The sequence below is a fragment of the Dermochelys coriacea genome, chromosome 8, assembly GCF_009764565.3.
Source record: "Dermochelys coriacea isolate rDerCor1 chromosome 8, rDerCor1.pri.v4, whole genome shotgun sequence".
Taxonomy (NCBI): domain Eukaryota; kingdom Metazoa; phylum Chordata; order Testudines; family Dermochelyidae; genus Dermochelys; species Dermochelys coriacea.
The window spans coordinates 89,203,527-89,325,422 of NC_050075.1; the positions used below are offsets into that span (position 1 = coordinate 89,203,527).

General features: G+C 41.7%; 3 protein-coding genes and 1 long non-coding RNA gene across 15 annotated transcripts; 2 read left to right on the forward strand and 2 right to left on the reverse strand.

Moving 5' to 3' along the window:
* Positions 1–8,379: 8,379 nt before the first annotated feature.
* MIER1 (MIER1 transcriptional regulator) lies at positions 8,380–63,986 on the reverse strand. 10 transcript variants are annotated; one of them, XM_038413247.1, is made up of 14 exons: positions 63,562–63,894; positions 47,216–47,240; positions 45,192–45,230; positions 42,613–42,758; positions 39,144–39,311; positions 32,747–32,879; positions 29,980–30,044; positions 28,156–28,228; positions 21,235–21,386; positions 20,143–20,224; positions 17,785–17,879; positions 15,269–15,396; positions 14,306–14,445; positions 8,380–11,727 (listed from the first exon to the last, which is right to left on the reverse strand). In XM_038413247.1, exons 1-14 carry the CDS (start codon positions 63,709–63,711, stop codon positions 11,402–11,404), a joined length of 1,722 nt encoding a protein of 573 aa, XP_038269175.1. In that variant the 5' UTR covers positions 63,712–63,894; the 3' UTR covers positions 8,380–11,401. The 10 variants fall into 10 exon arrangements, with proteins under 10 accessions (XP_038269175.1, XP_038269177.1, XP_043376189.1 ...); XM_038413249.2 differs by lacking the exon at positions 63,562–63,894 and adding an exon at positions 63,263–63,484; XM_043520254.1 differs by lacking the exons at positions 45,192–45,230; positions 63,562–63,894 and adding an exon at positions 63,930–63,986.
* An 8,436-nt stretch (positions 63,987–72,422) lies between these two features.
* Positions 72,423–104,249, forward strand: DNAI4 (dynein axonemal intermediate chain 4). 2 transcript variants are annotated; one of them, XM_038413599.2, is made up of 17 exons: positions 72,423–72,570; positions 73,297–73,486; positions 75,728–75,921; positions 77,638–77,747; positions 77,980–78,136; positions 80,958–81,097; positions 83,254–83,421; positions 85,187–85,384; positions 87,202–87,443; positions 88,960–89,046; positions 92,718–92,869; positions 93,711–93,868; positions 94,094–94,215; positions 95,128–95,226; positions 96,027–96,253; positions 97,105–97,258; positions 104,035–104,249. In XM_038413599.2, exons 1-17 carry the CDS (start codon positions 72,515–72,517, stop codon positions 104,077–104,079), a joined length of 2,499 nt encoding a protein of 832 aa, XP_038269527.1. In that variant the 5' UTR covers positions 72,423–72,514; the 3' UTR covers positions 104,080–104,249. The 2 variants fall into 2 exon arrangements, with proteins under 2 accessions (XP_038269527.1, XP_038269528.1); XM_038413600.2 differs by having other exon boundaries at positions 72,460–72,848.
* LOC122455556 lies at positions 74,584–79,460 on the reverse strand. Its single transcript, XR_006273816.1, has 3 exons — positions 79,416–79,460; positions 78,054–78,123; positions 74,584–75,036 (listed from the first exon to the last, which is right to left on the reverse strand). It is a non-coding gene; the product is annotated as an uncharacterized LOC122455556 (long non-coding RNA).
* A 6,478-nt stretch (positions 104,250–110,727) lies between the features above and the next one.
* Positions 110,728–113,669, forward strand: INSL5 (insulin like 5). Of its 2 annotated transcripts, none has more exons than XM_038414908.2 (2): positions 110,728–110,976; positions 113,092–113,669. In XM_038414908.2, the coding sequence occupies exons 1-2, from the start codon at positions 110,799–110,801 to the stop codon at positions 113,334–113,336; spliced, it is 423 nt and encodes a 140-aa protein (XP_038270836.1). In that variant the 5' UTR covers positions 110,728–110,798; the 3' UTR covers positions 113,337–113,669. The 2 variants fall into 2 exon arrangements, with proteins under 2 accessions (XP_038270836.1, XP_043347106.1); XM_043491171.1 differs by having other exon boundaries at positions 110,750–110,976; positions 113,095–113,634.
* The last annotated feature ends 8,227 nt before the right edge of the window (positions 113,670–121,896 follow it).

Here is a 121,896-nt window from a genome sequence, read left to right on the forward strand (position 1 = left end):
CCCGAAACACCGCCCTCACCCCGTAATGCCGCCCAGCCCCCTCCCCTCCCCCGCTGAACCCCTGAAACACCGCCCAGCCCCCCACCCCGAAACACCGCCCACTCCCCTAATGCCGCCCAGCCCCCTCCCCTCCCCCGCTGAACCCCTGAAACACCGCCCAGCCCCCCGAAACACCGCCCACTCCCCTAATGCCGCCCAGCCCCTCCCCTCCCCCGCTGAACCCCTGAAACACCGCCCAGCCCCCCCACCCCGAAACACCGCCCTCACCCCGTAATGCCGCCCAGCCCCCTCCCCTCCCCCGCTGAACCCCTGAAACACCGCCCAGCCCCCCACCCCGAAACACCGCCCTCACCCCGTAATGCCGCCCAGCCCCCTCCCCTCCCCCGCTGAACCCCTGAAACACCGCCCAGCCCCCCCGAAACACCGCCCACTCCCCTAATGCCGCCCAGCCCCCTCCCCTCCCCCGCTGAACCCCTGAAACACCGCCCAGCCCCCCGAAACACCGCCCACTCCCCTAATGCCGCCCAGCCCCTCCCCTCCCCCGCTGAACCCCTGAAACACGGCCCAGCCCCCCACCCCGAAACAGCGCCCTCACCCCGTAATGCCGCCCAGCCCCTCCCCTCCCCCACTGAACCCCTGAAACACGGCCCAGCCCCCCACCCCGAAACAGCGCCCTCACCCCGTAATGCCGCCCAGCCCCTCCCCTCCCCCGCTGAACCCCTGAAACACCGCCCAGCCCCCCACCCCGAAACAGCGCCCTCACCCCGTAATGCCGCCCAGCCCCTCCCCTCCCCCGCTGAACCCCTGAAACACGGCCCAGCCCCCCACCCCGAAACAGCGCCCTCACCCCGTAATGCCGCCCAGCCCCCTCCCCTCCCCCGCTGAACCCCTGAAACACCGCCCAGCCCCCCGAAACACCGCCCACTCCCCTAATGCCGCCCAGCCCCTCCCCTCCCCCGCTGAACCCCTGAAACACGGCCCAGCCCCCCCACCCCGAAACACCGCCCTCACCCCGTAATGCCGCCCAGCCCCTCCCCTCCCCCGCTGAACCCCTGAAACACGGCCCAGCCCCCCCGAAACACCGCCCACTCCCCTAATGCCGCCCAGCCCCTCCCCTCCCCCCGCTGAACCCCTGAAACACCGCCCAGCCCCCCACCCCGAAACACCGCCCTCACCCCGTAATGCCGCCCAGCCTCTTCCCTCCCCGCTGAACCCCTGAAACACGGTCCAGCCCCCCCACCCCGAAACACCACCCACACCCCATAATGCTGCCCAGCCCCTCCTCTCCCCGCTGAACCCCTGAAACATGGCCCAGCCCCCCACACCGAAACACCGCCCAGCCCCTCCCCTCCCCGCTGAACCCCTGAAACACGGCCCATCCCCGCACCCCGAAACACCGCCCACTCCCCGTAATGCCGCCCAGCCCCCCCACCCTGAAACCCCGCCCGCTCCCCGTAATGCCGCCCAGCCCCTCCCCTCCCCCCACGCAAGCACAGCCTAGCTCCCCCCCGTAATATCACCCCCCCGACACCCAGCATTCCCCAAGCCCCTGAAACACCACTCCCCCCTCCCGCCCGCCGAATACCCCCTCAGGATCCACCAAGCCCCACAAACACCTTTGCCTTTAGGGTGGACTAAGGCTATTGATGTCCACGGGGGGGGGGGGTCCGGGGGGGGCTGCACCTGACACGAGTGCTTGTGTCACCCACTTTCTAGCAGGTGGTTTCGCTCGCCGCCCCGCAGGGCTGGCCCAGAGCAGGCCGGTCAGCGGAGGGCCCAGGCGGGAAGGGGGGGGCACAGCTGTAACGTCGGCACAGGGCTCCCACTAGCTGCGCTCCCGCCTGCCCAGGCAGCTCCAGCTCTGTGCGGCTGAGAGGCCCAGGAGCCCCGGCCTGCCTGTGCCCCACTTGAGTCACGCATGGAGGTGCTGGGCCCCGTTACATGTCTCTGCTGACTCCAGAGGTGCCTGGCTGCACCCGACTGGCCAGTCTTTGGGGGAAGCCAGAGACCACCCCGAGCTCGTCAAAGGGCCGTACAGCTCCCCGCGCCCAGCCTGAGTGCAGGGCCACTCGCTGGGCAGACTTGCTGACGGGTGTGTAGCTGTGGGTACGCATGGTGGCCGGGGCTAAGCTGTGCGTGTGGTGAGAGCCGGGGGGGCGGGGGGGGGGGTTCTGGCCGCACCTGCGCCCCGCCCTTGTCAATGGTTCCCTGCAGCCGCCATCTGCCCTGGCCCAGCAGCAGAGCAGTTGGCAGGGTATTGAGGCCTTGTGGCAGGGCAAGCGCCACTTGGTGGTTGGCAGCCATTCCTGCAGCCCCACCCCCCCAGGTGCTAATAGCACTGGGGTCGGGGCAGTGGCCCGTGGGCCCCAACTGTACTGCTCCAAGCAGCCTTGGGCTGGTTCATCTGCAGGGCAGGCTCAGGCTCCGGGAATCCCACCCCCACAGGGCATGGGCCTCCTGACTCATTTGGTGAGGTTGCCCCATAGGTTGGGAAGCACTTAGGTACAAACCCCCCTGATATTCCTGTGCCCATAATGCTGGCCATATGTACCAAGCCCCCACCACAGCTCCTGTGGGCCAACCTGGGACACATGGCCCCCCTAACCGAACTCCACTGCCCTGTGCCTATCCCTGGGAGGGGGAAATCCCTTATCACAACCCACCTGCACCCCCGCAACCCTGGAGCTACTTGAGCCAGCAGGGCTGGAGTAGGTGTCTCCCTCCTCTTGAAGATACAATGGTGCCATGTTTGGAAATCAGGGTACACATGCACCCAGTGACCCCTCTGAAGTCTGTTCTTGAGGGGCATAGACAGACACCCTTGAAGCCAAGGGGAGGAGGTATGTTCTGGGGTTGGGGTGAGCAGGACAGCTGGAGCTGGCCGGGGTGAGGGTGGGGGAGGGGGAGAAATCATATGGTGGAGCGGGGCATGCAAGCTGATATAGCAGCAGTGGTTGGTTGACTTTCTCCAGGAACCAGAAGAATGGGGAAAAGCTGCCACTGCCCTGGGAATTTCTCTGCAGATGCAATGAAAGGTTCTGAAAAGCCCTGAAGTTGGCAAGTCAGGCAGCAGCCAGGCACCTGAGGCATAGACAGACCTAGAGCACAGGGATGCCTATGCGGAATGAAGAGCGACACACTGACCGCATGTGCGTACACACCGATTCAGCGGCTATGTAAATGTAGAATTAACAGGGATAGGTGGGAGACCATATGTGAAGGGTGGGGTAGGATTAGAAGTGAAGCAACGCAAATGCATGGAGCCAATAGAAGTAGGATAAAACAGGCACAATGCTTGGTTAAATTTGTTAAACTTTTGGATGCAGCGTAAGGACGGCTATGCTGGGTGAGACCAAAGATTCAGCCGGCCCAGTATCCTATCCGACAGTGGCCAATGCCAGGTCCCCCAGAGGGAATGAACAGAACAAGTAATCATCAAGTGATCCATCCCGTCGCCCATTCCCAGCTTCTGGCAAACAGAGGCTAGGTTGCTGTAGCCTTCTCAATGCCAGGAGGTGCAGGGGGCGAGTTAATATCTTTTATTGGACCAAGCGGTGGTAGCGAGAGATGAGCTTTCACAGAGCTTTTCTTCATCGGTCTGTCTCTCATCAGCCGTACTTACCTATCTTGTTAAACTTTTGTCAGTTTCAAATAGTGCTAGGGAGGCAAAAGAGAGCACAATCCTTTTCACTGGATGATTTTTCACCTAAGTCGGGGCTTAGGGGGGCACTTGACAGTTTGAAGTGATTGTTTGCTGCCTTCCCTCCCTCCCAACTTAGAAGAAAATAACATTTACTGCATGGCTATAAACCTAGCCCTAAGCTTCTCTCCCTACTACCATCCTCCTCCGACCCAGTCAGCTGCTGTTCACTTTCAGCCGTCTCTCTGGCCATAATTTGTTACCAATTGTGCACCTGGTGGAGAGGGTGAAAGTAGGTGAGTGAGGGAAGTGCAGGAGGGAGAAAGAAAAGATGGGCATGGGACTGTTCAGGCATGAGGGAAAAGAGAGGGAGGGAACTTGGGCCAAGAAGGCCAGGGGTTTGAAGCAGCATAAGTTCTTGTTCCACTGGACAGGGTAGCCGCTTCCCCTTCACTCACACTCCAACCTAGCACATTAAATGTGGCTCACGGGACACCCTTTGCAAAGTGAAACTCCTAGCAAACCAGTGTACAAGGCTACGGGTGAAGACCCTATTAGGACAGCATGCAGTATGGTCTTTTCATGGCCCCAGTCATTTACTGAATAGGATGTTTAAATGTGAGCTGCTGCTGCAGGGCTGAACCCAGCTCCACAATCAGTCTGGACCATGGAAGAATAAGTACCTGCAGTAGGGTGACCAGAGAGCACCTGTGAAAAAAAATGAGACTGAGTGGGGGAGGGAGGTAATAAAGAGCCTATATAAGAAAAAGACCCAAAAATCAGGACCATCCCTATAAAATCAGGACATCTGGTCACCCTAACCTGCAGGCCGGGCTGGTGCAATAGTTACCTCCAGCTGAACATACTGTTAACAGCAAAGAGGAAGAAAGTGAGTTAAAAATGCAAAACACTTGAAAAATATTTTGAGGCACACACTAAGAGCCCGGAGAGTACAGCACACTGAATAAGACAGACATTAGGGAGCGTTAGCACACCATTGCAGAAGTGCAGATGCACAGGAGACAACAGAAAATGTGACAGATGTAGCAATGAGGAAACACCTGTTGGAAGCTAAAGAAAGCTTAAACAAGTCTGCCGCAATGCAACATTTAGGGTAAATATTGGGAAAAAGCAACAGGTTTTTATCGAGTTGAATCGAAGGCCTTGTCTATGCTTAACAGTTTGTCAACAAAAGTCAGCTTACAAAACAGTGCACCCTGCAACATTCCTCCCACTGATTTAACTCTCTTGCTCTGCCGACATAATAAAACCACCTTGACGAGCCACACAGAGCTTTTGCAACTAAGTTAGAATGACTGTGTCAGTGTAGACAGTGCGCTTGCTTATGTCACCTTAAGTGGCCTTCAGAAGGTGTCCCACAATGCTGACCATGACGACTCTGGTCATGAAACAGCAGTTTCAACTCCGTTGCCCTACAGCCAGGAACACAGGCATGGGCCCTTCCCCCTTTAAAGCACCGCAAAATTTTGAAATTCCACTTCGTGTTTGCTCAGCATGGAGAGTTCACAGCGGCGCTGAAGACATGCACTTTTACAAGGAGCTGCACACCCCGTCCTCAGTGGCGACCTCACTTCCACCGTCAAGAGTCCTGTGGATACTTCTGGAGGCAGTAGCCAGCGGAGTCAGTCCCCAGGACAAAGTGGTGGATAAGGAGATGGCGTTGGAGGAGGGTGTGGGACAAGCAACAGGGTCGTCCTGTGGCACGGTGAGCCAGGACCTCTTTTTAACTCCTGAGGGGTCTAGCCAGTCCCAGTACTCTAGCTCTGGTGCACCTGAAGCAGGAAAGGGGAGCTCCGGTAAGTACTTATTTTGCTTTGATAGGGCACAGTGACATGAGGTATAGGTGTCTTTTATTTTGTTACATGGGGCACATGAGAGAAGGGATAGAAATTAACACGAGGTACTGTTTGCATCTGCTTCTCATTGCTGTGCAGCTACCTCGTGGGGGCCTTATGGAAAAGTTTGTTGATGTACACCGGGAATGTTCCAGGAATTATCCCTAGAAGTCTCTAGGAAACGTTCCTGCAGATACTCTGCAATCCTCTGCTGAAGGTTCCTTAGGAGAGCTGTTTTTTTTCTTCCCCTGTTGTAGGAAACTTTGCTGCACCAATCGGCAATTACTTCTGCAGGAACCAAAGCAGCACACAGGCAAGCAGCATACAGAGCCAATTGGAAGCCACATACATGTGGGAGATGCACCCTTGCATCCTCGATTACTCTTGGTGTGATATCAACTTCGATCACCCCCACCTGGGGAAAATGGTGCCAGTATAGTGTCCCTAGGCACTTCTAGTGAGTCCGTTCTGAAACCACCCAGACCCTCTGTCCCATCTTGCACCTTCTCCCTGGGCCACACTCACCATGGTTGATGCTCTGGCCATACTGTGTGCCTGCCAAGGAAAAGTGAGGTGTATGTATCTTGTATGATTCAAGACTGAGTGAACTCACAATACTGACACTGTATTGTTTCTTTTGCTTCTGTAGATGGAGGGCCAGCTCCTACGGACCGGCAGAGCGTCTCTGTCAGATAAGGAAGTGAACAAGGAGTAAGGAGGACGTGTTTCGAGAAGTGCTGCAATCGTCTGATCATGCAGATAGAGAACACAGAGCATGGAAAGAGAAATTAAAAGCTTGGAATGGATAGCCAGGAAAGGAGACAGGTAGAAGCGGATAATAGAGGGGCAGGAGAAAATGATAAAGCTTATGGAGGACCAAATAGAGATGCTCAGGTCCCTGATTGTGCTGCAGTTAGAACAGCGGGTTGTGTTCGTAACACTCATCACAAGACTGGAGAGCGGAGCAGGATCCATGCTTTCAGGCACAGATGGCAGGTACAAAGTTTACAGGGGCAGTTCAAAAAATGCCACGAAATGTAGTCAGCTCATGGAATGATGAGAAAACCGCATCATGGGGTGGTGAGCCCACCCCCCAATGTACTGCAATCCATTCCCAGAACTCTTAGCAGCAGAAGGTGGTGATTTGCACAGTGGGATAGCTACCCACGGTGCACTGCTCTGTCAGTGCTAGAGCACCAACCGTGGACACGCTCCACTGACACAAGGTGTGTTGTGTGAATATGGACAAGCAATGTAATTACAGTGGTTTATAATCACTGATGTAACTTAACTTGACTTAACTCTGTAGTGTAGACATGGCCTAAGATTTTCTCAATGTTTGGTATACTTCTATAGAGGGCCACCTGTAAATACAGTAATTAAGGAACTCTGCTAGTCAATACACAAACTGCATTTAAAACTGATTGACCTGAGGCTTAAAACCATGATTCTCTAAAGAACAAAACTGATGCTATGTTTTAAAATGCTCTTTTTTCAGCTCAGCTCTTAAAGGAAAAACATCAGTTGAGATTGAAATAATTTTGCTGGCACAGCTGATGGGTCAGGAGTACAGCTTGTTAGCATTACAGCAATTTTATGTGGGGAAATAGACACGAATGGCCCTATCATTAATCCAAGCCATCAGGTTTATGCCATTCAAATTACACTCATATTAATTTATTTTCTAACCCCTCGGTACAGGTCAAAGTTGAAAGAACATTCATCAATTTCCAGACTCCTTAGTGAAATAGGATGGAAATCTGGAGCCATGGGCTGAGACCAGCCAAGAAGCTTGCAGTGAAACAGGCAGAGTATGTGGAGTGATCAAACAATTCCATTTTATATCCAAGACCCCATGTCAGAGTGGAGCACTTCGCTCGCACTCCAGGCCTCTCCATCTCAATCCCCACTTCTTCCACCTTCCCATATAGGTCACTCACCATCTTCCCTGCTGATTTTCCCCAGGGAAAATGGGGCCATAATCAGGCACAGAGACAACAGTGGTTGGCAGGGCTTCCCTAGCATGGCCATATTGGTCCTCCAAAGCCATGATCAGCAGCGCTATGAGAACCCTTAATGTTCAGATAACTAAGTGCAGACACACTTCTGCCTGGCGTTTCAAGGCAGGAGACATTAGACACTGGGCTCCCTGCACCTCAGTTGAGCTGATAGGCTAAGATGAAGGTGGGAAAAGCAGTTCCTCTGGGCTAAGGCATCTGTACTTGATACCTCCATCATGAAGGGAAATCTTGGTGGGGAGCCCTTAGTATGCCAATGCCTTGGTGCATAGACCCTGCTCACCCTGTGCTGCTGTATGGTAACCAAAGCTGAAAACAGTTCTCTTTAGAGCCAAGGCCCCTCACCCCCAACCCCAGGTTCCCCTGCACATAAACCTGTTCCTCCTCCATCCGTCACTAAATCTCTCACCCCTCAAAGCCCCACCAACTTGTCCCTCCCACATTTCTCTCAGAGCCCACCCCTCACAGCCCTGCTTGGCTCTCCACGGTCGCTGAAGGAACTAGCGAGTCAGGAAAGGAGGAGGCATTGGGAAAGAAGTAGCTGAAGTAACTGGACGGGTCTGTTAGTTCACAGCATAGCCCAATTAGATAATCACAAATTAGGGAAATAACTGAGTATGAGAGAAGTTTGGAGAAAATTCAGTTGTTCACAGAAGTTAGTCTAAAATTTGGAGACTAAACTCAGTAATTAAACTGGAAAACAAAAGGGAATTTCACTTTTGGTAAATCACAATATTCACTCTGGAGTTGCTACCAACTCCCCTATAAGACATAACTATATATTTGCATATCCTTCAGAATTATTCACTCAATTAAAATTTCTGCTCTGAATTTAGGAACCTCAATAAATTGTATACAAAGACAATCCATTAAAAAAATATTTTAATAAGCTTTTCCAGAATTGCAGACAGGGAATGGGGAAAGGACAAGGGAATTACTAACAGTGCAAAATTACTATGTGTGAAAAAAAAAAAAAAGTATAAAAACTAATCTGTAAATTTTTAATTTTTTTTTTTTCAAAATATCACTTTAAATCTTTTATAAAGCCCAACAAAGGTTAGTTCTGTTGAACTGAATTTTTGATTCAGGCTGCACTCTTAAAGCACTTCATGAACCAGGACACCTGATCCAGCTGGATACATCATGACAGTGCTTGAAAAATATACTAAGTGTTACACATAAGTTGCTGTCTTTTCAATGCAGTTTGGAAGCTGGTTCAAATATTCCTCGGTTCCAAACTGTGCTGAATGTTTCTGAAATGAATCAAAGTTACTATATTACTAGAATTTTAAATAGGACTAGTAGTGCAATGACTTGTCAAATTATAGTGGCTGCATTTTGAAGAACATGAACCAAATATTGTATAAAACACCTGCATAAAACAAAATGCAAATTATAATTAAATACTTCTTTAAGAATAGCTGAGCATTACATATTATATGATTATGGAATGTCAGATCTCTTTAGGCATACCATAAAAAGATTAAAAACAAATCAACATTTCTGAAAATGTACACAGTGCCATATTTTATACACAAGCCTGAGACAATTTACTTATAAACTCTCCTATAAAAATGTTTTCGCAAGTATTTCCACTTGCAAACAAAAATGCATACAAATAATAAATTGAAAATAGGATTCTGATTAAAGAGAAAGATTTTTAGAAGCACTGCACTACCTTCGTTCTAATACTTTCTACATACCACCTCTGATGCTTTGGATTTCTGTTAAACCAAATTTTAAAATTGACAATGACCTCCTCCTAAAACAATCACTCCACAAGATTAATGCAGGCCATAAATTAAACACTCTCTTGATTATGTCTCTCTGTATAAACTGCTATCTAGTTTTAGTTAGATTAATGTCAATGCCCTAATGTCAGCTGAACTAGTTAAAACAGATCACCTAAAATGTCTGAGAAAAATGGGCTAATTTCACACTCAGCATAACTAATTAAGTCAATGGAGTTACACAGGTCTGAATTTGGCTCAGCATATCTAACTCTGCCTCATGATCATTTGTGAAAAGCAAAAACTGGTGGGGGGGGAAATTGTGTTTTTGTAAGTCAATGTGATAATCAAATTGGTTTGAAACCACATGACCATAATTTTCAAAGTAAAGCTCTGAAGACACGTATATAAATTTCTGAAGACCCGCAGAAATAACCAAGTTAAAAAAAGGTAACAGTATATTTGTAAAACCACAGATGTAGAAGACAACAGTTTATAAATTAGACAATCAGGGCAGTGTTTCCTGTGGGTTTCTTTATACTATTTTGTGAAGCTGTGGCTAAAAAGCACTGGTACTGTAAACTTTCTACTTCACAGACATAACCCCCCACCTCAACAAAATTTCAAATATTTATTGGGAAAGCTACAAAGAACAGATTTAGCATCTCCTTCCCTTGATAAGGGTTTTCCTTTCTAGCACCATTTCTTAAAAACAGATACCAACACTTACTATTGCCTCTTACATATGTACATGTATGTATGTTTACATACATGCTGTGCTAACTATGTACATAGATGCTGCTTCTGCACCTGTTGAAGTAGTCAATAATATGATTCCCAACATTTCAACAGAGATGCAAGATCAGGCCCACAGTTACCAGCTGTGCATTAAATTCCTAACTTATGCAACCAGAGTCACTTGACCCATTTCCTATCCCTTCTGTGGTCACTGAAATGCACAGGATTATTAAAAATCATGAATAATCTAATACCTGAATTTGGCTAATGAATTTTTAGCCTATTTAAGGATTTGGCTCAAATTAAGCTTTTGTCTGACCTTAAAAATAAAATTTGAAAATGTATAATAAAAGCAAGAAAGTTTGTGCAATAAAAGCATCATGCTTAATTCCAAAATTTCTCAAAATCACTATTTGTCCTTAGACAGAAATTTGAGAAGTCAGATTCTCAATTATGTGACTGCTTTAACCATCCTATTTTAACCTTTAACAATTTTAATGTTTACAGTTTTCTGAGAAGAAAATATGACTTGGTAATAACTACATAAACACTTAAAATTTGTTTTTAGTATGTTTTTTGTTTTTTAAGACAAAGACTTTAGTAAAATAAAAATGAAGCTGACATTAGACTCAGAATATCTATTTTCTCATAAAAGTTTAACAATTGTACAAGTTAAGAAAATTATACAAGCTTTTGTTTAAGAAAGGACAGCTCAATCAAGACATAAGTACTGTAAAAATCTTTCAAAGGCTACAAAGAAATCTGGAAAAATACAGAACGTATTTCTTTAGCCCAGATAAGAATATGGAAGACATCATTGATGTCAACAATTTTACATATACAAACCTGACTTGGTTTATTTTTTAAAAACTTCTATATATAAAAATAATCATGCTCATAACTTTCAGGATTCATAGGAGTTCCTTAATTGTATACCACTTCTCTTCATCTAGACTGAAAATCTCTACACCTGCTCCTCCACTGTGTCTTGGAATTATAATTTCATATTAACTACTAGTGACAATTTGAAATTTGAATCAGCTCTCCTCTTTAAAAAAAATGTAATTTGTACAGTAGAACTAAATCTACAAACAATTTGAAGAATGTGTATAAGAGAAATTTCCTTTATAAATTAATCAGGAAATGTGTTTACCATATAAAACAAGTTTATGGATTCATTTCTCAAACACCCTAAAATACCTAAATACTGCCAGAATAGTAATAGCCCATAGTTCTGTGAAATAAAATATTCCAGTTCTGCATTTCAGGTCTGAAAAAACAGAACTTCAGAGCCAACTCAAAGGTGAAAGAAAAATCTCAGATTGCTTCAAGGAGTTTGATTTTGTAAGGTAACCCATCAACCCTGAAAATTTTAGGCACCCCAGAATTTACTCCAAGGAATAAAATCAGTTCCCATATTCAATCCTCCAAAGTCTCTAATTCTTCAAACTTCCCATGTGATATTGCTTCTTGAAAATACTCTGATGAACCTGGACTTTCTTTTCCATTGCTGTTGATTCTTCTCCTCTTTGCAGGTCTTTCATTTTTTTCTTCAAAATCATTTTCATTTCTTGCAGCTGAATGAGCAAGTTTAGGGTCAATGGAAAGGTTTTCAGTTTCATATCCATTTGTGTCCAGATCTGCGTGAAGTGTTTTCTTACCACCTGTAGGTCCATTCACATGCAATCCTTCAATTTTTACTTCATCTTTACTCGATATCTCACCTGGACCATTAGTGGATACACCTGCATTACAGAAGAAATATGAACTAGATATTTAAGCAATTTCTATCAATACAGTAGACCCTTAGGTCCATAAAACCAAAAAGCCAATCTTCGGTATAAGTATCTTCATCATGTGACATCTCAAATTTACTGCCATTCCGAGAGATCCATCCCTGAAGCTATGGAAAGCTGTTGCTCTGATCCAGACATCATAACATACTATAGAATACAGCAGTACCACAGTTTTGCTGGATAATCGAACTACAGCTTTTACAGTCAATCTAGTTAGGATACATATGCCTAAGGTACCATAGATTTCTCAGTCCTATTATAAGGTTCATGCCTATATCAACTTGAAGAGTTAACTGAATAGTTTTCCACCAGGCAACAGCACCCATTCTAAAGCACAAGGAAACTCCTTCCTCAAAAACCCAAATTGTTACTTTATTTAACTAGTATAAGTGAAAGCAATAAATGGAAACTGATCCACCATGAAGACAGCGTCAAGTTTCTGTGTCTAAGCTACAGTGACTGGCAGTTGAGAAAAATATACTCCTAACCCAGCCTGGAGGTTTGACAGACTTTCAGTTCCATCTCACGTGCAATAAAGGAGCTGTTTCTTTTCCACGATCCTACTGTAATTTTCCTCTCTACACCTCAACATTACTTAGCAAGAGATGATTGATAGCTTGTGTTCTTTAACTTTCAAAGTTGCTCAATGCATTCTTTTTAAGGTATTAGAAAATGTTAAATGTTTGTCATTGATACTCCTTGATTAAAAATGATCTAATTAAAATGCTCTTCTATACTGAAGAGTGCCTAACAATGAGAGCGTGGGGTTTCATGTTTATTGTGTCCCATGGAGTTCCAAATCAAACAGGCGCAGTTTACAAATAATTTTCCCCCCCCTAATTGCCAGCCTTGAAACTTCAACTTGAACTCTAGGAATCGAACCGGATTCTTCTTTTCTTTCACAGCACCCTGGTAACAGAGGTTCTGAGGGCCAAACTATGCCCTCAGATGCTGGGTGCAACATATTTTCTCCAAATTATGTCTTCAGTAACATCAATTAAAACCTCCGTCTTCACTGAGTTTGACTGGCCCCGGATTTGAAGTTAGTAAATATTTCTGTTGATGCACCATGATGAACAGAAGCCAGCTCCCTCAGATAGTTGTACTGGCTCAGCAGGGTTAACAAGAGCACAAGCTGATTTCTGTTTGTAACCTCAGCAGATATGACTGCCACATGGGGGGAGAGGATCTGTGAAGTAACAAGGTGCCAATCTCACATATTTTAAAGATTTAGAGCTGCACATTAAATTCTTCCTCCTCTGAAGAAATGCTGCTTACTTCAATTTGCAGGCGAGTTAAAAATCAAACCTACAAACAACCAGAGCTGCTTAATTTCTACTTTTATTCTGCCTTAAAAAAAGGTTCTTTCCTTATGCAAATGAAATTTGTCTGGGAAAAGTGAGAAGCTTTTTCCAACAAAATCATCAAAAATAAAATACTCACATCTCGATATATGACAGGATCTAGGGCGCCAGCAGAGTTCATAAACTCTGTAGTCATACACAAAAACATCTATCTAAATAATTGTCTGAAACTGAACAGTTCTACAGTATTCTGTATATAAATGTCTAAAATACATCTTCTCTGTTTAACTGTTACTTGTTAAAAGTTCATCCACTGAGCTCAGTCATATTCATTATGCATATGTGAATAGGAGTTCTGCAAATTTTAATCTTACAGGACTTCTTGTCATCAAACTGTAAAGCCTTGAATTTGACTGATTCAACTTTGTAACAGGAGATGTCACGTTTAGGAATCAAATAATAGCATATGCATCAGGAGAATTTAAATCCTTTCAGTGCTAGCTCACAAGTACAGCTAACCTCTGGAATGTTACCAATATATACAGCAACTGCGTGCGTCTCTACCTTCCCATCCAACCTCCTGTGCAGCATGTTGGTCAACTTAAGGCTTCCCTCCTGATTCAATGGTCAATATGATTTGGCCTCCTGCACACACATCTTCCTTCCTCCTGCTGGTGCCTTCACTTCCAAACATTTGGAGAGGACTATTCCATCTCCTCCTCCACCCTCAGCTGTCTTCCCTTTGGACATCTGTCTATAACCCTCTTCCTCTTGCTGCTGCCAGCTCTCCAACACCCAAATCCTGGTAAGTACAGCAGATTAGTTAACTCTGCTTCTGATGCGTCACCTGAAACAAGCTCTGGAGAAGCATTAACTTGTAACATCCATTGACTTTAAAGTCAATGGAACTACTTAGTTAAGTACCTGCACAGATGCAGGTAGGACTGAATCTGAAAAGGCTAAAACACTGAAGAGGAAGAAAAGTAAACTTGCCAAACGTTTTGTATTGAAATTTATGTGCAAATAATGGTCTTTTAATTTTGTAATTTACTGCTGATACCTTGCCAGAAAGATGCCTGGAAAGAAGATATTTCAAGGGTTCTCTCTATGCCCATTAAAAAAATTCCTTTTACAACTTTTCAGCCCATTTCCAAGATTGCTATGATGTGGCAACTTCTTTGATAAGTGAGGAAGATGGGGGTGAAAAAACAGTGTTTACTTACCATTTTGATTACTGCTGCTAGTTGTGCTGTCCTCCCTCTCAGACTGGCTGGTGCTGCTGTTGGAGGTTGTAGGGGGTGGGGACGGAGCTCGACTGGAAGCAGCACTTTCGCTTTCATCTAAAAGACGGTCCATGTAATCCCTAAAAATGAACACCACATTCAGCATTGGCTTAGCTTTTTAGAAGTTGGTTGTATGTGTAATATATTGTGTACACACACACACACACACACACACACCTTTTTTATATCTCCTTCAAGTATTTAGATGGTACTTTATACTAATTTTGATCCTCCTGTTATTTGTCCATGGGAAATAAGGGGCCATGTATAACCTTGTGTACAGGGAGTCCCTGATGGGAGGCTGGCATACAGGGGAGAGAATACTGAGGAATGCAAGGAGCTCCTGGCAGTGTGCAAAATGTGCTCAACATACAGAAGCAACATGAAGTGCAACCATCTAGTCAAATGCTGAAAATAGTTACCTGCAAACATTTAAATGTGAACAAACAGGCTTTGCCTGTGTGTGCATACTATTTTTTCTCTGAATATTCAGGTGAACAAGTTTATTGGCATGAATGTTTGCCAAAACAACAAGTTTGAAGAAACTACTGCAGAATACTTGCAGAAAGCCAAATTAAAATTTGTGATTGTGATGTATTTGCATAAAACATCCATCAGTGAATATAGCTATAGAAATTGTGATCTGTTCAGACAATGCACAATCAGAAAACAGGCTAAATTAAATTAATTGTTCAATGTAAATAGTTAGCCTTAATACTAACAGGTGTTCTATTTTAGCAATTACACTACATGGAACTGATTGCATCTCTTCCCCCTTGGCCACTGTCCTACTGGAAACTGAAATTATGGAGTAATGAAATTCTTACTCTATTTTAGAAGAGAGCAATATTAAGAAAAGACTAGAAATCTGACATGTACGTAAGAAAAAATAGCACAGCTTACGTTACACCAGGATGAAGATTGTATTTCTTTTTCCCAAATCGGGTCTGCTGTGCAAAGAAGTCATACCGCTCTGATTTTTTCCACATGTAATAAAATGCTACACACTCGCCAACTGATCTGGTTCGTACCTGTGAAAAAGGTGGCACACAAAATATTGATGAATCCAAATGTATTTCTGCTAGAGACCATGAGACACATTATACTTCGAGAGATTCTGCTTGCCCAGAGCAGAGACTCAAAGCATACTATGAATGATTCCCTTAAGATTTTTCATCTTAATGTGATGAGTAACAGGGTGACATGATAAAGGTATATAAAGTAATAAATGGTATAGAGAAGGTAGTTGGAGAACGTTTGTTCTCCTGGTCTCCGAACACAAGAACAAGGAGAGGTTCAATGAAATTAAAAAGGAGAGAAATTCAAAGCCAATGAAAACCTTTTCACACAGTGTGTAATTAAAAACCGTGTAACTTACTGACACAAGAACTTGTTGAGGCCAAGAAATTAACATGATACACAATGGAATTAGACATTTATATGGATATCAAAAATACCCAGCATTGTTATAGTTCATGAAAAAAGTTTTGGAAGGGATATTTAAACCTCATGTTTCAGGGCTTAAGCTCATCTCTAACTATTAGACATTAGGATGAGAGCTACCAGTATAGGGGTGTGGAAAGCAGATGATCCCACATCTGCCTATAGGAGGGATTTTACACTTTCCTTGGCAGCATCTAGTGCTGGCCACCATTAGACAGGATACCGAATCAAACCAGAGGTCCATCTAGCCCAGTAGGGCAATTCTTTTATACACGTGATATACCTTTTTTAGCATAATTCAGAAATATTCTGGAAGTTACTTTATTAAAGCTAAATGCCAAATCCTGATTTTGATCAATTAAAAAGGAGCAAGTTAAACCGGGAAGGCGGGCTTCCCAAGCATATGCCTTTGTATTCAAACATTAATTCACAATGGGAGAAAATTCCTGTGCATGTCCATATCCACACGTTTCAATGACTAGTTTAGCTCAAGAAAACACAAGCAGCAAGGGTTCAGGTGGAACTGGACACACCATGAGCAAAATCATGGCATACTACCAGTCATGCAACTATCATGCAAATACAGCCTAAGTATCTACGTGGGGAACGAATATTTAACAACGGGCTCTTCCATCTACCAGAGAAAGGTATAACATGATCCAATGGCTGGAAGCTGAAGCTAAACAAATTCAGACCAGAAATAAGGAGTAAATTTTTGACAGTGAGGGTAATTAACTATTGGAACAGTTTACCAAGGGTTGTGGTGGATTCTTCATCATTAACAATTTTTATATCAAGATTGAATGTTTTTCTAAAAGATATACCTCTAGGAATTATTTTGGGGAAGTTCTACTGCCTGCGATATACCAGAAGTCAGATTAGATGATCAAAATGGTCCCTTCTGGCCTTGGCATCTATTTCAAATAGCAGAGTACTTTATTGCAGCACTGAGCTGGAATAAGTCCAGTAGTGACAGGAGGCGTGTGCTGCAGGAAGAGCACTCAAGTGACCAGGGGAAGCATCAGGAGCATGCCAACACAGAGGATGCCTCAAGCCTTGACTCTATTAAAGGGAATGATTTGTGAAGCAGGTTTGATGCCCCTAGGTATGGCAGTGGGAACAACTTTTGGGAACCTGGAGCAGATGATGTAATATGTCAAATGCTCATTTGACTTCACATTTTACACCAGCTGAGGATCTGCCCTAGAGACTGCAGGTGGGGTGGGCAAAAACATACAATGGAAAACTGTAGAAAGCAGATTCTGAAGTTCCCCTTTTATGGGTTTTACATATGCTTTGACTGAGACATCTCTGGACAAAAAGCAAAAACACCATTGCGCCAGTATTCCTGCAGATTGCCAATATGAATTTTTGTTGCATACTATTGGGAGACTCCACCTATATTTTATTTCCCAGTGGATTCTGAAAAAAGCTTTCATTACCTATGAAGGCAACTTATACTTGCCTAGGGCTCTGAACAAAGCATACAGTCAAATCTTGAACTCAACTGCAAAATGTCCAGGTATGTCCAGTGGAGAAACTCAATTATTACAATATGAAAATTCCTATTAACATTCCTGTAACAACCTTGGTTGCAGCATTTCCGAAGATGCCTACCACCCTCTACAGAATCTAAGTCTATTTAACAAGATTATAATACATTCTGACCAGTTAAGCATTAAGTGATATTGACGATAAACTCCTTTTTGTAAACAAACCCATGTAAGGCCTTGTGCAATGAAAACTCGGCATTTCAGAATTGTTTTTCCACATCCCATACAATGCCAGCTAACTCTTGAAGCTAATGAGAACACCCTCCTGTGATAGATCAAGTGAAAGAAGGATATGTATAGTTCAGTGATTAGGGGGGAAAAAAAAAACTGATTTGGAAGGAAGTCAAAAGATATTATTTAATATCTTTTCAGCTACAAAAAAAGTAGGAAAATAATTACTATTTTTAAATCAATCATCCTTACCTTATTTGCCTGAATCAAATGAAAATCCTTTCCATAGGCCTTCAGTCCTTGTTCAAAATTCCTACATTCTTCCTCTGTCCAAACAGCTAACTCTTCTGAAATAAGAAACACAATACAGAAAGCATACTTTAAAGTGACAGTATAATGATAACAAATGGAAACTCAGGATTCTGATACAAAAAAACTCTGTATTTAAGTTTCTTGATCATAAGATGATTAAAGGAGAACACCCTCCAGAAATTCTAACTATTAGTTTTAAAAATCCGAAAGCATCTGTTCCAGTCTGAAAGTGGAAAAGTGACTGTTTGCTAACAGTTGTCAGCAATGGCTCCTCAGCTGATGCTGAGCATCATTTAACTACTGGAACAGATGGGACAAAAACCATTTAAACACAGTCAGGATCACTGATACTAAGGAAATTTTTCAAAACTTAAAAATGAAAAATTTCAAACACAAATACTGGTTCAGTTCCAGTGCTGTGAGCAACACTGAAAGCCCTAGTGTTGACAGCCAGCTGGCTGCTGCTCCCATTTTAAGCACCGTCAGGTTAAAATGGCTGTGCAGTCAATGGGCTGCCTACATTACAGCTACCAATATGATGAACTGGTATTAGAAATGATTGAGAACATTTTGAAAAAAATATTTCTAGCACAGACAGGACCTCATATGAAGAGGGGAGTGCAGGGCCCGGGGCGGAAGTGATGTCACTTCCGGGACCAACTGCACTGGGGGCAGGTAGGGAAGGCAAATAGCCAGATGTGGACCCGCTTACACTCCGCACACTCCCACTGCCAAGGCCCCACTTCAGCAGCGCCACTGATGGGGCCACACCACCCGCCTTCCCGGGGTCGGGAAGGCAGTGCTGTGCACTCTCCCTCCAAGCGCTCCGGGGCATGTGCTCTTCCTCAGGTGGAAGGGGCAGGGCTGGGGGTAGCCTCCCTCGCCAATGGTTCATTCCCCACCCCCCCATGTGGCACTGGCCAATCGTGCTGGCCCATGGGGCCCCTCAAAGCACAAGGCCCGGAGCAGTCACCCCAATTCGCCATCCCCTAGGGACATCTCTGTGAAGAGACATACCACACCTTTATCATGCCTTCCATAATGGTAAGGAAGACAGCAGTATACCTTCTGGACTACCAGCTGAACTGTTTTCAACACCATTCAAGGACAGGTACAGGGAGACACACTGTCACAACCGAGAGAGCAAAAGGTCATTTTACTAATAGAAAAGGACCCTAATTTGGGTGGCAGAGAAGGCAAAACAGATCAACTTGACAAATACCTTTAACTGAAATGAGCAACTGCCAAGAAATATTAGGAGACTTAAGGCTAGGCCTATCTCAGTAAATAGCCATCATGCTTTCCACATCACAGGGTGAGAAACCCTGGCGGCAAAGTTTCCATGACTTTCAGCTAGGATTTCACCCCAGGGTTTGAACAGTTGGTCTCATCTACACAGAGTCACAGATCAACAGGAGGGGTGGTGCAGGGAAGAAAGAAGAGAATCTATGTTTTACTGTGATTTTCTTGTGTAGACAGATCTAGGATTCTAATTTTCTCTGTCATCACCTTCAAAAAAAGAATGCTCAAAAGCGGAGCAGGCAGGGACTGCTAACAGATGAGGGCATAAAGAAAAGAACAGGAAGAACTAATACTAAGACAAAGGGTAAAAAGTTAAACGAATGAAGAGGAAACAACAGACAGAAGGATACAAAGGAAAGATCAGTACAAGGACAGAAAGTGCACAATGCACCCAAAGCACCTTCTAAAGATTTAAGTAAGTTTAGAATCTTTTTCTGTCAACAAGATTTAGGGCCCTGATCTCTTTTTACTTAGAATTTTGAACTCTTGTATACTTCACACACTAACTTTAGTGAATTATATGAAAGTCCGGAGGCATGAATATAGAGAATAAGCCCTCTATAATTCCTACTTTAGTTGGGTGCATTAAAGTTCTAAATTTTAAAACGTTACAAATTAACTAATAAAAATGTTAAGTTTTTATTTATAAACCCTCTTCTTGTGTATTATTGCCTAGGTACTTATCTAGTCATACTATGCCCATCACTTCGTCCTCCAAAATCTCATTTTGGCCCTCAACTTTTAGGAGGCACAGTGTCAAGCTCATCCCTATATGGCTGCATTAGAAGTGAACTCTGAACATGGGGTTAGAGTTCATTAATTCCTGGACTTGAGGAAGAGCGATAATAGTACTACACAATGCTGATGTGAAACCCTGTGGTAATCGGAGATATCTGACAGCAGCAATCAATGCCCAAATTTTAATGATTTTGCCAAATTAAAGGAGGCATGGGATAAAAAAAACACAAGTACATTTAAAATTTTATGTATTCTTACCTCTGGCTGCTTTTACATTAAATCTTAATCTTCTCAATGATTCTTCTGTATCAAAATTGCATTTAACCAATTCATACAATGCCTGCAAAGGTGAAAAACTACAGATTTAATATGCATGACTCCATATACTACTGAATTTGCGTATTGCTACAATGGTTCAATGATCAATTACTTATTCTGAAAAATCTAATTTCTCTAAAAATCCAGTAGAACAAACTATTTTTAAAACAGCAATATAAGTATACAGAGGACTAATGGAGATAAATTAGGTTATACACCTCCTAGATAGCGTATGTATAATACACACTTTTCCCTTCATTTCTTGTTCTAAAATATTATATTGCAGCGTTATGTACTGTAAATAGCTTCCTTGCTCTACCTTAATTTATAGGACAAATTTTTACAACTGATCCCTAAGATACAGAAGCGTGACAACAGGTATCGTCTATGCCTATTCTGTGGCAAGACTCAGAAATGAAATTCTGATATCCCAATAAATGCGCACATATGGTTAGTTACACAAAGAGTAACCAACTTGGGTTGGCAATTTTGTTTTACCATACATCCTAAAGTTTAGGAAGTCTGCAGGACTGGCGATTAGTGCTTTAAGGAATTTATGTACATTTCTTCACAGGTCCAGCCCCTTCTCCCCCCCAAAGATGCATATTAACAAGATTTACATTGTTCTCACATGAGAATTGGACATGTGCGCACATCAAAGGGCTCATCAATGCACACATTTGTCAAGTCCATGTTCTTTTGTTCAGGACAGAAGCAGAATTTGGTTTTAGTTAGTAAAATGCTATAAAAATCTACAACAGGAAGACAGAGACCAGAACGTAGGTCTTTGCAGATAAAAAAATGTTTCTTAATGCACTTAATTTTAAAACTGAATATGCACTGTGTTATTGATTTGGGTTCTTAAATGTTTGCTTTTGTTGGGAACAGTGGGTGGAAGCAATTCAGTTCCTCTGATGGGGATAAGAGAAAAAAGAAGCAATCTCAAAACAGACTTTGAGGTATGGGAGCAGCCAACGTGATAATTACAATAAAACAACACACACTATGGTCACTACAAATTCCAATATGCACCTGTTCATTGTCTTTAATATGTGATCCTTCAGGAATTGCCTCTAGTCCTTTCTCATCTCCTGTTCGCCTGGAGGCTTCATTGAGGAATTCAATCACTTTATCTTCTGTTAAATAATCAGGATTCCACAGCAGCTGGTCATCATTTTCATACACTAAATTAAGAAAAACAGAAACACAAGAGAAGCATATTCTGTAAGACTCCAACTTCTACTCAACCTCAAAGAATTGCAAGTTTAGAACACAAGGACATTCAAAATTACGAACATGATTAATGGGACAATCTGATTGGTCAGAGGACTGAGCATTATATTCATTTATTTATTTATATTCATATATTCAATGTATGGTACTATCAATGCTCTTCCAAATGGTTTCTATGGCTCATTGTTAACTATGTTAGATCATGTACACACACACACACACACACACACTACAGTGCAGTGCTGCAAAATGCATTGTGCATCTAATCAGATTCCCACACATACACAACATCTGTGGAAAAAACGATTCTGCCCTTGAAACTACAAAAATCACAAGATGGCAGAACTGTTTCAAACAGTGAGTCAGCTATCCCTCCAGACTGCGTTTACCTAACCTCCAAAACAAGTCCTTGTGAGTAATTCTTATCTTACTTTGCTGTAAAGATCTATCTACTAAAGATGAGATTAGAAAACTGATTACCATAGTTTCCTTAGAACATTTGGTTCAGTCACACAAACTGAGGTCTTGAAAGCACTGAGGGATGTGTGGACTACTACATGTGAAGTCTTAGCCACTGTGGTTCATGAAAGCCAGCAAAGAGCATCCAGGCCCACTACTGACTGAGAACACCTTTGCTTTGCCTCCTTCAGAGAGGGCAATTTACTAGACAACGCCTACCACTCTAAGTCAAAATGCCTCTTGAAAGCAGCATCTGATGTCACACACCTTGCCAGCTCAGCAGACAGTCAACACACCATTGCCCAGATGACAGGAACAGAGACGCATGTGAGTGAAAACGAACTAGCTCAAGCTTAACTCAAGCAAGGCGAAGATACTGAGAAAAAGAAAAGGAGTACTTGTGACACCTTAGAGACTAACAAATTTATTAGAGCATAAGCTTTCGTGAGCTACAGCTCACTTCATCGGATGCGTCCAAATGCATCCGATGAAGTGAGCTGTAGCTCACGAAAGCTTATGCTCAAATAAACGTGTTAGTCTCTAAGGTGCCACAAGTACTCCTTTTCTTTTTGCGAATACAGACTAACACGGCTGCTACTCTGAAACCTGAGAAAAATAAATATTTTGAGAAGGTAGCTGAGACACTGGCCTCAATGAAGTCTCAAATCTTCGCTCAATAATAGAGGCTGGAAAACAACTGCCTTTATGCATCATGGATAGGTATGATTAAGAAAAAACAGCAATTAAATTAACAGCGATTAAATCAAGGAATGGTGGTGAACAAAATCTGTTTTAGTACATTTCTTAATTTTGTAACAGACACCATTATGAGTGTATTAGAAGTTACTAGACACACAAAGAATGACTATCACATCAATGGGTAATACCAAAATCTGAACCCCCTCTATGTTAAATCCCGCAAGTTTTCCCTGTCAGTAGCATCTCAAGGGATTGTTTTAGTCGGCCCTTCTTGCATGTTCCTCCAACTGCCAAATGGCATGCCTGCGATGGAAGATGCTCTTGCTTAATTCTTAACAAATCTCAAATATTTCCATCTTCTCTTCTGGGTAACTTAAGCAATAAGGGGTTGTAGAACTCCAACAAACGTGGGCATTTGTTATAAGTTTGTTCCATTTAATACCTAGTATTTTTCTACGACAACATTTGCTTTCAAAGGCATTTAGGTGTCTGTCTATACGTTTGGTAGATTCCCAGATTGTACACCCAAATGTTAACATGGAAAGAACTCTAGAAAGTAGGGCTGTATAAAGGCACAGACCAGTAGTCCTCAACCTATTTACCACTGTGGGTCACATATGCATCTCTCTATGTGTTATGTGGGCCGCATCCACACAATATATATACACACACTATCTGTATGGCCCTTAGGATGTCATATGGGTCGCACCTGTGTGCTGATTGGGCTGCAAGTGGCCAGTGGGCTGAGAACCACTGGTATAGACAGAACTCTGTAATAAATGGGGCGTAGATGATCTAATCCACTTGACATCTGTGGGGAGAAGTGACTGTTTCATAGGGCTTGTCTACACTTAAACACTGTAGTGTTTCAATGAAGATGCTACCAACACTGACAGGAGGGCTTCTCCTATCAGCATAGGGTAATCCATGTCCCAAGAGTGGTGGTAGCTAAGTCAACACAAGAATTCTCTGGTCAACTTAGCACTGTCTACACTGGTGGGGGTAGATCAGTTTAACTGTGTCATTCAGGGGTGTGGATTTTTTACACCCCTGTGCGATGTAGTTATACCAACTTAATTTCCTAGTGTACACCAGGCCCCAGAATTATCCCTGTATTCTAAAAATAGCCTACACATTCTGCAGAACAACTTAGTTCTGCCCACATATTAACAACGTGCCCTCTTAAGAGCAACGCAATGCCATTTAGCCTCTCTTGGTAGTCGATGTGGCTTGGGGTAAAATATGGAAATCTTTCAGTTCCTGGTGTGACTCCTCCATTTCCACATCAAATAGCTCTGGAGATCATCTTCCACCTCTGTTTGCCCTTCAAAGTGACAATCTGAAGATTTTAGCAAGAAAAAAAAACAAAATAAACCAATCTCCATCATAGTTAAAATTCACTTTTCTGTCATGTCAGAAACAAACGGCTCTGAGCATATCCTTCACAACTTGAAGGTCATAGAATCATAGAATATCAGGGTTGGAAGGGACCCCAGAAGGTCATCTAGTCCAACCCCCTGCTCAAAGCAGGACCAAGTCCCAGTTAAATCATCCCAGCCAGGGCTTTGTCAAGCCTGACCTTAAAAACCTCTAAGGAAGGAGATTCTACCACCTCCCTAGGTAATGCATTCCAGTGTTTCACCACCCTCTTAGTGAAAAAGTTTTTCCTAATATCCAATCTAAACCTCCCCCATTGCAACTTGAGACCATTACTCCTCGTTCTGTCATCTGCTACCATTGAGAACAGTCTAGAGCCATCCTCTTTGAAACCCCCTTTCAGGTAGTTGAAAGCAGCTATCAAATCCCCCCTCATTCTTCTCTTCTGCAGACTAAACAAACCCAGCTCCCTCAGCCTCTCCTCGTAAGTCATGTGCTCTAGACCCCTAATCATTTTTGTTGCCCTTCGCTGTACTCTTTCCAATTTATCCACAAGGTCCTCAGCAATGATACACTGGACGCCCTTTTTGCCTTTTCTGTCAGTTAGTTTAACAATGAAGTTACCTTGTCTCAAATCAAGCAGCCATATTATCTTAGCCAGCTCAGTAATTTGCTATGCACATCTGAAGTGTGTGTGAATGTGCTATGCACATTTTCTTCCCCAAGGGTTTAGGAGCTTTTGCACCTTTGTCCTTGGCAGCGGACCAATGATGACTAGTCTTCTTCAAGAGGAGTAAAGAAGTGCAGTGTGTAGATGAGAAGCATAGTCGGGAAAGTAACGGAAATACTTTCCTGATGGATTGTATTTTCTAAATGGACAACCTACCCTAAATTCTCAATTACTGAGGGACAATCTTCACTCATTGCTATATTTGCTTTCCACAACCAACTCTCTATATATCTAAACTGTGTTCTTTAATTTATTCACCTAAATTTGGGTTATTGCTGATTATGCACTATATGTATCTTCTGACTTTAAAAACAAACGTCGTATTTGTGGATAATCTAAGCACTATACCCAGATGTACAGACACTTTTCTTAACCTGTGTACTATATAGTTTAACATTAGCTTTAATACATTTTTTTAATCTAATCTACTCAAGTTCCCTCAGAGACCTGGGTCAGATCTTTCACTGAATCAATTTTCCTGGTGCCAAGGGATCTGACACTTACATACGCTGCTCTTCCATTGTCCAGGCACCCAAGGGTGGAACATGAGAGAAACATCAGACACCAAAACACGATTGGAGCTACACTGATCATGGTGTTAGGTAAACGCACCAACCTCATGCCTTCAGTACTTATTTTTCCTGGGCTCTGCTAAGCTCAGTGCACAAGTGCTTGCCTTATGAGACACAGATGCAGAGTCCCTAGGTATAAACTCTTTCAATTAACAACACAGGAGTCAATAAAATTGGATGTGATGTGTGTGGGGAGGGGGTAAGGAGAGGAGATGAGGCCTGCATAATCACTTCAAGGAGCTGGAACTTGTAGACTCAGTTTCAGTGGGTACAGTTAATAAAGGCCCTACAAAAAGATAATTTATAAATATCCATCTCCCTGAGAGAGAATAGGTAGCTAGTGTGTTCATCCTCCACAGACATTGTGCAGTCACAGGAGGGACCTGGCTTAAAGGTAGCAGACTTGGCCTGTATTTCCAAACAGAAAGGGGACCCAAGAACTAAAGGTATAAAAAACTGCCAAAATGTAAGCTACAGTGCTTATGTACCAAGGTATATGCATCACTCAGACTGGAAATCCATACAGGCAGAGTTCAAAGAATAAATTATACCAAAACTGCATTTGTTATGAAAATGTTCATGAAAACGGAGTAAGTCATTAAGCTACTATGTTCAGCCAAGTGCTAAATTTCCTAGATGTTCACAATAATGTAATTCTACCTAAAATACAAATGTTTATATTAGCAGTACATTATAAGTTATACTTTAAGAACAAGATCTCATCAGCTGAGAGCCAAAGGGTATGGTTGCACATTGTCAGCCTAATTTATCTTTGCATTGTAAACGTCAACACTAGTCCAGTTTGAGGCCTGTGAATAAAGGTTTCATCCAAAAATACAGTGGGTAGGGAAAGAAAAGGTACAGAACAAAAATTATACCAGCTCTAGTGTAACAACAATTTAGTGAAACTTCACCCCCCCCTCGCCCCCCAGTCTGTGTCCATGACGCATATTTTCTGTTCTCAAAACCAGTAACTGGATGCAAGGCCATGAAAAGCTGGTTTTTGTAGGCTTCTGCAGTGCAAAAAACAGCTATATTTTTATTGTAGGAGGCCACAAGTATTTACAGTACAGTAAACTAATACGAATGGATGAATCAGCAGCAAATTACAAGCATACCTGTTGAATTTCAGGGAAATACAGAGTTCAAGCTCTATGTTAAGATACCTACCAGATAAAGAAAGGAGCACCAAAAGTAATTTCTCCACAGCTAGTGGCACGTACTTTATCATTTAGTGAATTCATATTTAAAATAGATTTATTCCTCCCAGTGACATTTTTTTAATAGCAAAAGCAACAACCATACCATTATAGCTAGGGATGTATGATAACTTTCATTTTAAACCCAGATTCTTTCATTTGGAACTTTCAACTTATCTAGCTGGAATTTTTTTGCACTTGATCTCTGCCTGATTTTTAATTTTTTTAAATTCAAGCAAAGAAAGATCCACCATTTCAAAAAGTCTCTGAATATAAATCACATAAGGATACACAAGTCTTTTTTCATGGACTTTTCTTGCTAAGCTCATGAAGTTAAAGAAAACTGAGCTGCATTTGTATGCACATTTAAGTTTGCTCTGGTTTCAATTTCTATGACTGTTCCATACCCTGGGAGACTCAAATTCCCTCTCCTCAAGCTCTTCTGTCCATCATATCACCAGGGTGCTCAAGTTGGGCAGGAATCACCTTATCTATGGACCTATTAAGCAACACAGGATGGAAGCTTGCTTCTTGTGCTTCTCAGGAGGTCTATAGTCGGGGCAGATATCTGCTCTGCAGAACTCAAATTCTGTTGGAGTAAGGGCTCTGTTCTGGTGAGCACAGGGGTTACAAAAGCAGTTGCTTTACAACAAGGAGAGATACAAAGCTCCTAAGTTTCACAGAACATTCATCTTACAAGATCTGCCTAGCACACAGGATTTGGTGGTATAGACAAAGCGTCCTAGACTAGGATATTTCTCAGGCTTTTATTTAAAAAAAAAAAAAAAGCCATAAAAGTAGATTAGAGAATTTTAAGGTTGAATAGTAAGCATTCAAGTCAGGGAATGCCAAAGTCAAAGTTACATGTGCCATCTTAACGCTGCCGCCTCTAACACATGTACTGTAACTAAATTACACCAACATATACGATTTCTCAAATATTATATACAATTATTTCCAACAAAGTTTGCCAAACAATACTTAAAAAGGGACTAGTAATAGTCAGCATACTTACTTGTTAGCAGAATAAAAGAGGGCTCAACAAGCAAACTTTGAACCGCAGAAGTAAATTCTTTCCTTCCTTTCTATCCAACTCCTCAGAACTCCCCCAGTGAAATGTGAAGGCTTGGCAAGCCAGTCAACTGATCGCCTGTTATGAGGCTATATGGTCTAATACTGCCAAACATTCCACCAAGAAAGCCCTGATGTAGGCAATGACCTACCATCTTGTTGATTGCATCATGGTACCATTCTTTTACTTTTTAGAGCTTCATTTAATTGGGTTTAGCATTTTTCTGAGTTAAAATAACTCAGTTAAGTAACTTGTTTGTAATTAGGCACAAGTATCTAAGACCATGAAGTTTAACTCTCTTTTTTACAATTGTTACTGTTCTAATAGATTAGCACTTTGAATTATTTGACCACATTTGACAATTTTTGCCTGGTCAAATGCCCAATTATTTTGGACCAGTCAAATGCCCAACCCTAATACAGTGTAAACAGTTTCAAATACAGGCACATCTGCCTGACTGAATAAACTGTCTTATTGTGAAATCATATCAACTAATAGTTTTTAAATTTTTCCTAAGATGTCTTTTCCTAAGATGCCCGAAATCTGCCCTCAAGCTTTAGTACAGAAACTCGAACAAATCATTTCAGAAATGTTGATAGAGTCAAAGCTCACCTTTCTCATTCTCCTTGTATTTGCATATGCCAGCTGGAATTTCAGCTTGAAACATAGAACCCACCATGATTTCCTGTTTAAAAAAAAAAAAAAAAATGTATATAATGCACTTGACGATCTTATTTGTTTTCTATAGAATGACGATATCCTTTTAAGCACTAAAAAGTCCTGCCACCAATAACCTACAAAACATGACAAAAACTAATCAGAATTAAAAAAAAAATATGGAAATGTACTTTTTATGTATGAGGCTTTGAGAGGGTATTAAAAGAAACATACATTAACACTAAAGCTGTTCATTTTTAATTGTTGGAAAGAGCAAGAGAGGAAGCAGATAATTTATAAAGCTGAAAGTCATGAGTTAAAACTTAAACTTCAACCTTTTTCCTCTATTCTGGGAATTAAAAACCCTATACGTCATGCAGAAATGTATTATGGTTTTTTACTTTACGTGGCATAACTGGCAGAGGAAAAAGTAAATACACATTCTTTTACATCTACTTATTGATATTAAAAACAATTACATGTACTTTATATAATGCTTGAGTTATACTGAAGCACCCCAGGTGTAATGAGAATTAGAACAAAGATAGCAATTACTTCAGTGTGATTTCTCACTTAAATCACAAAATGTATTTCACTAAATGAAGTTACATTCTCCTGATCAGTCAGATGGAGACTGATGGATATGGAACCGCTCTGTGTTAATGTATGAATACTGTATGTGACATGGTTATCGGGATTTCACAGTATGAATATGTTGGTTTAGTTTAATAGCAGGCTGCTAGAAAATACGAGCAGGAAGTGAAACAATAGCTCAAGGTACACTATTTCTCAGTAAACACTTCAGCATGGTCAAAACCCAAGATCCTACCTCCAGGTTACAGCCAAAGTTACAGGGACAAAGCTGGGGCGAGCAGATCAAAAAGACTACTGTGTCCAGAGATCAGGGAAGTTGTTGCCAAGAAGCTGTTTGTTACCGACACCCCTCTCCACCCCCCCACGGGACATCTGAAGATGTAGGCCTCCCTGGGTCACCATCACCAGATGGTAGATCTTTAAATAAGAAAGAAGCATGTAGACTGTTTTAAAATCCTTACTCTTATATTATGCTTTATTCCTACTGCTAAGATTAACCACCACTTTGGTTTGAGAAGACTGATCACTGGTAAAAAGGGATCAAACTCCACAAAAGAACTGCAGGTGTCAAACCCAAATCAGACCAGGCCTGGCCTAGGAGTTGGCCAATCATGTGATTTCACCCCCAGAAAAGTAAAGGCAAGAGGCCTGACACCTGAAGGGGTGCATTCAGAGACCTGAGAGGGGACAGAGATGCAGTTTGTCCTGTAACTGAGAGGTTTTTGAGGGAAACCCCTAAGCAGAGGCAAGGAAGTCAGAATGGGGGAAATCTCAAAAATGGAGGCTACTCCTATGCAAAGTGATCCTTGTTCCTGAAGGGAATGGAAATCACCATGAACTTCAGAAAATAGACAGTGAAGAGAAAGCAAAGTTTAAAAAACTCTTAACTTGGCAGTATTTGAATTTTACCTGCAAATTATGAAATGATTTATTGAAAACAAAGCTAAAGATGACAACCTGGTGGTTTTAGTTAAGTCAGACAATCTTTTCCACCTTCTGGATAAACTGAAAATTAGCAAAAAGGAGCCTGTTTATAGGAACCAATTCCACTGAACTCTTATTTCTTGTCTCCTTCTGCTGATGAATACCATACTCACTTATGCCTGAAATAACCAACAGTACACTGCATTTAAACAACACACTTAATAAAGATATATCCTTAATAGCAAGTCCTTAAATGTTTACCTTTTTCCAGTCTTCTGAAGGAATATAATCTTCATCTTCCTCAGATTCTTCTTCTATTTCACTATCTACGAGAAATTTTTCAGACATTATTTACATGGGAAGTACTACCATAAACCCTGTTCAGGCCAACATTATATTCCAATAAAGTATGTCTTGGAGACAGATTGCTCAAAGCCATTGCTGGCTGGCTATTTGGATCTTTAGCTGTGATGTCACAACCACCTTTCTGTGAACGAACATATGGCTGGGATCTCACTGAGGAGCAAAATGGGAAACCACCACAACTTGGCCTGTCTTCCAGTTGAAAGGCATCCCACTGTGCCTTAGAAGAAAAAAAAATAGCTAATGTGCTTACACAGAGTGGTTAAATATCCTGTTAATTGGAAAGACAGCAAACAGGAAGAAGGCTGTCAGTTTTTAGGATGCAAATAAGTAAACAGTCTATTCATTTTTGGGCCTCACCATAAGACTTTATTCCCCTTCATCCAACTCTACTTGTATAGGCTGACAACATTCCAATTGATCAGGTACAGTTGTTCTCTGCAAGCATGCCAGTGTCTTCAATGATTACACTGAAACCCAGGTTCTCCTTACTTTCGAACAGAACTGGCAGGCTGTTGGGCTAGTCACCCTCATTTCATTTCAGATCCTGCATCCATCACCGTCTTTCCTCATCCTTAGAGCAACACTGGCACCATTGCCAGCCTCTGTTGAACTGTGTGTACACTAGAGCACAATATGTGGGTCACTCCAAATCCAGCTGTTACATGCTCAGGCACAATGACATTTAAAAATACTGGACTTCACAGAGCATTCAGCTCAGCTATCCACAAGTAGTGCACTGAGAAAGCAGATTCTTTAATACCTGTGACATTCGGTACTTGCATTTGCTATAGTGAATTTAACATTTAGGAGTCCTTAAGTCAGGATGTGTCTCTCTAAGGAATGTCGGATAACCATCTGTAATAGGGACTATCATTTGCATGATATTGAAAGTAGCCACATTAATGTCAGCAGGTGAGGATCAGGTAGTAGAAAGACAGACCCTTTTATTAAATGCAAATCAGCGTTCTGTTAGCTTTTGGTTCCTCAGCCAATGCTTAACCTAGGACATTGGTGTTAGATAAACATGAAAAGGAGAATGTTACTTTGACTGTAAGCTCTTTGGGGCAAGGGCTGTCTTTTTTCTGCCATGTTTATTGTGTGCCTAGCACAAGTCCTGGTTCATGACGGGACGGTAGCTCCTAGGTGCTACCACAATCCAAACAATAAACTTGAAAAATGACATTTCCAATGACTTAACTAGTGATGTAGATGTGAAGAATTTTAAATGTTAATTTCCTTTATTTTAAACCACTGGGTATATGGAGCTATAAGCAACCTTTAACTATAAAGTAATAATGTTTGTTGTAAACATATAGGTCTAAGATTCCAAATACCAGGAATGATACATTTTACCTTCCTCTGGTATAAATGGCTACCCCACACAGTGAAATATTTGGTTGTCCAAATGACTTGGCTGGTAATATCAGATGTTACTCATTAGGAGAATGCAGGTTTGAAACCCAAGTGGTATTGCAACAGCAGTGAGGGCTCAGGGGAGGGTTACATAACACTAGATCAGATCAGTTCCAAGTGGCTGCAAGAGTGAATTTTAAGCACATCTAAGAAACAGAGACATGATCAAAGAGCGGAAGTATGGAGCAGGGAAATGGTAGTATTGAAAATGATGTGGTAAAGATAAATATTTTAAAAGCAAAATTTCCTTCTCTGTGTTGCTATCCCCACCTCCGTTTATTAAAACCTGAAATATTTTAAATCTATTTTAGTTTGATTATTTTTATTCATTTTTCCATTACTGAGATTAGACAAAAATAAGCAGTTTTACTTTGGTTTGTCGTCAATTTTATTTTCTAGTTCTCACTCACTAGCACAAAGGTTCTCAAAAGTTTTTCATAGAGCAGACCACAACTTAAGGGATACTGTCTTGTGGACCTGCACCTCTCCCATTTATAATTTAATCTCCATGTAGCAACTACAGCAATTGCTTACTTGGAATATTTATATAAAGAAAACAACATATTTATATTGTCTTTTTAGGGTGAATTAGCAACTGAAAATATGGAGGTAAGCCAGAACCCTGCAGCCAGCCACCTCTTCTTGGACCATCAACAGTGCTCCACAGACACTTGCTACAGCCGAGCAATACCACAATGCAAGGTTACAAACACTGCAGGGAATATTTGCACTGATCCTTCAAGTTGGTCCACATGGGAAGACCACTGAAGTCACTGGGGCTCCAAGTGGATGGCAAAGGAGCTTTGCAGAAATTAAAGGCATGCCCATGTGGACCTGTTTGCAGCACCAGGGACTACGTTTCCACTGAAACGTGAAGTTATTGAAAGCATTTCCATTGGCCTTAGATTTTGCTTTTCTTTTTAAGTGTGCACCAGATTTAATCCTACACTTTTCCTTTAATAAAAAACTAATACAAAGTCCATGACTTGTAAAAAAGAGAGGCTTTAATCATATGCTAAGGAGTGTGGACAACAAAAAGAACTATGTTTAATTTCAGGTTTCAGAGTAGCAGCTATGTTTAAGTGACCTGATAATAAAGAACAGCAGTGGGAGAAGAAAAGAGGAGATCTGACAAACACTCGTAAGCAGTAAGGCTTAGATATTTTTTACTAACTCAATATTTCATTAATTCTAGATCTTAATAAAGTTATGACAATTTAGATGGTGCATAGTATTGAACAGCACATACTTGTATCAAAATATTTACATCGACGTGGGTGAATTATCTCCTGTGGATCTTGAGAAGCAACAGATGGTGCTGGGTCATCATTGGAGGACTGTGTCTCATCCTCCTGACCTGATGAATCCTTTATGGTCTCCTCCTTAAATACAATAAGGCAAATAGGACACCATTTAAACCTTCTGCATTAGAGATAATCATCTCTCTCTTTTTTGATAACATTTTATTTATATTTCCAGAAATTTCGAACAAAAGAGGATGTTGTACACATAATAAACTGTAGGTTGTAGTGTTACGAATGACAGGTACTGGCTGTGGACAGCCACAGAGATTGTTTAGATGCATTACACAGTATTGCTATAGATTTTGAGAACATATTTTAAGCAGGTCAGGTTTAACATTAAGTCTTAGATGAGCTAACCAGAATTAAACACTGTATCTAGTTTTTCCAGCATGGAAATTTAGGGTTAAAGTTTAATACCATGAGCAACAATAAGTATTGCCACACTTGTGTGAACTATCCTATACCTAATCAGGCTTTGGTATAGGATGGGGATATGTTAGCTTTCCATTACTGAGTAATTCTAGGTTTCGCTAGGAGTAATTCCGGGTGTACACATCTAATTTTTTGTTAAGCTGTTTGTAAGGATATGCAGCTTGCGGATCTTAGAACCAAGGGATAGGTCAATTTCACAATCTTATTCATGTGAACCACTAGCTTTTCACAAAATTCTCATACTGGGCACTCAAAAATGTGTCAGTGAATCTACAGACAAACACTGAATGATACAAATTCCCTTCTCACTACTTAAGTGTTTTTTGTTTGTTTGATGGAATAAATTATGCACAATAAGCTAAAAAAAATTGGAAGTTATAAAGGCATAGAGTTCTTTACATCTCTCTTGCTCTTAAAGTATACCCCATCTTTAAAACCATTCCCCCAGAATTTTGGATGTTTTTTAATATCAGGATTAGGAAACGCTGGATAACCATTTCTAATCATGTGGAAGGCTACACCTACATTCCAAGCTAGGGATGAGATTCCCAGCTCGCATACACATAGAGAGAGCGGGCATGAGTAAAAAATAGTAGTGTAGCCACAGCAGCACAGACAGCGGCAGCATGGCTCAGCCGTGCCAAGTATAAACGTGCTGAACCTATGTGGGCATGTACTAGGCACAGCTAAGATGTGCTGTTGCCCATGCTACTACTGCAGAAATGCTACTATTTATACTTGCACTAAGTATGTGTATGTGAGCTGGGAACCGCACCCCTAGCTTGTAGTGTAGATGTAGCCCCCCCCCCCAAAAAGTTACTATTTATGGCGTGAGGTTATCATGAAAACCTTCAATAATTAGATTTCACCCCACAAGAAGTATCAGTATACTCCAATTCTAACATCACTGAGTTAAGTAAAAATGGTAAAAAGATCAAATATTAAAAGAATAGATGCTTGACAGAAATGAAACGACCACAGTGGGAGATAGTAGAAAGTTACATGAGAAGGGTTGAAAAAAATGAGTTAGTGGATTGATTTATGCATTTGGTGAAGATAACTAATGCAACTTGCTCATACTTATTTGTTGCAACATCTCAGACACATTATGCACATCCTGTATGCTTTTAATGACAAAGCAGAATAAGCGCTGCAAGTTTAATAAGTAAATGGGAAATCAAAAATAGTCCAAATGCAACACAGCCAACTCAATGGTTCAAAAGGAACTTTTCATTTTTTTAATTTACTGTCATTCCTTTTAAATTTCCACCCTCTATGTTGCATTAAGTAGAGCCCACCCCACCCTCAACTGGTTTTCTATGACTTTGTTTGTTTCCTTAAGTACAATATCCAAACCTTAAAAATTTCTTTTCTCAGAGTTATTCAACTTGCACAGACTTGGCAATTTTTACCGGGGACCTTTTAAATCACAAGAACAAACTTTCATGCTTTAAAGAGCTGCTCATGTACTCAGTGCATTCCATCCAAAGGCTCCAAACCTGTAAACTGATACATGTGGACAAGAGCCTCATTGATACAGGGCATGCAAGTGTCAATGGAATATTGACAAGGGTACAGAAGGTCCAGCCACACACGAGCTTGCGGAGTTGGGGCTCTATTTAGTATGCACTTTTCAAATGGTCAGAACTTTGATAGGTTTTAACAAAAAATTTAGGTTGACTTAAGGCACTAATGCTCTTTAAGAAGTAAGCAAACGCCAGGTTTTGGACATTTTAGTTATAGCCCTATTTTTAGAAGTATAATTGGAATTTTACAACATATTTTAATCTTTTAAATAAAATTGCTGCTAGGATTTCACTCATACTTTGAACAGAGACTGAACATGTAAGAGTTCATGTCAAAGAGCTCTATTCTTTGCTCAGCCAAGCACCCAAGTAAGGCAAGAGGACCTACTGTAGTGTGGCCTAGCATGTATAAACTTTAATTTGCTTTATCCTAAATGGAATTTACATTACAGGACCTCAAAAACAGCTGTGACCTTAGCTTATGTCCTTAGGTCTGGACAAAAGTAAAGGCAACCTTTTAATTAGAGAACTGACAGTTTGTGTTGTAACTAATTTCTTGCTGTGGTAAGAGGGATAACCTTTCTAACGTGTGAATGTATGTGAGCATGCAGATGTTTAAGGAGTAGCACTATGTAAATTTATATTAAAAAGAACACAATTAGATACCAACTCAAATTCTAAGCAGGTGACAAATCAGAGCGTAACCCTTCATTCTTAAAAGTATCAGCATTAAATTACTCTCCTCACTAGGGGAATCGTGAGTTGCTGATCACTACTGTATTAAAGTACATAAGTTAGCCAGAAGGGGAGCAAATAGAGTACATCATTCAATTAACGGTGCTTTGAAGGAGTGTAATAATAGTTCAAAAGCTGAGAAAAACTGCACCTCCTTGACTGTATGGAGTTAGTATGTGTAAGGTTAGAGTCAGAGTTTATGGCCAGAAGGGGCCAACAGATCAACTAGTTTGACCTGTTGTGTATCACAGGACACCAACACCTCATCCACATACTAAACCCAAGAGCTGAAATTAGACCAAAGCAATCAAAAGTAGACCAAAGATTCATCATGTATTTCATTGATCTCCTGATATGACTGACTGTGTTGATTTGATCATTTGATCAACTGTTGATCCCATTTCATGTTATTAATATCTTGATCAATCAATTCAACCTCTGTAAGACTGTGTAGCCTTAGATTTAATCATTATATTGTTCCATCCTGTTTAGGAAAATTATATTAATTTAGCCAGTGATATGTTGATTTAAATTATATTTGCTTTCACATTATCTTAATAGAATCCATAAATCATACCAAACTGGTTTCTTTCTCAAAACAGCAACAAGGCTAAATAACCTCAAAGGCACAGGTCATCCTGGCCATATATTTATATCTCATTACCCTTACACCCATCATGCAACCTTGTGCAAGTCACTTAACCTATCTATGCTTTAGTTTCCATATCTATAAAATAGGTAAGATAGCTCCTCAGTTGTGAGTGCTATAATAAAACAGTACATTATTTATATTATGGACAATATTTCCTTTTTCAATCCATACTAAGCTTCCTAACCTCCCTCAATCCTGTTGGTATTAACCATACAAAGGATTTTACATTACAACTGTAATATTTTAAAATTATATGCTTTAAAAGGCCAGCAACAATGGCCAAGTTATAATTATGTCATGACAGTATAGAAAAAGTCGTCAAACAGAATTAATTACAACTATAGTTAAAAGCAGGATCTGGAGAACTGCAAGCAGAAAAATGCCTTCTAAAATAAAAGATGCTCGTTTATTTTAAGAGTTCATAGGACTGCATTTTAAAGAGGCCATGATTATAATGATATATTCGCACAAAATATTTGATCATATTTATTTTCAACTATAAATTATAGAGGAACAATCACTGTCAATCTTTAATACGTCAGTCAAGAGGGATTTAAAATGGTTAATTTCAGAAATTCAGGCTATGACTTTTTGTTTCAGTACCACACCTGATAATAAAATAACTACTGAATCATCATATCCAGTGATATACTCAAATATATAAAATAGATTGTTTTCAGAAGAGTCAGACACTGTTTTAAAGCAGGACTATGATCCTGTTGTATATAATGCTGCACGATGCAATTTATAATTGATCTCAGCATCAATTCTGGATGCTATAAAGATGAAATACAGCAAGGGTTTATGGGATGGAGTAGATGTTTAGAGCTCACTCCTGAACAAGTGAGCAAAGTTTAAGTAAAAGTGCTTTTCATAGGAGAATAGAAATTGCTGGACTGGGTCAGACTGCTGATCCATCTAGACGAGTTTATTCTGGATCTGACAGTGACTAGGTATTAGATGAAGCTGCAAGAAACTTGGCAGACAACAGGTATGGTTCAACAGGTGTAAAAGGGCCAAAGCTCATTAGTAGTTGATCCTTAAACTACAATTGGATATAAAGCAAGAGGGATGAGGGGAGTAACACCTAATTCAGCCCTCTGATAAAATCAACTCAGGTTTGTGCTGCGTGGACCTCTCATGCAAAGATCCATTGGCTGTACCATTTGTTGCTTCTTTCACACTTCTATTTGGAGACCTTTTGAAATCAATTCTGCAGTGTTTAAGAGTGCAGTATTCATGCAAGAATTCATAATAGATTTGCCTTCCAACATAGTGCAAACTATTTCTGTTTTAGCTTTTGTATCAGATGACTGGAGGATAGCTAATGCAACACCTGTTTTTTTTTAAAAAAAGGCTCCTGAGGCAATCCTGGCAATTTCAGGCTGGTAAGCCTAACTTCAATACCAGGCAAATTGGTTGAAACTATAGTAAAGAACAAAATGATCAGATAACTAGATGAACATGATTTGTTGGGGGAAGAGTCAACATTGCTTTCGTCAAGGGAAATCATGCCTCACCAATCTACTAGAATTCTTTGAAGGGGGCAAACAGACATGTGGATAAGGGTGATATAATGTACTTGGACTTTCAGAACGCCTTTGACACGGTCCCTCACCAAACGCTCTGAAGCGAAGTAAGTGCTTGGAATAAGCGGGAAGGTCCTCTCATGGATCAGTAACTGGTTAGAAGACAGAAAACAAAGGGTAGGACTAAATGATCAATTTTCAGAACGGAGAGCGGTAAATAGTGGGATCCCCCAAGGATCTGTCCCGGGACCAATGATTTTCAAGATATTCATAAATGAAACAGAAAAAGGGGTAAACAGTGAGGTGGCAAAATTTGCAGACAATACAAAATTACTCTAGATAGTTAAGTTGAAAACAGACTGTGAAGAGTTAAAAAGGGATCTCACAAAACTAGGTGACTGGGAAACAAAATATCAGATAAAGTCAAAATGTTGCTAAATGCAAAATAATGCAAACTGGAAAATAATCTGAACTATACATACAAAATCATGGGGTCTAAAAATTAGCTGTCACCACTCAACGATCTTGGATTTATTGTGGATAGTTCTCTGAAAACATCCGCTCAGTGTGCAGCGGCTGTCAAAAAAGCTAACAGAACATTAGAAACCATTAGGAAAGGAACAGATAAGACAGAAAATATCAAAATGCCACTATATAAATCCATGTTATGCCCCTACTCTGAAGACTATATGCAGTTCTGGTCAGCCCACCTCAAAAAGTATACATTAGAATTGAAATAGGTACAGAGAAGGGCAACAAAAATGATTAAGGGCATGGAACAGCTTCAGTAGGAGAAAAGATGAAAAAGACTGGGACTTTTCAACTTCGAAAAGAAATGACTAGAGGGGATATAATAAAGGTCTATAAAATTGTGACTAGTGTGGAGAATGAGTAAATAACCCTTTCACATAACACAAGAACTGGGGATCATCCAATGAAATTAATAGGCAGTAGGCTTAAAACAAACAAAAGGAAGTACTTCTTCACACAATGCACAGTCAACCTGTGAAACTCATTGCCAAGGGATGTTGTGAAGGCCAAAACTATAATGGAGTTCAGAAAAGAACTAGATAAGTTCATGAAGGATAGATCCAACAATGGCTATTAGCCAAGAGGCTCAGGGATGCAACTCCATGCTCTGGGTGTCCCTAGCCTCTGACTGTCAGAAGCTGGGAGTGAATGACAGGGGATGGATCATTCAATGATTGCCTGTTCTGTTCATTCCTTCTGAAACACCTGGCATTGGCCACTGTCAGAAGACAGGACACTGGGGTAGATGGACCATTGGTCTGATCCAGCATGGCTGTTTTTATGTTCTGCTGTGGTTTGGCATCTTGCACATCCATGAAGGGCTTTTATGTACTATTAGTGACTAAACTAGAAGGAGCATGCAAACTAGTTCAGAATTTCAGGACATGGTACTAGACAACTGAATGGGAAAATATTTCCAATTAATACAGTCACTTACTTTGTTTTCTCCACTACACCCACTGTTGTCGTCATTATCAACATCATCATCTTCTCCTTCCTCTTCCTCCTCTTCCTCGTCATCTTCATCATCTTCCTCTTCTGGAAGTGGGACTGTACCATCATAGCCATAAAGGCTAAGTAGTTCATTAATTGGCATTTCACCTTCCTGAATAACATCCACCAAGCAAAGTTTTGACTTCCACAAAAACATTTCACATTACACAGACCTTCTCCGCATTTTTAAGTTATGTATTTTACACATAACCTAGCACGGGTAAATATGTGAGGAATGCATGTGTTAAGACTATCTCAGCTAACATGAGCATTTGGTCATTGGGGAAAAAATTGGAAACCTTACAAATCTGGGGAAAATTACTTCTTGAACAACATAAGGCAGGACTTCCAACTTCTAGAAGTGTAGGAATTTAAACCTGATTTTGCATACATATTTTAAAACTGATTTTGCATATTCCCAAATTATGCACAATACTGACTAGCAGGTCACTGTTCACAGAGATACCCCTCAGCTCTTCATCACGTGCAAGAGGTAAATACTATTAAGCACACTGTTGCACTACTTTTTAAAAATCAAAACTACTAAACATTGTCTACAAATGTGCAATTAAAAGTAACCCTTAAAATATTTGTCCATTTTTAGGACTTTATATTTAAAAGAGGTTCTACTCTGAAAGATGACTACATATGGGTCCCATTTTTTTTTAAATCAGTTATGTTCAGTTTAATACAAAACATTAACTGTCAGCCCTCCAAATTCAGCATTGGATCTTTCATTCTCCTGAACCATTAGTAAGAAGTTCTGCTGGCCAAATTATACCCTCTAACACCTATGTAACCTCACTGCCTTAAATGGTGATGAACAAGATTATCTGGTTGTATGTTCACCTGTTATTGGAAGTTAGTAACCCTTCTGTTGATACACAAAGAAGCAAAGAACCCAGCTGACAATCTCTTAGCACTGCAATACTCCCAAAAGCAAAAAAAAAGTAAAAACATATTTTATCATGAAGCCAGTAGACAGGACACAAGCAGCAGATTGGTTGAGTAAGGTGGCAACATTTTTACATATTCATTCTTCTTCTTTTGAAGAACTCTGTATAGCTTGAAAGCTTGCCTCTCTCTCCAACAGTAGTCCAGTGAAAGATATTACCTCACCCACCTTGTCTCTGTTTACTTTGGTGGATTCTCTGAGCCTGGCTTACCCCATTACACTCCAAAAAGCTTTGGGTTCTAGCAACCATTTGTGACAAGGTGGGGGTCAGCTTGTATCAGATTATGATCCCTATGTTGTCCTATTTGTAGAAATATAAGCACTGTAACTGGTAAGTCTGAACTTTCCCCAGGGCAGTTATTGTATCCCAGAGCGCTACCGTGCCCAGGAAAGGTGTATGACACCTCGAAGAGACTTACTGAGACACGTCAAGACTGCAATCTAGGGCCATCACTTCATTTCTCAGCTACTGGCCCACCCCCATGAAACAATTTCTCCCCCCCCCCCCTCGACACAGGGCCTACAAATGTAGGGTGGGAGGGAGAACAGAAACATATTGTTAGATCTGGAGCTTCTTATTTTGAGCACATGGCACAGAGTCTGAGGCCCTATTTAAGACCACAGATGGTATCCTCTCCATAGGGGGCCAATCACCACCACATGTGAACTTCAAGAAGGACTGCCCAGCCTCAGATGCTGACAAACCATGGACTCATAAATAGGGGTGATCTCAGACTAGGGGATGGTATGTCACTGGACTTTGTTATTTTCGAAGATCTATAACTCTTGAATGCTTTAAAAGTAAAGTCAATTTGGTTAAGCAATTCCTTTGCTAAACTTGCGTTCCTTTCTTTCCTACTACACTGTTTCTGAAGGGGTTAAACTAGTAAACCCGAAGTGCCCACTACCTAGGTGGAAATCATGGAGCATGTTACTTGGGAGGTCTGACACTGGTTTCAGGATATACAGGAGCTGGATGGTGGCATTCCACATCTCAAGGAAGAGTATCAGACAAGAGATCTGAGCCTAGAAAGAGTGTTCCAGAGCTAGAGCCAGTGACTAAATTCTGCCCAGACCAAGAAGGATCCATTCACAACAGGCTGATAACTGTACAGTGGAGTACAGGGCCAATTTATAACACCCTTCCTCTACAGAGGGCTAGCACATGGCTCCTTCTAGATCTAAACAGCACCACTACTCGTCTTGCTCAGCAGAAAGTCAAAACATGGAGACTCACCAGAGTTTCCAACTCCTGCCAAGGAACAAACTCTGGTCCTGACCTTTGATTGCTGCCATGGCATCACCAAGTAGTACACAACTATACCACCAAGCTGACCCTTTACAAAGTTATATAAAATAGAAGGAAGGAAAGCAATTGTATTGAAAGCTCTCTCTACACACTTGAGGAATCCTATTTCCCAGAATTCACCCTTTCTAGACAAAGTGTCTCCAAATTTGTAATAAACTGATTTTCTTAACTTCATTTTCATCTTTAATATCAAACCTGCAATTACAAATGTAAGTGACAATTCGTTATTGTTACTGAAGATTAAACACGCTAAATAGCTTTTTAAAGTTGAACTGGTAGTGATTTACCATAGTTGAAGAAAATTGTACTTTAGATATAAATTTGAAGATAATTACATGTGCTGAAAGCCTTTCAACCAATGAAATCACAGACTGCATTTAAACTAGTTTAGAATTTATTATGAACATCCTTAAACCACAAAATATTGTTCCTGACTGATTAACCAGTTGCAATTCAAGTCAAAATTCTGCCAAGCTCATATCCCCTAAGAGACCACTTAAAGCAGTATTTAAAATGCCAGCAAGAGCCCAAGATTAAAAAAAAAAATAATTCTTAGAAAGCAATTATTTTCGGTACACATTTTAAGATGTATGCATAGTCATCATTAATTGGCGTTCTAATCTCAGCTCTGCTGAGAACTCATTATGTGGCCTTGGGCAAATTACTTAATCCCCGTCTCAGTTTCTCCACTTACAAAATGGGGCAAATACTACTTACTTCATCACAGGAGTGGTATGAGGATGAATGTTTGTACAAAGAATTTAAAATGTCAAATTAAAAGAAGTTATGGGATGAAGGAGTTTACAGAAATTTGAAATTAACATGTACTAATCAAATAAAACAGGGAATAATCAATTTATGGAGAACATACATTTAGCTAGAGCACACTTCGTTTACGATAAGTCTAAAATTTGACATCTACACCAATAGGTATAAACAAAAAAAAAACTATACCTCAGCAAGCATTAGTCTATTATATACGTAGCTTCTTTGCTACAGATTTTGAGAACTGAAAAAGTACCTCAACAGGTCATTCATTATTCCTAGGATTTATTTGTTCGCCAATGTATTTGTGATCAAAATCTAACAAAATGTAACCATCTTGCATAAAATGGTATTTTTGTTTTATAACCCATAAGTGCCATTTACCCTTGTAAGATCCTCTATTTCAGAATTGAAGTTTGTTTCTCCTTCCATCATTTCCTCCTCTTCTAACGTCCGTTCATCATCAAAATCATGAACCAGCATATCAGCAGATGGGTCAAATTCATGGTCATCAGATGTTGCTGAACCTCCTAGTATAAAAAATATGAAAAGAATTTGATCAATCACAACATGGGTTTAAGGAGTTAGCTTGGTATTAGGACCGTCAAGAGATTAAAAAAATTAATCGCGACTAATTGCACTGTTAAACAGTAATAGAATACCATTTATTTAAATATTTTTGGATTTTTCTACATTTTCAAATATATTGATTTCAATTACAACACAGAATACAAAGTGTACAGTGCTCACTTTATATTTATTTTTGATTAAATATTTGCACTGCAAAACATAAAATAGTATTTTTCAATTCAGCTAATACAAGTACTATAGAGCACTCTCTATCATGAAAGTTGAACTTACAAATGTAGAATTATGTACAAAAAATGAAACCATGTAAAAAACTTTAGAGCCTACAAGTCTACTCAATCCTATTTCTTGTTCAGCCAATCACTCAAACAAGCACTAAACTAAATGCTTCCATGCTGCTGATGCTCGTTTAAAAAAAATAATGCGTTAATTAAATTTGTGACTGAACTCCTTGGAGGGGAGAATTGTATGGCTCAGGCTTTGTTTTAACCCACATTCTGTCATATATTTACATGCCAGATGCGCTAAAGATTCATATGTCCCTTCATGCTTCAACCACCATTCCAGAGGAGATGCGTCCATACTGATGACGGATTCTACTCGATTACATAGCTTCTTTGCACAGTCCAAAGCAGTGCGGACAGATGCATGTTCATTTTCATCATCTGAGCCAAATGCCACCAGCAGAAGGTTGATTTTCTTTTTTGGTGGTTCGGTTCTGTAGTTTCCGCATTGGAGAGTTGCTCTTTTAAGACTTCTGAAAGCATGCTCCACTCCTCGTCCCTCTCAGATTTTGGAAGGTACTTCAGATTCTTAAATCATGGGTCGAGTGCTGTAGCTATGTTTAGAAATCTCACATTGGTACCTTCTTTGCGTTTTATCAAATCTGTAGCGAAAGTGTTCTTAAAAGGAACAACATGTGCCGAGTCATCATCCAAGACTACTATAGAAGGAAATATATGACAGAATGTGGGTTAAAACAAAGCCTGAGCCATACAATTCTCCCCTCCAAGGAGTTCAGTCACAAATTTAATTAACGCATTATTTTTTTTAAACGAGCATCAGCAGCATGGAAGCATGTCCTCTGGAATGGTGGTTGAAGTATGAAGGGACATACGAATGTTTAGCATATATGGCATATAAATACTTTGCAATGCTAGCTACAACAATCCCATGCGAACGCCTGTTCTCACTTTATGGTGACACTGTAAATGAGAAGTAGGCAGCAGTATCTCCCGTAAACGTAAACAAACTTGTTTTTCTTAGCAATTGGCTGAACACGAATTAGGACTAAGTGGACTTGTAGGCTCTAAAGTTTTACAATGTTTTGTTTTTGAATTCAGTTATATAACAAACAAAAAAAAGCTGCATTTGTAAAATTGCTCTTTCACAATAAAGAGATTACACTACAGTACTTGTATGAGGTGAATTAAAAATACTATTTTATCATTTTTACAGTGCAAATATTTGTAATAAAATATAAAGTGAGCACTGTACACTTTGTACTCTGTGGTGTAACTGAAATCAATATATTTGGAAATGTAGAAAAAAATCCAAAAATATTTATTAAATTTCAGTTGGTATTCTATTATTTAACAGTGCAATTAAAACTGATCAATCACAATTAATTTTTTGAGTTAATCAAGCGAGTTAGCTGCAATTAATCAACAGCCCTATTTGGTAGTAATAAAAATTTCACCAATACCCAAACCAAAAACTAAAATAAAATCTATACACAAAAGATGTTTGCAAAGTCTAAAGTGCTAAAGAATTCAACTGTCCTATTTATTCAAAGGAGAGGTTCATATTCTGTTTAGATGGTCAAAAGCTATAGAAAGAATCTAAAGCTAAAGAAAGAGGTGACTTTTCAGTTTTCAAAGTACTGCACAGTTGCATGACATCAACCGTTGCTACGTGCAGCCCTCAGCTTAATCTCTATACAACTGATAATTTAAGGGTTGGTGTATTCAAAGGCTGAGATATTCAACAGCCTGTACCAGAGTTCTACATTGGGTAAATTACTAGAAATATTGACCAGGATGTACATGAAGAGAATTTTTTTGGCTTCTTGGAAGGTACCATTCTTAAAACTGAAAGGACATGAATGGAGTACTGTTATTCATAATTACAGATTAGAAGGAAGTTTTAAGACTTTGCACAGTAGGTCAAGACCTTGACATTCAGGCAATATTTTACCTATTTTTTGTTTTTTCCTCCGTTTGCATGATTCTTTGTTTAAAAAAAAAGTCTAGATATAGTAACAATTAGCAGTAACAAGTGAAAAAATAAATGAAAGGCTGACTGCTAACAGACTGAGCACAATGCCGAAACCCACAAACTATTGATTTGTAATCCCAGCGCTTTTAACTACTTGCCTTGGGCAAGTAACTTCATCTGTGTTTCAGTTTCCAAATCTGTAAAAAGTGAGAATATATAGCTCACAATGGTATTATGAGGATTAATGTTTATAAATCCATTTTAAAATATAAAGTGCATCAAGTATCATCATTAAATGAGTTTTAACAAGATTTAAATTTTCTAATATGTTATAGTCCAGGGATATTAACAGTGAAATTTAGCATCTAGTTTGCAATGGGAAGCATAGTAAAGGTCTTCAGATTATGAAGTCACTGCAGGTGACAATTTCCATCACAGAAAGAGGAGCTCTCCAAGAAAAAAAAAAAAAAAAAAAAAAAAAAACTGTTCAAAATATGAATTTACGTGTTAAAGGAATGGAAATATCACTTATAAAAAGTTGGAAATGTTTATTAAAATAATACCTGACGCTTCTAGGTAGTCATGTATGCTGCTGTAAAATTACATAATCTACTGAATTATTTTGTTTGGTATTTTCACTACACGAAAGAACATTACTGAAAATGATGCTCTGTACTCTTAAAAATTAAGGATTTGATTGCTTTTGTTGATGCAGTAGCTTCCAGTGCCAAAACATGATCTTTTGTAGGACTTGCACCAGAGTCAAGTCTCGCTTTCATCTGAAATGATCTCACCATAATGTGCAGAAAACATCTATTTGCTGAACAGATAATTTCATAACCAAAAGCAACATGTTAATTACCTAAAGTAGCAAAAATATCCACTGACACCAATTCTAAAAAACTCCAGTATATGTAGGTGTGATTTTTTTGCTGAAACAGCTATACCAGTACAGCCCCTAGCGTGGATATAGTTATAGAAGTATAAAAGGCCATATACTGATATAACTGCATCTACATTAGGGGTTTGTACTGCTTTTATTGCTGAAGCATAGTTAAGTGGTATAACTGTTCAAGACAAGATAGTCCAACAAAAAAGTGAAGCTACTACTGTTGGAAGGCTTGCATTTCAATTACTAGGATGTTAATCTTGACAAGCGTTATATAATTAACACTGGTTACTGTAGTAGCAAGGTGTGAAAAGGCAAACACTCAGTATTTATTACAACACTGCACACTAAAGAGCCCAACATAAATGAGTTAATCATATCAGATCAGACACCAACCAGTTTTTAAAAGAGATGTGATGGAAATTCCTGTTTTTCAGTAACCCATATAAGCAAATATGCTCCTATTGATTACAGTCCACAGAGTGTGCTGCAGGATCAGTGAAAAAAGCTATTGTTTTTCCTGATACAACTTTGTTTTTCCTGTTAATGTGAGTGAATTTCATACATGGGAAAACATGGGACAAATATAACTGTCACTAGTCAAGTACTAGACATAATTCAAGTAGCTGCTATGCAAACTACAATGCTCTGTAAATTGACCTTAATCTTGACGCACATAAATTTCTGCACTCTCAGTACTGGTCATCTACTAAGCAGAGGCTGCCAATTATGTCAAATTATGTCAAAATTTTTTCCACTGAATGCATCCGATGAAGTGAGCTGTATCTCACGAAAGCTTATGCTCAAATAAATTTGTTAGTCTCTAAGGTGCCACAAGTACTCCTTTTCATATTCCTGTGTGTGTCTTTTAAAGAAAAAAATATAAAAGATGTTAAAATAACTAGAACTAATTACAATCACTACAAATAATTGAAGTATGCCAAAATGTAACAATGATTAAAAAATCAAATTGGAAGCTGTCATCTTCCCTGTCTAATGTTTAGGAAAGACAACATAAGATGCATAGGAAAGACACTTTCAAGGGTGTATGTTATTTTTAAGGTTTAATAATGATTTAACTATTCAATTAACAAACCTAATTAATTAAAAATTTGAACCATACAACAGTGATAAATCTATAGTAACTGGGAATATGCAATGCCTCTAATTTCAACTTTGAACTGTTAATTCCAATAGCAATAATATTTAAAAAAAAAAAGAAGAAGGTAATGACCAGCATTTTACTGAAGTGTTCCCCTCCCTCTCAAAACATAATATATTAAATTTTTTTACCTGGGCTTGAAGACTGAAGAGAAGGCTACAAAGAAAAAAAAAATTAGTTTTTTCATATTAAGTCTGTACAAACAAACATAGAAGGTGAATTCAATAGCTGATCTGATACAAAAGATTATAAATAAGCAGTGCATTGGCAGTCACTTTTTCCACCAATATATCAGAAATATCTTGGCCATTCTAAGTAGGTTTAAAAAGACAAGATTCATTTCCTTCTTTATACTTTCAGCCTTGTTATATTTAACCAAATGATAATGGGAAGAATTCCCCATTTTGTGAAGCAATGATTGAGTTCCTTAGAGTATAAAATACAGCCACTCTGAAACCAAGGTAAATAGCTCCCATCTGCCCAATCATAAGTAATACATCACAAAAAAGCCCAATTTATATTTAGATAAAATACTAAAAATTTTTCCTTTTTTGAAATAAATAAATAACTAAATAAATAAATAAAATCAGAAACTGCAATAGGAAGTCCCGGTAAAGCTTAGGAAGGAGACAAACTACTAGATATCAATCTGTGACCCAAAATTGGAAGAAGTTTGAAAGTTTTCTTAAAAGCCATCTGTCCTGCCCAAGCGCTAGTGTAATGCTAGTTTGTCAGAAAAACAGGGAACTGTATTGACATTATACTGCAAATAATATTTTAGAATTCTGGAATATAAAAAAGTCTGTACTTCAGCAAAGACCTTGTATTATAGAGGTGCCCCGTTGGTTCTAATGCTCTATATAGGGTTAAAACTCCCCCATACTGACTCACTTTAGAAGCCCATGACCTGCATAAGGCATTTCCAGCAACCCCCCTCTCCCAACATAAATTGCATTGAAATTAACCTTCTAATGCAACTCGGAAAGAAAGCTGCTTTCAGATTAGCAATTTTTTCAAATATGAAATTCTAATATTTTAAAAGAACTAGCTAAAAACTTTGCTTAAGAGCATTTGATGAGGGACCTTGTAAGACTTTCTGAAAGTTCAAGTACACTATACCAACTGGATCACCCTTATCCACATGCTTGTTGACTCCCCTCAAAGAATTCTAGTCGATTGGTGAGGCATGATTTCCCTTTTAAAAAGTCCTTTTGACTCTTCCCCAACATGTTGTGTTCATCTATGTTGGTGACAGTGTTGTTTATTACAGTTTCAACCATTTTGCCTGGTGCTTAAGTTAGGCTTACTCACTTGTAATAGCCAGGATTTCCTCTGGGGCCTTTTTAAAAAGTTGGCATTACATTAGCTACCCTACAGTCACCTGGTACAGAGTCTAATTTAAGTGACAGGTTACATATCACAGTTAGCAGTTCTGCAATTTCATATCTGAGTTCCTTCAGAACACCATCTGGTCAGGTGACTTATTACTGTTTAATTTAATCAATCTTTTCAAAAACCTCCTTTACTAACACCTCAATCTGAGACAGTTCCTCAGATCCGTCACCTAAAAGAGAAATCACAGAATATCAGGGTTGGAAGGGACCTCAGGAGGTCATCTAGTTCAACCCCCTGCTCAAAGCAGGACCAATCCCCAACTAAATTATCCCAGCCAGGGCTTTGTCAAGCCTGATCTTAAAAACTTCAAAGGAAGGAGATTCCACCACCTCCCTAGGTAACACATTCCAGTGCTTCACCACCCTCCTAGTGAAAAAGTTTTTCCTAATATCCAACCTAAACCTCCCCCACTGCAACTTGAGACCATTACTCCTTGTTCTGTCATCTGCTACCACTGAGAACAGTCTAGATCCATCCTCTTTAGAACCTCCTTTCAGGTAGTTGAAAGCAGCTATCAAATCCCCCCTCATTCTTCTCTTCCGCAGACTAAACAATCCCAGTTCCTTCAGCCTCTCCTCATAAGTCATGTGTTCCAGTCACCTAATCATTTTTGTTGCCCTCCGCTGGACGCTTTCCAATTTTTTCACATCCTTCTTGTAGTGTGGGGCCCAAAACTGGACACAGTACTCTAGATGAGGTCTCACCAATGTTGAATAGAGGGAAATGATCGCATCCCTCAGTCTGCTGGCAATGCCCCTACTTATACATCCCAAAATGCCATTGGCCTTCTTGGCAAGAAGGGCACACTGTTGACTCATATCCAGCATCTCATCCACTGTAACCCCTAGGTCCTTTTCTGCAGTGCATCTGCCATGGCTACCGCATCTGACACTGCCACCAGTGCCACGTCTGGCACTGACACCATGGCCAGTGCCACAGAAGGTGCCTGGCACCAAGTTGGGTGCAGCTACAGGCAACCCGGGATACTTTGACTAGTCGGATGGTCAGGAGGAAAGCTCCCTGGCATCATCATCATCTTCACCCAATGAGGCAGTGGCGGGAACCTCCTCGAAGCCTCCCCCACTGGACAGCAGAGGCTACCTGGAACTCCTGACATGGGTGACACAGAATCTGGGTATCCAGATGGAGATCACCAAGGTGTCAGACCCAATGGTGGACATTTTAGCCCCAGTGAACCCCACCAGGGTGGCACTTCCCCTGATTAAGACTATTCAGGAGAACACTAAGACCCTGTGGCAAACTCCAGCCTCTCTGACCCCCACAGCGAAGGGAGAAAATATTTCGTGCCCTCCAAGGGTTATGAGTACCTTTTTACACACACACCACTGGACTTGGTGGTGGTGGTAGCGGACAACGAGCGGGTAAGGCATGGACATCAGGGGCCTACTCCTCGAGCTAAGGAGCTGGATCTCTTCAGAAGGAAGATATACTCTACCAGAGGGCTCCAGCTTTGCATTGATCCTTAGCCGCTACAATTTGAAATCATGGGACACTATGTCCAAATTTTCGGACCTTGTCCTGGCGGATTCCAAGTCCAAATTCTCAGCCTTTGTGGATGAGGGCAAGGCTATGGCCAGGACATCGCTGCAGGTCACACTGGATTCAGCAGACTCGGCAACTTGATGCTTCCTGGGGAGGTCCAACAAATGATACAAGATCTCCCTTTCGACGAAGCCACTCTGTTCTCAGAGAAAATGGATTCAAATCTGCATAGCTTAAAAGACTCTCGAGCCACTCTGAGATCACACGTCCGCCACCCAACGTAGACACTTTAGGCCTCAGCCTATACCCTGGCTGTATCGAGGTCAGCTTCCACAGGATCACAACCACAGATGGGGCAGAAAAAAGAACTGGTGTCGCCAGCCTCAACCCCTGAACAACCAGGGTCTGGGTCGTTGAGACAACCACCAGGCCCCAGGCAGGCCTTTTGAAGATGTGCCTGGGGGCAACATACCAACCCGAGGATTGGATCCTTGTGCAGGAGATACAAACCCTCCTATTGATAGGAGCTGTGGAGGAGGTTCTGCTGGAGCTTAGGAGCAAGGGGTTCTACTCACAGTATTTCTAATACCGAAAGCAAAAAGGGGCCTCAGACCCATCTTGGACCTGCACAACCTCAACGGGTTCATGAAGAAGCTAAAGTTTCAGATACTCTCTTTGGTCACCATTATCCCATCCCTGGATCCAGGAGATTGGTAGGCTGCCCTCGACTTGAAGGACCCATATTTCCATAATCCCGCCTCACAGGTGCTTCCTAAAATTTGTAGTGGGGGGACATTCACTACCAATTCACAGTACTTCTATTTGGCCCGTAATCTGCATCTTGGGTATTCACCAAGTCATGGCCCCCTTCCTGTGGAAAAGGCAAGTTCAGGTATTCCCATAACTCGATGACTGGTTAGTAAAGGGCCATTCCAGGACACAAGTGGATCAACAGGTCAGCTTGATAAGATCCACATTTGACAGATTGGGTCTCCTGTTAAACACACAAAAGTCAATGCTCATCCCCATTCAGAGAATAGAGTTCATAGGGGCGGTGTTAGACTCAAGGCAAGCCAGAACATTCCTACCTCAATCCCTCTTCCAGGCTATGCACTACAATCATACAAGACCTCAGAGGGTACCCCATAGCCACGGCAAGAAATTGCTTAAAAATCCTTAGGATATGGCCTCTTGCATGTTCATGATGCAACATGTGAGACTCAGACCTCTCCCGGCCTGGCTAGCGTCTGTGTACCGACTGAGCAGAGACGACCTAGACAATGTAATCACACTTCCACCATGGGTTCTCAAGTTGCTTCAGTGGTGGCTTGATGTGTAGGGGTTCACATTCTTCAAGCCGTGCCCCTCATTGTGTCTGGTCACCGATGCGTCGGCAATGAGATGGGGAGCGCACCTCGGAGAGCTCAGAACTCAGGGCCTTTGGTATCCAGCAGAGCTGTTGCTTCACATCAACATCAAGGAGCTGAGTGCAGTTCGTCTGGCATGTCAGACCTTCTCCCCTCATCTGGAGGGCAGATGCGTATCAGTCCTGACGGACAACACAATAGTGATATTTTATATCAACAGACAGGGTGAAGCATGCTCTTCTCCCCTGTGTCGTAAGCCCTCAAGCTCTGGGATTTCTGCATAGCACACTCGATATTCCTGGAGGCCTTCTACCTACCCAGATATCAGATAGAGCTAGCGGACCATCTCAGCAGGTCTTTTCACAATCACGAGTTGTTCATTCACTCAGATGTGATAAACAACATCTTCCAACGGTTGGGAGTTCCCCAGATCTACTTGTTTGCCATAAAGGGCAACAGGAAGTGCCTTAAATTCTGCTGTTTCCTGAATCACAGCCCAGGCTTGCTGGCAGACGCATTTCTTTTTCCAAGGAAGGACCACCTCTTCTATGCGTTTCCTCCAGTTCTGCTCATTCACAAGGTCCTCCTCAAGATGGGGCCTCGGTGATCCTGGTCACACCAGCCTGGCCACGACAGAACTGGTACACCATGCTGCTGAAGTTATCGGTGGATACCCCACTCACCCTACAGTTAGTTCCAGACCTCATTTGCTCATCATCACAGCTGGCTCCAGTACCCCAATCTCGAGTCTCTCCACCTCACAGCTTTGAAACTGCATGGTTGAATGTGCTAGAACTCACATGCTCAGATCCTGTTAGAGAGGTTCTTCTTGGCAGTAGAAAACCACCGACTAGGGCTACTTACTTAGCCAAGTGGAAGAGATTCTCGATCTGGTGTTCGCAGAAGCATATCCCTCTGACAGTCTTCAATTCCCTTTATCTTGGACTACCTGCTAGAGTCAAAACAGCAGAGTTTGTCACTCTTGTCGATATAGGTTCACCTGGCCGCCATCTTGGTTTTTCAGCCAGGCAAGCCTGACCACTATCTTTGCTAGCTTCGCATTCTAGTTTAATGGTGCTTTGTGGGTATCTTTATTAGTCAGCGTTTTATTCACAATTTGTCTTGAAATTAATTTTTCAGTTTGGCGCTGCTGGAAGTGGTGTGGGCCGAGGGACGTACTGGCTGCCACTTCCAGTAGATCTGAAGGCGATTCCCACATTTGTGCCAATGCAGTGAAGACCACTGCAAAGAATTCATTTAGCTTCTCTGCAACAGCCGTGTCTCTTTCAGTGCTTTTTAGCACCTCAATTGTCCAGTAATCCCACTGACTGTTTCCTGCTTCTGTTGTACTTAATTTTTTGCTGTTAGTTTGTGTATATTTTGCTAGTTACTCTTCACTTTTTTGGCCTGCCTAATTATATCTTTATACTTGAAATGTTTCACATATAGACGACAATTAAATTAGTAATCTACTAATATCCAAATTAAGCAACAGATTGCCACTGATTATCCATAGTGCACCTTTTGGGAAGGCGGTTTTAAAAGATGCCTGTGTCACATAAAACAGAGCAGAATCTCACTAATTTTCAGTTAGATAGTTTAACTGGCTGGAACAGTGTTCTCCCATCACTTTTCAGCAAGGACTTAACACAGTACTGAAAGAGGTTTCCTGTTGACTACATTACTTTTACAAAATTCAATACACAATATTGCTTTTTATGTTTACCTACTTTAAATTTGCAAAACTGAGCAATATACAATTGGTACATCAATTATTGTTAATTAATGAGTCCCTTGTGTACCTGCAGTAGTATTCCGACATAGTAAGAAATTCAAACTGCTTATTTTAGCTTGGTCAACGATGCTTGAAGAAATGAGTAAACAGAATTACATTTTAGTCCAAGCAAATTAAACATGAGAGGAGGGAAAAAACTACTAAGAAAATTCCAAATAAAAGCCTCATTTTCAAGGATAAATTTCATAGAAGAACTACCGAAGAGAGACTGTGGTATAAATCTGAAATGGGCATATGTAGTGGTAACTCTGGCTAATGCAGGTAGCAGTAAAGTGAAATTTATAATAAACAGCTCAGCTTAATTGATGCTACCTAGGGTGTTCTCAGAAGCAAAGAAACTAGCCAGTTTCTTAAATTCTGTGGTGTTGCTTAAAAGCGTTGTGAACTGCAACAGAAGAATGTTTCACTGCTTGATGGTAAAAGAGGGGATAAATAAAGAAAAGTCCAGCTACCAATAATCAACTTATGTTCTCCAAAAACCGTCTCTGCAGATCTACACTACAGCATGCCATGCCTCACAAACCGTGGAACCAAAGCAATAAGCCATGAGAGAACATGCACTGACTACAGATCAAACACTCCAAACTATGAAGTTCCACAATATCTACCCATCTTTAGCTCCTTTCCATTTCAGCAAAATATCTGTGTGTGCTGAAGACAAAAAATAAGGGCATTTCTGACACGTGATGCTTACTCTGGGCATTTAATACAAGGTTTAGGTCCCAAGAAGGATTTATCTTTATTGGCAAAGGGTTGAGAAGCAAGGTAGCTTTGAGAAATATTATGCTTGAGTGAAATGAAACTCTACATCAGCATGGTAGAGATAGCAAGCAGACAACAGCTGTTGCTAGGATTTTTAGAGTCTGAACTTTTAGGCCCATATTAAGATCTTGCTGTAAGAAACCCAAAAACGTTATTTTGCCCTTGCCTTGACAAGATTCATGACTTAGTCTACCCATTTGGCACAATGCAAAGTCCTTAAAAGTGCCCTGTTTGTGGAATGCTCACTCACAGGGTGGATAAAATACAATGTTAAAAAACCCACACACCAAAAAATGGATTTTAAATAGGATTTTTTATTTAAAATTACAAGTTTCTCTTTTAAAAAATGAACCTGTTTAATATGAAATCTGAAGTTAATACAAAATATATTAAGGCCTAAACATATAATCTCTTGTAACAATAAAAAGATATGCTGAATCCATGAGAGTCTCTAAAAAGAACTGAATTAAAGGCTGCTTTTCTGTATAAAGAACGAATCAGGGAAAAACATCTAACTTTCGAGATCAAGCTTTATAAATATGGCACAATAGGTAGTGCGTTGTATTAAGGGCTTGATCTTGTGGAAGACCTAGGACTGTGCTACTGGGAACAAGAGATCAAAGTCATGGCAAAGTCATTGCAGGTGTTGGAACCTGGTTTCTGACTCCAGAAAACACTGTATCTCATTGATTCATCCACTGAGCCACCTGGGTGGTCTCATACTCCTATTTTATAGCTTCTCTGTACCTGAGCTCCGATTGGCTCAGTTCTCCAAGTATGAATATTTGTGATTCCACTAACCATTGAAACTTGCTCTCCAGCTCATGGGAAAAAGAGCAGTGATCTGCCCAGTAACTACCAGCCCTTGCTTCTGGATGATTCCAGGTACTTCACGTAAATGGCCTTGCTCTGTCTCCCTTCATGTGCACATGGACAGAGATACAAACAGAAATTAATTTCTCAACTGGCTCCCTCTCTGTCTCTAAACAAAAGATACTGCAGTGCAAAAGGCATGCAGGTTACATGAGGAAAAGTCTTGGATTGTTATTTTGTTTTTCTGGGGGTGGGGATGGCGGCGGGGGAGTTACATAACAAGGGAGAAGTAACAGAGTGTGGAACTAGTAAGGAGCAACACATGGTCAAAATAGGACCCTGTGGGAAGAAGGGACAACATTCTTGAGAGTGCAGCTTCTACAGTGTTGATTTCAACACCCAAGTGTAAAAATGATCCTACCTAGGAATATTTTCAAGAAATTCCTGTACCTCTGTGTAAAGTAAGGAAAATGCACCAAGCAAAAACAGTGCAACAAACAGATGGAAGGCCTCGTTGTCAGAATGAAACAACATTATGAAAAATACTCATCAGAAGGCAATGACTGAAGATGGTGTGCATGTCTGAACAATCTGGACCAACTGATTAGTAAATTTCTATTTGCCCCATTTTTATGGGCTGCCGTCCATGTCTTACTATGCTAGTCTTGATGGATGGAGCAATGTACACAATAATGCAGTAACATGTGCTTGTGTGACAGAGGAAGGGGTTGTCTGTCTCACAGAAACAAACAATGCATCGGCAAATGATCTGCCCATGCAGCAGAATACTTAAAGTAACAGCAGTAAAAGCTATAACAAAGTGTGAACAAAAATTCAAGTGTCAAGTGTGCAGCTTTGTCACAGTCAATGCTGCAAATATAGCAAAGATGTGCAGAAATTTAGTCTTTAATGATGGGAACCTGAAATTTGACAAACGGGTGCAGTGCTCATTTGAGGCATCTTTTAGCCAAAGACTAAAGTACAACTCCAGGAACGCAGTAAAATGTTGCTGAAATTACAAAATACTTCCTTAACAAGTTATTTGTTTCAGCTTCACTGAAGAGAGCAGGAGAAGCCAAACTAGGGGTATCAGAAGAGCTGAGGGAGGGGGAAGTGATTGCTGGGAAGGAACCGGAGTGTCAAATCGAAAGGGCTGTTGGGTGGGAGAAGTATGGAACAGGTGTTTTTTGGGCGGGGAGGGATTGTTAGGGAGTCTTCACCATATAGATGCTGGCTGACCCCTAGTTTCTCTCATTCAGTCAGGCACATTGCCCATCCCCTTGTGTCCTTGCACACCCAACCAGCCACCCCTCCTCCCCATGTGTCCCTGCACTCCATCCCCATCCTGATATGGGACCTCATACTGAAATAAATCTTTACAGAACCCCCTATTCTGGCCTTCAAACAATCCCCCAACCTCATCAGAAGCAAGCTCCCCACAGCACAGATCACACCTTTCCTCCTAATGACTGGAGGGGTGTTAACAGGCCACTTCACCTTGAATGGTCCCTTGAAATGTCTTAACCACCTATGCTAAACAATCTGTTCTATATAGTATTTAGCTGGGTCACTAAGGGCTTGTCTACACTGGCAATTAACAGTGCTGCAACTTTCTTGCTCTGGGTGTGAAAAAATACCCGAGCACAGCAAGTTGCAGAGCTGTAATGCGTCAGCATAAACCGTGCCCCCCCCCAGCCCTGGGAGCTGCACCCCTCGTTGAGGTGGGCTTTTTTCTTGTGCTGTGCTGCGACCACACAAGAGGTATGTTATAGCGCTGCCGTAGCAGTGCTTTAGTGTTGCCAGTGTAGACTAGCCCTAAGGTTATGTCTACATTAGAAACTTCAAAGCGTTGCCGCGGGAGCGCTCCTGTGGCAGTGCTTTGAAGTGTGAGTGTGGTCACGCATGAGCGCTTGGAGATGGTTCTCCCAGCACTTCTGGTAATCCACTTCCATGAGAAGAATAGCTCAGAGCATGGCTCCCAGCGCTTGGAGCCTGTCCACATTAGCACTTTAAAGTGCTCAACCTTGCTGCACTCAGGGGGGTGATTTTTAACACCCCCGAGACAGCAAGTTAGAGCACTATAAAATGTAAGTGTACACAAGCCCTAAGTTTTCCAGATCTGAAGAAGAGCTCTATGGTAAGCTCAAAAGCTTGACTCTCTCACCAACAGACATTGGTCCAAGAAAAGGTATTGCCTCACCCACCTTGTCTCTCTCATATCCTGGGATCAACACAGCTACAACAACACTGCATTGAATTGCAAACTGGATACAATTAACTTAGGCTTGAATAGAGACTGGGAATGGATGAGTCATTACACAAAGTAAAACTATTTCCCCATGTTTCAGAGTAGCAGCCGTGTTAGTCTGTATTCGCAAAAAGAAAAGGAGTACTTGTGGCACCTTAGAGACTAACAAATTTATTAGAGCATAAGCTTTCGTGAGCTACAGCTCACTTCATCGATGAACTGTAGCTCACGAAAGCTTATGCTCTAATAAATTTGTTAGTCTCTAAGGTGCCACAAGTACTCCTTTTCTATTTCCCCATGGTATTTCTCCCTCCCACCCCACCCCCCACTGTTCCTCTGATATTCTTGTTAACTGCTGGAATTAGCCTACCTGCTTGTCACCATGAAAGGTTTTCCTCCTTCCCTCCCCTGCTGTTGGTGATGACTTATCTTAAGTGATCACTCTCCTTACAGTGTGTATGATAAACCCATTGTTTCATGTTCTCTGTGTGTGTGTGTGTATATAAATCTCTCCTCTGTTTTTTCCACCAAATGCATCCGATGAAGTGAGCTGTAGCTCACGAAAGCTTATGCTCTAATAAATTTGTTAGTCTCTAAGGTGCCACAAGTACTCCTTTTCTTTTTACGATAATAAAGTTACTGACATTTTGCAAGAAAAAAAATAAAGTAGTACACTTTGCTTTATCATTTCATTCTTCGTCATGGAATAAAATCACTGTTTTATGGACTTATTCCAGGTGTGTACGTACCCAACCATATGAACATCAAAGAGGTTGCACATCAAAATTTTCAATGTATAGCTAGATCATATACTATAATTGTTTCTATTACAATTTAACTCATACAAAGCACATGGGCTCCCCACCCTGGACAAATTCCATTTGTAAAACAAACAGCATTTATGCTCATGCAACTTTTCATCCATTTATTTAGTTTCTCCACTCATGATTAAATTGCAGACACCTCAGAGATGGAATGCAGGAGCCATTTAACAGACTACAGCAGTATACTACATAACTACTTAGTGCAGGAAGTTAACTTAATTGGTGACTTGGAGGAAACAACCAGCTGAAATGGTAGACAATACCCTTTGCTCAAGATGGTGTGACTTCCTTTTGTTACTTGGATATACAATCTGGAGTCTTGTTAGAACTGTTGTGCATTTCTGTATATTCAGGTAATGGCAGTGTTCAAGAACATTTATCCCCACTTGCGTTTAGCAAGAACATTGAACATTTGCTGGATTTGTACTTCCAGGTTAGTGTAAGATTACTATTTGGGTCTACATCTGAACTCCACTTGGAAATTTCAACTAAGACAAAAAATGGATGCCCACTGAAGAATTTTACACACACTACTCTGACGCTTGAGACTGATTTGGCTTCTTTGTCACCTCCAGATGAAATTTAAGGTGTCTGTCTCAGTTTACGAAGGCTTGTTATTTGGTTACCAGATATTTAAGAGACCACTTCTCTCTCTGTGATTCTCCCAGAAAGCTGAGGTCAGTTGGGATACTTGAGCTTGTATATCAGGGGCTGGATGCAGTGCATTTTTAGTAGAGGACCCTGGATTACATAATTTCCTTTGATCAGATACAGCCCAACTTTGACGACTTTCAAAGACTATCCATTTACTTAGACTTTTTCTGAGGAAAGGGTTAGGTAAGATTTTGTTCAGTTTATCAGTTATAAATTTTAAAATGCTGTGTTATATTTATTGTAAGTTTTCTAAGATAAGTTAATGGACACAAATTCATACTGAACAAACCAATCTGGGGTTGCAACTACTTAGGAATTTAGATAGGCAGAAACTAATTACCCACACTTGGTCAAGACACCTCACTTTTGTAAAAGCGTGATGAAGAATTTGATGATCACAGTTGATCAGAACCTCTGCTTTATGTTTCATCTGAAGCACAAGCCTTCAAGAGCACAATAATCACAGAACACCATGCTGAGTAATTAATTTTGTTTTTACTTGAAGACTGACTTGACTGAAGTTTCCTGTAGCATCCTGTGATTCCTTGGAAGTCTTCCACCTTCATACTGTTCAGGCCCATCCCTCCTCAACTTGTGAAATCCAAAAAGCTCATAACCAGAGGTGATAGGATTGTAAAAAAACAAGTGACAATTCTACTATCTTTCATGTAGCATATTGCGTTACTGTTAATTAGCACCCTCTCCCCCCCATGGAAGACAAAATGCTTCACAGAATTAGATGACATAAACAGGGGGAAATGCATGTATTCAACTGAGACTTAAAATAGATGGGAAACACATATAGGAAGGCAGTTTCAGATGCCAAGTGCTGCAAAGATGAAGGTTCTCATAGCACTATTAATGACAAAGATGGGGGGGGGGGGAGGCGTGTCAATGAGAAAGCTTACTGTCTTAAAAGCTGTGGTATTTAATAAGGGCTGACGTGTTTTTTTTTTAGCTAAAGGAACTGCACATACGTAATTACATTTGGACACAATTGCATCACTTTCTCCACAGCCTTTGTACTAAACTAGAATTCTGATTAACAACTGCATGCCTATTTTTGAACCTTAAATACTCAAAATATGGATACCCAATCAAAATAAAAGCTTTTGTAAAACTCTCTCTCTCTCTAATGTTAACAGTGAGATTGTCCCCTTCCAGCGAGTGTTACCCCCTTTCCACATATTAAAAATGCAGAACGACAAAGGGGTATTAATTTCTCTTCAAAAGCTTATAATCAGGGAAAGAGTGAATTAAATTGTACGTATACCATTACTGAATGAATGTACAACTTCAGAGTAACAAACGCCTGAGTTATGAACTGACCAGTCAAACACACACCTCAATTGGAACCGGAAGTACACAATCAGGCAGCAGCAGAGACGAAAAAAAAAGCACAGTACTGTGTTATACTACTAAAGAAATAAGTTTTAAAACTGTATTAAATGAATGTTCAGCTATAAACTCTTGAAAGAACAATGGTTCGTTCAGAGTTACGAACATTTCAGAGAGTTATAAAACAACCTCCATGCCCGAGGTATTCGTAACTCTGAGGTTCTACTGTGAAGCCAAGTGTTTCTTTAAACCTACTGCTCTTAGAGTTAATACTACTTCTCTATCTCAAAGAAAGCTGGAAGGCTAAATTCACTAAAATTTGTCAGGTGCTCCGATACCACAGAAATGCCTATAAATTAAATAAATAAATCATTAGTAACTAAAACCAAACTGTAAATGGATACAAGAAAAAAAAAGGAAACTAAAAAAAGGAACACTCAAACCAGCATTAACTTTTAAAAAAATAGTTTCACTTTTGCAGATAAAAATCGGTTTCATTTTCTAGCCCCATTTACTAGCATAATGGGGTTTGAGTTCCCGTCAGACACTGTTTCAAGCCCAACGTTCCATTAAATTCAAAATAATCCACAAAGTCTTTTCATATTCATATTATATATGTTCAACATTTTAAGTCTATAATTTTGATCTTAAAAAGCTAGCAGTTTGTCTCAAACACAACAGTTTATGATACTTCCTCACTTAAAGTATGTCTACACTGCAGCTGGAAGCTTGCTTCCCAGAGCGCATAGACAGAAATGCACTACGTCAGTATGAGCTAGGGAGCAAAAAACTGCAGTGTAGCCTCAAGTAGCCCAGGCAGCAGTGTGGGCTAGCCCCCTGATACAAACCTACCCGGACTCCCCAGGTATACACCTGAGTTACTACCTGTGCTATGCTGGCTACACAGCTATTTTTAGCACACTAGCTCAAGCAGAGCTAGTACATCTGTCTATCCCCTCTGGAAAGTGCATTCCTCACTGCTGTGCAGATATATCTTTAGGGTGAGACTGTACTGCCCCTAGGAGGGGCCACACTGAATTCACAGCCTGGGGAAGAGAGGGATAATGTAGTTTTAAGACACCTTTAAGCCCTTCTGATTCTCGGCTTTTTACTGGCCCCTGGTGTAATTTAGACAGCCCTCAGGGCCTAAGTTATTGGCAACCTTTCTCCACAGTGCTGCTTGATATGACCCCATTTAGTCAAATTTAATCTAATTTAAGGTTTTGCGTGCCAGTAATACATTTTAATATTTTTAGAAGGTCTCTTACTATAAGTCTGTAATATATAACTAAACTATTGTTGTATGTAAAGTAAATAAGGTTTTTAAAATGTTTAAGAAGCTTCATTTTAAATTAAATTAAAATGCAGAGCCCCCTGGACCGTTGGCCAGGACCCGAGCAGTGAATGCGCCACTGAAAATCAGCTTGCGTGCCGCCTTTGGCATGCATGCCATATGTTGCCTACCTCTGGTATAGAAAATAACTTTGAAAAGTAATGCAGAAAGTACCAGTTACTGGCTCCTGCAACAACATGGTGAACTTGAGTTCACACCAGTGTAGTATGCAAAAGATTTCAGAACTAACAGCAGTATTTAATTGACAAAATATGCACGCAATTAGTGAGACTTTAACACACATAGATCCCAAACATGTCCAAAACATCAAGTGTCCCTACATCTCTGTGGCCTTGAAGATATGAGAGGAGAGGGGAGTTACATACTTGAATTTCTTGCAGATTATGAAAATACTGAGGGAGAAGATCTGTGACTCTCATCGACCCCCAAGGTATTGAGAGAAAAAAATTAAGGTGTTTATTTCCCAACTGCGGTGACACTGAGGATATCATAAACATATTGAGCACCTTATAGCATAGACTTCTGCTGCAGGAAGGAGTCTGAATGCCAAATCAGAATCTTCAGAGGGCAGAGGAGGGGTGGGGGGAAGGAATACACACTGAAAAAAGAAAACCCTCCCCAAGTCAAAACAAGAGGAGGGACAAAAAAGGGGAGGTTTCATAACCCATAGTTTAAAAAAAGAACAACAGATCTGATAAATAGTCTTTACTCTAAAGATGGAGTGGGCTCCCTGAGTTGAAAAGACAGTTGTTTCTAAAGACACTCTCCCTCTACAGAAGGGCTTTATTGTATGAATTGCAAATGAACATTTCCAATATCATTCACTGAAATGGTTCTACCACCATATTAATTGAAACTTCCAATTCCAAGTCAAAGAAAACTCGGCAACATTTCTACTCCCTCTATCCAGAACATGAAATCAGCAATTCCCCAAGAAGAGGCAAATCCCTGCCACACAAACCTCAAGTAAGCCTTTTTACACCACATCATACATGACCCACAAAACAGAAGAACTATACAGTAACTCCTCACTTAAAGTTGTCCCGGTTAACACTGTTTCATTATTAGGTTGCTGATCTATTCGAGAACATGCTTGTTTAAAATCGTGCAATGTTCCATTACAAGGTTGTTTGGCTCGCCACACTCCACCTGCCCGGCATTCCAGCTGGGGAGCGGGCAAGCCCCACATCCTGCTCCCTAGCTGGAGGGCCGGGCGGGCGGAGTGTGGCGAGCCCCCAAATCCCAACCCCACTCCCCAGCTGGAGCAGGAAAAGCCCCTGTGCCCCGACCCCGCTATGCCCCTGCCTCAACCAAACTCCACAAGCATCATTGGGGAGTAGAGTATTAAACTGTTTGTTTAAAATTATTTAAAACTTATATTGTATATAATGTCTTCTGCCTGGTGAAAAAAAAATTCCCTTGAACCTAACCGTCCCCCCCCACCCCCACTGTTTACATTAATTCTTATGGGGAAACTGGATTCGCTTAACATCGTTTTGCTTAAAGTAGCATTTTTCAGGAACAGAACTACGACGTTAAGTGAGGAGTTACTATAGATAGCTCTTCCCCATTCTCCCCACTTGGAGACCCCAGAGGAACGGGGAGCTCTTCCTTCCCTTCCCCCCTCCCCACCAGGAAAGGAAGGCACACACTGCAGGAGCTACCCACCCACGCCTTAGGAATAGGCCACCTAAACCCAGGCTGGCTGCCTCCACTCCTGCCATAGGAGTAGCACCCCTCACCCAGCCTCCCCACCCCAGGACATGCTGGCTGCCTCCCCGCCTCCCCTAATGGTTGCGCGTCCCGCCACCCCCGCGAGGCGGGCCACGCACCCCTTCTCCCGAGACCCCCCCCATAGGGGAGGCGCCCCCATCCTCACCTCAGGGGATGGCTACGGGCCCCGGGGCAACAAGGGGCGCGCCCCTAAACTCACGCAGCACAACCGCCCTGTCCCGACGTAGGACCCGGCCACCAGGGGCGGGGCTCCTGTCCCGGGGCAGAGGCCCGTGAAAGAGCTACAGGGCGGCCTCCCCTCTCAGGTAACTAACTTGTGGGAAGCTCCTCCCGGCCGCAGCGCCGCGCAACAAGTTCCCGGCCGGCCCCCGCCCCAGAGCCGGGCTCTTACCTCCGCCATGTTCACTGAGCGAGCGGGACAGCGAGTTGGGAGGGTCACATCGCCGCCGCGGCGAAGGAAGCGGCACCGGCGGCTGCGGGGGGGAGCCGCCGGGGGGCAAAGACACTAACGTCACTGCGTACAGGCGGCGGGCGCGTCCCCGACAGCACCCAGTGCACGCTTCAGGCCGGGCCCGTGCGCGCCTCGACACCGGAACGCGCGCTCCCAAGACGTACTGTGCATAGCTGACGGATGGAACGTAGAGGACAGAAAGCCCCGCCTTAAGCCCCGCCTTATCAGGTTCTACTCACCAGCAAACAGGGAAATCCTGCTTCCGTCACCCAGCAGTGCAGGGCCCTGGGCGTGAGAGCCCCTCGGCCTTCAGGGCTCGGCGCTCGTCTTAGGTCTAGGCTCCAGCGTGCGAGGGCAGCCCCGGCTGGCATAGGGTGCCGCACCCCCATGTCACTAGATAGCACCACCCCACCCCCTCTAGTGTCACTCACGAGTCTAGCAAAAGAGCAGATCCCTCTCCTGCGCTCGCAAATGGTGGTATCAGTCACCTACAAACAGGGTTCATTTGAATAACCAGCATACGTACTCTCACTTCCCCGGTACAAATCACCAGTCCGTATACACCCCACCCTGTGCAAATCAAGCCATCAGGACATATAATACTCACGTTCCCCCAAGCAATGTAAATCACCTGCACACATACGTCCCCTTCCCCCTCTCCCTTCCCAGTGAAATCAATAGCACACATTCACCTCACATGCAAATCACCAGCACAGGTACACCCTCAATGCAAATCACCAACCAACCAACAGGGTTCACACTCGTCTAAATCACCAGCAAATTATTATTTACAGTATCAGTACTGCCAACATCAAGCATTCAAAAATCATGAGACAGGTCCCAATCATGCAATCAGCTTAAAAATTAGATTAAAAATATATATATTTAGGATTTGGAACTTTTTTTGCCTTCCATTTCTCTGTCTTTAAGATGCGCTCATTTCATGTTTTTAAGTCTTTTCTACAACCATGAGAACCAGAAACTTGCTTTACAAAAAGGAAAAACCAAAGCTGAGAGTTTCATGTAATAACATGACTCCAGGAGCTGGGGCTATAAGTATCATAATACCTATAATACAATCATAACAACTGGCAGCACTGTGTAGTGCCTATGGACACCAATCCTGACTGAGGCGTCATTGTGCTAGGCACTGTACAAACGTAGTAAGAGACAGTCCATTATCCAAAGAGTTTACCATCTAAACAGCTAAAACTGATAAAGGATGGGAGTGGTCTCCTCTCCCTGGTATAAGGCTCCAGTAAATAGGGTCTCACCAGGCACAAGTCAAAAGGATGTGCATCTGTCTTAAATTGCAACAACTAAGCTTGTTTACTTTTGTAATTAATTAAGACAAAGGACAACAGAAGCATAATAACTTGCTTTAATTTAGGACAATCAATTTTTTTTAAATGTCTACATAGATGTCAGACTCAAAATCACAATTCAAATTTTACTGATATTCTGAGTATAGGATCTGTGACAATCTGTTGGGGAGCTCATTAGCACGGTAAGGAATGTTTGCTTTGAGCTGGTTCATGCATGCACTATAAACGCCAACTAGGGCTGCTAAGCCTGATTGCCCTGATAATACCTCAGCAGAAGTCAGTGATGTTTTCTGTAAACTGGCAAAAGATTACATTAACCAGTACAAATGGAAGATAAAGACCTTATGTGAGGTACAACATAACTAATTGGCTTAAAACAGAAACAAATATAAATTAAATATAACCACACTAAAAAGTACACTCACATTTTCTATGAATATTAGTTCTGTTTATTCTAGATTCCCTATATCACTTGTATCTGGTCATTGGCATTTTTTTTTCAAATAGATTAAGCAGTGGTGCAAATTTAGGCCTCAATCCCACAAACATTTAGACCTAAGCTGCACTACAAATTTAGATCAACATAAACTGCCTTGCATTGACCTACCTGGTGGGAGGGATAGCTCAGTGGTTTGAGCATTAGCCTGATAAACCCAGGGTTGTAAGCTCAATCTTTGAGGGGGCCATTTAGGGATCTGGGGCAAAAATTGGGGATTGATCCTGCTTTGAGCAGGGGGTTGGACTAGATGACCTCCTAAGGTCTCTTCCAACCCTGATATTCTATGTACAAACATGGGTGTTTCATTATGCTGACACTAACACCACCTCCCGGAGCAGCACTGGTCGATATAGTCAGATCAATGCAGCACAAGTGTAGACACTGTGTTACCTATGTCAACTCTAACAGTCCTCCAGCAACTGTCTCACAATGCCTGACACTGACTTCCCTGGTCACAATTGTTAACTCCCCTGCCCAGGGATCATGGAAACCAGAAGCCCCGCCCTGCCTTAAAACCCTGTGAATGTTTGAAATGCCTTTTCCTGATTGTGCATCTTGGTGAGCACACCTCTAGCAGCTCTCCACTATTATGCGCAACTGCCCAGTTGACCACGCTACATGCGTCAGACGCACTCTAGGCTAAAACAGACAGGAGATATTAGATCTCGTCTGCCTGCAGAGAGAAGAGACTGTGTAAGCACAGCTATGGACCATAGATGTCCATAAAAACATGGACATCTATGAGAGATTGTATGGAGAATGCAGGAGAATGGGTATGACAGGGATCAGCCCCGTGCCGTGTGAAAGCAAAGGAACTACATTAAGCAGATCATAAGGCTAGGGAAAATCATAATTGGTCTGGTACCAATCTGCACATCTGCTGCTTTCACAAAGAGCTGCATGCCATACTTGAGGGAGATCCCACACCCCAGCACACCACTATGAAGACTTCCAAGTGAACAACAAGGTGGAGGTGGAGGAAGAGAAGGAGGATGGGAGACATGTGACCGGGACAGGGCGGGGGGGGGTGTCCAGCTGTGCCGCAAGCCAGGACATGTTTGAGACTCCATCGCAGTCCGATCAGTTGAGCATGGGTGAGCCTGATGCAGGATATGTGTGGTAAATTCATTCCCATTACAGTGCTGGTACCCCCAACTTAGCAGGACACAGCTATCAACTTTCATTAATTTACTTGTACTAGAAAAGGTACAATAAAGAGAGTTTAAGTTGTTAACTGCTTTTCATTCCTCTCAAGAGTTAGTCGGGGCCCTTGCGGAGCAATTTGTTTATGTGCACAAGAATGTCCCTTCAATCCTTCTGAGAGATTTTGATGAAACTTCCATGGAGGTACTCTGCAATCCTCTCCCGAAGGTTTCTAGGGATAGCAGCCTTATTTCTTTCTCCTTGGTAGGATACTTACCTATGCCAGTCAGAGATAACATCATCAGGCACCATTGCAGTAAGCAGGCTAGCAACATACGGGCCCCTGGTAGCTTCGGGACACCAGCAGCAACTGTTCTCTCTGTGCCTTTGTTCCCCGAGTGAGGAGATATCAGCTAAAATCACCACCAACTGTGGAAATTGGTGCTAGTATTCAGTGCCATTACCTCACATTCCCATATAGTTTCATGCAACCGAACAATTCCCTCCTCATTTCCCTCACCCCGACAGGCTTTACTCACTATGGATGGTGCTGTGAGTGGCACTATGCACAGTCACTGCGAAGCAGAAGTGTCATGAGCAAGTCTTGTTTAAAACTTTTGAGGAACAAGGGAAGACAATTATGAATTTTAATTTTTGATTTCTGTTATGACAATACTGACAATGGTAATTCTGTGTTTTATTTGTAGGTGTGGCCATTTTAGCCTTGAGGAGTTCCCCCTCTGTACCCATGTAATGCTTGAACTACACAAGGAGGAGAAAAAAGAGGACTCTATGACATGTTCTGCGAAATCCTGCAAGCCACTGCTGCATCAGACCATGAACAGAGGGCTTGGAGGATGAATACTGCAGACTGTAGAGAGCGGGAAAGAGCTGACAGCAGAAAGGTCCAGGCCTATCAGGAAAAGGAGAGGGAGATGCACCAGGACATAATCGGGATTCTTTGTCAGCAAACACAGATGCTGCAACCTTTGTAGTCCTATAGGTTCAACAATGCCAAGCTCGCCTCCCTTTGCAGTCCATGAAGAATTGTAGCATAGAAGCTCCTTATATGCCCCCCTCAGCATTCCATGTGGTATCAGAGACCGCATCCCTAACCCTGCCATTCCATCCTGTGAGACAGTAAGGACAATCACAGCTTCACACAAACTGACCTGTGGGAGCCACAGTTGGTGTACGTGTAGCTAAAATGGACACGAATGTTCCTTCTTCTTTTTTATGCTCTCTCCTAAAAATTTATTAAGGTTTTAACATACTTACTTCTAACTTTTGTTTGGAAAATAATTAATCTTTAATACTTTCCAACAGGTCTGCATAATGCCTGGTGGCAGTGAAAGCAGTGGTATTGTACATTGTGACACAACCCATAGGACCAGTGACAAACACAGTATAATAATCTTAAATTTACAGCAAGCACCACAACATTAATAGGTGCACTGTCACTGTTACATTCATAGATGTACAGCGAGAACATATAGTTCCAAACAGGCCCCCAAACTGCAGGGTCAGGTAGATCACAGTAAACCACAACGTATTACTGGGCCTCGCTGCTAAAGTGCTCTCTCAAAGCCTCCCTGAGCTGTATAGCTGCATGTTGAGCTTGTCAGAGAGCCCCTGTGTCTGGCTGTTCAGACTTAGCAGACAACCATTCTCTCTCCAACTCAGCAGCAACTTTTCCCCCTGTGCTTCACAGATAATATGCAGGACACAGCTAGCAGCTATAATCATTGAGATAGTTTTTTTCACTGCGATCCATTCTTGTGAATAAACAACACCAGCGCCCCTTCAATCTACCAAAAGCAACTGTCATTCTGCACCTGCTGAGCCAGTAGTTGAACTTTCTTTGGTGCTGGCGAGGTGGCCGGTGTATGTCTTCATGAACCAGGGAAGTAAGGTGTAGTCAAGTCCCCCAAGATGAATATTGGCATTTCAACCTCGCCAGTGATACTCTGCCAGTTGGGAAAGAGGGCTCCTGCTTGTAGCTTTCTGAACAGTCCTGCGTTTTTAAAGATGCAAATGTCATACATGTTCCCTGACCAGCCAGCATTGTTGGAGAAGCGTCCCCCATGCATAACCATAGAAAAATAGCCCTCTCTGTTGATATGCTCTGTGGGTGATCTGGTGCCAAAATAGGGATATGTGCACCATCTTTCGCTCCATCACATTTTGGAAACCCTCCATTATGTCCTGCACATTGCCGAGAGTCTCAGTGCTGTGTAGCAGGAGACAATTAATGGCCCTGCAGACTTGCATGACAACAGCCCCCACAGTGGATTTTCCAATTCCAAACTGATTTCCCATTGACTAGTAGCAATCCAACATGGGAAGTTTCCACAGTACGATTGCCACTTGCTTCTCCACTATCAGTGCAGCTCTCATTTTTGGTGTCGCTGCACTGCAAGGCTGGGGTGAGCTTGGAACATAGATCCGGGAAAGTGGCTTTGAACATCTGAAAGTTCTGGAGCCACTGCTCATCATCCCGAGCCTGCATTTGTTCCTTGGGCCCAGAAGTGGTGCTCCACCTTTTGCAGCTGCTCTGTGAGTACAATCTTGAATTGGTTCTCTCTATGTTCCACAGCAATCTGCCCTCCAGGAAATCATCATGTTCCCCACGTTCTTGTTGTGGTTCTGCAAGGATCGTGCATCCTGTTCTTGCAGTGCTCATGACACCAATGCAGCAGAGCTGTGCAGGCTCCATGCTTTCGTTAGAGATGGTGGACAGTGAAACTTCCTGTGCTGGTTTGTGGGATTTTCAAAACAGGTGCAAAAATTATGGGATGGAGAAAATTGCATGATGGGAACTGGACCCTACATTCCCAGTCACTACTGCGCTACCCATTTCTGCCCTGCCATGTGTTGCCAAAGCAGTGTTCTGGTGGTGGCAAGTTGCACACTGCGATACCACTACACTTTACATCACACTCCTGGTGAGTATGTGCACCACTGACACAAAGAGGCAAGTACGCATGAGCATAAGCAATATACTAACTGCTACAGCTTTAGGCTGACGTAACTTGTTTACAAAAGTTTGTAATGTAGACATGCCCCTACTCACAGGTTAACTTTACATAGGTGAGTAGTCTCATCGAAGATGAAGCAAATAGGTCCTCTAAGAACTGTGTTCACCATCTCCTGCTCTATGTAACAGTGTTGGATGGGATATAACTAGCAGAGGAAACCTCTGGATCCCACATTTGTCCAATCCCAATACGGCCTGTTTGCCCTGAAGTTTCTGAGAATATGGCTACATTGCAGCTGCTACAGTGACACAGCTATGGTGATGCAGCTGTGCCACTGTAGCACCATACTGTAGACACTTCCTACATCAACAGAAGGGGTTTTCTGTGGATTTAATTAATCCATCTCTCTTAGGCCTGGTTATATGAGGAAATTAGGTTGGTATGTCACTTGGGGTGTGAAAAATCTATACCCCTGAATGACACAGTTAAACCAACCTAATCCCTGGTGTAGGCAGTGCTAGGTTGACGAGAGAATTCTCCTGTCAATCTAGCTACCACCTTTCGGGGATGTGAAGTACCCACGCCAATGGAAGAACCCCTCCCGTTAGTATAGGTAGTATCTTCCCTGAAGCTCTAACACAGCGCAGCTGCAGAAGTGCACTGTAGGGATTTATGTATAGACAAGACCCGAGAAACAGTAGCTTGGTTGACAGAAAAATTCTTCCATTGACCTAGCAGAGTCTACACCAGGGGCTAGGTCAACCTAATTACAATGCTCAGAGTGCGGAATTTGTCATAGCCCTGAGTGACATAGCTAGATTGATCTAATTGTTAAGTGTAGCTGAGGTCTACGTAAAAGTCATATCTTCCATTCAGATCCATCTAGGCAGGCTTCAGCACTGTTCAATAGTGGGTATAATGTCACCACCAGAATTAATGGTGGGCTGTCACACAAACTTTCTAGAAAGGCAAGTTAGAGCATATGTGCCACGGGTCCAAAAGGCTGGCATTAGGAATAATCTTAGAAAAGGGGACACTGTATTATGTACAGTACTTTGGAAAAGTCTGTCATTCTACTTTGCTGTTGCTGTCTACAGCCCTTATAAACAGGTAATAGGTAGCTCATACAGCCTGTTTTCCCCTGAATTTGTCTATGGTCAAAGGACACCATGTTTTCTACAAAAGCAAATACATTTGTATTAACCACAAAGCCAAACCGAGGCATTTTGATTATCAATAGTACCTAGAGGCTCTGACCAAGACCAGGGCCCCATTGTGGTAGGCACCGTAAGAGATAGCAAGTGACGGTCCTTGCTCCCAAGGAGCTTACCAGCCTAAAGACTGGCAAAGTGTTGGGGAAAGGAAATTTACAGATGGTGCATAGAGCTTAAGTGACATGGGAAATTTGTGACAGCCAGGAATTAAACACAGGTCTAGTGCTTTAACCACAAGAGCATTCTTGATTATACATTGTATCCCGTTATCTAAAAGTCTCTCCACTACCTATAACAATCTAAATTAATACCAAAAATAGCTAAACAGTGTAAGTGTTTAAATTTTGTAAATTTCCAATCTCGCCATGGCTCACATACACACGCTCTCTCTCTCTCTCTCTCTGTGTCAAAGGCACATTGAGATTGCACCAAAATTTTTGGGGGAAACCTGCCTCCACCCTGTCCCTGAGACTTATTTAGTCTGTGGTTTAGGTTTTGTTTACTTTTTTAGAGAAAAAAATGTGTTATACAATATTTATAGCCTATGATTATTACACTCAGACTCCAATGCCACCAGTTTTTCAATACTCAAATTTTAAATACTTAAAAGAAGTTCTGTTACTCTCCTGGACTGTTTACCACATGGATGCAAAGTTGCTTTCCTTACAAAGGGAGAGAAGAACACAGACTTGCCCCAAGTCCCCGTTAATTTGAAGGCAATGTTTAACATCTCTCTCTCAAGAATTTTGGTGTTGTAATGAGAAAAGGGGGTTACAGCTCCCTGAACGGTCAGGGGAGGGCTCCTAGCATGTGTTTAGGTCTGCTGAAGGCAGACTGCAAGACCCTGAGAAAGTACAGGTAGGAGTTCCCAACCCCGAAGGCTTGTTTGAAGCTCAGGTGTAACGATGGCACCTGGTGTGTGGGGGTCCTGATCCTCACTGGTTTCGGGGGGTGAAGCTCCTCCTAGTCCCTGGTGTGTGTGTGGGGGTCCTGATCCTCACTGGTTTTGGGGGGTGAAGCTCCTCTTAGTCCCTGGTGTGTGTGGGGGGGTCCTGATCCTCACGGGTTTTGGGGGGTGAAGCTCCTCCTAGTCCCTGGTGTGTGTGGGGGGGTCCTGATCCTCACGGGTTTTGGGGGGTGAAGCTCCTCCTAGTCCCTGGTGTGTGTGGGGGGGTCCTGATCCTCACGGGTTTTGGGGGGTGAAGCTCCTCCTAGTCCCTGGTGTGTGTGGGGGGGTCCTCCTGATCCTCACGGGTTTTGGGGGGTGAAGCTCCTCCTAGTCCCTGGTGTGTGTGGGGGGGTCCTGATCCTCACGGGTTTTGGGGGGTGAAGCTCCTCCTAGTCCCTGGTGTGTGTGGGGGGGTCCTGATCCTCACGGGTTTTGGGGGGTGAAGCTCCTCCTAGTCCCTGGTGTGTGGGGGGTCCTGATCCTCACGGGTTTTGGGGCGTGAAGCTCCTCCTGGTCCCTGGTGTGTGGGGGGTCCTGATCCTCACGGGTTTTGGGGCGTGAAGCTCCTCCTAGTCCCTGGTGTGTGGGGGGTCCTGATCCTCACGGGTTTTGGGGCGTGAAGCTCCTCCTGGTCCCTGGTACGTGGGGGTCCGGGTTCTGACTGGTTTCGGGGGGAGCTCCTGGCCCGGGTGTGTGGGGCTCCGGACCTTGACTGTATTGTTTGGGGGGGGGAGCTCCTGGCTCTTGCTATGCGGCGGTCCGGACCCTGACCGGTGTTGCGGGGGGGGGGGGACGAGCGCCTGGCCCCTGCTGCGTGAGCGTGCGGGGCTCCGCTCTCTGACTGGTGTGGGGGGAGCCGCGGGCTGCCGGCCAGCGCCACCAGCGGCCTCCTGTCACGAGCTACCGACCTCACCTCAGCGCCTACCCCCCGTTTCCGTCCCTCTCCGCCAGCCAATCGCCGGGGCGCACGTTGGGAGGCGGTTGCCATGGTTCCCAGGTCAAGACGCTGCCTCTGGGCTCGCGAGGCAGAGCGCCGGGCCGCTTGGGACCGGAGCTGCGTTGAGAGCCGCCCCCCGCCAACGCCATGTCCTCCTCCACCCGGGCCGGCAAGGGCAGGAAGCACAGCGTCGTCGTCAGCGTGTGAGTGCCCCGCCGCAGTGGGCTCAAGAGGACAGGTGGCGGGCTGGGGGCCTGCCCTCTCCACAAGCCCTGGCTGCTCAGGCAGCGCTCCGGCTAGTGGCTGTCTCTGCTAATCCTGCCAGGCTAGGCTCCATCCCAGTGCTTTCCATCTGCACTGGGCATGTGGGGTTTTGTTGGTTACTCTTGGTTACCCATCGCCTTAGTTTGCAAGATCTCTCTCCTGTCTGATCGACGTGGCACGTTTCAAGTGCACCCATCCCTGGAGTACCTAGCTACCCGTAAGCTTTCTTTGCACTTAGCATCTTCCACACAAGGATCTCAGGGCAATTTAGAGCAATGAATGGACTAAGCCTCACTGTTGCCTTGTGAAGGAGGGAAATGGTAGTATCCTAATTTTACAGATAGAGAAACAAAAGCACAGAGATATGATGCACCAAACCCCAGCAGAAAATCTTTGATGGAGTTGAGAACTGTACCTATGTGGTCTGAATCCCAGTCCTACATTTTAATCCAAAGACTGTGCTTGGTCCTTCGTTTCCATACCAGTTGCCTTTCACCACACGTAGTCCCATATATGGACTTTAGCATTTCTTCTGTTCTGTTATTTTACAATTAACATTTGCTTCTGTTTGTGAAGTTGATATTTTGTAGTGAGCTTTATACTGTTCATTATCTGTTAAATAGTCTATATAAATTTCTTAATCATATTTTGTTTGGTTGAAATAGGACATCAAAGCTGGAGTTAAATATGAAGAGGACCTCTATTTCAGGAACTAGCAGCCAAAGACAAATGAGCTATGTTAGTGGTTTCAGCCCAAGCAGAGTTGGATCATTGAGTCGAAGAAGCATACTGATAGCTTCTGATGGCAAAACTATGGATAAGGGGTCTCTCATAGGGAGTAAGCATACCATTCAGGTAATGAATTTTGCAATACCAAATATTTCTAATTATGTTTGATTGTTAATCTTAAAAGTTGTCTGGAAAGAGGTTTGGGTGGAGTGCAGGAGGAAAAGAGGGCAGTGTGACAGGGTAACTCTGACTCTGAACGTGACAAGGGTAAGCTTTCTAGGAAAAGGGGAAGCCAGTGCAGATATTTCAGAAAGTGAGAAAACCATCTGGAAAGGATGATGATCAGTATTTAAAAAGTGACCCTCAAAGGAACAAACAAAGTATCTGTGCCCTTTTTGCTTCTTTATGATATACTGAGGAAGGCTGAAATTTCCCCCCTCCTTTATTTTCTAACTTACAAATAGAGTTTCTGCCTCGTCTTCCCTGTTTTTTTCTAGGTGACACTTTGGAGGATTTCTTGGAAGTCCAGAGAACTAGTGTAGGAGATTCCCTTGCTCTTAAGGATCAGGGTTGTTTAATCTTTTACAAAAGATCTTTTATCCCAAAAGGACATCAGTCATATGTGTTAAATTCTTTTTTTAAAATAGTGATTAAAATTAATTTCTTTTGCAGGTTCACAGGTTTTACTCCCTTGGCACGGGTACTTTTGATGTAATAAGATACCTAATTCTCCTTGCCCATGGAATCTTGGGGAAGAACAGGGTAGATGACACCGCCATTTTGCTAAAATACAAGCAGGGTTTCCCCCCCCCTTAATCTTAGGCATTCATCCATCATAAAGAAAAAGGGAAATATTTCTTCTGTCACCTCTTATATAGCAAATATTAGCTACATCTAGCATATCTATACTTGCTTGCCTTGATTTGGTTGTAGGCTGTATACAAACAGCTACATGCTCAAAGAAAGCTTGATTCCAGATAAAATACATGAATGATAACTTTTATAAATTCAGTATGTTATATTTATATCCAACTAAGGTTTTGCATGCAAACCAGGAAAAATTGTGAATCTAAGCTAAAGCATATTACATACATGCATTTCTCTGTTAGTGCAGGGGTCTTACATGGGCCCGATCCATTTCATTAGCCCTGAATGTGTGACTAAGGCTGTGCATAGGACACTGTGCACTGGAATGACTTTTACCCTTAGAGAATGTCAGGTTCCAGTTGTGTTAATATGCCATCTTTCACAAACATTGAAGAATTGTTCTCCTACTTAAACAAACAAAAAGTGGAGAAAACGTTCTTTTGAGAGACTTTTTTTTTTGATTTTGTAATAATAATGCTTTGAATTACTATAGAGCTTTTATCCAGTATTGTCAAGGCACTTCACAAATCGTAATTGCCTCACAGCACTCAACGTGGGGAGATATTATCTCCTTTTATAAATGGGATCTAGGGTAGGGAGATTTAGATGACTTACAGGGGTACACAATAACTCCTTAAATAGCTAAGGAATACATATATTTATCGAGCAGTGAAATTTACTTTTTCTGTTACTTGCTTGTGTTGATTTGAAAAATCAGCCATTTAGATCAACAGTCTTCTTCTTAAGTTGAAAATAACCTGTGTTTAAATCCATGAGACATGTTGACAGGAGCATTTGTATTGGTTTACCTGACATAGAGAAGAAATTCCAATATAAAGTTTCAAGAAAATTCTGTTTAGAAACTTTACAATCCACTTACAGTATATTTTCTTGTAGAAAAAAGATTTTTTGGGGGGGGAGGGACTAATAAAATTTAATAAAGCTGCATAATAATTTCATAATATTAGCGCTGTGAACCAGCTAGCCTCTGATTTATACCAGATTTTGCCAGAATTTAGGTCCCCTCGTTTTCTTCATCACGAGGGTTATTATAAAGCAGCACAGCCTGAAAAGTCAGCAGTGGTGATCAGGGAGGAGGTGTGCCCCAAGTAGCTGGTGTATGTAGTTTCTCAACATATTCCTGAAACAGACTCCACTGACAGAGTTCCTAAGAAGCTCTTGGGAGAAACTAAAGATGTCCTCTCATGGTTGAACCTTGAGGAAGAGTGACAGTGAGAGGGTAGATGTTGTTTGCAATGTATGCTGGCATAGAGAGGTTCTGTTGCCCCTCCCTATGTTAACTACTACGGTGAATATTCCTGTACCTTCTAACACTAATAAAGTTAAATGTTGCATTTGTAGCTCAAATATTTGTCTTTTTCACCAACAGTAGTTGTTCCAGTAAGAGATATTACATCACCCACCTTGCATAGCTACATATCATTTTCATTTTTTTAGAGAACACAAGATAATTTTTATTATTGTTATTTAAATATTCAGGTTTTTGATGAGCAAGGGAAGGATGTAACACCCCATCCACTCTATCGTCCAGAACCAAGTGCTTCGCTACACAAACAAAGCAAAATCTTATCAACTCAGGATTTCTCTGGGGCCACTGGATCTGATTTTCTGTCTTCCTTATCCATGCGTCAGACATCTGGAGTTAATGCTAGTTTAGTAGGTCCATTCTCAAGGTATGGTGTTGCATTCCTTGGGTCAAATCCTGGCCCATTCTATACAGGATTCCAGAATGGCCATTATGTAAGCTTCAGAAGTGCTAGTACCAGGAATAATTGGAGCCCTGAGTTCCATCCCTGCTCAAATTATTTTAAAGCCCCTTCCATCTCCTTTCAGAATAGCAGCCGTGTTAGTCTGTATGCGCAAAAGAAAAGGAGTACTTGTGGCACCTTAGAGACTAACAAATTTATTTGAGCATAAGCTTTCGTGAGCTACAGCTCACTTCATCGGATGCATTCGGTGGAAAATACAGTGGGGAGATTTATATACATAGAAAACATGAAACAATGGGTGTTACCATACACACTCTATGTTTCATGTTCTCTATGTATATAAATCTCCCCACTGTATTTTCCATTGAATGCATCCGATGAAGTGAGCTGTAGCTCACGAAAGCTTATGCTCAAATAAATTTGTTAGTCTCTAAGGTGCCACAAGTCCTCCTTTTCTTTTCCATCTCCTTGGCATTTCCTGTCAGGTAACTTAGGTGGCTCCCTGCTCAGCATGCTGGCTTTTGTGGATCCCAGTCTTAGGCACCTAACTCTCCCTATATATTGTATAGGGAGCCTATGTGCTTAATTCAGGGCTGTAGGTTCCACTAAGCGGGAGGCGACCTAAAGTTAGGTGTTGCAATGGTGAGGCTCAGTCCGCTTTGTGTATCTAGCCCTCAGTTGCAATTGCAGTATTACATGAACTTAAGTGTTTGCACTATCATTTTTGTCATTTTAAATTTTGGGAATAATAACCAATATAATAGAATCTGTCTATAATTTCTAAGTCACACCTTCCTTAACCTATTTTCCTATGCTGCATTATGTTCTTGTATATTTTTAGACACACCTTTTGAGAAAAAGGAAGTATACTAAGAAAACTGTTATACACCAGTATGTTTTTAAAAAAACCTTCATCACAACCACTCCTTACACATAGATTCATTGTTTTTCATTTTGACTTAACACAATGCAACAAGTGTATATGATTTTCAAGATGTTTTCTTATATATTTCAAAGAAATTTCAAAGGATTGATAGTGAAAGGTACTGAAGACTCACCTGACAGTGGTGGGATCATAGCAACACACAGCAGGTATCCAGCACCATCGCTCACCTTTATGCCTTTTTTTTAAAAAGTGGGGGGGCATGGCTCCCTGGCCCCTTCCTGTTCCAGCACCCCTGCTCCACACTTCCCAGCCAGCCTGGCTGCTCTAACAGCACGATCAGCTGTGTGGCCTCGAGAGAGGATGAGGCTGGGGTTCAAGAGGTCAGGGATCTAGTCCCACTGCCCTTCCGTGTCACCGTAGGTGAGTTCCTTGGCTTCTCTGAGTTTCAGCATCCCCAGCTGTGAAATGGCAACAACATACCATGCTTTGAGATCACTGCCTGACTTGTGCTGTGGTGAATGGATCCCAGATCTTACTAAATTCTTCCCCATCATCTTTTCAGTACCATAGGATACTCTCTCAGATGAAGTCTTAATTTATTAACTCTCTTAAACAAATTCATTAGTGTCTTTCCAGTGTCTTTTTAGGATTTCTTTTGCAACACAAGCATTTGCTGTTTGCACAACTACCATGTAGTGTGACTTGGCTATTCTATATATATTTTTGTATTATTTTGAATATTGCCATATCTGGACTCTCACATTTTGTTTCTCTATATTTCTTTGTTATTAAAGGACATATGGAAGCAGCAGTATTTCTAAATCAACCACATCTACAACTGAGTCTATGGCAGATGAAATAGTAGAGCCTGGTTCCAGACGAGACACATCTATTAGCTTATCTGGTAAAGAAAATGTGTTTCTGTAATTACAGAGATTAATACTTTTGGCTTTGAAGCATGATTCTGGGAGACACTGAAGTCGGTAGAAGTTGAGGGGTGCTGAGCACCCCTTGAGGAGCTTAGTGCCACACAGTATGTGACTCCAAGTCAACACTATTATTTTTTACAATTAAGTTTTTCTCTTTTGATCTTAGAACAAAAAAAATTTCCATTTTCACATTATATAATTTGACAGATGTACAGGTGAGGCGAGATGAGATAAAAGAACAACTGACAAAAGAAGACATTGATAAGAGAGTGGATATTTACCTCATGGAGACAGAAACTATCTGGCTATTGGACATGCCAACTGTCATGGTGTCCATAGAATCTGAAGATGCTGAAAAAGTGCAGTATGTATATTTACAATTTCACACACACTTCGGTATCCCAAGGCATAATGCACTCAATTTCCATTGACTTCAGAGAGTTGAAAGGGCTCATTGACATACAGGATCAAGGTCTTTACTACCTATATTTCACAACATGACTTTGTCTAAATGCCATACCGTACTCACTTCCATCTCTAAACATGACAAGCTAGTCTTCTTTAGGTTGTCTTGCTGACTGAATTTAGACCTTTCACATACTGGGGCAGGTAAAGCAGTTAGTGAAAAGCAGGGGTGAGTAGTATCCTAGTGACAACAAAACCCATTACTAAAATGAATGTTTTATTTTAAAAAATCATTTCCCTTTACCCAAGTAAAAAGGCTTTCAAAAACAAATGTCAATCTTTCATTATTTACCATCAGTTGGAGCCCCATTATCATGCGAGGAATGGAAGAATATGAGCAGTTTTTATTGCTTAAAATGCATTTATTATGTAGCAGTGCTATGTAAATATAGGAAAAGCAGACTTTTAATCCAAACATTATATGGTATTAGTAACACAGGAAAGGATGTTTGTTTTCAAAGGAAAAAAACACACCTGTAGAAAGGGGAGGATTTAGAGCCCCATCCTGCAAATACTTGCATTTAAGACAATTATTCACTGTAGTAAATACTGTGCTTGGTAGTACGTTTGTGGAGGATCAGGTTCTAGATGGCTAGAGAGCCTACAGGAGTTAGGGTTTGATATAGAAAAACTGCTTTGGGATTTCTGGTTTATTTACAGCAGTTCAGGCTTACTAAAAAAACACCTCCCTCTCCCCCAGGTTTGGCAAAAGACTCCAGATGTATGCTTTCCATGTAGCTTTTCAGTCAGTAATTCCTAAACAAATGTATAAACCAACAAACTAGATAGTCCTTACGTTTCCCTTGAGCTGCTGTTTCTTTCTCCCACTAAAGTAACCCAACCCCTTTTTAAAGTGTAGAGCCTAAATAGGCTCAGCTGCACCTATTTAGCTCCTACTTTGGCATTTTAGGCTAAATTCACAAAGATACCAGACTTAGATGCCTAAATCCAAATATAGGCACCTAAGTCCCAGTTTTAGTCTCCACTGTGATTTACAAACACCAGCCATTCCCTGTAGGTGCCTAAACAAACTTGGCACCTATATTTTCAGAGTAAACATTTCCTCTGCCTAACTGTCTCCTCTGGGTATGTGCACTGTTGTCTCAGTGTAGGTGTCCAAGTGCTTATCTTCCACCTAAGCCCCAGAGTGATTCACAAACTAGGGAAGATAGGCTTACCTCTATTGCCTGCAGGACCCTACATGGTAGGCATGCTCAGACACTGCCTGCTAGATTGGCTCCCATTTAAAGTCTGGCCAGAGGAGAAGCAGGAGTTGATAGTGCTACTCATCTTATATGTTTTAGCAACCCAATGATTAGAGCACACACCACTGATGTAGGAGACCTGGGTTCAACTCCCTCTCTGCCTGATGGGGGAGACAGAATTTGAAGAGGGATCTCCCTCAGGAGAGTGCTCTACCCTCTGAACTGTGGGATATTCTAATATGGGGGCTCCCTCAGTCTCTCCAGTTGAAGCCACTGTGGATAAATAATCACAAGAGTTGAACCCAGCTCTCCACAGCCCAGATGAGTGCTCAAACCACTGGGCTAAAAGTTACAACATGGGTGGTGGCAGCTCTACCACCTTCTCCTCCTCCTGCTGCCACCATTGTGTGTGGAGTTGGGTGCCTGCCTGAGTCATTCTCACAAGAAATACCTTAGGTACCTAACAGGTTTCAGAGTAGCAGCCGTGTTAGTCTGTATTCGCAAAAAGAAAAGGAGTACTTGTGGCACCTTAGAGACTAACAAATTTATTAGAGCATAAGCTTTCGTGAGCTACAGCTCACTTCATCGGATGCCTAAAAGTCCCTTGTGAGTCTAGCCCTTCTTCCCTGACATGTCTCTCTGAACCCCCAAAATCAGAGATTCCTGGCCTCTTCATAAGAACTCCACTGGGATGGAGTGTGCCAGGGCTCCCTCTTTGAGCTCTGAAAGCTTGTCACAATGTGTTTGCAGAATTAAGCCATAAGGGCTGGGATCCAGGCTCCCACACATGACTTAGCCTGTGAGCAGCAGTTGGCATATTGAACAGCTTATTGCTGGTGGCCATCTGCTTCTGGTACAGGATACAGGGAGGAGGTAATACATCCTGGGTCCCTGGTGGGTCTCCATCCCACAACGTAAGATCACACCACAGTGTGACCCAAGGAAAGAAGGACGGGAAGCAGCAGGCAATAATATGACTCTGATTTAGTATGTATGCACAGCATACATTGTAGATTGATTGGGGGTAGAGGGTGACCAAACTGTTGGTAGATTCAGGCTTAGTATAATCCACTTCTGCCTTTTCAGTATTACAACTGAAAGAACTAAAAAAAGACATTTCCTCTTCACTATTTCTGCAGTTATTAGCGACTAGACAATATAGATTAATCACTTTCACTTTTGTATTTAGGAGCATCTAGTTAGTTTCACTCTGTAGTAGAGATGGGCCAGAGCTACAACTTTAAGAACGTATCTGAATTTCCCCAAAGTTCAAGGATGTTTGGAGCTGATGTTTTGGCTCAGGCCCATCTCTATAATACTTTTCTGACCTAAACATGGGGGGCAAAGTTGGAGTAGCAACCACTGCAAGGGAGTATTTGGAGCCAAACAAAACCTTTTTCATTGAAAGAGACAGAAGCAGTAGACCTTCGTTGAAAACACCATGTCCTGTTCAATGTGTTACTTTTAATATCGATAGATTTGGGTTTTTTTTAACATGTATGTAATTTTTCAAAGGGAACAGAACAAAGATTATATTGAGCTTTGTAAAAATAGAGTTGGTAATGATCGCTTTGTGGAAAGGATGATGCAAACTCTTAACGGAGCACCAAAGAATAAAGAAGTACAATGTGACAAAATCCTCATGGAGGATAAAGGTAAATTATCATTCAAAAAAGTGATAAATATAGAAATGATGCTTAAGATCCCTTTCCCATTAAACATTTTGTACCTTTTCTAATTGTTATAATGCTTATTAGTGATGAAACTTAGATTATTCATTACTTATTAAACTTATTCATGAGAACACTAAAATTAAAGAAAGACCATGCGACTTGGTTGAGGCTACTTTTGTGCATGTACAAAAGCAGGCTAACAAAGAGTTCAGGAAGTAGACCTGGGTTTTCCTGTCCTGCCAAAATTTTTGTGATTTCAATAATTTTTTCTGCCCCAAATTGGGATGAAAAGTTAAAGTCTCAAATTTTTGCATTTTGAAAATCTGAAAAGAAAATTTGGTTTGGGACCATCAAAATGTTTCAAACTGGAAAACTGGAACTTTTTGTTTAGAAAATGTCAAAATGGAATGTTTTGATACTTCCTAAACCTCACAAATATTCTTTGCAATGAGAAATTTCTCAATTTCTCTCTCCTGCAGAAAGTTTCAGTTCAGACAAATAAGCATTTTTTTCAAAAAATTCCTGATCAGCTCTATCAGGGATTCCTTTTATCGCTTGTACACCCAGGCAGCAGGCAGCCAGAATGTCAGCGTTTGCATTTCTTGAGCATAAGATGCAGGTATGGTGGAGTGGCCTGAAGTAGTCTGCATCCAACCGAGATGTGGCAGCAGGGGATGGGATAGCGGCATCAGCAGGGCCCCTGCCTCACTTCTGCACCTCCTACTCCTACCATGTAGAAACTTGTCCAGGGAGCAGAACATTCTGCATCCATTGAAAGGATATAGTAATTGATCCTTCAAAGAGCTCCCCCCTTTTGTAATCTGTCCGTCTCAGCACCACAGAGGCAGAATACCTCTGGAAAGGCAAAACTTTATCCAAAACTCAAACTAAACATCTTTTTGAGATTTGAAAATGCTGTTCCTTTTTTGTCCTTAACTTTTCCAGTGGCTCTGGTTTCAGCTCTAGGCGAAGATAGCACAGTATGGTAGCATGGAAGAAGCTCTTTCCCGGGATTTCAAATCTCTGTCAAACCAGGAAGTCCTGGCAAACACAGGAGAAGACTGTCTTACAAGACTTCTGCCTCAGTTTTCTAGACAAATTTGGATAAATATGCAGTCTCTTAGATGTTTATCCAAATTTCAGCACCTACTTTTGACATTTTCTTTATGAAGAAAGCAAAAGAATGGCTGTGGGGAATGGTGCTCTAAATCTTATTTCTTTGATTTATTTAATGTATATAAACTAAATATAAAAGGATAGTATTGTAGAAAAAGTAGAGAGGACATATAAATGTTCACATATATGTGCATAGATTAGATACAGAAATGAACTGGGAGTATATTTTCCACATTATATGCATCTGTAATTCTGATTATTCTACATTCCAATTAGTTGATGTTTTGTAAAGTTGAATACATAAAGACTTATGGGTATATACATGCTAAGTATTATTAGTGTTTTTTAATAGGAGATGGACACAAACACTGATGGGAGACCCTACACACAGACGACGTTAGTACACCCATGACAGCCCCACAGTTGATATTGTTGCAAACTTGTCTGACACTTTTCAGAGTAGCAGCCGTGTTAGTCTGTATTCGCAAAAAGAAAAGGAGTACTTGTGGCACCTTAGAGACTAACAAATTTATTTGATCATACAAGTACTCCTTTTTTTTGTCTGACACTGTTTCTGTACCATTTTATTGAAGAGATTTGGCATTTCCTATAAAAAGTCTAACATTTCCCTCAATTTTAGTCCTTTACAGTAAATGTTTAGAAGCACAATACAGTAGAAACTCAGAGTTATGAGCACCTCACGAATGGAGGTTGTTCATAACTCTGAAATGTTCTTAACTCTGAACAAAACATTATGGTTGTTCTTTCAAAAGTTTACAACTGAACACTGACTTAATACAGCTTTGAAAGTTTACTGTTCAGAAGAAAAATGCTGCTTTCCCTTTATTTTTTAGTAGTTTACATTTAACACAGTACTGTACTATATTTGCTTTTTTTTTTTTTTTTTAAATCTCTGCTGCTGCCTGACTGCATATTTCTGGTTCCAAATGAGGTGTATGGTTAACTGGTCAGTTTGTAACTGAGATTCTGCTGTGCTATGGTATTGTGTAATTCATTTTTAGAGATAATGGCCACTTCTTGGGACTTGTATGATTCCTTTAATGCCTTGGAAACAACACTTACACCTTCAGTAACAGAAAGAAGTAGCAGACCAACAAGTTTGACTAGCAGTAAATCTAACATGACCAAAGACCGTGAACGAACCATGTCTACGACTTCTACAGATAGAGGTAACTTTTTGTTCTAGGTTTAAATTTCTAGTGTTTTTCTCCTTATAAAGTTGTGATTATCTGTATTTTTATAAAAAATATACTGAGAATATGTTCAAACTGCACAATTTAGCATTCAAAATTAAAGTAAAAAACAACAGGGTTAAGATGGCATGCAGAACCTTCACTCTGTCCCCTTGTGTGTAAGTACTATGATAGTTTTATTACATGGTCACTACCACACCTAAAAATACAATATTATATTACACTTTTCTCTGCAACCTTAGCTATGCATTGTAGAATCATATACTTCAAGATGGTACACATGGGCTTGGGCAAACAGGGTTACATACTATTTCTCAGATAATACTGTACAATTTTTATAACCCTCGGCAATTATTGACCATCAACTTCTATACTCGCTTTTACCAGACATAAAGGCTATAATGTATATTACAAGAAATAGGCTGCAGTCTTGCAGCTCATCCAGGTCCTCAGTTAACAAAACAAACCCAACCAGACTGGACAGCACTTGTTCTTCCCTTGAGTCTTGGACATTCATCAAAGCCTTCTAACCATTTTTCCCCCCAGCTGAGACCCAGATAAGACTCTCTTAGAAGCCTATCACTGCTGTTCCTTTAATCAACCAGAAATGTTGCTACTGAATGATGTGAAACACTCTCCTCCGTGGGGTTTGCTCAGTATGCTGCCTCCAAAGCACTCTGAGCCCATCTCCCCTTCATGGCCTGGTGTGGCTTTGCAGGCTGAATCATAAGACTGTCATCTTATTTAAAGGGACACGTCTCAGAATAAAAGCAATAGCTATCAAATCAAATTTCCTTTATTAGAGTATTAATATTACCTTAGAATATTAAAACTGGAAAACAAACTAAAAAAAAATCTAATGTACTTTCCACCATGTATGCAGTTTACTTTTTGCTCATCACTCAGCATGGACAATGGAAATGGAGAGTCACCTTCACTTGTATTTATGGTCATATTCTAATTGGTTTTACGTCCTGGGCCTCATGTTGCAATATTTGAGTTACAAACACTGAGGGGGAATAGTTAAATCTAAACAAAAAAAACCAGTTTCTTTTTAAAATGTGGGAAAAAATCTTAAAGTTAGTTTGTTTTTCTCTTTTAAACAAAAATGCCACCCACCCACATCAACGGGTGGGGGAAACTGATAGGGCCAGTGGGGAAAGGGGGTCCCAGTAGCAAGAGGGAGAGATTTGCCAAGGGATAATAGGTAGTTCTTTCCCTTTGGGACTCTCTAGCACCCATTGGCCGGGGGGGGGGGGGGAGAGGAGGGGCTGATTGGCCAGCATTCCCCAGCTTCCAGGAGTTAGCCTGGTGCAGGAGCCATGTGGAGCCTCTTTTGGCTCCATTCCAGAAGCCCACCCTATCCAGCCAAACTAGGAATGGGAACTTAGCCTGATAGAGGCTGCTAGTCTATCCCATCACCTGTTTAATTTGTATATCCTAAATAAGAATTAAGTTCTGCCCTTTGGATACATCCCATTACCTGGGATGTACACAGATACTAGGGCAGAATTTAGCCCTAAGAGATTGTAGTATAGACACTTTATAATACACTATTACTTGACAGAGTTTTGGCAATACAAAGAAAACAAAACTAAAGAACTTAAAAAAAGCAAATAGTGGAGGTATTTATTGATCATTACAAGATTTTCTGTTGGGTTTTTTTTCTGTCTTTTGCCTGCTAAATGTGTTGGATTATCCTACTAAACCTACCTTTTTCAATATTATGTTGATTTTCCAGAGAGCATAACCTCAAGTTCTATAATCGATTTGGAAAGTGTTATTCTTGCCAGAATCCACAAAGAAGAGGAAGACCATTCTGAAGCTATATTAAAATCAGAAAAATTTCAGCAGGATTTATTTTTTATGGAAAGGGTTCTAATGGAGAATGTTTTTCAGCCCAAACTTGCAGCTTATCGGCAACTTCCTGTTCTTATAGGTATACTTCTCATCAGTTAAGTCACTCTCAATATGAAGGAGCCTGTTTTGCAGGCTAAGAAATATACCAAGTAAAAATGCCCCTACTCTGAAGTCTTGACAGAGGAACCAATTCTGTTAAATAAAGACAAAGGTCAGGGAAGGATTTGCAAAACCCAAACTGGGGTTGTTCAGTACTATGCTCCATTTTACCAACACCCCCAAAAATATACATGGAGCTTTGTGAAAGGTTTGGATAAATAGTTCTTGAGCTGGCTCATCTCCACTATTAGCAGCAGTAAACTGATACCGGTTTCCACAATGTTTGTCAAACTAGTTTTTACATTGTATCTTGAGCTTCCAGAAACAATATGGCTTCATGGACAGAGCACTGGAGTGGGACTCAAAAGACTAGGGATCTGTTCCTGGCTCTCCCATTAGCCTGATGGGTGACCGCAGGCAAATCACTTCCCTAGCCTGTGCCTTGGGTTATCCCCATTTGATAGATGGGAACAATGATACTGACCTTCTCCGTAAAGCACTTTGAGATCTACTGCTGAAAGTGCTAGATATAATTGTTTAGTATGTTTTCTTGGTAGTACAGCTGTTCACTAGAATACACAGTCTTTCAGCTCAGCTCTGAGTAAAATTCAGGCCAGACTGGTAGTAAAAGTTTAATCATCTGATGGCTGTTCAGTTCCTATGCAAAATGAGAAGGTGGATTCACTGCAGATCATAAGTGGCATTTATTGGACTATTGTTGGCAATCTCAATAAAGAAGCCAACAACTGACTGGTGGGAGAGACTGAACTACCATTTTACCCCTTAGGGGAAATCCAGTTAAAAACGGGATTAAAAACATATGAAGTGAGGAAGTTCACATGGCCATGGCCTATATTATACCTGTTCACCAGACAGAGGGCTTCAAGCTACCCAGGCTGTCAATCCAACACTGACCACAAGCAATTCATTTAATTTTTTAGGGAGGAGAGGGGGAAAACCCACTGCTATACACACCCTGCATTTTAAAGGGCCCAGAAGTGCCTGCAGACTTAGCTTTTGCCCACTTATCCCCACGTCAGAAATTTCAAATCTTGCATCCTCTAATGGCGTAAATCCCGGAGTGGTATTTGCTCTTGTTTGATGCTTTAAAAATCAGGGAAGTAGATAAGGGAAAGATTTTCAAAAGCTCAGATGGGAGTTAGATGCCCAGGTCCTATTTGAAAGTTTACAGTGGATCCATATTACTTCATAAGAATGACTTGACATCCCTTCCAGATTCGCAAATTTTGTTAACTGGCAACTAAGCAAAAAAAAACCATAACAAATTCAATATAAATATACTTTGCACATTTATATTGACCAATGCAATTTCACTGTAATTATAACATTTCAGAGTAACCATTAAATGTGCTATGGTGACAATTTTCAAACCTGGATCCATAAAATTTGGCATCAAAGTTGAAAAAATTTACTACTTAGATTAATCACTAAATAGGAGGAAACTTTCCTTGGGGGATAGGTTATGCTATAACTATCTCCTGCTGGGTTCTTGAACCCTCCTATGAAAATCCAGTGCTGGACACTGTTGGTGATGGGACATTGGACTATCTGGATCGCTGGTCTGATCCAGAAAGCTAGTTTCCATGATCCTACAAAAATGTTGGCCACATTTTGAAAAAGTCATGAAATCTTAGTTCTCTGAATCTTCATTGCAGTGCTCTGCTATGACAACTTTGCTGAGAAGTGGGATGAGATCACTGTGTTTCTGGTCAGAATTAGCTGGATTGCAGATTAGTGGAGTACTACTACGATTCTACTGTATTTGTTGCACTTTAGAACCAGTTCTTACATCTGATGCTGGCAAAGAGGAAGCAGAAACAGAGGAAGCAGAAGAGGAGGAGGAGGAAGCGGGGGAGGAAGAGAAAAAGGAAACAGTAGTTAGTTCATCAATTTTGTTAGATCTAAGTGAAGCACCAGAAGAAATCTTACCGCCCAGTCTGGAACGACTGTGGTCCTATACATGTGAATCGACTAATGGCCACAATGTGAGCAGCATGGCTTGGAACAAGTTAAACCCAGTGAGTTACCAAATTTATTCTTCTAAACTTTTTTTCTAGAATTGGGTGGGTAATTGTCAAGGTAAAATACTACCTCGGGTTTGATACACCCTGCTGGAGCAGGGTTTCAGATGTTGGGTAGATCTGTGACAGGGAGGGATTCATCCCTGAGGTCAGACAGGTGGTGATTGTTTCCTGCAGTCTGTATCTTCCTCTGCGTTTGCTGACTTAGCCACATTGATTCACTCTTTCATGACTTTCAGGATAGATAATTGCACCTCACCATTCCTAAGAATGAGCAAATCTACCTTGAGAGATCTTCAGATGGTTCAGTATGCAGCAGCTTACCTTCTCAGCAGCACTGGTCTCAAAGAGCACTTGACCAGGATGTTCAGATAATTACACGCTTATAGAATTCTGGGTCAAATTCAAAATCTCAGTACTAATCTTTAAGACCATTCATGGCATTGATCCAAGATCGTGTAGAGACCACCTCTTGCTCTGTGACAGTGATCTCCCTAGACTGCTGCATTTCTCAGGAATGAGGACACCAACAACCTTGAGAGTAAGACTCATGAGAATGGCAGGCACAGCTTTCACAGCAGCTCGTACAAGATTATAGAACTCACTTCCTGTGGAGGTCAGAATGATCTCAGAGTTCTTTAGTGTCAGAGCAGTATACATCTCACTTCTTTGATTTAGCTTTTCCAAGGTGACAAGAAAAATAACAATGTAGGGGAAGAAGGTAAAAATGGGGGAGGAGGAATATAAAGACAATCAGACTGCCTCAGGGGAAAAAGGGAGGAAATATGGCCACGTATAAGGTCTTTGGGTCAGATCTTCAGATGTAAATTGGTATAAATCTGTTGGCCTGTTGGGTACTGATCCATATGTTCATACTGACTAGCCACAAATTAAGAATTATAAGACCATTAAGATGCTTATTTTCAAAATGCTCATTTCACAAAAAAAATGATTGTTTTGTGTAGAAAAATACAATTTAAAGAAGTTGAAGAGCAAGGTCCTTGCTGCCAAGTTCCTTGCTTGTTACTTATAAACCACAAGGTGTAAAGAGCGGTGGCAATCATAAAAATATTATTTGTCTTCCCTCCTCAAAATATTAAACCCTGGAAACATTTACCATATTGTGTCAAATACTGCACATTAACATATGTTTATAAAACACTTTGTATACATCTATATAAAATGGACAGATTTTTATAGGGGCCTCCCTTTTTTTGGGCACAATTTGTGCTCACTAAAATTGCACTTGCAATTAATTTTCACTCATGCATAGTGAGTAGTGCCTTACACTTACTGCATTAGAATCTTACTCTAAATCTTATTTACTGTAATTACCTTACTTTGCTTATATGACTACATTACTGAGGCTGTGTACTTTCTACTGGATACTAAGTTATCTAAGTAGAAGGATTTGCACACTTAACTGCTGGCAGAAAGCTGCCACTTAAAATTCTAGCTTTAAATTTCTGCTTTAATTGAAGTATATCCACCAATCTGTACTTTTGGGTTTTAGGATCTTTTGGCTGTTGGGTATGGGCAATTTGGTTTTCAAGAACAGAAGAAAGGCTTGGCTTGCTGCTGGTCACTCAAGAACCCTAAGGTAACACAAGTAGAGATAAAGCACAATTTGTTTTATTTCTTGTTACTTTAAGACTTTTTTTGCTGTAATAATTTTTTATGGTTTAATAGCAGATCACTGAGCTTCCCTTTGCTTGAGAAAGCAAGACATACAGCAGTAATGTTATTTTGTTAGCCCAGACTAAACCCCTTCTGGAAAATGGATAATAATTAACAATTCTTATTTTTAAAATATCTAAACTACCCTACTGCTGGTGAAAAATGCTAGAAAACACTGGAGACTAAAGATCTCCTCTTATTCACAGGACAGTTACAGCAAAGAGAACAAGGGTACTGCACACTTCCTCCACAATAGCCTGCCAATGTGCCTCAGATTTGACCTGGAGGAAGTATCTATAGAAAGTAACTTAGTCTCTGTGCCCATTCACCCTCTGTACTGTGGTTGTGTAATATGGACATCTGTCCACAGGGAACTGAACTCATGTCACAAAGACCATCAAACAGCTGGTTAGAACAGTCAGTTTAAAACAACTTAGGCTATGTCTACACTGCACTTTCGTCATTAATTGACAAAGGACATATGTTTTAACGACAAAAACCACCAGTGTGGATAGCGCTTTGTTGACAGGAGACACTCTCCCACAGATGAAGCTACCACCTTCATTGGGATGGGTTTTATTTTGTCATAAGAAGAGCTCTTTCCTGGCGACAAAGAGAGGCTACTCTATGTGCCTTACAGTGACAAGGCTTTAGCAGCACGGCTGTGCTTCTGTAAGCTGCGCAGTGTAGACATAGCCTTAGACTGGGCAACCTAAGAATGAAAAGCTCTGTATTCCTTTTCAATCCCCTAGCCAAGATTATGAATTAATCAGTTCAGCTATTACCTGGATTAGATCCAGGTGTGCAGTTCCTCCTATAAAGATTTTTCTACAGTGGGGAAAGCTCTTTTAAACATTTCAAATATAAAAACAAATTTATTTACCGTGCATTTGTTTTCCCTTATCTTCCTACAGTTGCAAATTGAGGATATTTGTATTTTAAATTTAGGGTTTCCCCTTCCTAGTCCATCTTCTTGTCTGCAATAAATTTTGCGCTGTATGAAAAAAAGTAGATATTTTAAATTTAATTTCAACATCTGCAGAATGTAACTTGTCATGATATTTTCAAGAAACAGCAGATTTCAAAGATAACATTTAAAAAGCTGATGTTTCTATGAGAATAGTGAGCCTTGCCAAAATAAATTTTTGAATTAAAAAAAAAATGAAAATGAGGGTTTTCTTTTAATATAGAATAATTTTCACTCAAAAATGTGAAAACTGTCAGTTTTTCACAAAATCAAATTTTCTGAAATCAAAACAAAATGCAGAAACCTCATTCTGAAGTTTTCCAACTTCACTGTAAATATTTCACACAGCCCTAGCCATGATGCAGATTTCCATGGAAACACTTTGTAATGTCACCAACTCAAATTTGAGTTCATTACCAAATCAAGTAAAAAAGACGATAACCTATCAGGGAAAATGCTCTTATTCAGATACATCTGGGATGAGAGTAAAAATCAGACAATAACTGGTTAGGCAGCTGGATATTTCTGTAACTCTCTCTTCTTTCAATTTTTCTCCAATCTGATGCGTTCCCTTTTCAATAAGTGAGAGAGATGTGCTTAGATGTGTCTGGGTTTTTCTCAGCACTGCCACTTGTGCGCATCTGCTGTGTGACCTTGGACAAGTAACTTCATCTCACTATATCTGAATTTCCCCATGTGTTAAATCAGGACGTAGGGCTTGTCTACATTGCCCCACATTTCAGATTGTGGGGGTGTGAATAGCAGAGCGCAGCAAAGTGCTGCACTGTAATGCCCTTGTGTGGACACTGTGGGTGTGAACCAAAAGGTTCCTAGTTTGTGCTTGAAGAGGACTATGTTAACAGGTCTACATTAATGCAAATTAGGAACTTTTTAGTTCGCACCTGGAGTGTCCACGCTGGGGAACTATAGCGCAGCATTTTAGTGTACACTCACACCCCATAGTCCAGACTGCAAGTCAGTATAGATATAGCCAAACTTTCCTTTTTAATATCATTTAAATCTAGGATTGGAAAGTGCTGTATAAGAGCACTGTATTTTATTATTATTGTATTATTTTCTTTAAAAGGTATGCTATTTCTTATATACTCGCCCATTTCTGCAAGCTTTTATATGACTAAAAGTTTGCAGGAACAGGACCTCAGGGTCTTATTCTCATTTCAGTATGTAATTGCTAGACAGCTCCTTGAAGAGAGGTTCTAAGATCTGGTAAGCTTTTATACTTAAATCTTTAGGGCCAAATCTTGCTTGCACACAAATATTATTGACTTCAGTGGGACTACCTTTGAGTGAGATGAGTAAGATATGACCCTAAGTATAATAAGCTAGGCAGTGGAACTAAAAAAGGTGAAATGCCTGTAAAAATCAGATCTATCTGATAGAATTCAATAAAATTTGTATTGAAATGAATTGTTGCATTCATTTACTTTTCCCATAACATTTAATTTTCACTTCAAATGCAGTAGGATCCCAATAATCTGAACTCCCAAGATCCAAATTGCACTATATAATGACCTGCCCCTATGTGTCTGTGACTGTTAGCTTCTTTACAACTGACTCTGATTATATAGACAAATTTGAAGTCACCCAAACTGTTGAGATAATTGCATCATACTAGATGGTTTTGTAAAGGTCTAAAATGATTTGGTTCAATATTTGTTTTATATTTTTGATTCTTGAAAATCTAATTTTTTAAACACACAGTAAAAATGAATACTTACAATCAAATTCAAACAATGGTGGTGCTTCTATAAACGTTACTCAGGCTAAAGCCAAGGTGTTATTCCTGAGTTAAGGAGTACAGAATAAGCCTCTAACTGGTGCCCTCCTTCCCTCTAACAGTTAGATGTTCTATCACATCAGTATTTATGGTACCATGAAATTAGCACAGATCAACAATAATCAAGTTACTTGTATGCCTCCCATCTCCACATTAGCTGAGTGCATAAGCATCAGAATTAAGAGCTGACATATATTGAAACATACTTATTTTCAGACGAGTACCCTAATGACAATGGTTAAATTCAATGGCTTCCATAGAGTTGCATCTTCTTACAAGGGCTAAATTTGGTCCATGTAGGCAATGCAATTCTTTAGTTGCAGTCTATAAACGGTACATTGCATGAACATAGCACTCCATCTTAGACTACCTAAATTACCTTACATTACAGTTTACCTCCAACTAAACTTCTGCTGATTAGAAAAACACATGAATAAAAAGCAGAGAAGATTAGATTTTAAATGGTGAGATGTACAAAAATTAGAAGTGGTGGTTTGCTTTTTTTCAAATGTCAGGTTTAGGTTGTAGGGGGGATCTGGATCCCATCCCACTTTATCCAACCCTCCAAAGTTCAGGGAAATTGTTGTCATTTACATGGTTCAGTTTAAACCCACCTCTAATTCAATTTACAATACAAAAGTCACATTTCTGCACAGCGCTCCTTTCAAATTTGACAACTGTAGCAGGAGATAGTAGTCTCAGTTATTTAGAATATAGTCTTAAAGTTGAACCAGGTAAAGCATTTGTAGGTTTAGAAAAATAGTGGGTAATCTAGCAATTAGCTAATACTCAGAAGAATGAAATAAATGTGCTGTTTTCTTCTGTTCAGTGGCCAGAGCGTATTTATCAATGTGATCATGGTGTTACTGCATTGGATTTCTCTCTGGCAAACCCAAACCTTTTAGCAGTTGGAATGTACAGTGGCACAGTAGCCATCTATAATGTACAGACCCGTAATACCACAGCACTTTTGGACAGCAGGTAAGATTACAAACTCCCCACCTTGTTGTACTTTCACGTCTTGTTAGTTGTGGACGTCCATTCCATTGCTAAAATTTAAATAAACGAGTGAACAGTAGTGCTCTTGAAAAAATGGATTCAGTGAATGCAGGGAAGTGCTGGATACTTCCCCCCTTCCTAGCTTTGCTAATGTCTCTCAATTCTGATTTGAAACATTTATACTTTACCCTACAATCCTGGGACTTACTTGAAAAGAAACTGTCAGGCTTGAAGACTTTGATATGTATAAATGTCCATGAAAGACTAGATTAGGCCAACCATGATGTAGCGCCAGTACAACGATTCGGATACCTAAAGAAAAGTGCTTGAGTCCTTTAAACATTATTCTATAATTAAATATGTAAAAATATTTTCTAAAATGTACTTTAAAACAATAGATACAGGTCTTAACACTCTGACTTTTCATAGAATCATAGAAGATTAGTGTTGGAAGAGACCTCAGGAGGTCATCTAGTCCAATCCACTGCTCAAAGCTGGACCAACACCAACTAAATCATCCCAGCCAGGGCTTTGTCAAGCCAGGCCTTAAAAACCTCTAAGGATGGAGATTCCAACACCTCCATAGGTCCCATTCCAGTGCCTCAACACCTTTCTAGTGAAAAAGTTTTTCCTAGTATCCAACTTAGACCTCTCCCACCTCCCATAAAAATTAAAATAACCAGTGAACACATGCCCACACTCCAGAGTGTTTGTTCCTAAGTTATGTACACACCATTTTTTTGCTTATGTAATAACTTTTCAAAATGCATTCTCCCTTATTTCTGTTAACTTATCGCTCTGCTTGTGCATTCCTTTATTTCAGTGAATCTTTTGATAAGCATATAGGTCCTGTATGGCAGCTGAAGTGGATTGAACAGGACAGGGGCACAATGGGAGATGACAAAGGAGAGATATTAATCTCTATCTCAGCAGATGGCAGAATAACCAAATGGCTTATACGCAAAGGATTAGGCTGCACTGGTGAGCATATTCTCTCAGGACTTTCTACACTGGGCTATTGCACCTTATTCCAGGAAATTTCCTGGAAATACCTTATTCCAGGAAATTTCCCTGTGTAAACAGCCCGAAGATAAAACATTTCAGAATTGTTAAATGTCTGAAGTACTTATGAGTTATTCAGAATGTTCTAATACGTCACTCGCTTTCATGTAAAATTCATATTCCATGTACTATCCATTTGCATAGATCTGATGAAACTGAAGCGAACCGCAAGTGAAAGGAAAAAACTAACCGGTGAAAAAGAAAAGAAAAGCGAAGCTCTGATATCTCGACAGGCACCTGGAATGTGCTTTGACTTTCATCCAAGGGTAGGCTCAGGAAATCCATTGTGATTATTAATGTTTCAAATTCAGTTGGCTGAAGTTTTATCTATTAGAACAAAACATTAAGTCAGATCCTCAGCTGGTGTACACTGATGGAGCTATACCATCACAGCTGAAGATTTCACCTTATGTGTTTAAACAAACACTAAGTTGTGGTCATCTCCTGGATTCTGGAGACATAAGCTAAATGAGCCCTAACTGCTGCTCTAACTGTGAATATTCACATAAGAATGAATGAAAATTTCAAAAGAGAAGCTGTGTGGCGCCAGAAGATTAATACACTTGCCTTTTACTTTTAGCTGATTTTATTCAAGATTGGTTTAGGTCACCAATGAAAACACATTTGGAAATCTTTCTTTTCCCAAGTGATTTTTTCCTGTATCACGAGATCACTGCATGCATCTCTGCATTGTAGCTATTCTCTAATGGAAGCCCCCAAACAGTTCAAAAATGGAGATCAGGATTCAGGTATAGGGGAAGCTTGCACTGCAGTTGCCCATGTTTCTCCAGCAGTAGCTATAGAATGGTTCTGATGTACGTAAGTGCTAACAATATTACCCAAACCTGATCAGAGAGAAAACCAAACAAGCTAACCCATATATTTTGTGAGTTTTACTGTTTTAATTATGTTGCTTTGATTGACTTTGGGCCTGATCCCAAAGGCAGGTGAACAAACACAACTCTCATAGAAGTCAGTGGGAATTTGAGCGCTCCGCATCTCCCAGCAATTTCACAGCCTAAATTCCACACAGCTCTTTAAATATGTCAGGATAAATATCCTACAGGGTGAATCCCAGTTTGGAATATTTGTGTTGTGCAGGAAGTCAGACTAGACAATCATAATGGTCCCTTCTGACTGTAAAATCTATGATTCTATGATCTGGATTTTTGTTTCAGAATACTAATATATATCTGGCTGGAACAGAAGAAGGACATATTCACAAATGTTCTTGTTCATATAATGAGCAGTTCCTAGAGACCTACCGAGGACATAAGGTAGGTAAAATTAAATAACAGAAAAAGTGATTGGATCAGTTAGATCTCAGAAGAAATGTTTGATTACATGGAATAAGTTTATTTAATTTGTTATATTCAGTAGATGACACACTTGCAACACAGATTTTAAAACCAAAGCCTCTTTTGTAGCTTAGTGAGAAGGCTACAAGACATAAAGCATTCAAAACTCTTTTGAAATGATGCTCTTCAGTATATAGATTCTTTAAGAATTACTAATCCTTTCTTAAAGCTTTGACTGTTACTAATTTAAATTTAGTCCTGGCTTTATTTAAAATTAATAATCAGATCAGTGATCTCATTGACCTGGAACTCATGGGTTAATATGGTAAAATGTCCACAAGAGTTTTAACAACCCCAATTGCTCTGCTCCTCAGTTTTGTCTCGTGTAGCAGATTGCATTCCCAAGAGTAGTTTTTCCTAACATCCTGACAGGGCATTGAATCATCAGTGACTCAGACGGAAAAACGAAACCCCTACTGAATCATCATCAGCACCAACAAAATATTTTTGGTCTTAGGACATATAGCACATCCTGCGATCTTTGCTGTCCGAATACGCTGCATATGACAGTGAAATAATAGTATTGTCAGTATTGTGTATATATATATATAAAATGCAATATATAATGGCAGATTGTCAAAGTCACAAAGGGCAGTGAGGCACCCAGCTCCCATTTAAAATAATTGGGAGTTGGGCGCCTAGTTCGCTTAAGATCTTTTGAAAATCCCAGCCTGCTATCTTTGGAGTAACATGCAATTCCTTTTCCCCCCCATGTTAAGGGTCCTGTGTACAAGATAGCATGGAATCCATTCAGTACTGACATGTTTTTAAGCTGCTCTGCGGACTGGAGTATTATTTTATGGCGCCAAGATTCACTAAGGCCCATTTTAACGTTCAGTTCCACCACTGATGTTGTTCATGACATTATGTGGTCTCCAAAATCGGCCTTTGTATTTGCAGCAGTGAATGAAAGCAGAGTGGAAATTTGGAACCTGAGTGTCAGCACGTAAGTAATAATTTGTCTTGAATAGGATTCTGAAATAATACAAAGACACACTAACTCTTATAAAATATTTAATTATGGTAGTGTCCAAAGGCCCCAAAGTTGGTAATGGTGCCTGACCATTATAATTACAAAGCATTTAGATGTAACAACATTGTATTGCGTTCACTGTACAGGCAAACAGGTAGCATGTACTAAAGAAAATCCAGGGCTGGGCGCTGGATGACTCAGGGAACTGGGGGCTGCTCTTTTGCCACAGGAGTCCTGATGCTACCACTTCCATGTGTTTTTAAAAAACATCCTTGAGCTTTAACTTTTTGGGACTTTTGCACATGAGCAACAGATACCAGTGGTGGTTGGGACACCTGCCCCTTCTCCTCCTCTTCAGTTTTTTTGATGAAAAGTGAGTATAAAAGGGTGTCAAATCAGAATTATCTACTCGCTTACACTGGTGATAGCACTGCACCTCCGCTTTGCCCAGCATAAATGACTGTACCAAGTGCAATGCTGCAGAGAACTAGGTCCAGTGTATCAGTCACTAAAAAGCAAATGGTTTAAATTCTAAAAAATTAAAAATCCCTAGCTATTAGGCAGTAGACCAGATGATTTTTCAGATAGCCAGGATACCCTGGTTAGCGAGGGTTGGGATTTGAGTTGTATTTATCAGAGAACTCGCAAAATGCACTTTCACCATTACTTAAGGTTTTAGATTTTAGTTTGCCCAGATAATAAAAGTGAAAAGTAAAGATTCAGCAATACTAGGATTAGCCGATTCCTGTAATAGTCATCTAGACAAATGCCCCATTGGTCTCATTTCTAGTAGATATTAACATCATCTCATTTTTTGGTTTCAGTTTGGACCCCCTGATTGTGACCTTTGCCAACCCAGGAGTGAAATTCACAACTGTGCTTTTTGCTAGAAACACAGACTGCATTCTTATAGGGGACAGTAATGGAATCGTAGGTGTGTATGAGCTGAGGAACATGACTGCTTCAGATAGTAATAAGGTATGACTGACTGGATAAGAAGGTTGATCCTAAGATGCCCATATACTTATCTGGGTTCCTCTTCCTTCATTAAGCATTTATCTTAAAGAATTAGGTTGAAAAAGGTTTAGCTAATAAAAGATGTTTTGAGTAACAACACATGGAATGCATGAATGGATTCAAAGCACAGTTGGCTCCTGCTCTTATACATGCATAAAACTAGGATTTCTGAACCAGAGGGATACATGAGGTCCAATTCAGGACTTAGACTCCACTTGATTGAAAAGCTGCAGCCAGGAGGAAACCACTGGGTACAGTTTTTGGATTTTCTCCCAAAAGCTGCAGAGTTCACGCATATTCCACAGATTCTCTGAGGCCAGAGTCAAAGGAGGGTGTTGGTTTTTTTCAGTGTAGAGGAAGGAGTCAGTGGTGTGGTCTGCACGTTTTATCACCTACCCTCTTGATCATCTACACACACACACACACACACACACACACACACACACACTTTATTCCTAGCCTGAGTAATCTCCATGTCCAGCTGATTCTGCATGCACACTCCCAGCCATCCAGAATAGAGAGTCACATTAATGCTGTCCTCTCCTTAGCAAACTCACCAGCCTCTTTTCCCCACCTTATCTTTACTCTGGCAAAAAAATAATTGCCTTGCTCCTGCAGGGACTTTCCTGTCCCAAAATCCAGGTCTCTCCAGTTTCATTTGGTACTAATCCAAGGAATCTCCGTACAGTACAGCTGTTGTGGACTTCATGCTAAGACAGGCAGCAATATTAAAGTGAGATGCACCCAGCAGTGAATCCCTGCTGCTCACCTCGCCCCTTTCTTTTAACAGCCATATCTGTGCCAATTTATCCTGAAGCTCTCCTGTGGGCAGAGAATGTGCTGATTAAATCAGACAACCCTGGCTCCCTCGTCCTTCCTAGAGCAATCTGCAAAGGTCTTGGGCATTCTAAAATCTGGTGCGTCCATGTTACAGTGGGATCTGGCAGACTCGTTATCTGGATCCCTGAACTATACTGCTTAAATCCGTTCTTAGCTCTACCACTGTCCGTGCACCACTGGGCAGATAACTTCATTGCTCTGTGCTTCAGTTTCCCAATTAGTAAAATGGGGCTATTACCCACCTTTGTAAAGCACACTGATTTCAGTGTAAAACAGTATGTAAAAGTAATATTCATAGAATATCAGGGACTTCAGGAGGTCATCTAGTCCAACCCCTGCTCAAAGCTGGACTACCCCCAATTTTTGCCCCAGATCCCTAAATGGCCTCCTCAAGGATTGAAATCACAACCCTGGGTTTAGCAAGCCAATGCTCAAACCACTGAGCTATCCCTCCCCTCCAGCTATTTGGGAAGAGAAAATGCTTACCTTAATGAGAGCCTCACTTGGTGAATTAAACAATAGCTATTATTATCTGTTTCAGAGTAACAGCCGTGTTAGTCTGTATTCGCAAAAAGAAAAGGAGTACTTGTGGCACCTTAGAGACAAACAAATTTATTTGAGCATAAGCTTTCATGAGCTACAGCTCACTTCATCGGATGCATTTGGTGGAAAATACAGTGGGGAGATTTATATACACACACACAGAGAACATGAAACAATGGGTTTTATCATACACACTGTAAGGAGAGTGATTACTAAAAATGAGCCATCACCAGCAGCGGGGGGGCAGGGGGAAAGGAGGAAAGCCTTTCATGGTGACAAGCAAGGTAGGCTATTTCGAGCAGTTAACAAGAATTATTATCTGTGTTACTATAGTGCCTAGGAGCCCTAGTCATGGACCCAGACCTTCCCCGTACTAGGCACTGTGCAAACAAAACAAAAAGATGTTTCTGCCCCAAAGAGCTTAGAATTTAAGTAATAACTGTTACACTTAAAAAAAAAATTATTGCACAATTACCACTGTAAGTTACAAAACTTCTCTAAATTTTTTAAGCATAGAAAATTCTGCAGTAAATTCGGGTGGAAAGATAGTCTTGTGGGTAAGGCATTGGATTGGGACACGCGATCTGTGTTAAGTTACCATCTCTGACACAGATATCCTTTGTGACCTTGGATGAGTCACTTAATTAGGCTATGTGCTTCAGATCCCTGTTTGTAAAATGTGGATACTATTTCTCTTTGGCCTGGTCTACACTATGAGTTTATGTTGGATTTAGCAGCGTTATATCGAATTAACTCTGCACCCGTCCACACAACAAAGCCATTTTTTTCGACATAAAGGGCTCTTAAAACAGATTTCTGTACTCCTCCCCAACGAGGGGATTAGCGCTGAAATCGACATCGCCGTTTCGAATTAGGCTTAGTGTGGACGCATTCAAAGGTATTGGCCTTCGGGAGCTATCCCACAGTGCACCATTATGACCGCTCTGGACAGCACTCTGAACTGAGATGCACTGGCCAGGTGTACAGGAAAAGCCCTGGGAACTTTTGAATCTCATTTCCTGTTTGGCCAGGTGAGCTCATCAGCACAGGTGACCATGCAGTCCCAGAATCGAAAAAGAGCTCCAGCATGGACCGAACAGGAGGTACTGGATCTGATTGCTGTATGGGGAGAGGAATCCGTGCTATCAGAACTACGTTCCAAAAGACGAAATGCAAAAACATTTAAAAAAAAATCTCCGAGGCCATGAGGGACTGAGGCTACAGCAGGGACGAAACACAGTGCCGTGTGAAACTTCAGGAGCTCAGACAAGCATACCAGAAAAACCGAAGAGTCAAACGGACGCTCCGGGACAGAGCCCCAGACATGCCGCTTCTATGCTGAGCTGCATGCAATTCTAGGGGGAGCCACCACCACTACCCCACCCCTGTCCATGGACTCTGATGATGGGGTACTTTCCCCCATGCCTGAGGATTTTGCAGACGGGGAAGATGAGGAGGAGGAGGACAAGCTTGAGGAGCACACAGCACACCATTCTCCCCGACAGCCAGGATCTTTTTATCACCCTGACTGAAATTCCCAACCCAATGCAGCTGGAGAAGGGACCTCTGATGAGTGTACCTTTTAAAATATAATACATGTTATAAAAGAAAGCGTATTTTAATGATTAAGTAGCCATGAGGACTTGGGATGCATTCATGGCCAGTACAGCTACCATGGTAAAGTCTGTTAATGTGTCTGGGGATGGAGCGGAAATCCTCCAGGGACATCTCCATGAAACTCTCCTGGAGGTACTCTAAAAGCCTTTCCAGAAGGTTTCTGGGGAGAGCAACCTTATTCTGTCATCCATGGTAGGACACTTTACCACGCCATGCTAGTAGCAAGTAATCTGGTATCATTGCATGACAAAGCCTGGCAGTGTATGGTCCCGGTGTTTGTTGGCATTCAAGCAACATCCGTTCTTTATCTCTCTGTGTTATCCTCAGGAGAGTGATATCGTTCATGATAACCTGGTTGAAATAGGGGAATTTAATTAAGGGGACATTCAGAGGTGGCCGTTCCTACTGGGCTGTTTGCCTGTGGCTGAAAAGAAATCCTCCCCGCAGTTAGCCACGCGGTGGGAGGGGGGTCCATTGATGCTGAGCTGTTCGTGTTTGGCTAGCAGGGATCTTCCCTGATACCAGCCACACGGTGGGGTGAGGGGTAAAGGAATCATCCCAGAGAATTGGATGGGGGGGAGGGGGGGTTAGTTTGGTTTCTGCTACTGCATGTTAACAGGAAAACCGCAGCACTAAATGGCCAACTCAACGTGCTTCGCTTGATATGGGAGAGGTGGGCGCTGAAGGTTGCAGAAGCCGAAAGACTATGACTTACCATGGCTGCCTGCAAGTTGAATTCTGTTGCCCGGCACTGCATGTGTGATCTCTAACACCAAAGCTGCAGGCACTCAATACAAGATGCAAAATGCGACCTTGTACCAAAATCACATGTGCTATGTAATGTGAATAGTGTTGTTCACCGTGAAAGAGTATAACCATTGTTCTATAAATACTTCACTTCCTTTTTTTCCTCCAGCAGCTGCAAATGTTTCAAGCCTCCCTTCTTCGTCCCAAAGGCTCTCTCAGATAAGGCGGCAAAAAAAACACATGCGCGATGAAATGTTCTGAGCTCATGCAGTCATCCAGCACTGCAGAGCTCAGCAGAATGTGTGGAGGGACACAATAGCAGAGTACAGGAAAATGGCTGATGAATGTGAGGAGAAATGGCTGCAGGAAGATCAGAGGAGGCATGAGGCAACGCTGGGGCTACTGCAGGATCAAACGGACATGCTCTGGCGTCTGGTGGAGGTTCATGAACGGCAGCAGGATTACAGACTGCCGCTGCAGCCCCTGTTTAACCGCCCTCCCTCCTGCCCAAGTTCCAAGCCTCCTCACCCAGACACCCAAGAACACGGGGCGGGGAAGGGAGGCTCCCGGCAACCAACCACTCCACCCCAGTGGACAGCCCAAGCAACAGAAGGCTGTCATTCAAGAAGTTTTAAAGTGGCCTTTTCCTTCCCTCCTCCCACAACCCAACCGGGCTACCTTGTGAGTTATCTCCCTATTTTTATAATCAATTAATAAAGAATACATGTTTTTTAAATGATAGCGACTTTATTTCCTTTGCAAGCAAGCTGTGATCGAAGGGGGAAGGGCGGGGGCTTACAGGGAATTTAGAGGCAACCAAGGGGGTGGGTTTTCATCAAGGAGAAACAGAAGTGTCACACAGTACCCTGGCCTGTCATGAAAATGGTTTTCAAAGCTTTCCTGATGCGCAGTGCTTCCTGCTGTGCTCTTCTAACTGCCCTGGTGTCTGGCTGCACATATTCAGCAGCCAGGCGATTTGCCTCAACCTCCCATCCTGCCATAAACGTCTCCCTCTTACTCTCACAGAGATTGTGGAGCACACAGCAAGCAGCAATAACAATGGTTTCGCTGAGGTCTGAGTGAGTCAATAAACTGCGCCAGCAACGCTTTAAACATCCAAATGCACACTCTACCACCATTCTGCACTTGCTCAGCCTATAGTTGATTAGCTCTTTACTACTGTCCAGGGTGCCTGTGTACGGCTTCATGAGCCAGGACATTAGGGGGTAGGCTGGGTCCCCAAGGATAACTATAGACATTTCAACATCCCCAACAGTTATTTTCTGGTCTGGGAAGTAAATCCCTTCCTGCAGCTGTTTAAACAGACCAGAGTTCCTGAAGATGTGAGCATCATGAACCTTTCCCGGCCATTCCACGTTGATGTTGGTGAAACGTCCCTTGTGATCCACCAGTGCTTGCAGCACCATTGAAAAGTACCCCTTGCAGTTTATGTACTGGCTGCCCTGGTGGTCCAGTCCCAAGATAGGGATATGCATTCTGTCTATAGCCCCACCACAGTTAGGGAATCCCATTGAAGCAAAGCCATCTAGTATGACCAGCACATTTCCCAGAGTCACTACCTTTGATAGCAACAGCTCAATGAGTGTGTTGGCTACTTGCATCACAGCAACCCCCACAGTAGATTTGCCCACTCCAAATTGATTACCAACTTACCGGTAGCTGTCTGGCATTGCAAGGTTCCACAGGGCTATTGACACTCGCTTGTGAACTGTGAGGGCTGCTCTCATCTTGGTATTCTTGCATTTCAGGGCAGGGGAAAGCAAGTTACAAAGTTCCATGAAAGTGTCCTTACGCATGCGAAAGTTTTGGAGCCATTGGGAATTATCCCAAACCTGCAACACTATGCAGTCCCACCACTTTGTGCTTGTTTCCCGTGCCCAGAATCAGCGTTCCACAGCATGAGCCTGCCCCAGTAATACCATGATCTCCAAATTGCTGGGAACGCGATTTTAGAGAAATCTGTGTTCATGTCCTCATCACCGCACTGCCTCCTCGCCTGGTTTTTCAGTTGCTGGTTCTATATAAACTGCATGATAATGTGTGAGGTGTTTACAATGGTCATAACTGCTGCGGTGAGCTGAACGGGCTCCATACTTTCTGTGCTATGGCGTTTGCTCGGGCAATCCACGGAAAAGGGCGCGAAATGATTGTCTGCTGTTGCTTTCATGGAGGGAGGGAGGGTTGACTGACAACATTTACCCATAACCACCCGCGACAAATTTTTGGCCCCATCAGGCATTGGGAGCTCAACCCAGAATTCCAATGGCAGTGGGGACTGCAAGAACTTTGGGATAGCTACCCACAGTGCACTTCTTGGAATGTCGACACTTGCCATGGTACTGTGGACGCACACCGCCGAATTAATGTGCTTAGTGTGGACACATGCACTCGATTTTATACAATCTGTTCCCAAAAATCGACTTCTGTAAAATCGGAGTACTTTCGTAGTGTAGACATGGCCTTTGTCTGTTTTGCTTATTTTTTGTGTTAGCTCTTTGGACAAGAGTGTCTTTCTAGGGTTATATACAGTGCACAGTGGACTCAGATCACTCTAATATTCCCACTAATAAAGTGAATGGAATACAGCATGGTGTACATTGCCCTACTGAACAAGTACTGCCTTACAGGCCAGCCTTTTTTTTTTTTTTTTTTTTATAAAGAAGGTTCTATGGTTCAATAAGTTTATGCGGTCAAGTATGATGCTGAAAATCCATGCTTCACAGTCCTACCTGCCATGAAATCTCTTTAAACTACCACACCAGTTATTTCTAAAGGTTCTATTTAGGAAACAGTAAGTTTGTAAAAGGAAGCAACTAGCATCATACAATTAACTGCCATTTACTTCTCCCTTCTTCTTGATACCCTTTATGTGGATATCATTAATCTAGGACTAAGTGGGGCTTTTTAGATCACTTATTTTCTTAAGCACAATTACAATGCAATACCGTATCTTTTTTCTTCTTTTCCAGGTGGATGCTTTACATGACATAATTGGCTCTGCTCTAGCCAGTTAACACTAGTTTACTGATAATACTTCTCAGTCAGTAAACAAAGGAAAAGACAACAAATAATTGTGTCCTATGTGTCTGTATATCCTGAAGCCTGTCATTTAATTATGCAGAAAAAAATCAATCACCATAAAATGCAATATTGTATTAAATAAAGGGTAACAATTTTTCCATCATTAAATGTATCTGTGGAATCAAACTGAATGCCCTGAATTTTCCTCTGGAAATGCCCATCATTGCACACAAATTAAGTATAAATTAAGCTTCCAGTATATTTTCCTGTATCAATGCACAAGTCAATTGCATAAATCAAACAGAACATCATGTCCTTCCTTATTACGCATATGGATCCCCAGAGTTCTCAGTAAAGTTCCAAGTAAAGATAGAGCTGGAAACTTGAGTCACAATGGCAGAAAACTAAGTTCATAACAGACAATTTGAAACACAAAGAATTTTTCCAAGCATATGTGGAGGTGCTATTGCAGTCCAAGAGATCATTCCTCTACATTACCCATTGCATTATACTTATGGTTGTGGGGTGAAATCTTGGCCCCGCTGAAGTCATTGGCAAAAAGCCCATAGACTTCACCAGTGCCAAGATTTCACCCTCAGTCTAGGATTTCATCCCAGTCTTTATTTTCGAAGCACTAAACAGCCTATGTCCAGGACACCAAGTGTAGTGCTTCATCGTTCAGTACCTCAACAGCTCTGCTCAGAGACAACAGACCTGAAAGACAAAGCTCATTTATCCAAGAGACAGAGCTTTCTTTGGGACTGACCTGAGACTGTGAAACTGTCCCCCTGAAGGAACCACAACGAATCTCACAATGTTCAGGTCCAAACATCACACATACTCCCTCAGTCTTGCCTTCCTGACAACACCACATGGCACATCAAGGGCCTGAGCCAAAACCTAGTGAAGGCAAGAGAAAGATGCCCACTAGACTCACTGGGCTCTTGTTCAGGCCCTAACTTATTAGAGGAAGAAGAAGAAAAAATCTGGAAGAGAATTCCTATTTAGGCCACCACAGTAGGAATCAAGACATTGCCTCAAGTCTGCATTAGAAGCAGTCAATTTACCATCTCTTGCTCTCAACCTGGCATTCTCTTGCCTGGGAATACATCATATAGTGACAGGTTTCAGAGTAGCAACCGTGTTAGTCTGTATCCGCAAAAAGAAAAGGAGGACTTGTTAGTTTCTAAGGTGCCACAAGTCCTCCTTTTCTTTTTATCATATAGTGAGTGAGCAAGATATTTTTCAGATCCCATGTGATCTGCATTCAAACCACAGCTAATGATAAAGGTTGAGGTCCTCAAGCAGTTACAACTAAACTTCAGCAAGTAGCCAGTAAAAGCTACTAAGGCAGATACACCGTACCCCCACAAATCATTCCACAGTGATGAATGACTGGCTAGATTTGAACATGGATTCCTTGTACAGAAGCACTTTACGCTCTCTGTGGACCACACTGCTAGTTCTATTGAATAATGATACTGGACCTGGGCATCCTTACATGAGGACAACTATATTATCCTAGAGGATTTGGGGTATCGGTTGTCCATAAAAATGGATCATCTTCCCATGTGACCAATTAACAATATTATTCGAAGTTCTAGCCCGTTATCTGCAGTTAGGGAGAGATCCATTTCTAGACACAGGAAAAATATAATCAACGCTTTGAAGTGAAATGCTTGCCCGTCAATTGATGAATGCAATATCTGTTCTGTCCTTGAGTGTTATGCAATGGGCCTTATTTTCGAAATGTACAGAACATTTAGTCTGTCTCATTTGTTTTACAGCGAATGCTCAATGTTTAAACACAACCTCAAAATTGTACATCCTTTAGAGACCTATTACCATTCATTTCCTTTGACATTACACTCTTTATGACAAAACTGCAAGCTTGACCCTTGACAGAGAACAAATTCACGTATTCACCATTAAGGTGAATCATGTGTTAATCATTATTACAAATCTGACAAAAAATACACCATTTCTTTTCATCAATGAAGATAGTTGTTTACTTACCGGTATTAGTAGTGAAAATGCCCTTTCCATCACACCCATAACACGCAGTAATTCACTCTACGCAAAACAATTAAAGTTTAATGCCATGGTGCTGGGAAACACTTTTGATGCTAGGAAGTGATAAAGATCATCAAGGTTGCTCATGTAGTTTGTTTCTAAATAGTGAATTTCTAACCTCAATTGTCTAAACCATAGCAATTTTCTTAAGCATGTGTTATTGCAAAATAATGCTTTAGGAACCTACAGACATGACAGGCATAGCAATACCATACCAACAAAATAATACAGACAAATCATAGAGCAGTGTCACAGATTTTGAAATCTCTTTATAGGACCTATGCAGCATAGTTATAAAGCTTCTCAACCGTGCTCTTTCAGATGTTACCAAAATAAAATACAGGCAGGGTCTGATCAAAAACAGTCAAATAAAAAAAAGAGTCCCATTCAATTATAATGTGTAATGGCAGACAGCTAAAAGGAGACAAGTTTTTAACGTGCTTATATACCAATGGTAGAAGTCTAAATAATACAATGGGTGAACTAGAGTGCCTCGTATTAAATGAGGATATTGATATAATAGGCATCACAGAAACTTGGTGGAATGAGGATAAACAATGGGATACAGTAATACCAGGGTACGAAATATATCGGAACGACATAACAGGTCATGCTGGTGGGGGAGTAGCATTATATGTGAAAGAAAGCGTAGAATCAAATGAAGTAAAAATCATAAATGAATCAAACTGTACCATCAAATGTCTATGGATAGAAATTCCATGCTCTAATAATAAGAATATAGGGCTATATTACAGACCACCTGACCAGGATGGTGATAGTGACTGTGAAATGCTCAGGGAGATTGTGAAATACTCAATAATAATAATGGGGGATTTCAGTTATCCCCATATTGACTGGGTACACGTCACCTCAGGACGGGATGCAGAGGTAAAGTTTCTTGACACCTTAAATGACTGCTTCTTGGAGCAGCTGGTCCTGGAACCCACCAGAGGAGAGGCAATTCTTGATTTAGTCCTAAGCGGAGCACAGGATCTGGTCCAAGAGGTGAATACAGCTGGACCGTTTGGTAATAGTGACCATAATATAATTAAATTTAATATCCCTGTGACAGGAAAAACACCACAGTGGCCCAATGCTGTAGCATTTAATTTCAGAAAAGGGGCCTATACAAAAATGAGTTTAGTTAAAACAGAAATTAAAGGGTACAGTGCCAAAAGTGAAATCTCTGCAAGCTGTGTGGAAACTTTTCAAAGACACCATAGTAGAGGCTCAACTTAAATGTATACCCCAAATTAAAAAACATAGTAAGAGAACCAAAAAGAGCCACTGTGGCTAAACAACAAAGAAGCCGTAAAAGAAGCCATGAGAGGCAAAAAGGCATCCTTTAAAAAGTGGAAGTTAAATCCTAATGAGGAAAATAGAAAGGAGAATAAACACTGGCAAATAAAGTGTAAAAATACAATTAGGAAGGCCAAAAAAGAATTTGAGGAACAGTTAGCCAAAGACTCAAAAAATAATAGAATTTTTTTTTTAAAAGTACATCAGAAGCAGGAAGCCTGCTAAACAACCAGTGGGGCCGCTGGACGATTGAAGTGCTAAAGGAGCAGTCAAGGACAATAAGGCCATTACGGAGAAACTAAATGAATTCTTTGCATCGGTCTTCATGGCTGAGGATGTGAAGGAGATTCCCAAACCTGAGCCATTCTTTTTAGGTGACAGATCTGAGGAACTGTCCCAGATTGAGGTGTCATCAGAGGAGGTTTTGGAACAAATTGATAAATTAAACAGCAGGACCAGATGGTATTCACCCAAGAGTTCTGAAGGAACTCAAATGTGAAATTGCAGAACTACTAACTGTAGTCTGTAACTTATCATTTAAATCAGCTTCTGTACCAGATGACTGGAGTATAGCTAATGTGATGGCAATTTTTAAAAAGGGCTCCAGAGGTGATCCCGGCAATTTCAGGCCTGTAAGCCTGACTTCAGTATCGGGCAAATTGGTTGAAACTATAATAGAGAACAATATTGTTAGACGTATAGATGAACATAATTTCTTGAAGAAGAGTCAACATGGTTTTTGTGAAGAGAAATCATGCCTCACCAATCTAATAGAATTCTTTGAGGAGGGTCAACAAACAAGTGGACCAAGGGGATCCAGTGGATATAGTGTACTTAGATTTTTCAGAAAGCCTTTGACAAGGTCCCTCACCAAAGGCTCTTACACGAAGTAAGCTGCCTCGGGACAAGAGGGATGGTGCTCTCATGGACTGGTAACTGGTTAAAAGATAGGAAACAAAGAGTAGGCATGAATGGTCAGTTTTCAGAATAGAGAGAGGTAAATAGTGGTGTCCCCCATGGATTTGTTCTGGGACCAGTCCTATTCAACATATTCATAAATGATCTGGAAAAAGGGGTAACTAGTGAGGTAGCAAAATTTGCAGATGATACAAAATTACTAAAAATAGTTAAGACCCAGGCAAATTGCGTGACTGGGCAATGAAATGGTAGAAGAAATTTAATGTTGATAAATGCAAAGTAATGTGACATTGGAAAGCATAATCCCAACTATACATATAAACTGATGGGGTCTAAATTAGTTGTTAACACTCAAGAAAGATCTTGGAGTCATTGTGGATAGTTCTCTGAAAACATCCACTCAATTTGCAGCAGCAGTCAAAAAAGCAAACAGAATGCTGGGAATAATTGAGAAAGAGAGCGATAATAGGACAGAAAATATCATGTTGCCTCTACATAAATCCATGGTACGCTCAGATCTTAATACTGTGTGCAGATATGGTCTGCACCCATCTCAAAAAAGATATATTGGAATTGGAAAAGGTTCAGAAAAGGGCAACAAAAGTTATTAGGGGTATGGGACAGCTTCCATATGAGGAGAGATTAATAAGACTGGGACTTTTCAGCTTGGAAAAGAGATGGCTAAGGAGAGATATGATTGAGGTCTATAAAATCATAACTGTTGTAGAGAAAGTGTTATTTACTCCTTCTCATAACACAAGAACATGGGGTCACCAAATGAAATGAATAGGCAGCAGGTTTAAAACAAATAAAAGGAAGTATTTCTTCACACAACTCACAGACAACCTGTGGAACTCCTTGCCAGAGGATGTTGTGAAGGCCAAGGCCATAACAGGGTTCAAAAAAGAACTAGATAAATTCATGGAGGGATAGGTCCATCAATGGCTATTAGCCAGGACGGGCAGGAATGGTGTCCCTAGCCCAGTGGTTCTCAAACTAGGGCTGCCGCTTGTTCAGAGAAAGCCCCTGGTGGGCCGGGATGGTTTGTTTACCTGCCGTGTCTGCAGGTTCGACCAATCGCGGCTCCCACTGGCCATGGTTCGCCGCTCCAGGCCAAAGGGGGCTGCGGGAAGCAGTGTGGGCCAAGGGATGTGCTGGCTGCCCTTCCTGCAATCAGCTGAACCTGCAGACATGGCAGGTAAACAAACCAGTCCGGCCTGCCAGGGGCTTTCCCTGAACAAGCGGCAGCCCTAGTTTGAGAACCACTACCCTAGCCTCTGTTTGCCAAAAGCTGGGAATCAGCGACAGGGGATGGATCACTTGATTACCTGTTCTGTTCATTCCCTCTGGGGCACCTGGCACTGGCCCGTCAGAAGACAGGATACTGGTCTAGATGGACCTTTGGTCTGACCCAGTAGGGCCATTCTTATTTTCTTATGTTTGAAAAAAACTGATAGAATAATTATAGCTATTTTGCAGTTTGTTTTGCGCATGTGGAAATAATTCATTTTCCACCATATTCCCTGTTGTTTTAAATTTAAATTGCCTTTTACCACCATGCATCTACAGGGTCAGATTTACAAAACTAGCCACATACAACTGCACATGTACACGTATGCACCATCTAGTTGATCGCATAAAGATATCTTGTGTGCAGAAGCAAATTAAAGGTGCCTATTTTGCCATGTGCATGTGCAAATACCTGATTTACTGGTGCACAAAAAGTATGCACATGAATAAATTCAATATGTGAAATGGATCTGGGTGCCTAACTTTGAAAATCTGGCCCATATTTTTTAAACACAATTGCCAAATTACATGAAGGAACACTTAGCAAGAACAAAAATGATGAATAGGCATATGATTAGATAAATGAGAACTAAATAACTGAGAAAAGTTAAATCGCTCTGTAGCTTGAGATTTTCGGTAACAGAAATGACCAGATCTCTATTTAAATGGTCATAATTAGCACAGCTGTGAAATTGGCTGCTGTAAACTGAGCTTTTCTACAATCAAAAACAACATACACAGTTAAATGTGTGAAACATGCAATAAAACTTCCATTCATTTTTGCAGAAAGTACTCATTAGTAGTGTTGATCTAAGCTAGTGCTCTATAAATATGCTGCACTACTGGATATGCTTCCATCGTTAAGCAATAGGGCTACCTAAATATACCCTTTAATAATTGTTTGCTCAGAATGCGAGTGGAAATCCTAAAGCACTTAAAACACTACCAGAAACAGCTGATTAACTCACATGCTTGACAAACATAAAAGCCTCATGAAAATTGCCCTTGCCCTATGGAGTCAATGGACATTGTATATAAATAGGCTGGATTCAGCAGAATCCTCAGATCTTGGCTTTGCTGGCCCTCTTTCTTCCCTACTGAATTCTGATCCAACAGGTGTTAGTCCTGCAAAATGAAGGGTGCAATCCTGGGTTTGGTTTTAATCTCTCTCCTGATAGCAGTCTCTGACGTGAAAGGTGAAGGGAATTATATGAAGCTTTGTGGGAGAGACTTCGTAAGAGCTGTCGTCTTCACATGTGGGGGATCCCGATGGAGAAGACATCTGACTGACAATCCACAAGATCTATTTGGTAAGTGTTGGGTTATGTGAAGTTGGCTCACTTCTTCCCTCGTATGCATTCACAAATCTAACTGAATTCAGCAGGGGGTGGTGTCACCTGGATGCCTCTAAGGGCACAATTGGATGCTTAGTTTCTTTTAACTCCATAAAATTTATTTCTTGAGTCAGTATTGTGGGAGGTTTCAGAGTAGCAGCCGTGTTAGTCTGTATTCGCAAAAAGAAAAGGAGTACTTGTGGCACCTTAGAGACTAACAAATTTATTAGAGCATAAGCTTTCGTGAGCTACAGCTCACTTCATCGGATGCATTTGGTGGAAAAAACCAGTTTTTTCCACCAAATGCATCCGATGAAGTGAGCTGTAGCTCACGAAAGCTTAATTTATTAGAGCATAAGCTTTCGTGAGCTACAGCTCACTTCATCGGATGCATTTGGTGGAAAAAACTGGTTTTTTCCACCAAATGCATCCGATGAAGTGAGCTGTAGCTCACGAAAGCTTATGCTCTAATAAATTGTTAGTCTCTAAGGTGCCACAAGTACTCCTTTTCTTATTGTGGGAGCTTTCTTTCAGACAAGGAAGTGAAATTGTACAACTTTGCACTATGTTTCTCTGAAACTTACCTAGCTTAGGTTTGTTTTGGTTTTTTAAATAAAAAAGGATCTAGGTTGAGATTTTCAAGCCAACTGTGTGCTAAACACTTAGTTTTGAAATTCTCAACCCTAGTTTTTATGTCAAGGGGGGGAAAATCCTGCCCCCTTTGAAGTGAATAGAAGTTTTGCCATTGTCTTCAAGAGGCATGGCTTTCTCCCAAGATGTTTTACAGTACAAACTAATTTGCAAATTACTGGGAAGTTTCAGAAAATTCAGCAATATACATTAAAGACATACCCATGTAATATGCATTGCTAGCGATTTGTACTCAAAATCTGGGACCTTAATTATAAAGGATTAAATAAGTGAGTTTGGTTTTAGGAAACCATTCTTTCTATGTATTTTATGTTTTCCGGTCAAGCATCTACTTTCATTGAAACTCTTATACTAGTGAAAGCTTGAAAGTCATGGCTACATGCAGAGAAAAAATTGGGCTAGAAATACTTCTGCAAAATATTTTAGAGAACTGGCCAAATGGGGAAATCACTTAACTCTGTATTAGGCAAGGAATGGATGTTGCTGTACTTTATGATCCTTATTCTCTTTTTAAAAGAGCGCACCACATTGTATTGACAGCTTCAAAATATTCCTTAAAATGCACCTGAATTACAAACAGCTGAGAAACAATTTGCAATACTAGGGTATAATTTTTTGAAAATCTTGGAACTCTTCAGATCTGATACATAAAGCAATGACACTTGAACTGCAGGAAGGAATGTATCCTATCACAGTGATTCTCAAACTAGGGCTGCCGCTTGTTCAGGGAAAGCCCCTGGCGGGCCAGGCCAGTTTGTTTCCCTACTGCATCCATAGGTTTGGCCGATCGTGGATCCCACTGGCTGCTCCAGGCCAATGGAGGCTTCAGGAAGGGCGGCCAGAACGTCCCTTGGCCTGCGCCGCTCCCCGCAGTCACCATTGGCTTAGAGTGGAGAACTGCGGCCAGTGGGAACCGCGACCGCGGACACGGTTTCAAACCTGCGGACGCAGCAGGTAAACAAACCGGCCTGGCCCACCAGGGGCTTTCCCTGAATAAGCGGCGGCCCTAGTTTGAGAACCACTGCCCTATCATAGTACAGTATGTTGATTTTAAATGTAATGGTCAGAATGAAGCGGCACTGTTAGTACTTTGAAACAAATGTACAGTTAGTTTCAGCCATCAAAGCAACTGCACCAACAGATAACAGATTTGTTGTGCTCACTTAATAGTTGTACAGACAGCTGTAAAAGAATTACAGATTCTTTAATGGAATATTAATAGGTTCTTTAATTCTCAGACATTTGTTTCAGTACAATTCTGGTGAAATAAATGTTAATGATCAAATATATCCTAATCATTCAGACCACAATAGACGTGCACTTTGATCTTTTGGTTTCTTTGGTGAAGGCTAATTTATCTTTTCCATTAGAGCTGAAAGTCTACACTTTATTAAGGATTCTATGCTCTCTAATTTTAGTTTGTTTCTAATTTTTATGCAGAAGACAGAGAGAGGTATCTGCATTTGCCACGTGAAAACAGTGATTCAACAGAACCCTTGGAATATGGCATTCAGAATCCAGAACCCATGAGGGAAGAAACCCTTAACATCAAACCCCAGTCAGAGAGAGATTTAAGAGGCACCAGACAAAAGTCTATACAAGAAAGGCGGGAAGTGGTTTCGCTACTTTCTACATCCTGCTGCAGCATCGGCTGCAGCGAAAGAGATATAAGTTCACTGTGCTAAAATGTATCAGATGCTGGACGGATTATATCCAATAGCTTTAATACATTAAAATAATCACAACATGTAACTGTCTGAAATTAGACTATTACAATTGTGTTTCTTGAATACTAGCTTTATTTTCTGTATCACACTGAGAATTAAAGGTTAAATTTTAAATAGTATAATGCAAAGCAGCTTTGAAATGCCTTTTTGTGATGATTGCTCAGCTCTTTGTACAAGGCATTTAACATATTTTAAATAGTTAAATTTCAAACCACATGTGCTAATATTTTCCCCTGTCCAATTATTGTAGTTTCAGTTTTTGTGGCTAACTTTTAATAAAGTGTGCAATGTACCATGTATGTTTCTCATTGTGCTTTCTCGCTTATGAACACCCCCAGCAGGATTACAAAGTGGGGGTATACATAGGTAAGTGTCACTCGGAGATCAAAATCTTAGCCCTGGTCTACAGGAGGACTTGAGGTCGAATTTAGCAGCGTTAAATCAATTTAACCCTGCACCTGTCCACATGATGAAGCCCTTTTTTTCAACTTTTAAAGGGCTCTTAAAATAGATTTCCTTACTCCACCCCCAACAAGGGGATTAGCACTGAAATCGGCCTTGCCGGGTCGAATTTGGGATACTGTGGATGCAATTAGATGGCATTGGCCTCTGGGAGCTATCCCAGAGTGCTCTATTATGACCCCTCTCGACAGCACTCTCAACTCAGATGCACTGGCCAGGTAGACAGGAAAAGTCCTGTGAACTTTTGAATTTCAGTTTCCTGTTTGGTCACCGTGGTAAGCTGCAGGTGAGTGCAGAGCTCATCAGCAGAGGTGACCATGATGGAGTCCCAGAATCGCAAAAGAGCTCCAGCATGGACCGAATGGGAGGTAAAGGATCTGATCGCTGTATGGGGAGAGGAAACTGTGCTATCAGAACTCCGTTCCAGTTTTCAAAATGCCAAAACATTTGTCAAAATCTCCCAGGGCATGAAGGACAGAAGCCATAACAGGGAACTGAAGCAGTGCCGCGTGAAACTTAAGGAGCTGAGGCAAGCCTACCAGAAAACCAGAGAGGCGAACGGCCGCTCCGGGTCAGAGCCCCAAACATGCCGCTTCTATGATGAGCTGCATGCCATTTTAGGGGGTTCAGCCATCATTACCCCAGTCGTGTTGTTTGACTCCTTCAATGGAGATGGAGGCAACATGGAAGCAGGTTTTGGGGACGAGGAAGATGATGATGATGAAGTTGTAGATAGCTCACAGCAAGCAAGTGGAGAAACCGGTTTTCCCTACAGCCAGGAACTGTTTCTCACCCTGGACTTGTAGCCAAACCCTGTACCCCCCAAACCGACCCCCAACGCTGCCTCCCGGACTCTCCAGGCGGAGAAGGGACCTCTGGTGAGTGTACCTTTTAAAATAGTATACATGGTTTAAAAGCAAGCATGTTTAATGATTAATTTGCCCTGGCATTTGCGGCTCTCCTGGATGTACTCCCAAAGCCTTTGCAAAAGGTTTCTGGGGAGGGCAGCCTTATTCCATCCACCATGGTAGGACACTTTACCACTCCAGGGCAGTAGCACTTACTCCAGAATCATTGTAAAACAAAGCATTGCAGTGTATGTTTGCTGGCATTCAAACATCTGTTCTTTATCTCTCTGTGTTATCTTTAGGAGAGTGATATCATTCATGGTCACCTGGTTGAAATAGGGTGCTTTTCTTAAGGGGACATTCAGAGGTGCCGTTCCTGCTGGGCTGTTTGCCTGTGGCTGAACAGAAACGTTCCCCACTGTTAGCCATGGGGAGGGGGAAAGAGGGAGGGGCTAGCCACGTGGTGGGGGGAGGCAAAATGCGACCTTGGAACGAAAGCACATGTGCTATGTATGTAATGTTAACAGCAAGGTTTACCATGAAAGAGTGTACCCATTGTTCTATAAAATGTGTCTTTTTAAATATCACTGTCCCTTTTTTTTTTCTCCACCAGCTGCATGTGTTTCAAGGATCACAGGATCTTCTCCTTTCCAGAGGCTAGGGAAGATTAGAAGGCAAAAAAAAAAAAAACAAACGCACTCACGATGAAATGTTCTCTGAGCTCATGCTGTCCTCCCACACTGACAGAGCACAGACGAATGCATGGAGGCAGACAATATCAGAGTGCAGGAAAGCACAAAATGACTGGGAGGAGAGATAGTGGGCTGAAGAGAGTAAGTGGCAGGCTGAAGGGAGGGCTGAAACTGAAAGGTGGTGGCAGCATGATGAGAGGAAGCAGGATACAATGCTGAGGCTGCTGGAGGATCAAACTAATATGCTCCAGCATATGGTTTAGCTGCAGGAAAGGCAGCTGGAGCACAGACCGCCGCTACAGCCCCTGTGTAACCAACCGCCCTCCTCCCCAAGTCCCATAGCCTCCTCACCCAGATGTCCAAGAACACGGTGGGGGGGCCTCCGGCCACACAGCTACTCCACCCCAGAGGATTGCCCAAGCAACAGAAGGCTGGCATTCAATAAGTTTTAAAGTTTTAAATTTTTAAAGTGCTGTATTGCCTTGTCCTTCCCTCCTCCACTACCTCTCCCTGTGCTTCTCTCCTCCGCCACCCCTCCCGGGCTACCTTGGCAGGTATCCCCCTATTTGTGTGATGAATTAATAAAGAATGCATGAATGTGAAGCAACAATGACTTTATTGCCTCTGCAAGCGGTGATCGAAGGGAGGAGAGGAGGGTGGTTAGCTTACAGGGAAGTAGAGTGAACCAAGGGGCGGGGGGTTTCATCAAGGAGAAACAAACAGAAGTGTCACACCGTAGCCTGGCCAGTCATGAAACTGGTTTTCAAAGCTTCTCTGATGCGCACCGCACCCTCCTGTGCTCTTCTAACTGCCCTGGTGTCTGGCTGCACGTAACGAGTGGCCAGGCGATTTGCCTCAACCTCCCACCCCGCCATAAACATCTCCCCCTTACTCTCACAGATATTGTGGAGCGCACAGCAAGCAGTAATAACAGTGGGAATATTGGTTTCGCTGAGGTCTAACTGAGTCAGAAAACCGCGCCAGCCCGCTTTTAAACATCCAAATGCACATTGTGACAAAGTTCCTGGTGAGTCTTGCACTTATTGGCGGATTTGCTCACCTTGGAGCTTCACGGCAGCCCTCAGGTTGGCCGTTTTTCTGAACCCACAGTCCAGGTCGACTCCTCCTGTGTCTAGGAGTTGGGAGGATTTGAGGGGAACCCGGGCCTGCCCTCTACTCCGTGTTCCAGCCCAGGGCCCTGTGGAATGCAGCTGTCTAGAGTGCCTCCTGGAACAGCTGTGAGACAGCTACAACTCCCTGGGCTACTTCCCCATGGCCTCCTCCCAACACCTTCTTTATCCTCACCATAGGACCTTCCTCCTGGTGTCTGATAATGCTTGTACTCCTCAGTCCTCCAACAGTCCGCGTTCTCACTCTCAGCTCCTAGTGCCTCTTGCTCCCAGCTTCTCACATGCACACCACAAACTGAAGTGAGCTCCTTTTTAAAACCCATGTGCCCTGATTAGCCTGCCTTAATTGATTCTAGCAGCTTCTTGATTGGCTGCAGGTGTTCTAATCAGCCTGTCTTAATTGTCTCCAGAAGGTTCTTGCTTGTTCTGAAACTTTCCCTGTTACCTTTCCCAAGGAAAAGGGACCTACTTAGCCTGGGGCTAATATATCTGCCTTCTATTACTCTCCTATAGCCATCTGACCCGACCCTGTCACAACATTCTACCACCACTTTGCACTTGTTCAGCCTGTAGTTGAACAACTCCTGACTACTGTCCAGGCTGCTTGTGTACGGCTTCATGAGCCATGGCATTAAGGGGTAGGCTGGGTCCCCAAGGATAACTATAGGCATTTCAACATCCCCAACAGTTATTTTCTAGTCTGGGAATAAAGTCCCTTCCTGCAGCTTTGGAAACAGACCAGAGTTCCTGAAGATGTGAGCGTCATGTGCCTTTCCCGGCCCTCCTACGTAGATGTTGGTGAAATGTCCCTTGTGATCCACCAATGCTTGCAGCACTATTGAAAAGTACCCCTTGCGGTTTATGTACTTGCCGGCTTGGTGCTCCAGTGCCAAGATAGGGATATGGGTTCCGTCTATGGCCCCACCACAGTTAGGGAATCCCATTGCAGCAAAGCCAACCACTATGACCTGCAAATTTCCCAGGGTCACTACCCTTGATATCAGCAGATCTTTGATTGCATTGGCTACTTGCATCACAGCAGCCCCCACAGTAGATTTGCCTACTCCAAATTGATTCCCGACTGACCGGTAGCTGTCTGGCATTGCAAGCTTCCACAGGGCTATTGCCACTTGCTTCTCAACTGTGAGGGCTGCTCTCATCTTGGTATTCATGCACTTCAGGGCAGGGGAAAGCAAGTCACAAAGTTCCATGAAAGTGCCCTTACACATGCAAAAGTTTCGCAGCCACTGGGAATCGTCCCACACCTGCAACACTATGTGGTCCCACCACTCTGTGCTTGTTTCCCGTGCCCAGAATTGGCGTTCCACTGAATGAACCTGCCCCATTAGCACCATGATGCCCGCATTGCCAAGGCTCGTGCTTTGAGAGAAGTCTGTGTCCATGTCCTCATCACTCTTGTCACCGTACTGACGTTGCCTACTTGCCTGGTTTCGCTTTGCCAGGTTCTGGTGCTGCATATACTGCTGGATAATGCGCGTGGTGTTTAATGTGCTCGTAATTGCCAAAGTGATCTGAGCTGGCTCCATGCTTGCCGTGGTATGGCGTCTGCACAAAAAAAAGGCGCGGAACGATTGTCTGCTGTTGCTTTGACGGAGGGAAGGGCAACTAACGACATGGCTTACAGGGAATTAAAATCAACAAAGGGGGTGGCTTTACATCACAGAATGGCCCCCTCAAGGATTGAGCTCAAAACCCTGGGTTTAGCAGGCCAATGCTCAACCCACTAAGCTATCTCTCCCTCTGGTATTTCAGGCAGGACTGAATCTCCATTAAAGTTTTCAAGGTGCCCCTGACAGACCTCACCAAAACGATCGTTGGCTGCTGATTTCATGGAGGGAGAGAAGGAGGGAGCAAATGAATACAAAACAAATCTGGTCTATTTCTTGTTTTGATCCACTCCATCTATCTTTTACATCTTTGGCTGGCAGCAGACGGTGCAGTAGGACTGCAAGTCATTCACATCTCCTGGCTGCTCGGCAGAAGATGGTGCAATAGGACTGCTAGCCATCCTCATCTCCTGCCTGCTCTCCAAAAGATGGTACAATAGGACTGCCTGCAGGACTAAAGAGAATGACCTGGTCGAGTCACTCCTAATTTAGTCCCTGCGCCCATGTCTGCCCAGGCGCTCCTGACTGATCTTACCGAGGTGGCCAGGAGCACCTCGGACATGATGAGGATGGTTTTCAGGCCTATTGCACCATCTGCTGCTACAAGGCAATGGGTTGCTGCTGCTGTGTAGCAACGCAGTACCGCGTCTGCCAGCACCCAGGAGACATACGGTGACAGTGAGCTGAGCAGGCTCCATGCTTGCCGTGGTATAGCACAGGTAACTCAGGAAAAAAGGTGCAAAACGATTGTCTGCCATTGCTTTCACAGAGGGGGGAGGGAGCGAGGGAGGGAGGGCCTGATGACATGTACCCAGAACCACCAGGGACAATGTTTTTTGCCCCATCAGGCATTGGGATCTCAACCCAGAATTCCAATGGGCAGCAGAGACTGCGGGAACTGTGGGATAGCTACCCACAGTGCAACACTCCGGAAGTCGACGCTAACCTCGGAAGCACTCCGCCGAGTTAATACACTTAGAGCATTTTGTGTGGGGACACACACAATCGACTATATAAAAACGATTTCTAAAAAAACAACTTCTATAAATTCGACCTAATTTCATAGTGTAGACATACCCATAATAATGCAATATATGTAGTAGCCATAATGCCTTTACAATATGGGTATCAGAACGAAACTTGGATTCAAGCACTCACGCGCAACATCAGACTTGCAATATCAGATCAGACCAGTGATCCATCTAGTCCAGTGTTCAGTCTCCAGCAATGTCCAGTACCAGAAACTTCAGAGAAAGTTGCTAGAATTCTCATAATGGATGATTATGGAATAACCTGCCCAACAGCAAAGTTTCTTCCTCGAAACCCCATCAATTCGTAGCTGGCTTTTGCCCTGTGCATAAGGGTTTGTAGCCCTTATACTTGTATCTTATTGTGAGCTATTGGTGTGCCCATAGTTCTCCAAATAAAGTCTACACAAGGTCAATTATGGGTACAAGGTCAACTTTGCCCTCTTACAGCGAGCTTGAAGATACAGTTCCGAGCTCAAGGAGGCAAATTTCCTCTTGTAACTAGAGACAGACTTCAACCAAGATCCCAGAGTCAAAATATTTTTTTTTTTATCTTTATGCACCTTAAAAAAGGACATTTATCCAAAAGCTCTAAGTATTCTGGATATTACTTATAAATACGTATCAAAACCCCTCCATTGCAATGAGACAACAGCTATATCCTCCAGTATGACCCAAACCAGCAGGCCAAGTAAACAAAAAGCTAGAACTACCCTCCCTCTCCAGCAATTCACCGGCTTCCCAAGTCTCTCCTACTTTCAAATTCCTTGAATAAACAAAAGGTGGCTAGCAGTTTGCTCTGAAGATCATTAGATCTGGCGTAAAGTTTTTCAAAAGTACTTAAGGAGCCTGAATCTAATTTTCAAAAGTGACTTAGGCATTTAAGAACCTATGGCCATGTCTACAGTAAAAAGTTAGATTGACCCGACTGTTTGAAGTGTGGACATAACCCAATTCCCATTGACTTTCAAAGAGACTTACGCTTTGAAGTGCCTAAGTCACTTTTGAAAATTAGACTCAGGCTCCTAAGATACTTGTGCTGTTGAAATTTTATCCTGAGGACATTTTGATTTAAGATCATGGTAGGAGAACTAGTTTATAGGGCAGCCTTAACTTCTGTGCTCTGACTGGGCTATTGGAGATAATGGTACAGACAGCTGTAACTCCCTGGACCAGCTGGGCTCTCAGAATAGCTCCAACATGGAAAAAAAAACAGTGCTTGCCTGGGGAGTTAGATAGGCACCATTGGTGCTAGAAATATAACCCAGTCAGACGACCTGGTAGTAACACAATTAAATTTTGTAGCATGGATGGTACCTCCTCATGCCCCCATAACCAGGCCAAAGCCTTAAGACTGTTCAAAGCTTTTGCCCAGTTATAAGGAAACTAGGAGGGGTTCCATCCACACTTCAATTTTTAAATTGTGTTGTAGTTGGACCAGGGGAGTGTTGACAAGCAGACAATCCTGACGTTAAATTGTGACAATATGGCACAATGGTTGATTCAGTCACTGCCCTTGATCTGTAACATCTGTGCTATTCTTGCAGCGAAACTCTCCTGAGCACAGAAAGAGGAACTGAGCCAAATTACAGGGCTCCACTGAGGCCAAACGGCTTTCACTTGGAACAAGTTCTGCAAAGTGATAAGAATGAGGTGAGGTTTATTAAACCTCATCTAGTGTTTTCAAAAACAAAACACATTGAACAACCCATTTTAAATTGATAGTGCCAAGGAGAAGTTCAGAACATAAAAAAAACTTGTATTAAAGATTAAGTAGTAAACCTAATGCTGCAATACTGTTGTAGAAGAGATCTACAGTATACATTTATAATAATCAAATGTATAATCAAATAGATATATTTCCTTTACAGTATTAGCAGTGATTGGCCCAAGATTAAATATTCATATAGGTAAGAAAATTAGTACTTACCTTAGATCTTCTACAGCAATGGTTCTCAACCTTTCCAGATTACTGTACCCCTTTAAGGCATCTGATTTGTCTTGAATACCCACAAGTTTCACTTCATTTAAAGACTACTTACTTACAAAATCAGACATCAAAATATCAAAATATTGCAGCACACTATTACTTAAAAATTGCTTACTTTCTCATTTTCACCATATAAATTATAAAATAAATCGATTGGAATATAAATATTTTACTTACATTTCAGTGTGATACTTGAGCCTGTTTTTCACTTGTGAGCCTTGTCTGAAGCCTGAGCACCAGGCAGCAGGGCTGAAGCATGTAACTTAGCTTTGTGGGGCCCTCTGTGGCATTGGGCCCTGGGCGATTGCCCTGCTTGCCACCCCCTAAGGCCAGCCCTGCACTTACAATCCCCCTAAACCCTCCAATGACCCCCCCGGGGGGGCTGCACACCCCAGGTTGAGAAACATTGTTCTAGATTAGTTGAATACCCCTGAAAGACCTCTGTGTATCCCCAGGGGTATGCATACCCCTGGTTGAGAACCATGGTTCTACAGAAGTCTTAGAGGCTTTTTAACCAGATATTTACCGTCTTTGGAAACACCTCTGCTTCATCTTATAGAAAAAGGATTAATAGATTCATAGATACTAAGGTCAGAAGGGACCATTCTGATCATCTAGTCCGACCTCCTGCACAGCGCAGGCCACAGAATCTCACCCACCCACTCCTACGAAAAACCTCACATATGTCTGAGCTATTGAAGTCCTTAAATCATGGTTTAAAGACTTCAAGGAGCAGAGAA

Excerpts from the sequence above, each read along its gene's own strand:
- DNAI4 (XM_038413599.2), top strand. The coding sequence starts at position 72,515 with ATGTCCTCCTCCACCCGGGCCGGCAAGGGCAGGAAGCACAGCGTCGTC. Across the intron at positions 93,869-94,093 it reads CAAAGGATTAGGCTGCACTG|ATCTGATGAAACTGAAGCGA; the intron begins GTGAGCATATTC and ends CCATTTGCATAG. Across the intron at positions 95,227-96,026 it reads AGACCTACCGAGGACATAAG|GGTCCTGTGTACAAGATAGC; the intron begins GTAGGTAAAATT and ends CCCCATGTTAAG.
- MIER1 (XM_038413247.1), bottom strand. The coding sequence starts at position 63,711 with ATGGGGGTGCGGCACCCTATGCCAGCCGGGGCTGCCCTCGCACGCTGG. Across the intron at positions 45,231-47,215 it reads TCTTCAGTCTTCAAGCCCAG|ATTTGGAAACTGAAACACAG; the intron begins GTAAAAAAATTT and ends CACTTTTTACAG. Across the intron at positions 15,397-17,784 it reads ATTTGATTCAGGCAAATAAG|GTACGAACCAGATCAGTTGG; the intron begins GTAAGGATGATT and ends CCTTTTTCACAG.
- INSL5 (XM_038414908.2), top strand. The coding sequence starts at position 110,799 with ATGAAGGGTGCAATCCTGGGTTTGGTTTTAATCTCTCTCCTGATAGCA. Across the intron at positions 110,977-113,091 it reads CAATCCACAAGATCTATTTG|AAGACAGAGAGAGGTATCTG; the intron begins GTAAGTGTTGGG and ends ATTTTTATGCAG.